The 124,930-nt window shown below is 44.4% G+C and overlaps 1 protein-coding gene and 1 pseudogene across 4 annotated transcripts; one reads left to right on the top strand and one right to left on the bottom strand.

The window, feature by feature from the left end:
• Positions 1-12,571: 12,571 nt before the first annotated feature.
• On the bottom strand, positions 12,572-19,137 carry LOC129637644 (thyroid receptor-interacting protein 11-like; annotated as a pseudogene).
• Positions 19,032-120,755, top strand: ARHGAP17 (Rho GTPase activating protein 17). 4 transcript variants are annotated; one of them, XM_055562385.1, is made up of 21 exons: positions 19,032-19,188; positions 65,272-65,311; positions 69,487-69,591; positions 74,706-74,779; positions 75,885-75,996; positions 76,230-76,306; positions 79,860-79,971; positions 83,481-83,549; positions 83,709-83,790; positions 88,454-88,581; positions 89,355-89,466; positions 90,023-90,104; positions 92,550-92,630; positions 94,647-94,760; positions 97,189-97,280; positions 99,497-99,656; positions 101,629-101,862; positions 103,842-104,005; positions 110,616-111,209; positions 114,102-114,150; positions 119,650-119,786. In XM_055562385.1, the coding sequence occupies exons 1-20, from the start codon at positions 19,136-19,138 to the stop codon at positions 114,107-114,109; spliced, it is 2,493 nt and encodes an 830-aa protein (XP_055418360.1). In that variant the 5' UTR covers positions 19,032-19,135; the 3' UTR covers positions 114,110-114,150; positions 119,650-119,786. The 4 variants fall into 4 exon arrangements, with proteins under 4 accessions (XP_055418360.1, XP_055418358.1, XP_055418359.1 ...); XM_055562383.1 differs by lacking the exon at positions 114,102-114,150 and having other exon boundaries at positions 119,650-120,755; XM_055562384.1 differs by lacking the exons at positions 114,102-114,150; positions 119,650-119,786 and adding an exon at positions 112,317-114,089.
• The last annotated feature ends 4,175 nt before the right edge of the window (positions 120,756-124,930 follow it).

The raw sequence follows: 124,930 nt of genomic DNA, 5'->3' as shown, positions 1-124,930 counted from the left end.
AAAGTCAATGAAACCATTATATTCGTTCTTCGCTGGCCCAGTATTCCAAGTTTTTGGCCTATAATGTCATAGCTGTAGCCTGTTGAAAAGTCTATCTTTCCTCCTTTGAACTACTTTCGCACCTTTCTCAAAAATCAGTTCAGCCTATTTCTGTGGGACTATTTCTGGGTTCTGTGTTCATTGATCCATGTATCTATGTCTCTGCAAATACTACATAGTCCTGGTTACTCTGCTGCTGCTGTTAAGTCACTTCAGTCGTGTCCGACTCTGTGTGACCCCATAGATGGCAGCCCACCAGGCTCCCCCATCCCTGGGATTCTCCAGGCAAGAACACTGGAGTGGGTTGCCATTTCCTTCTCCAATGCATGAAAGTGAAAAGTGAAAATGAAGTCACTCAGTCGTGTCTGACTCTTTGCGACCCCATGGACTGCAGTCTACCAGGCTGCTCCATCCATGGGATTTTCCAGGCAAGAATACTGGAGTAGGGTGCCATCACCTTCTCCCCTGGTTACTCTAGATATACATTAATAATAAATTTTAAAACAGTGAACTGACTGCTCCCATTTTATTACTTTTTCAAAGTTGTTTTGGCTATTCTATTTCCCTTATCTTTCCATAAAATTTTAGATTAGTCTTGTCTATATCTAGGGAAAAAGGCATACTGGGTTTTAATAAGAATTACATTAAATCTATCAATTTGGGGAGAATTGACATTTTACTATGTTTTGTCTTCAAATTCATGACCATAGCATATCTCTGCATTTATTTAGACCTTTGATTTATTTTATCAGTGTTGTAGAGTTTTCAGTATACAAGTCCTGGACATACTTTATTAGATTTACAATTGATTATTTTAATTAGTGATTGTAAATGTATTGTAATTTTTGGCATCCACACATTCATTGCTAGTATCTAGAAATACTGTTGATGGTTGTGTTTGTTTTGTATCCTGTGACATTATTGAATTCAATTACTTTTTAATAACTTCTTTTGGCATGAGGCCTGCAATTAGAGTTCTATTGTTTTTTCTCCTTTTTGCTGTACCTCACAGCATACAGGACTTCCCTGGTGGCTCAACTGGTAAAGAATCCACCTGCAATGTGGGAGACCTGGGGTTAGATCCCTGGGTTGGGAAGATCCCCTGGAGAAGGGAAAGGCTACCCACCCCAGTATTCCGGCCTGGAGAATCCCATGGACTATACAGCCCATGAGGTCACAAAGAGTCGGACACGACTGAATGACTTTCACTCAGTCACTCACTCTCACAGCATACAGGATCTTAGCTTCCTGACCAGGGATCAAGCCTATGCCCCCTCCTGTAGAAGCTCAGAGACATAACCACTGGACTGCCAGGGAAGTCCCGAGATTCAACCTTGAGAGCTGTTTTAACATCTGGTAAAGTTGAGAGGGCCTCAAATGGCTTAACTGCAATTCTCCACTCCTCCTTCTCCCACAGGTAAAGTTCCCCTAGCCATATTATCCTTCTTAGCATAGGAACCAGACACAATGCCTGCTCATTCCCAAGTAGCAGACTTCAGTTCTGTTCAGCCCGATGAATTATTCAAATAGGCAGGAACCAGGGCGCATCCCCATTCTTTGGTATTACAAAGTCTGCCTCCCAAGCCCCTCCTTGTTCATTCTGTTTCCAAGTGCAACCTCCTGTATGGCCCTGCATGATATGTGGTGTCTTCCCCTGGGCTGTAGGTAAATGTGGCTCATAAATTGCTGTCCATCCCGTCTTTTGGGGTCGAGTGTTGAGTGTCAGCCAACCCCATTAACCTAGGGTTGGAGTTTCTCTTTCCCCATGGATTGAAGAAGTAAAACAATTTGCATCACAAATAGGATGGTCTAACTCAATTAAGGATACCTCGTTAGCTTTAACTATGGGTTCCTTTGCTAGTTAACTGGTTTGCAAGGCAGTAGTTACTATCTTGGATGTAAGTGCCAGTTGCTGGCCAGCTTGGGCTTTAGCTCATGTTCTGTTATCTCAAATGGATTTTGCCATCTCCTTCCACTCTGTGCTCTCATGCTGGCCAACTAGGCAGAAACTATTGTTAATTGACTATATCCCAGAGTGAGGTGCCATTGAGTGTGGCTTGTGTCTGGCAGGTGGTCGCTGAGGCTCCTACTTGAGATCAGAAACAACATAAAGTCCTAACTGATGGATGCTAGAGTTCCACAGCACTTTGCTTACTGTGTCCAGCCTGATGACCATCACTGGCTGCTTAGGGCAGTCATAGGGACTCTGTTTGGGAAAGTAGCGCCTTCCTGGGGCGCTTGTGTTTGTAGTCTTGGGGATGAACCTTTGTGTTGTTTGTAGAAAGGAAGGAGGCCACAACCTCAGGAAGATTTAAGAATGACCACTTGATTGACTCCTGAGTCACTGCTCTTCAAGCAAAGGTAGTGTCTTTGCCCATCTCCTGTGCTGCAACTTCTCTTGGGATTCTTGTGTGCTCTCCTGACCCCTAAGGGTTTGGAGGTACACATCCATGGCAGTTCATGGTCCGAGAACTGATTAAAAAAAAAACAAAAGTAGGGGGAAAGGGGCACTGATACTCAACTGCTCTCTCAGTGCAAAACCCCCAGACAACACCTGTGAGTTTTGCTTCTCATTGTTACTTACCAGCACGCCAAAGGACTGATCAAGATCAGTCTAGAGCTTGAGGCCCCCACCCAGCCCATAGACAAAATGATCTTACTGGATGTGGATTCTAACACTGTGGAGATGTACTGGCATTCTCTGGAGGAAGGGAATAGCCTTCTATAGGGCCCGCCATCCAGCTTTCTTTCCCCGTAACCACCCAGAAGCTCTGCACCACCTGTGATTGTGAAACAAAAACCTGTGACGTTAGATGGTTAGAAATCAAAAATGTCTTGAGACACTGTGTTCCGGGGGTTTGGGGAAACAGTGCACATGGGGGAAGAGGTAGGGCTGCAGCAGAAGATGGTTTTGATCCACCAGCTTCAGGGCTGTGATCTTTCGCTGACTCCCTGCTGCCTACCCTGGTGTGGCACAAAATCCATGTCATCGGGGTTATGAGCAAAAACATTCATGGTAGCCGTGTGTCACAATGAAGGGATTAATTCAAATGTGACTTAAGTCCAGAGGGAGGCCCTAATCCTGAAAATACTGATCTGAGAGATTCTTTGTAGGAAAAATAATAAATGTGAACAGGGTAAAAAGACCCCCACCCCACCCCAGGACTTCCCTGATGATCCAGTGGTTAGGACTCCGCCCTCCAGCACGGCTTAAATCCCTGGTTGGGAAACAGGTTCTGCATGCTGTGGGGTGTGGCCAAAAATTTTTCAAAACAGACCCTCCCCCGTCAAGTATATCCAGTGACAAAAAAAAAAAGAATGAATGAAAGAAACCTAGATACAGGGGGAGGTACCAAAAGATTCAATTAAACAAAAGTTCACCATTTGACCCAAATGGGAAACCAAAATTTACTAAAAATACGTTTTATGGCAGAAACATAAAGGGAGCTGATTGGTTTTCGTGCATCTGCAATATAGGCTTGGGACTAATTTTAACATCTGCCAAAATGCTACAGTTGGCAAGCTTTCATGGACTTTATACTAAAGCATCAAATTACAGTTATACCTAGTGTAATAACCATGCTTTCTAGTTCCTGTATTTAATGCTTTGACATCTGAGGCCTTGCTCCTCTTGGAGAAACTGCCCTGCAAGGGTTAGCTAATCCCTAGAGATAGCAAACAACTCACCTGTGAATGTACCTTTCACATGTAAACTGGCCAACCAGAGCCCACACTCACAACCACCTCCTCTATGGGGCTCTTACAATCTGGACTGCTATCCCTCTGCTCTAATTACCCCAGAGATGGGCACCAGACAACTAAGGACACCACTGTGCCCCAGAGCCCACTGAGGTTATTCAAACTAGCCAATCCTAAACCTGCTTGCCCTGCCTCACCTTCTCCCTCCCATGGAAACCATGAGAAAGACTCTTGCCCCCTTCTGCTCCTTGCTCCCTCTGCCTCCTTATGGACCCTCGTGCTTCCCCAAGTGGCCCTCCATGGTGAGCTGGGCCTCCTGTTTCTCAGGATCTGTAGGCATAAAAAGCTTCTTTCATTTCTATATCTCTGTGTCTTACCATACCTGATTAAAATGAATCTCAGATACCCTTAAAACACCTGCTGCTGCTAAGTCACTTCAGTTGTGTCTCACTCTGTGCGACACTATGGACTGTATCCTGCCAGTCCCCTCTGTCCATGGGATTCTCCAAGGAAGAATACTGGAGTGGGTTGCCATGCCCTCCTCCAGGGGATCTTCCCAACCCAGGGATCAAACCAGCATCACTTATGTCTCCTGCATTAGCAGGTAGGTTCTTTACCACTAGCGCCACCTGGGAAGCCCTAAAACACCTAAATTTAAATATACTAAATAGTTTGCTAATTATAGATGTGGCTGCTAGGTTTCATTCAATGCCGATTTCAACATCCTTTCAGCCAGTTTGCCGTTATCTCCAAAGGAGCACAGTACATTTCACCCTGTTACCCGCACGGTCCCGAAACAGCTCTGCTATCACACACAGCCTTTGCAGACAGTCTTAACTGCACCCACCTTTCTCCAGGAGTACAGGTAGTGATATTACCTGTGTTTATTTTATTAGTTTTTATTGCAGTATAGTTACTTTACAATATTGTGTTACATTATCAAAAGGAACCAGCCATCCATATACATATATCTCTTCCCTTTAGGATTTCCCTCCCATTCAGTTCCCCACAGTACCTGAAGTATGTTCCCATCAGTTGTCTATTTTATACATAGTATCAATATGTGAACCCTGAACTTCCTGATGTTCAAGCTGGTTTTAGAAAAGGCAGAGGAACCAGAGATCAAATTGCCAACATCCGCTGGATCATGGAAAAAGCAAGAAAGTTCCGAAAAGCATCTATTTCTGCTTTATTGACTATGCCAAAGCCTTTGACTGTGTGGATCACAATAAACTGTGAAAAATTCTGAAAGAGATGGGAATAACAGACCACCTGATCTGCCTCTTGAGAAATTTGTATGCAGGTCAGGAAGCAACAGTTAGAACTGGACATGGAACAACAGACTGGTTCCAAATAGGAAAAGGAGTGCGTCAAGGCTGTATATTATCATCCTGTTTATTTAATTTATATGCAGAGTACATCATGAGAAGTGCTGGACTGGAAGAAACACAAGCTGGAATCAAGATTGCAGGGAGAAATCTCAATAACCTCAGATATGCAGATGACACCACCCTTATGGCAGAAAGTGAAGAGGAACTCAAAAGCCTCTTGATGAAAGTGAAAGTGGAGAGTGAAAAAGTTGGCTTAAAGCTCAACATTCAGAAAACGAAGATCATGGCATCCGGTCCCATCACTTCATGGGAAATAGATGGGGAAACAGTGTCAGACTTTATTTTTCTGGGCTCCAAAATCACTACAGATGGTGACTGCAGCCATGAAATTAAAAGGCGCTTACTCCTTGGAAGGAAAGTTATGACCAACCTAGATAGCATATTCAAAAGCAGAGACATTACTTTGCCAACAAAGGTCCGTCTAGTCAAGGCTATGGTTTTTCCTGTGGTCATGTATGGATGTGAGAGTTGGACTATGAAGAAGGCTGAGCGCCGAAGAATTGATGCTTTTGAACTGTGGTGTTGGAGAAGACTCTTGAGAGTCCCTTGGACTGCAAGGAGATCCAACCAGTCCATTGTGAAGGAGATCAGCCCTGGGATTTCTTTGAAAGGAATGATGCTAAAGCTGAAACTGCAGTACTTTGGCCACCTCATGCGAAGAGTTGACTCATTGGAAAAGACTCTGATGCTGGGAGGGATTGGGGGCAGGAGGAGAAGGGGACGACAGAGGATGAGATGGCTGGGTGACATCACTGACTCGATGGACGTGAGTCTGGGTGAACTCCGGGACTTGGTGATGGACAGGGAGGCCTGGCGTGCTGTGATTCATGGGGTTGCAAAGAGTCGGACACGACTGAGCAAATGATCTTCTCTGATCTGATCTGATCAATAGTGTGGGCTTCTTAGGTGGCACTCACAGTTAAAAAAAAAACAAAAACAAAAACCCCACCTGCCAATGCAGAAGACAGAAGAATCGGGTTCAGTCCTGGAATCTGGAAGATCCCCTGGAGGAGGAAATGGCAACTCACTCAGGTATTCTTGCCTGGAGAATTCCATGGACAGAGGAGCCTGGTGGGCTACAGTCCATAGGGTCGCAACACACATGCATGTCAATAGTGTATATGTGAAGGACGACATTACCTTTATGACGTCCTCCTTTGCACACATTTGTTTGACACACTTGTTAAGGACACATGAGTCCAACATCTTTTAGTCCTTTTTGGATTCTTGGGAAAACATATCCCTTGTTTACAAATTTTACTTAAGCCTATTTATGCTGTTACTTTTAAATGAGCCCACCTTGAGTGGAGACCCCTCCAACAACAGGCTCTAGAACCTAAAATCAACAGGCACTCCCTTTAGTGCCCTCAGAGACTCCTTCAGTAAAGAGGCTTTAGCAACTTCCCCTCCTGCCTCATGGAGTCTCTGGACTGCCCATGTTGTCTATAAGTCATCCTTGGGCTTCTGATGCAAGAAATTGCTCTCTTTGGCCCTGTGTCACATACCATCAGAGCAGGAATCGCTGGCCACACATTGATAACTGTGTCTTTCCCAGATCCCGAGTTTCCATACCCAGCTGCCCATGATTCCTTGACATAGGAGCAAAGGTATGGGTCCCCAAGCTCAGCATGGGTAGCAAGGCCTCCTTTCTACAGAATGGACCCAAACCTGGGCCATCTGGCACATCTTACTTGTAGGTGGGCATGGCCTCCAGTCATCATCCATTGCCAGATGCCCTGGAGCTGGAAGATGTCACCTCTCCCTCAGGCCGTTTGGGATCAACTGAGTGAATATCAGTAAGTTCAGATACTTTATGTCGTAGAGGACCACCTCTTCCTCTTGGTCAAGGACCAACTTCACTGCCTAGGAAAGGGCTTCACCTACTACCTAAAAGTTTCATCGTCAGCAAGGTTTAAACTGACATCAAGGGACTTCCCCAGTGGTCCAGCAGTTAAGACTTCCACCTTCTAATGCAGGGAGTATGGGGTCAATGCCTGGCTGGGAAACTAAGATCCCACATGACCCATGGCCAAAAAACCAAACATAAAACAGAAGCGATATTCCAACAAATTCAATAAGAACTTTAAAAATAGTCCGTATCAAAAAAAAAAAAAATCTTTAAAAAGCAAACAAACTGATGCCAAGGTATCAAATATTCAATTGTGGAATGAAGCCATGAAATCAAGTGTTAAGGGTTTTGCCTTGACATCTGATCAAATCAGAGGGCTTCAAATGACCTGACTTCAAACTCCCCTCCCTTTCTGCCCCCACAGGTAAGGTCCCCTAGCCAAGTCACTCTCCTTATCACAGGGACCAGGCACAGTTTATCCCCAAGAGCAGCCTCCAGGTCCCTGCCAGCCTGTGAAGTCAAACAACCCTCTAGAGGGGGAATTAAAGATACCTCCAATCTCTTGTTCCTCTAAAGTCCTCCCTCTAAAGCCCCTGCTTGTTTTTCTTTTCCCAAGTGCAGCCTCTGTGGCCCTACATGGTGTCGGCACGTCCTTCCCTGGGCTATAAGTATATGTGACGAATAAACTGCTGGAAGGCTTATCTATTCAATGTTGGGCCCTCACCATAACTCTAGAGTAGGAATGCACTTCCCCACAATGGGTGGAAAGGAAGCAAATGAGACACTTCTTTGATCTGCACTCTTGGGGAGGCATTATCCTGCTATGATCAAGCTCGTGGGCTTGAAGTTATTTGGGTAATCATCTGTCTGGGTTTGCAAGAAGTCACATATAGCTGGAGGGTGGCCTGTGGGTGGTTGAGGAGTAGGAAGTAAGGTTACTTTGGTAACCTTTGTTTTGGTTACTTCTTTAAAGTTTGGCTACAGGCAGTGGGAACCCCTAAGGTAATTTAAAGCTGGGAAGTATCATCAGATCTTTATGCTGGAAAGTTCAGTTTTACCGACGTCTGCAAAATGGACTCAAGGAGACCCAGGAGTGGCACCAGCAAGACCAGTGAGGAGCCTACTGTACTAGTTCATGGAAGAGCCAGGAAAGGAAGGAATTGAGGGCCCTTTGGTAGTTGACTGGATATGGAGCAGGGGAGACAAAAAGATCATCATGACTCTGATGCCTCTTGCTCGGGTGACAAGATGGACATAGGTTTTAGGAGATGATAAAAGGAACGGAGGAGGATTCTGAAGGAAGATCCTGAGTTCCCTTTTGGACACGTTGATTTTGAGAAGCCCACGGATGTCCTGACAGAGGTGTCCAGCAGACAATCAGATAAGTCAGTATGGAGTCAGGAGAAGGGGGAGGTCAAATATAGCCATTCAGAAGTCATCATCAGCATCCAGGTGAAAGTAGAGGGGATGAGCTTGCCCTGAGACCACAGGGAGGTGCAGTTAGCTGAAGGCGGTACCTTAGAGAACAAATCCATCAAGAAGTTGTCCGAAGAACCTGCTGTAGAGCACAGGGAACTCTGCTCACTGTTAGGTGGCAGCCTGGATGGGAGGAGAGTTTGCGAGAGACTGAATACGTGTATATGTATGGCTGAGTCCCTTTGCTCTTCACCTGAAGCTATAACATTGTTAATCAGCTATACCCCAATACAATATAAAAAGTTCAAAAAAAAAAAAAAAAGTGATCCAAAGAAGAAGTCACAGAAGAAGCAGAGATAGAAGATTCTGATGTTAGGAAAGGATCTTAAGGAGAGTAGCATCTCCAGAAAAAAGAAAGTGGAGAGAACTTTTAAGAATGAAGATGGGGCTAACATTTAGAAGATATCACCAAGAGTTTAGGGAAATAAGAAGACTGCTTTCTAATGCATTAGAAAGAAATGGCAAACCACTCCAGTATTCTTGCCTGGAAAATCCCATGGACAGAGGAGCCTGGCAGGCTATAGTCCATGGGATAGTGAGAGTTGGACACAAATTAGCGACTAAACCACCACCACCACTGAGAGTTTAGGGAAATAAGAAGACTACTTTATAATGCATTAGAAAATACCTGGGACATTGAGACAAGATTTTGTGGTGCTTTCAAAAAGAAGTCCGCGAGGGCTTCCTGGGTAGCAGAGTGAATAAGAATCCACCCGCCAATGCAAGGGTCCCAATTCGATCCCTGGTCTTGGAAAATGCTACATGCTGCAGAGCAATTAAACCTGTGCACCACAACTACTGAAACCCACGTGTCCTAGAGCCCTGCTCTGCAACAAGAGAAGCCACCACAATGAGAAGCTCAGTTCAGTTCAGTTCAGTTCAGTCACTCAGTCGTGTCCGACTCTTTTCGACCCCACGAATCGCAGCATGCCTCCCTGTCCAGAACCAACTCCCGAGTTCACCCAGACTCATGTCCATCGAGTCAGTGATGTCATCCAGCCATCTCATCCTCTGTCGTCCCCTTCTCCTCCTGCCCCCAATCCCTCCCAACATCAGAGTCTTTTCCAATGAGTCAACTCTTCGCATGAGGTGGCCAAAGTACTGGAGTTTCAGCTTTAGCATCATTCCTTCCAAAGAAATCCCAGGGCTGATCTCCTTCACAATGGACTTGTTGGATCTCCTTGCAGTCCAAGGGACTCTCAAGAGTCTTCAACACCACAGTTCAAAAGCATCATTTCTTCGGTGCTCAGCCTTCTTCATAGTCCAACTCTCACATCCATACATGACCACAGGAAAAACCATAGCCTTGACTAGACAAAACTTGTTGGCAAAGTAATGTCTCTGCTTTTGAATATGCTATCTAGGTTGGTCATAACTTTCCTTCCAAGGAGTAAGCGTCTTTTAATTTCATGGCTGCAGTCACCATCTGTAGTAATTTTGGAGCCCAGAAAAATAAAGTCTGACACTGTTTCCACTGTTTTCCCATCTATTTCCCATGAAGTGATGGGACCAGATGCCATGATCTTTGTTTTCTGAATGTTGAGCTTTAAGCCAACTTTTTCACTCTCCACTTTCACTTTCATCAAGAGGCTTTTGAGTTCCTCTTCACTTTCTGCCATAAGGGTGGTGTCATCTGCATATCTGAGGTTATTGAGATTTCTCCCGGCAATCTTGATTCCAGCTTGTGTTTCTTCCAGCCCAGCGTTTCTCATGATGTACTCTGCATAGAAGTTAAAAAAGCAGGGTGACAATATACAGCCTTGACGTGCTCCTTTTCCTATTTGGAACCAGTCTGTTGTTCCATGTCCAGTTCTAACTGTTGCTTCCTGACCTGCATACAGATTTCTCAAGAGGCAGGTCAGGTGGTCTGGTATTCCCATCTCTTTCAGAATTTTCCACAGTTTACTGTGATCCACACAGTCAAAGGCTTTGGCATAGTCAATAAAGCAGAAATAGATGTTTTTCTGGAACTTTCTTGCTTTTTCCATGATCCAGCGGATGTTGGCAATTTGATCTCTGGTTCCTCTGCCCTTTCTAAAACCAGCTTGCACATCAGGAAGTTCACGGTTCACATATTGCTGAAGCCTGGCTTGGAGAATTTTGAGCATTACTTTACTAGCGTGTGAGATGAGTGCAATTGTGCGGTAGTTTGAGCTGGAGCACCGCAACTAGAGAAAGTCCGCACAGCAACAAAGACCAAGCACAGCCACAAACAAAATAATTTTTTAAAAAGTCAGTGAGAAATGAGATGGTGGGGACGAGTGAACAATTTTTTTTCAGAACCTTTGTTGTGAAAAGTAGAGAGAGATGGTAGTAGCTGAAAGAGCAGAAAGGTAAGGACTGCTTGCTGGAGTGACTTGGACAGGCTCTGAAGCTTAGGGGAAAGAGACAGGCACAAGATAAGGCCGGAAGGAAAATCAATGGAATGAAATCTTTTAAAAAGTCTGAGTGGATAGTTTCCGGGGCAGAGTGGAGCAATTAGACTTTAACTGCAAAGCTGGATCCCTTGTCCTCTACAATAAAAGGGGAAAAGTAGAAGTGGAGGGAAGTGAGTAGATGGTTTAATATAGGAAGGGGGTGTGGGAAATTGGGAGTTCCTGACTGCTGGCCTCTAGTGTCTCCAAGAGGACATAAGGCATATTTCAGGAAAGCGATGACAGTTTGGAGCGGTTCTTAAGGAAATGGGCAAGACAGTTGGTCATGGCCATGATCATTTTGGCGATACAAACTGCGTAAATGATGATTAATAGGAGCTAGTTAAAAGAATTAGGGTACATCTACACAGCAAATTAACTGCTGCTTTTTAAAAAGGGTAAAAGGGAATTCATTCACACCTGGAAAGATCTCTAAGGTGTAGTTTTTTGTTGTTTTTTTTTTTAAGTCAGAGAATATACACAAATATGCAAATATTTCTAAAAAGCCTGAGAGAACACAGTTTACTAATAGAGTAGTTTCCCAGGCAATGAAAGGTTTTCCAGGTGGTATTAATGGTTAAGAACCCACCTGCTAATGCAGGAGATATAAGGGATGCAGGTTTGATTCCTAAGCCAGGAAGATCCTCTGGAGGGAGGCAAGGCAACTCACTCCAGTACTCTTGCGCAGAGAATCCCATGGACAGAGGAGCCTGGCGGGCTGCAGTCCATAGGGTTGCACAGAGTCAGACACGACTGAAGTGACTTAGCACAATAGCACCAGGAAATGGACGAGTGGGACTTAGCCAGGAAAAGTAACCTTTCATTCTTAAAAACTTTATGCGTCTTGTACTTTGGGGCTGTCCACCTTTTTTCTTATACAAAGACTGTGCACTTGTATATTCTATCATTTTGAACATTCTGTGTGTATGTGCTTAGTCATGTCTGACTGTTTGCGACCCCATGGACTGTAGCCTGCCAGGTTCCTCTGTCCATGGGATTTCCCAGGCAAGAATACTGGAGTGCGTTGCCATTTCCTCCTCCAGGAGATCTTCCCAACCCAGGGATTGAAACTGTGCCTCTCGGGTCTCCTGCATTGGCAGGCAGACTCTTTACCACTAGCGCCACATGGGAAGCCCCATTTTGAACGTTAACAAAAGGTAATATTTTAATTTCCCAAAGTCTACATAAGTATCTGCTTCTTATAAAAAAGTGAAAGTATAACAAACACTATTTGAAGCATCCCTTGGCCACAGCCTTCAATCCCACTCATGCCCTTTCTCATAAAAAGTAACTACTGTTGAAGTCTCATAAAAAGTAATTATCTTTGAAGTCCTTAAAATATACACTTTTTTTTTAAAGTATTGATATTTTTATTAAACAAAGTGACTCTGAAAAGTCACGCTCTGGTAAGGCACACGAACACAGTGACTTTGGTTTTTTAAAGTGGCTTAGTTTCTCGTCTCTGAAGAATCATCTATGGCTTTGAAAAGTCTTTCGACACATCTCCAGCCCTCTTGCCAGGTGTCAGCACCAAAGGTGGGTATGTAGGCAAAACATCAGTAACAGCATTTAAAAAGAAGATGCCCAGACTCAGAGCTTTTAGGTCTGGGTGGGTTAGTCCCAGAGATAGCTGTGAATGTTGATTCACATCTGGTTTTGGGGGTGTAGATTCTGAGATAGTTTTAAGACTTGGTGGTACATTTTTAGGTGGTTTTTTCTTTCCTGGTGAACCCAAAGACTGGTTTGAGTGGCAGAAGAGTGAGATGAGATTGTGTTTCTAGAAATTTAACAGATTTCCGAGAAAGAATTCTTCGTCCTTGATTGCTGATTTGGTCTCAGAGGTGTGTTGGGGACACTTTTTGTTCCAAGTCAGCCAGTCATCCATAGGGTACCACTGCCTTGCTCTTCATTCACAATCACATCTATTTCTTCCTTTGTGATACCCAGAGTGTTACGCATTATCTGCAACACTTCGTGATGTTGTTTTTGGTGTTTGAAAATACCCTATGAAGAGGTTTCTCACGAGGCTCTTGTCAACTTCTTCTGCATTACTTAGTAACTTCATCAATTTCTTCTGTACCTCACCCAGCACTTCCTGTTGGACCTCATTTTGTCTTTTTCAGATCTTTAACTTGTTCTTCCTTTAGATTCCAGGCAGCATTCACTTTCTCCTGATGTCCTTGTGCCGATGTTAATTTTCCTTCTAGGTTTATCTACCTTCGCCATCCATTCTGCGGCTACCACTTTCAGGTTAGCTAGTGCTTGAGCATCCTCCTTTACTTGTTCTCACGACACAGAAAGCTGTCTCAAAGTGTCATCTCTCTGCGTTGGGATGATATTCACTTGTTCGTTCAATGACTCTATCTGCAAACTGGCTTGTTGATTTGCACTTTCCATTGCATTAGAAGACAGAAGGAACTTTTCCTCCAATGCGGTGACTTTCATTCTTGTTTAGCCGCTCTGTCTTCTGCAGCCAAAGCCTCGCAGTTATGAGACACTTCTGCTTCGACAGCCCATCATGCACTCTCTCCTGCTCCTGCTTTAAGCATAGATCTTTGCTGTGTCAATGTTGAACCTCTGTCTGGAGGGCATGGTTTTCCATTTATTTCTGTTTTAGTACCAGTATGGCTTCATTTCTCTCCTGTCGAAACGTGTCTTTTCTTGCATTGATGTCACTACATTTAAAAAATGACTTATTTCCCGTTTTGCCTTGTTCTGTTTCTTTTAACAGATGCTCAAAAGCAAGTGCCTTCTCCTCCATTGTAAAGTATTCCAATTTTTTCTCTCTCCACATCATAGACAGCTGCATATTTGTCTCTTGGAATGCTTGATTTTCTGTTTCCTTTTCCCTAGATGTTTCTACTATTTTTTCCTTTTCCTCTTCTAGTTGACACATCTCTGATTCAACGCTGACTGCTATCTCCTTCAGGTTGATTACTGCCTGCTTCAAAAGGTCGTTTTCACTCACTTTATTAGTGAAATTTGCACTTAAACAAAGTAATTCATCACTTTTTGCTTGGATTAAAAGCTCCTTTTCCTTAAGTTTTGTAAGTCATCTTGTTTCTCCTGTAGATGCTTCATTTCTGAATCCACTTGTTCATGCTGCTTTCTTTCTAGTTCTGAACCATCTGCGATGGAATTGGACAATCTCTGATTATCTTCCTGGAGGGTTCTAATGGTTGCATCTTTTTCCTCCATTAATTTTCTTAACTCTCCAATCTCTTCTTTGAGCATTTTGGAAGAGTCACTCAATTCATCAGCTTTAACTGCCTTAAGAGAGGCTGCTGACGTGGAGCTAAGTGGTTCTTCAGAAGGCTGTGGTAAAATCAGGTCAGACACTCCAAAGAGAAGGCCTTTGGCCCTGCTTCTGCAAAGCTGCTCTAGGCTGAGATTAATTTCTGCTACCTGCTGCTCCAAGTTTTTGAGTTGGATTTTATCCCTTTCGTCATTTTGATCAGGTCAGTACAGTTCATCTGTAGTTTAGAATTATTAACCTTGTCAACTGAAACCGGTGCCTGAAATTGTTGAAGTTCTTTCTGAAGACTGGTGGACCCACGCTGCATATTCTGTACCACGGCCATCATGTGCTCTTTCCATTCTTCTAGCATCTTCACCTGCTGTCTCAATTTATCATGTTCCCATAGAAGCTCCTCAAATGGATCCATATGAACGACTCTCACCTACCACCATTGCTGGACGTCTGCACTGTTGCCAGTAAAGTCTGACACTTCTGAGTCAAAGCATCAATTTCAATGTCTTTTTCTCAAACCATGTGGGATGAATTCTGGATTGTTTCTCTAAACATATCCTGATCGTTTCTCTAAACAAATATTCTCTAAACATATTTCAGGATATGTTTGGATATGTTCAGGATATGTTAGAGAAATCCGGTGGAGAGTTCTGTGGTGGCATCTTTGAGTTTCAGGAGGTCAGCTTCTTTGGCAACAATTACATCTATCCTGAAATTTTCTCTTGTAAGGATGATTATTTTCCCTAGTTTTCTCATCTAAAACAGCTAACATTAATTGATGAATCTCTTCATTACCTTGGCCACTGGAAGAAGCTGAAGATACTTTCATACAAAGAAACAGTATCTCCAAAGCTTTTTGCCAGATGAGCTAAGTTAGCTTACCATTCTCACCATGGGACAGCTGATCAATCTGTTCAGTTAAAAGAGTATACTTTTCAGTTAGAAGTTTAATCTCTAATTTTTGTTATTTCTTGTAATAACCTTTCAGTTTCGGCTTTAGATCAGTCATGCTTTTCACTTCCGTTTTCTATGTGAAGATTCTGAACTTCTGTTACTTGAAAAATGTCACAGCATTCTACCGGCATGTACTGGGATTCTTCAGGCAACTGGGTTTTGATTTGTTCTGTTGCATTTTGCAAATTCCTGATTTCCTCCCCTTGGGCGGAAAAGAGCTGATTGTTTTTAATATTCATTTGCTCGCATTAGTACCTGAGATCTTTCTATTTCTTTTGATGAGATTTAATTTCAAGATTATCTTCAACTGTGCTCCATGGAGAGTCCTCAGATTCTATTTCTGGAACAGTTTTAGGGTTAATCATTGTTGCGGTTTGACTGTGTTCTTCCCTCAGTTGTTCCAATTCTTCTTTCAGATGATTATTTTCTTCTCTCATGGATGCAAGACTTTTGGCTTTTTCCACTATGGTTTGCTGCAAATTTTCCATTTTTCTTAAGGCTTGAGCATACTGATTTAACTCCTCCTGAAGCTGTGAACCTCCTTGAAGTTTTTCAATAAAAAAAAAAGTCTTTCTCCCTTATGTTGTTTCAACTGCTTCTGCTCTTCTAAACTAGACAAAATTTCTTTGGTTTCTTTGTGGTCAGCAATCATCTGCTCAACAGTATTTCTCTTGACCGAGTTTAACCAAACCCTCACACTCCAGCTATTAGGCAGAGCTGTCTGGGTTCTCTGTACTTGACGGTTCTTTAATAGCTTGCTCAGACTTCCTCCTTTCTTCCAGTAGCCTCTGTTCCGCCTGACACAATTCTGCTTCTGTCCTTTTTGCGTTTTTTAATGAATTAACTTTTCTTTTTGCCCATCCAACTCTTTAGTAATGTTCATTTTATCATCTTCAAGTTGACGAACGCTCTTTTTTTTCACATTCTAGATCTTGTTTTAGTTTACTGATCATGCTGTCTCCTTCATTTTTTTTTAAATTTCTGATCTTTCATCAAAACCACACACATTGTCATTTTTTGTTTCTGCCTGTCCAGCTCTCCTAACTCAGGGATCAGTAATTTCTTTTCAGCAGTGCTCTCATTGAGTTTTCCTTCTTTGATTTCCAAGTCATATCTTAAATGATGTACTTCTGAATCCAAGTTCGTGTGTCCTATAGTTGAGCTTTTAATGGGTTCATATTCATTGCTCAGTATGACAAGTGATAGTTGAAGTTCCTTTTCTCTATTTAATAATGAATTCTCTTTTTCTAAAACTTGGGCTCGTTTTTGAAGCTTCAGGTTCTCTTCAATGAGATTTTTATTCTGCTTCAAGCTACTTAATCTCATCATTTCATTTTCAGCATCAGACAATGGCTGTTGTTGTCTGGATGCTTCTTCCAGGGATGTTCTCTGTGGAAGAACTATTTCCTTTTCTGTCACAGCATCACTATGCTTCTTAGTAGAAGGCTTCAACTCACCTTTTTTAAATCTTTTATTCGTTTCATTTATCTGGTCTTGTTCTCTAACTAAAGCATCCATTTCCTTTTCTACGGAAGATAATTTTTTTTTAAGGTATTTTACTCTAATCTCAAGTCCTTTGATTTTCTTGGTAGATGCTACTTTTTCAGTGGCTAGGACTTGAATAGCTTTTTGCATATCATGAATCATCTCCTCGTAATCCTTTAATTGTTTTCGATGCCTGCCACTTATTTCTGCCAGTTTCTGCTGATGAATTTCCTGCAGTACTGCCATTTCAAGTTGATGGTCATCAATTTCCTTATTTCGATTCTGTTCAAGTTCCTTGATAGTATTTTGCAGTTTATAGATTTCCTTTAGATTAAAACTATCTGCTCCACGTGCTGTAGAAGTTTGAGCAAAATGTCTCCAATGGCTGACATCAGCCTCAAGTCTTAAAACTTCATTTGACAATCTATTTATTTCTTGTTGTGACCAAATTAGATCAGTGAAGTCCATATCATCATTCTGGAAAGCTAAAGCACGCTGATAGACATCATAACCCAGTGAAGAGGGTGCAGGAGTTGAGGGCTGAAAGCTATCCTGAAGATTTACTGAGTGGGTGACTGACTGCAGCTTTAGCCACTGATCCTTCATTGCGACCTGTCTTGCTGTCAGAAGTCTGATTTCTATGTCTTTCTGGCGTAACTGATGTCTGTAGCTAGTAATTTGCTGCTTCAGCTGAAGCTCTGAGGCTTCATACTTCTGTTCAGTTCAGTTCAGTTCAGTCGCTCAGTCATGTCCGACTCTTTGCGACCCCATGAATCGCAGCACACCAGGCCTCCCTGTCCATCACCAACTCCCAGAGTTCACCCAGATTCACGTCCATCGAGTCAGTGATGCCACCCAGCCATCTCATCCTCTGTCGTCCCCTTCTCCTCCTGCCCCCAATCCCTCCCAGCATCATAGTCTTTTCCAATGAGTCAACTCTTCGCAAATAGCTGTGAAAAGAAGAGAAGCGAAAAGCAAAGGAGAAAAGGAAAGATATAAGCACCTGAATGCAGAGTTCCAAAGAATAGCAAGAAGAGATAAGAAAGCCTTCTTCAGCAATCAATGCAAAGAAATAGAGGAAAACAACAGAATGGGAAAGACTAGAGATCTCTTCAAGAAAATTAGAGATACCAAGGGAACATTTCATGCAAAGATGGGCTTGACAAAGGATAGAAATGGTATGGACCTAACAGAAGCAGAAGATATTAAGAAGAGGTGGCAAGAATACACAGAAGAACTGTAGAAAAAAGATCTTCACAACCCAGATAATCACGATGGTATGATCACTGACCTAGAGCCAGACATCCTGGAATGTGAAGTCAAGTGGGCCTTAGAAAGCATCACTATGAACAAAGCTAGTGTAGTTGATAGAATTCCAGTTGAGCTATTCCAAATCCTGAAAGATGATGCTGTGAAAGTGCTGCACTCAGTATGCCAGCAAATTTGGAAAACTCAGCAGTGGCCACAGGACTGGAAAAGGTCAGTTTTCATTCCAATCCCAAAGAAAGGCAATGCCAAAGAATGCTCAAACTACCGCACAATTGCATTCATCTCACATGCTAGTAAAGTAATGCTCAAAATTCTCCAAGCCAGGCTTCAGCAATATGTGAACCTTGAACTTCCTGATGTTCAAGCTGGTTTTAGAAAAGGCAGAGGAACCAGAGATCAAATTGCCAACATCCGCATAGAAAGCACACCTTGTCTCTTTCTCTTTTTCTCTTCTTTATGATATGGAGTGACATTCAAGGTAGATTTAAATCAATAAAAGAGAAGCGGCACTACAGTAATAGTATTCAAATGGGAATAAAATATATTTAATTGCCTCTGACTTTTTTACTAAGTGGCATCTCACATACACACAGTCCTGCAGCTTGTTTCACGCAACTATTTTTTTTTTTTCTTAAAAAAAAAACCGAGGGAACATGTACATGGGACACGCGTCCGTCTTAAGAGTCCAGGTTGCTGTATTTTGACAAACGTCTACACCTGCGCATAAGCACGGCCCTGATAAAGACTTGGACCGTTTCCACCGTCCCAAAGCTGCTTTCCCCTTCCACTTTGCGCACCCCGTCCCCCACCTCCGAGAGCCCTGTCCGGGGGTCTAGTCCCGAGGGTGAATTTTTGGCGGTTCTTGGGGTCTCCACTCTTTGTGTCTGCTTTGCCCACCGCGTGTTTGCGATCTAGTCTGGGAAGTGAGTTAAATATTAATATCACCCGAGCAGGCGATCGCTGAGCGGAAGCACAAGCACGCCGAGGTCCGGGTGGACCGCCGGGCGCCGGGTGGCCGCGCGTGGCCGGGCCCAGGGAATCTCCTGGCGGCGGGGGGACCACATGGCCCCCGGGCGGGCGGGCGGCGGAGGCCTGGCCGCGAGCCGCCCGGGGCCTGGAGCTCCTCGCCCGCCCCGACCCGGCCGAGCCGGCGGGCGGCGCCGCTGGAAGTGACGCGGCGAGGGCGGGGCCGCGGGCCTGGGGAGCAGTGCCGCCGCCGCGCCTCGGCCGGGAAGCGATGTAGGAGCCGCCAGGCCGTCCCCCGTCCTGCCCGGCCCGAGCCCCGCGGGCCGCCGCCGCCGCCGCCACCATGAAGAAGCAGTTCAACCGCATGAAGCAGCTGGCCAACCAGACCGTGGGGAGGCGAGTGCGCCGCGCCGGGCCGCCGGGGGTCGCGCGGGCCGGGGGTCGAGGTCGGCGGGGGGAGGGGGGCGGGCCGGCTTCTTCCGCGCGCCCGGCCGCTGCGGGCCAGGCTGAGGCTCCGCCCGAGGCCGGCGGGGCCCAGGGTCGGGGTCTGCGCCACGCCGCGGCCTGGAGGCCCGCTCTGGGCCGCCGCCTGGCCCCCGGAGACCGGCCGGCCGGGCGGGCAGCGCCTCCCGCTCCTACCCCTCGGGGTCCCCACTGCCCCGCGGAGCATCGCCCTCCTGGGACTGGAACTGCCCCTCGTCCTTCCCTACCCCGGGATCGGGCAGCCCCGGACCGCCGCCTGGGGCTACAACTCCGATCAGTGGTGTGTCCGAGGCTGCCGGGCTTGGGGGCGGCATTCCCAGCCTTTCCGTGTGGCCCCCTGCTGCAAAACCTCACTTGCAAGTGCCTGGGGGCGGGGATGGCGGGGAGGGCGAGCAGTCAAGAAGCAAGGGTCATAAGCCCAGCGGATCTGCCTAGTGAGTTTCAGAACGCCCTTTGAGGGAGTTACAAGGTGGTGCTGTCTCTAGACCAGAGGCGAATATGAACTGTACAGCTTGACATTTAAAAAAGCTTGGGGGAAAAAAATTAGGAGAAAAGGATTCTGGAAACGCCTAGCGCCAGTTTAAAAATAAGTATCATTTTTAAAAGTCTTTCTCACTTTGGGTTTGGAAGCAGCTCCTGCTCCCTGCTTCTTTGGGATTCCTTGACTGCTTGACAAGCCCTGATTCTGAAATGACAGGAGAGAACGGGGTTAGTAGAGGATCCGGCCATTGGGACAGGACTGGTCTGTGGTCTTGAGAGCTTCTGAAGATGACCGTCATGTGCTATGTTACCTGGGGCAGAATTTTCAAGGTCTATCCAGGGCAAGTTAGCTGTATGGTAGCGATTTTGCTGTTTATTCTGGAAAGAGAGATGAATGCGGGAATTTTTTTTTCACCGCGTTGGCTTCTTTTTTTTCAGCAGTTGAGTCGAAGGGGGAGTTTGGTTTGGCCAAAGCACGTGGGACACTTCTTTTTTGTGTGTGTGTGTATGAAAATACTTTTACTTCCTCCTGAGTTTTCTAAATGTGCTCTTTACTGTTTCGTTTCCCTCAACTTTTTGCTTAGTTTTGTTGTTTAGGTCTTTTTGGTACCCCACCCTGTTAGCTTGGGGTGCGTTTATCCTTTTTCCAGAGTTCATTCCTGTCTAGGCTAAAGCCTAGATGTGCCTTATTTTCTGTTATTTGTGGGGAAATGATAGAAATAACGTGGAGAGGAAGGTTGACAAAGTATTGTGGTGGTGGTGGTTGAGTCTCTATGTCCTGTCGGATTTGCGACCATGGACTGTAGCCTGCCAGGCTCCTCTGTCCATGGGATTTCCCAGGCCAGAATACTGGAAAGTGAAGTGGCTCAGTCATGTCCGACTCTTTGCAACCCCATGGACTGTAGCCTACCACGCTTCTCCGTCCATGGGATTTTCCAGGCAAGAGTACTGGAGTGGGGTGCCATTTCCTTCTCTGGGGGAATCTTCCTGACCCAGGATTCAAACCCATGTCTCCTGCATTGCAGGCAGTCTCCTGCATCCCAGGTGAATTCTTCTTGGCTAATCTACCAGGAGAGAGTATTGGTGATGGCTCATGTTTCAGTCAAGAATCTGGGAATGAGTTACAAGATAATTCTGTGAATTTTCTACCCCTCTTAGTGTTCTCAGGAACATGCATCAGAGAATCAATATTTAGTGAGTGTCAAGATGCATTTGTCAGAGTCATTTTGGCCTGTTTATACATTGTATCAGGCAAGTGTTTTTTTTTGTTTTTTTTTTTAAACAAAGTTCTGAGGCTTTAAAAGCTGCAAAGCTGGTTCAGGGAAACTGTTCAGGGTGTCTTTGGCCCCTGCTTCCTCTGTCGCAGCTTCTCTTTTTATACTTTTAAATTCTAGCCTCTTGCCTACTTTCAGTTTTCAGTGGAGGCTATAAGAGTCGGACACGACTGAGCGACTGATTTGATCTGATCTGATCTGATACTTTTCTTACATATTAGCCTGTACTTGGAACTATCAGAAAGAAGTCTCTTTTACCACACCTGCCCTGGGTCACCTCCCACTTGTTCCTCAGGTCTCCTTGGAAAGGTCTCTGCCTCTAAAAGGCCTTCTCTGAGACAAAGTTTGGATGTCCCTCCTTGGCTCTTTGCTAACCCCATACAGCACCTGTTTTTCCATAATGTAATTGCTTCTTTACTTGCCCGCATTCTTCATCGCGCTAAACATTTAAGAATGTTTACTCTTTCTTCTTTGATTCCCAGGATCTTCTGTGGTTCCTATCACTTGGCAGATCCTCAATAAACATTGTCAAATGAATGTAAATCCAGTTCTCACTAGACTGTTCAAGTGGTATGGGAAAACGAGAACCGGACAGAATGAATGGAGTGATGTGACTCACCCTAAGACTGTAATTCTGGCTCTGACCTTTGACTCTGTTTGAAAATCTTTATTGCTTGATGCAGTGTAGGCTGCAGCTATACAGTAGTATTAAGGCTGTGGAAATTATGCACCTCAAATCAAAACTGTTTCTACTGGGGAACCTGTTGCTTTACTGCTGTTGATTTCCTATATATGTTTGTCTCTCCCCCATCTCCCTACTTAAGTAATTGTAAAGGACTAGGGAGGAAAGATGGAGGAGGCAGGAGAGAGCCTGAAATTGTTATTGGGCAGAAGCAGATAGTTGGTGGATACCAGAACCAGGCTTTTGGATGTATTGGGGTCAACACAAAGGCTACCACACACACAGTCACTAATGAGTGAAGTTGTATGTGTGAATGACTTGCCCACAGTGTGTACTGCCGGTTTGTGGTTCTAGGTGGTGTCTTGCGATGAAGTATTCTCTTTGCAGAATGAGGACCTTGTGAGTAACCCCACTCTGAGGTTCCATGGGACCGACATGTGGGAGAATTAGTAATGGCTGGAAAGAGTGAGTTCTCATGATGCAATTTGTTTGCAATGGGTGGATGAGTCTGTTTCAGAAGGTGGTTCAAATGAGGTGGTCTCCTGAGGTGGGTGTCCCAAAGGAGACAATGAGGATGGTTCTTTTGTGCCCCTTGCCTTTTGTTGATTCATCTATTCAACAATTGTTAGGCCTAAACTGTGTGTGAGTATGTGAGGTATTGGAGTCTGTTTCTGCCTCCCTGTTTCTGCCCTGAAGGAGCTCAATGCATTTGTGGAAGAGATAGGCAAGCAAAGAAATAATTGTTACCCTGAGATACGTGCTTTCAGAGGGCTGGCTAATGCTGGTTCTTATTGGATGGGGGAAGGTAACAAAAAACAGAAGAAAGCTTGGGCAAAGCCTTTTGGCTTTGTTTTCATCTCCAAGCACTTTGAGATTTCTTTTGTGTTAATGAGGTCTCCCTTAGGGGTAGTATGAAAACCCATTTCAAGCTGCCACAAGAGAAGATGGGAATTAATTGGCTTATATGTGACCAAAAAATATCCAAAAGGAGTCTGGCTTCAGGCTGGGCTGGATCCAGGGGTTCACTCTCCGGACAAGCTGGATCCACAGAAGGACCCCTCCCCGCTCCCACCTTCCATCATCCTCAGTTCCATTCCCAGAAGGACGGAAAAACCTTTTCTCCCAGTCACTGTCTCCAAAGGCCCACAATTGACTCAGTGCTTCTGACTGGGTCCCCTGCTTCTCCCTGGAAATGGGTGTGGAGTCAACACCCATCTAAACCTTAGGGACTGAGAGTGGGGGAGCACTGGCTCCCCAAGGGAAACCGGACTGCTGGTTAGGAAAAAAGAAACATCATGTCAGGTCTTTTGTAGTCTGATTCCCTGGACAGAGGAGCCTGGCTACAGTCCACAGGGTCGCAAAGGGTCGGACATGACTGAGCACAGCCCAGCACAGCAGCAGCAAGAAGCAGGCATTTTGTTCTTTGAAAATCCTTGGTGCACATAATCCAGTGGACACAGGTGGCGATTTGGAGGAGGTGATGCCCTGCCAGGAGGAAAGTGTACACGGGATGAGGACTTTGAGGAAGGTTTAGTTATGAGGTTGGAGTGTCCAGGAGAAAAGGAATCTGAAGGACTAACCAGGAGAGTTATGACCTAGGTGAGGCTCTGGGAGGGAGTGTCTCCTTGGGTGTGGGTTCCTGCCTTGACTGAAGTACTCCCTAGAGGTTCAAAGCTTTTGAGATAAGCCAAGGTTACAAACTCAAATACCTGGAGGGGCCAGATGAGTAAAATAAATGAGTGACTGAAGACGGGTAAGGGTTGGGGACGTGCCCCTCCTTGCCCCCCTCCTACGGTCTCACCAAAAAGGGCACATGAGAATATGGACCCAGAGTGACTCAACCTTTGCAACTTTCCAGAAAAGCCTGAAATCTGGATTTTAAATGAAAGTTTGCTGCTGCTAAGTCGCTTCAGTTGTGTCTGACTCTGTGCGACCCCATAGACGGCAGCCCACCAGGCTCCCCCGTCCCTGGGATTCTCCAGGCAAGAACACTGGAGTGGGTTGCCATTTCCTTCTCCAGTGCATGAAAGTGAAAAGTAAAAGTGAAGTCACTCAGTCATGTCCGACTCTTAGCGACCCCATGGACTGCAGCCTACCAGGCTCCTCCGTCCATGGGATTTTCCAGGCAAGAGTACTGAAAGTTTAGGTGGTATTTAATGGAAATGAGACGATCACTGTGATCCTGGGACACACAGAATCCATCATTGGCCAGATTTGGCTTGTGGGTCACCAGCTGGCAATTGTTGTCTAGAAGGACCTGGGACTTCAGGATCCCTATTATTATTTTTCTTATTTTTCCTGTACCTTACCCTGATATTATTGGAGAAGGAAATGGCAACCCATTTCAGTATTCTTGCCTGGAGAATCCATGGACAGAGGAGCCTCGTGGGCTACAGTCCATGGGGTCGCAAAGAGTTGGACATGACTGAACAGCTAACACATACCCTGATATTATTACATTCTCGGTTCTTTGGATTTGTTGAAGAGCTCATTCTTCTCTTTATAGGTGTGGTTTAGTCATTAAGTCATACCTGACTCTTGCAACCTCATGGACTGTAGCCTGCCAGGCTCCTCTGTCCATGAGATTTTTCCAGGCAAGAAACTGTAGTGGGTTGCTGTTTTCCTTCTCCAGAGGTTCTTCCTGGCCCAGGAATAGAACACACATCTCCTGCATTGCAGGTGGTCTCCCTCACTGCAGGCGAATTCTTTACGCCGAGCCACCAGGATGGAAATCTTTAAAAGATTTGATAGTATTATTCATCAGCTTCTCTCTAGTTGCTTTACCAAGTGCTGTACCAAACCAGGGCTTCCCTGGTGGCTCAAATGATAAAGAATCCGCCTGCTATGCATGAGACCTGGGTTTGATCCCTGGGTTAGGAAGATCCCCTGGAGGAGGGCATGGCAACCCACTCCAGTATTCTTGCCTGGAGAATCGCCATGGACAGAGGAGCCTGACAGACGACAGTCAGTTGGGTCACAGAGTCAGACACGACTGAGCAACTAAACACACAGCACAGTACCAAACCACCTGGCTTGGTTGTTGCTACTGGCAACGGTCATTTCTATTTTAGAAAGAGGGAAATGACTTGCCAGGTTCACACAGCTACTAAGAGGCTGAGGCATGACTTGAGTCCTGGGCTTCTGACTCTGGATCCCACGTGCTTCCCACTGCACAATCTGGGCTGCCTTTTCACCAGGGAAGGATTAATGTCTATTAAATGTCCTTGGTGCTTATTAAGCTGCTGGGCTCAGTGCTTTGCATAAATTATCCCGTTGCCCTCTTTCAGTAACTCCAAGAGGTGATTTGTTCCTGATATAATGATAAGGAAGCCAGAACTCAGAGAGGTCATCAAGCTAGTAAATGACAGATTTAAACTCTGGATTCTAGTTCCAAAGCAGCTGTAAATTCATACTTCATGTGGGAACTCTTAGGTAAGAAACCTGTATGAGTCGTGAGTGATGCTTTTGTTAAAATCCTTGAGGCTGAGAGCTGGATATTGCTCTGGTTTAGTGGCTCTTACCAGGTGTCGTTTTACCCCCTGGGGGACATTTGGCGATGTCTGGAGACCTTTTTTTGATTGTCCTGACTTGGTTGGGGGAGGGGTAGGTGGAGTCCTGGGAGGCTGCTACATATGCTACAAGGCACCTGACGAGAGAGCCTCACAGCCCAGACTTATCTGATCCCAAATTCAAGACTGCTGAGACTGACAAAGCCTGTTCTAGTCCCTCCAGGATCCGGACACGTGAATTATCCAAACCAAGGCACCAATGTGTTCTCTTTGGCTTATTCAGTACTTTTTTTTTTTTTTTTTAACAATCATTGGCTCATATTTTTATCTATTTTTTAAAATATATTTTATTTATTTATTTGGCTGCACCGGGTCTTAGTTGTGGCACTCTGGATCTTAGTTGCAGCATGTGGGATCTGTTTCCCCGACCAGGGATCGAACCCCGGCCTCCTGTGTTGGGAGCTCGGAGTCTTTGTTGTGCTGTGCTTAGTCGCTCGGCCCTGTCCTACTCTTTTTGAGGCCATGGACTGTAGCCCGCCAGGCTCCTCTGTCCATGGGGATTCTCCAGACAAAGAATACTGGAGTCTTCATTGGCTCCTATTTAAAAATGAGAAGTTTTCATATGAAAACCTGGATTTCCAGCAGCTTGTAAAATCTCAGAAGACCTGGCAGTGCCTGCCACCCCTCCTGAGTACAGGAGGCAGGAGCTGAGCTCCTGTTCAGCCCAGTCCCTACCTGGCTTGTTTTAGTCTGTTATTGGGTTGGCCAAAAAGTTCGTTCTGGTTTTTCCTGAAGATATCACGGAAAAATCTGAATGAACTTTTTGGTCACCCCAATATAGTCTTTGCCGACCCTTCCTGAAGGTCACAGATGTCTGCTGACCTTCTCCCCCGCCCAGGTGGGCAGCGCTAAACTCTCAAGGTGAGTCAGCAATACCCCTCTATCCATACACCCGGAATAGCTCTCTGGAGCCACGCAGACTCCATCTTGTCTCGTCCACGGTACAGCCCTTGTTCTTGTCAGCATCACATCCTACATCCCTCACCTGCTCTGGGCTTTCCAGGTGGCCCTGCTGGTAAAGAATCCACCTGCAAGTGCAGGAGACATGGGAGACTTGGGTTTGAACCCTGGGTTGGCAAGATCCCCTGGAGGAGGGCATGGCAATGCCCTTGGGATTGCCTGGAGAATCTCCCAACAGGAAAGCCTGCTGGGCTATAGTCCACGGGGTCTCAAAGAGTCAGACACAGCTGAAGCGACTGAGGATGCACCCCCTTCTCTGCTGCCTCATTTTACTCACATGGAATTTCTCTGAACAGTAATTCTGAGACAGAGGAGGCAGCTGTGCTCTGCTCCAATCGGAGTGGATTCCATCCAGCCTCTGCTTAGAGCATGGGTGGCAAGGAATCTGGTACCTTTGCAGCTTCTTCTGAATCTGATCTTCTGTGGCCTTATGATGTACTTTTCATATTGTGAAATCCTAGAATAGCAAACAGGGTATTTATACGTGAGTGAAAACCCATTATTCACCAAGAGGGGGGAAAAAAAAACCCCAAAGGATGTGGTCACATAGCATCGTTTTCACATATCATATAGCATATGTAATGCAGGAGACCCCAGTTTGATTCCTGGGTCGAGAAGATCCTCCGGAGAATGGATATGCTACCCGCTCCAGTATTCTTGAGCTTCGCTTGTGGCTCAGCTGGTAAAGAATCCACCTGCAATGCAGGAGACCTGGGTTTGATCCCTGGGTTGGGAAGATCCCCTGGAGAAGGGAAAGGCTACTCACTCCAGTATTCTGGCCTGGAGAATTCCATGGACTGTGTAGTCCATGGGGTCGCAGAGAGTCAGACACTAGTGAGCGACCTTGACTTTCACTTTGTGCCTGTGATTCCCAGGGTGTACATGGCCGGCCTCACCAGGGTCAGGTGTAGGGTCCTGCACTCTGGCATAGGGTCCTGGAGTCAGCCTGTGCGCCATGCGTTCTTCTCAGACTGTGGATGGTTTTGCATATTGTTCTATTTCTGTTTCTCACATATAGATAAATGCCATTATAATTAATCAAGTATAAATCCATGTAAAAATATTATTATTGCACTCCCATCTGCTTTGTGTTTGTGTATGTGTTCTTAAATGTAGATACCAAAAGTATAATAGGCCCACAGTCCTTTATCCAAAACCTCTGGGGTCAGATGGGCTTCAGAATTCAGAATTTTTCAGATTTTAAAGAAAAGTGCACATATGTGGTTATTATTAAATATAATATCTCCAGTACTGTCTGGGGCAGTCGCCCATAATCATACATGTTAATATTTCTATAGCAAAATATGTGAATGTATTTAATGCTAAATGGAATCCTTAAGATTATAAATAGCTTTGTGTTAGCTTAGGTCAAGTTATGTTGTCAAATGAGTTGCAAAAAAAAAAAGTTTTTTTTTTTGTTTTTTTTTTTAATTTTAGAGTGATGGATAAGGGATTGTGGACCTGTAATGTTCCTGGTGAGAGAGTCTGAAATTTTGCTTTACATAATGTCTCCTATTTTCCAAAAAGTTGGGAACCACAATTAATACTCTGTAAGGAGGGAGTCACAAACTCAAATGCCAGGCAAGCAAAATTAATAAGTGAAGTGGTAGACAGGTGTAAGGCATAGGGCATGGTGAGGACTATGAACCTAGTGAGGCATGTTTAAAGGGGACAGTTGGGACCTCCCTGGCAGTCCAGTGGTTAAGACTTGCTTGGCCTTCCAGTGCAGGGGGCTGCAGGTTTGATCCCTGGTCGGAGAGCTAAGAACCCACATGCCTGGCATTCAAAAAACCAAAACATGAAACTGAGGCAATATTGTGACAGATTCAATAAAGACTTTAAAAATGGTCCATATCAAAAAAAGAATCTTAAAAAAAAGGGATATCTGCTCTCAGCTCCAGCACTTGTCGCGGTGAAATGTGCATACATCGTAGTCACATCTCCCCTTTTTAAATAATATTTATATTCCAGAAGTCAATTTCTTGGTGTTTAAATGCTCACAACCAAAAAGAAAAAATTAGTGTAGGCCCAAGAAAATATAACTTCAGGCTTTCTCTGGTCTTAGGCTGCCTGCTTTGACCTCTGGTTTTAGAGACTAACTCTTATGGTATGAACGTTGGACAGTAGTGTTTTGATAATGAACTTAATTTGCTTTCTCTTAAGATGGGGGACCAAACATTTGTTCTGTCATCATTCATTATACTTAACACACATGTGATAGATGTTTTGAGTATAAAATTCATAATAAAAATGAAACATTATTGTTTAGGCATTTTATTTTAGAATTGCCTTATTTTCCAGCCAGTGGTAAGTTTTCTTTTTCATCTATGACATTGAAACTCAATCTTGGAAGTCATCAACCTTGGAAAGGGGAAGGAAAGCCCTGTGTTAAAATAGGAGCCTCTTTTTAGGATAAAGGAATTAAGGGAGGTCGGAGAAGGCAATGGCGCCCCACTCCAGTACTCTCGCCTGGAGAATCCCATGGACGGAGGAGCCTGGTGGGCTACAGTCCATGGGGTCGCTAGGAGTCGGGCATGACTGAGCGACTTCACTTTCACTTTTCTCTTTTATGCATCGGAGAAGGAAATGGCAACCCACTCCAGTGTTCTTGCCTGGAGAATCCCAGGGATGGGGGAGCCTGGTGGGCTACAGTCCATGGGGTCGCTAGGAGTCGGGCATGACTGAGCGACTTCACTTTCACTTTTCTCTTTCATGCATTGGAGAAGGAAATGGCAACCCACTCCAGTGTTCTTGCCTGGAGAATCCCAGGGATGGGGGAGCCTGGTGGGCTACAGTCCATGGGGTCGCTAGGAGTCGGGCATGACTGAGCGACTTCACTTTCACTTTTCTCTTTCATGCATTGGAGAAGCAAATGGCAACCCACTCCAGTGTTCTTGCCTGGAGAATCCCAGGGACGGGGGAGCCTGGTGGGCTGCCGTCTATGGGGTCGCACAGAGTCAGACACGACTGAAGCGACTTAGCAGCAGCAGCGGCAGGTTATAATGCCTCTGTCTTTTTCATGGCCATAGTGAGCTGAGGTGACATTGCCCGCCTGCCCTGGATTGGGACAGGGAAGCGCCCTTCACCCCTCTCTTCTGAGGCCGTTTCCCCCGGGTGATCTCAGCCCCATCACTGCCACCACTCGACTGACGACTCTCAATCTTGTGTCTGGCCCTAGCATCTCTTTGTCCCTAGACTGAACATCTCCACTTTAAGTATCCTGCTAACATTGAACTCATGAACTTCATCCCCAGATTGATCTCCTTTCCTTGGATTCCCTAGTCTCCAGGTCGACAAACATGGGCCTGCAAGCCAAATCCTGCCCACCACCTGCTTTGTAAAAAAAAAAAAAAAAAAGAAATAGCCATGCGCTGATGCAGCAGAGCTAAGTAGTTTTAGCGGTGATCGTCTGGCCCACAGAGCCTATGCCGTTTACCATCTGTTCCCTTTACTGAAGAGCTTGCTGACTCTTGCCCTAGTGAGTGGAATGCCACCACACCTACTCAGTCGCCTGTCAGGCCCACCCTCCCCCTCCAACCCCGCCTTGTTCATATCCAGGCTGTCACCACCATCTGGCAGTTCTGCCTCCTGAGTATCTTTTGACTTGGTCTCTGCCCCTTGATGACCATTCTTCCAATGACCTTAGTTCAGGCTTTCGTTTTTGTTTTTTTTTTTTTTTCCACCTGGACCCACAGTGTCCTTCCAGCTGGCTCTGCTGGCTTGAGCCGATCCTTGTCCCTTCTGAGAAACATCTAGCTCTCCTCTTACTTTTGACGTGGCCTGTCGCTGTTTTAATGATCTTAGCCGTTCCCCTCTAAATTATTATTATTTTTTTCCTGATGAATTTTCTGGAGTTTTGAATCCATACATTTGTAGGAAATCAGTATTTTTGTGGTCACTGTACTGCAAATTGGGGGTTCCCTGGTGGTTCAGTGGTAAAGAATCCACTTGTCAAGCAGTAAATGCAGGTTCGATCCCTGGGTCAGGAAGATCCCCTAGAGAAGGGCATGGGAACCCACTCCAGTATTCTTGCCTGGGAAATCCCATGGACAGAGGAGCCTGGTGGGCTGCACTCCATGGGATCGCAAGAGTTGCACATAGCTGAGTGACTGAGCAGGCAGGCGTGTGCTGCAAATCGCCTGCTAACATGACAGCATGGTCGTTTCCTTTGCAGGACATTTACAGCAAGTATGTCCCCCAGCAATGCACATCACCGTGCAAGACATGATGAGTGCCATGTCTCATCATCACCCTCGTAGCCCTAGACAAGTAGTTATTTTTGGTTGTGCTGGGTCTTTGTTGCTGTGTGCGGGCTTTCTCTAGTTGTGGTGAGTAGGAGCTACTCTTCATTGAGGTCTGTGGGCTTCTCATTGTCGTGGCTTCTTTAATCGCAGAGCACAGGCTTTAGGTGCACGGGCTTCCGTAGTTGTGGCACATTGGCTTAGTTGCTCCTTGGCATGTGGAATTTTCCCAGCCCAGGGATCAAAGCCGTGTCCCCTGCATTGGCAGGTGGACTGCTAACCACTGGATCACTAGGGAAGTCCAGATGTTGTCTTTTTTTAAATTTACTACTTATTTTAATTTTTTCCACCAAAGTTGAAATGACCATTGTCGCTATATTTGTGTTTCCTTGTACGTTCAAGTTTTCTGTATGTCATTTGTGTATTTAATTGCCATGGAATTAATGTTCAGTTGTCAGTTTCACTGTTCAGTTACCAATTCAGCTCAACCAACGTGTATTTTGTATGTGTGCTAAGTTACTTCAGTCGTGTCCAGCTCTGCGACTCTATGGACTGAAGCCTGCCGGGCTCCTCTGTCTGTAGGATTGTCCAGGCAAGAATACTAGAGTGGGTTGCCATGTCCTCCTCCAGATGATCTTGCCGTCCCAGGGATTGAACTTGTGTCTGCTGCAGTGGAAGATGGATTCTTTACCACTTTGCCACCTGGGAATATCCAACGTATATTGAGAACCTGTCAAATGCTAGGGCCTAGGGTAACCGATGCCTAGGAACTTGAGTGGGAAGACAGACACACAAACAGATAATTCAAATACAGCCAAATGTATCTGTTCTAGTGGATTTTAGGTGTTAGTAAGTAAATATTAATGCCATATCTTGATTTTAAATAGATAGAGCCTGTTTGTAGCAGATGAAAACATATTCAGTTCACCTCAGCGCTCTGAGTTGTAAGATTTGCTTCCTGTGTCTTGATATTTCACAGCTTGTTATTTGCATAGGCCTCTTCCTTTTAATTAGTCTTAAGATGTTTCTCTTCCTCTCCTTTCCCTCAATTCGTTTTTAGGTATCTTCCTTATCAATAGTCTAATCTAGAAGTCAATTTGATCTCTCTTTTAATGTTTCATCAGCATTTCTTCTATGGTTTCTCAGTGTTCTTCCACATGGGTTAGCCAAGTTTTTGCCTCCTAGAGTTTAAATCATAAATTGTAGACTAAACAAAAGCTGAAATAAATACAAATATTTAAATATATAAATGTTCAGAACTACATGGAAATTCTTGTAGGCAACTACCTGTTATCTGTCAGCATGAACATTTACACATCTACCAGCTTGGATTTCACATGGTCATTGGATACTTTCAGATGCATTGCCTGAAGTGGCCACTTGAACCCATGCCCAGCTATACCTTGGGAAAATATACCAGAGTATTTCTGCTTCACTAGCTGTGGTGAGTGCTAGGCTAGATGGGGCAGGGGCTCAGGCTTGTGGTCTCTGAAATGTGCTGGGGGCTCAATGAAGCTTTTCTGACATGAGATACTTTAGCAGTGTTGGAAACAGGCAGGAAGAGATGACAGGTGATTAAGAATTCCAAGAGAGAAGAAAAATTCATAGTGGAAAACCTAAAGCCCTGAAAAGTATCACATAAGATCAGATCATTCGCTCAGTCGTGTCCAACTCTTTGCAACCCCATGAATCGCAGCACGCCAGGCTCCCTGTCCATCACCAACTCCCGGAGTTCACTCAAACTCACGTCCATCGAGTCAGGGATGCCATCCAGCCATCTCATCCTCTGTCATCCCCTTCTCCTCCTGCCCCCAGTCCCTCCCAGCATCAGAGTCTTTTCCAATGAGTCAACTCTTCGCATGAGGTGGCCAAAGTACTGGAGTTTCAGCTTTAGCATCATTCCTTCCAAAGAAATCCCAGGGCTGATCTCCTTCAGTATGGACTGGTTGGATCTCCTTGCAGTCCAAGGGACTCTCAAGAGTCTTCTCCAACACCACAGTTCAAAAGCATCAATTCTTTGGCGCTCAGCCTTCTTCACAGTCCAACTCTCACATCCATACATGACCACAGGAAAAACCATAGCCTTGACTAGACGGACCTTTGTTGGCAAAGTAATGTCTCTGCTTTTGAATATGCTATTTAGGTTGGTCATAGCTTTCCTTCCAAGGAGTAAGCGTCTTTTAATTTCATGGCTGCAGTCACCATCTGCATCTGTGATTTTGGAGCCCAGAAAAATAAAATCTGACACTGTTTCCACTGTTTCCCCATCTGTTTCCCATGAAGTGATGGGACCGGATGCCATGATCTTCATTTTCTGAATGTTGAGCTTTAAGCCAACTTTTTCACTCTCCACTTTCACTTTCATCAAGAGGCTTTTGAGTTCCTCTTCACTTTCTGCCATAAGGGTGGTATCATCTGCATATCTGAGGTTATTGAGATTTCTCCCGGCAATCTTGATTCCAGCTTGTGTTTCTTCCAGCCCAGCATTTCTCATGATGTACTCTGCATATAAGTTAAATAAACAGGATGACAATATACAGCCTTGACGTACTCCTTTTCCTATTTGGAACCAGTCTGTTGTTCCATGTCCAGTTCTAACTGTTGCTGCCTGACCTGCATACAGATTTCTCAAGAGGCAGGCCAGGTGGTCTGGTATTCCCATCTCTTTCATAATTTTCCACAGTTTACTGTGATCCACACAGTAAAAGGCTTTGGCATAGTCAATAAAGCAGAAATAGATGTTTTTCTGGAACTCTCTTGCTTTTTCCATGATCCAGCAGATGTTGGCAATTTGATCTCTGGTTCCTCTGCCTTTTCTAAAACCAGCTTGCAGATCAGGAAGTTCACGGTTTATGTATTGCTGAAGCCTGGCTTGGAGAATTTTGAGCATTACTTTACTAGCATTTGAGATGAGTGCAATTGTGCGGTAGTTTGAGCATTCTTTGGCATTGCCTTTCTTTGGGATTGGAATGAAAAGTATATTCTTTATTTAATATTTTTTTGGTCTATAAATTGAAAAAAGACAACTATATCTGACTCTTGAACAGTGGTAAAACTCCACCCAGCTCTTATTTTCAAATTAGCTAATGAAAGGTTGTGTATAGATCCATATGATCTCAAGTCCAGAATGACTGTGGTATTTCAGTTCATAAGTCCCTAGATGCATTTCGATCCAGTAGGAGAAGAAGTAAATGGGTTCTTCAAAGTTTAAGAGGCCTTAAAACCAGTATACTCAGTTTTCTTCACTTTATTTGAATGAATGACCATCTATTGCTGAATAGACGGTTGTGCTGCACATGGAAAGTCTACTGAGGCATGATTTCCACAGTGCAGCTTTTAGTTTCTTTACTTTCCATCATACTTGTTTGTCCTCTCTTATAACCTTTTCAGTACTCTCACTGCTTTTGCATTTCTGGACATGCTAGGATTAATCATAATTCCCAAACAACCCCAATATGGCCGAACTCAAACACATGATCACCCATGACCACTAACACCCAACTTTTTGAAGTCAGGTAGTGTTGACTGGCTTTTGTTCTCCTCTGCGGAAGACCATCATTAGAAAGACTTCTGTTCCAGCTTTGGAGACCATTGCAGTGGATCTGGGGAGCCCTGACATGCAGAAGGTTGAAAAAATTAAGTCAGTTTTCTTTAGGAAGACAATTCTGGCAGCAGGTGGCAGAAGGGAAAGAGGAGAATGTGAAAGGAGGCTAGCTAGGAAGCTCTGGAATAGACTGAGGGAAGTGGTTGTGGCCAGAGCTAAGACAAGGGCACTGGCGATTGACTTGAAAACACATTTAACAGTATGATGTGTGAGGTGAAGGGAAGAGGTGTACAGTTAGATGTTACTTACAGAAATAGGTAACACCATGATACGTGGCTTTTCCAGTGTTTTATAATGCTTCTCTCTTTTTTTAAAACATATAATTCATAGATCTACTTTTTTGACTGTGCTTTCTCTTCCACTAATTTGTGGCTTTAGTGTGCCTGTATGTATGTGCACACCAGTTTTACTGTTGATTGGTAGCACGTTTTGAATCTGGTACATATGGTGTCCATGAGCTCTTCTTTTTCAGGTATTCTTTCCTGTTTCTGTCTAAAAATGAATTTTGGTATCACTTTTCTAGTTCCTAGAAAAATTCATTTAGGATTTTGATTGATATGGAGCTCCCTCACTTATCCAAACAATATTTATTGGGTGCCTGCTATGGGCTAGGTCCTGAGGAGACAGAAATACCTAAAACCCAGGAATTGTGGTCTAGGAAACCTGTGAACTAGACCTGGGGAGAATTGATATCTTTACAGCGTGAGCATGACGCATCTCTTTATGGACCCAGAGCTTTTCTGTGCTTCCTAAATATTTTGTTGCAATAGTTCTTGTTGACAATAGTGCCTAATTAGTGTAATTGGTAAGCATGGGTCATGCTGATGTTTGCATATACTTTACAGCTTCTCTAGCTACAGTTGATAATTTTGTTACTTCTTTGACTTTTCTGTATATACAATATTATCTGTGTTTGTTTCTGTTTCTTTTGGTATTATTTTAATGATTTATTTTTCTTTCCTTATTTAATTAGTTAGACTCCCCAAAATAATGTTTAGCTGTATAATTGTTTATAGCAATATTGTATAAAGGGCATGTGATTGCACCTCTAATGGGCATTCCAGAAACATGATAAGGAATGCTGCTGCTAAGTCACTTCAGTCGTGTCCGACTCTGTGTGACCCCATAGACAGCAGCCCACCAGGCTCCCCCGTCCCTGGGATTCTCCAGGCAAGAACGCTGGAGTGGGTTGTCATTTCCTTCTCCAAAGGAATGCTTAAATCCTGCTAAAATGCAGATGTCCTAACCCGAATGCTTTCCAGTGGAAATCAGCAAGCATTTCCCTCTACCCTTCTCTCTCTTTTCTGGCCACACCACTTGGCATGTGGGATCTTAGTTCCCCAACCAAGGATCAAACTTTTGCCCCCTGCCTTGGAAGCATGGAGTCTTAATCACTGGACCACCAGGGAAGTCCTTCCGCTCTTTTCTTTTAGCCTCACACCTTTTAATATGTATGATGAGCCTTTATTCTGTCTTAGTCATAAGATTGACAGGTGATCTTATGGGAAGAATGCTGAACTTGTAGACGTTCACCTGTATGGAGAAAGCAATTGCAATGCACTTAGGCTAAGGAAGGACTTGGAAGAGAAAGTTAGAAATAGAGGAGGTTTTATTTTTTAACTTATTTCTTTTAATTGGAAGATAATTGCTTTACAGTGTTGTGTTGGTTTCTGCCATACATCAGCATGAATCAGTCATAGGTATACATGTTTCTCTCCCTCTGGAACCTCCCTCCCAGCCCCCAGCCCATCCCATCCCTCTAGGTTGTCTCAGAGCACCAGGCTGAGCTCCCTGTGTTATACAGCAACATCCCACTAGCTATCTGGTTTACATATGGTAATGTATATATTTCAATGCTACTGTCTTAATTTGTCCCATCCTCTCCTGCCCCTACTATCTCCATAAGTCTGTTCTCTACATCTGCGTCTCTATTCCTGCCCTGCATATAGACTCATCGGTACGATTTTTCTAGATTCCATATATATGCATCAATATTTGATATTTTTCTCTTTCTAACTTATTTCAGTTTGTATAACAGGCTCTAGCTTCATCTACCTCACTAGAATTGATTCAAATTCTTTCTTTTTTATGGCAGAGTAATATTCCATTGCACTTATGTGCCACAACTTCTTTATCCATTCATCTGTTGACAGACATCTAGGTTGCTTCCATGTCCTGGCTCTTGTAAATAGTGCTGCAGTGAACATAAGGGTACATGTGACTTTTCAATTATGGTTTTCTCAGTATATGCCCAGTGGTGGGATGGCTGGGTCATATGGTAGTTTTTTATTCCTAGTTTTTAAAGAAATCTCCATTCTGTTCTTCATAGTGGCTGTATCAGTTTACATTCCCACTAACAGTGCAAAAGGGTTCCCTTTGATGCTGCTGCTGCTGCTGCTAAGTCTCTTCAGTCGTGTCTGACTCTGTGCGACCCCATAGACGGCAGCCCACCAGGCTCCCACGTCCCTGGGATTCTCCAGGCAAGAACACTGGAGTGGGTTGCCATTTCCTTCTCCAGTGCATGAAAGTGAAACGTGAAAGTGAAGTTGCTCAGTCGTGTCCGACTCTTAGTGACCCCATGAACTGTAGCAGGCTTCCTCCATCCATGGGATTTTCCAGGCAAGAGTACTGGAGCGGGGTGCCATTGCCTTCTCCCTTTGATGAGAGGAGTTTAAATGGAGCATATGTGACGATATGTTCATAGAACTTGTCAAGTGGTCAATAGGTCACAGATCAATGGACTTAATTGTAGTCTTTGAATCTTAGAATAGTTTAGGAACAGATTTGCTAACCCACAGATTTTGATGAATGTTTTAACAATCCTCTACCCAGAAATAAAAATCTCCACAAATACACACTCGTATATAATTTCATGGACTTCCCAGACATCTTCAAGCCTATGGACAAGAACCCCAGGATTAAAGGAAACCCATCTATATGGTCTGCAGCTCAGGAAGCCTACTGGTGATCAGAGAGATGCTGGGCTGCAGTTTCCAGGCTGTGACCTGGTCCTGATGTACAGATGGGTCCCTCACACATCTGTCTATTGTTCTGCAGTCTCCAAAATACACACTCGAGGTCTCTCTGAGAGCCCTCCCCTGCCAAAAGAAGAAATCTGGTTCTCTAATTGATGAGATTTGATGAGCACATCAAATTACTGCCCCTTAATATAAATCAGCTTGTTGGGCAGATTGTTAATTTAGTTGTTTTTTAAACTTATAGATGAGGGCATAAGGAAGCTGACATTGCTCTAGGGCAGTGGGGGTATGGTAGGAGGTGAATGCGAGATCCTCACTGTGCCGCTCACCGGCCAGCTCTCTCTCTCTGACCTTGGCTGTGTCGGCCTCCCTTCTGTGTTTCCACAGTTGTCCGCCAGAGAACAAGCCCGGGTGTGTTTAGGAAGTTGGCAGGTGATAAGGAGACGCTATAAGACAGTAAGGAAACAGTCTGAGACAGCAAGTTAGTACTGGGGAAAAGAGTCAGGTGAGATCCCACCTCGCCACTCCATGCCAAGATAAATTCCAAATGGATTAAGAGTTTCGTGTAAAAAATAAAACCATGAAATGAATAGAAGGAAATATGAAAAGAACTTCATGCTCTGCGTTACAAATGCAGAGAATGAAAAATAAAAGATAGCCTTTAGATTTAGCCACATAACTAAAATTCTGTCTATCATAGATCATAATTAAAATTATGGTGAATGAGTAACTAAAAAATCAAGAGCAGCCACAACAGAGGGTTAATATCCTTAACATATAAAGCTTTCTTACCCATCATTTTAGAGAACTCTACTGGGGCTTCTTTGGTGTCTCAGGCAGTAAAGAATCCACTTGCAATGCAGGAGACTAGTGTTTGAGTCCTGGGTTGGGAAGTTCCCCTGGAGAAGGGAATGGCTACCCACTCCAGTATTCTTGCCTGGAGAATCCCATGGACAGAGGAGCCTGGCGGGCCACAGCCCATGGGGTCGCAAAGAGTCAGACATGACTGAGCAGCTAGCACTTTCACTTTTCACTTTCACTGCCATAAGCAAATACCATGAGCAGAAAGTCACAGAGGAAGTACAGATGAGCAGCAAATGTGTGAGACTCTCCAGAATTCAAGGAACTGAAGAAGCCCCACAACGCTTTGAGACTCCATTTTTCATTGACCAAATTGGCAGAGTTGAAACTCATGTTGTACTGCTGCCTTGGGAGAGGGGAGGAAGGCTGTGTCACGCACTGCTGGTAGAAGTGCAGAGTGGCTTTCTTTTCCAGAGAGAAATTTGCCATTGTGTTTAAGAACCACTTCCATGTAGGAGAGGAAGGATAAATTGAGACTCTGGAATTGACATATACACACTACTATATTTAAAATAGATAACCATGGGACTTTCCTGGTGGTCCAGTGGCTAAGATCCCACGCTCCCAATGCAGGGGCCCCGGTTCCTTCCCTGGTCAGGGAACTAGATCCCACATGCCACAACTAAAGATCTCACGTACCACAGCTAAGACGTTGTGCGGCCAAATGAATGAAGATAAATAAAATATTTTTTAAAAAAAGAAAATGCATTCATTAAAAAAATAAAATAGGTCTAACCAGCAAGGACCTACTATATAGCACAGGGAACTCTGCTTAATAGTCTGTAATCACCTAAATAGGGAAAGAATTTGAAAAGGAGCAGATATATAGGTGGGAGGGGGGTTCAGGATGGGGAGCATGTGTACACCTGTGGCAGATTCATGTTGATGTATGGCAAAACCAGTACAATATTGTAAAGTAATTAGCCTCCAATTAAAATAAATAAATTTAAATTAAAAAAATATGTATAACCGAATCACTTTGCTGTACACCCAGAACTATCTCAACATTGTAAATCAACCATAGTCCAATATAAAATAAAAATTAAAAAAAAGAGAAAGATCTACTTCAAAAGTCTTAGCCCCAGATTCTCTGTCTGCCACCTGACTGAAGTCTCGTACTCTCAGATTTCTCTGTAATCCAGTTCCTCCTAACCTCGTTGAAGCCCCATTCCTCCTCCAACCTCAGTCACCCTGGTGCCTCCCTTTGACACCGCTTTCAGAACTCTGTGCAGCCGGCATTTTCCTTTGGCCTGTTCTGCAGCCCAGCAGCCTGATGCCTTTATCTTCTTGGCAGCTTCACTCCAATACCTGGGATGCAGGGCGCGGTCCAGAAAGATCATCCAATTGTGCAGGTTAGGGCTGCCAAAAGTTTATGGCCTCCAAGCTCTGCCGGGCTTTTCATACTGCTTTCCTATCCTTGGCTGAGTTTTCCATCCCATTTTCCTAAGTGTCTTCGCCAGACTTTTTACTTTCCTCAAACCTACTCCACCCGGCTCCAGACACACCCACTCTCCTCAGATGACCTGCCTCCTAACTGCCGAGAAGACGGGCTGCTGCCCCCGGTTCTCGGTCCCTGATGCTTAAGGGGTACCATCTTCACACTCATCCTTGCTTCTCCTCTGCCCACCTCGCAGGGGTCTTTCTTCATCGGTCTTCCCCAGTCTCTTCTGCATCTTCAGGTCTCCCTCCCTTCGCTGGCTCTTTCTTCTTGACTGCTGACTGTGTTCAGGTTTCTCTCCGCTTTCTGAGAAAGCTTTGCCTCTCCCCCCTCCACCCTGCATCTTGGCTTCCAGGAACCATTCTCCTCATACTTTCCTGTCCTCTCTGCCACCGTTTGCATTTTTAACCAGTCTCTCAGCCTCGCTTCCCTCCCCGCCCCTCCCGGGGGACTCGCCTTCTGCTCCCTGCCTTGGCTCCTCTTCTGTTGTGATCACAAGCCTTCCGTCCTCAGCCTCCATCTTCCCATCTTCTCTGTAGGATTCGGAGTGAACTCCCCTAAATCCATGTTTGCTGCTCGTCCTTACAGCATGATCTGAACTCCCCCATCCAGACGCCTCTTCTGTGCTTCAGAACCATACAACAAAAAATCATACATGCATCAAACCATACACACATCCATCAAAAAACATACAGGACTGCTCCACCTGACGTTCAGCAGAACCCTGAAACTCGGCATTTCTGGAGCTGCCCTCATCGAACTGACCTGCAGATCCTTCCAAATCTCCTCTCTAGGTGAAGGGCCTTGTTATCCAGTTAGCTACTCAAGATAGAAACTTGGTGATCACTCTAGGCTCTTCCTTCTTGCTTCCCACCCACATCACATCACCAGGACCTGATCACTGTCCCTCTGTAAAAACTCCCGTCCCCTCCTCTGCCTGCCCACTGCTTTCTTTTTTTTCTCCCCCCTTGTTTAAACATGTTTTTGGTTGCGCTGGGCCTTCGTTGCTGCGTGTGGGCTTTCTGTAGTTGTGGCACCCAGGCTTCTGCTGCAGTGGCTTCTCCCGTAGCTGAGCACAGACTCTAGCTCACGGGCTTCAGTAGTTCAGCACACAGGCTCGGTAGTTTTGGCTCACGGGCTTCGTTGTCCCACAGCGTGGGAGCTTCCTGGCCAGGGACTGAACTGGCGTCCCCTTCTTTGCAAGGCAGTTTCTTAACCACTGGACCACCAGGGAAGCCCTGCCCACTGCTTTCTTACTTGGGGTCTGGACCCTCCTCTTCCCTTACTTGGATCTCATATATGTGGGTCTCTTAACATTCTCCTCACTCTCCATTATGTGTTCCCCTCAGTCATTTTCCACACGGTTGCCAGAAATATCCTTCCAAAGAAAAATCATTGTAATAACGGTAGCTTACATTTATTTGGGTGCTTACTGTATACCAGGCACGATTCCAAGTGCTAGTTATGTACCGACTCACTTAATACCCAGCACAATTGTATCGAATTATCTCCTTTTACAGGCGAGAAAACAGAGACTCAGTACCTTGTCTGAGACCACAGAGCTTGTAAGTCTGTCTCCAGAGTCTATACTCTCAACATCCTGTGATGAAACAGTAACTGAAAACATGTGAGAGGCATTCTAGGAATTTGCACCTCACACATATGATCTCTTTCCATCTTTTCAGGTCTCTAACTTCGAAACTCAGTATCTCCATTTGGGGGTTTCCTGGGTGGCTCAGTGATGAAGAATCCGCCTGCCAATGCAGGAGATGTGGGTTCGATCCCTGGGTCGGGAAGATCCTCTGGAGAAGGAAATGGCGACCCACTCCAGTAGTCTTGCTGGGAAATCCCACGGACAGAGGAGCCCTGAGGGCTACAGTTCATGAGGTTGCCAAAGACTTGGACATGACTGAGCAACTAAACAATTTCCATTTTTCCACATGAGGAAACAGAGGCCCAGAAATGTGAAGTAACCTCGTACTTACACAACTTTTAGGTGGTGGATGGGGCTTTGAGCCCTTGCAAACTTAGCCCCCTCGTCTACCCACAAGGAGCTGGGGGTGTGTGAGGGGGTACCTTCTGAAATCAACACTTTTATGAGTGTTTTTATATTCTCCTTTCAAAGTTATAGGTGGCAAAGGAGGTATGCATGTGTAAGGTGTTCTCACTTATAAGAGCATTTGTAGTGGTAAGGAAAGATTAGCTTCCTGTTTGAATGATATCCAGATGTGATAAAATACCAGATTAGCCCTGTGATGCCGTAGAAATTCCTCTGCTCACTCAATGTGCTCCATTCGGATTGCTCTCTCTCTGCCTTTTGATCTGCTGATTTTTTAATCAGGAATTTTTGTAAATTCTTAGGGACATAGCTATCGTAATAACATATTTCAGCACAGCAAATTGGACTGTCATCCCCACTAGTAGCTTCCTGAAATTATCCATGGTAGGAAAATTCTCTGCTAAGGAGAGGAACTTAAGACATTATTAGAGATGGTTTCATTTAAGATGATTGGCTAAATACATGTTTATTTCTTCTCTCCCATTAAAATCTATTGAAATGTTAGAAGAGATATTAAAAAATATTTTTTTTAATTAAAAAATAAGTTACTGTAAGCCATTCAAAAAAAGTCCCAAGTGACTTTTTGAGTAGCAGGTAGCTCTACAGATGACTAAAGCAAGTGCAGTTTTATTTGCTCGTTTGTTGTCCAAGGCAGAACCATAGTTTGTAAGAAAAGTCCCCAGAAAAGATATTACCTCCACTTAAAAAAAAAAAAAAGGGGGGGGGTGGCTACAAAAAGATACAGAGTTCTTGGAAGTTAAAAAAAAAATACAGCACTGTCACCATTTCATAAAATGTTTCTCAAGGGACTAAAGAAGTAGTCTTCAGAGAAGAAGTAAAGGAAGTTTCTATGTTCTTTAATTTTCCAGAGTACAGGACTCCCCCAGATGTACATCATCAGGGATAATACTAATAATACTAATAAAACAAAAACAGAGTTATTTACTAGGTCCTTACAGAATTAGAGAAGTATGCTCTGTCTTCCTTCAACCTCCCATCCCATTCATGTGGGTAAATTACACTGATCTTCACACTGAAAGAATGCCACGCTTCTGCCTGCCTTTCTGACGGCCGTCAAGGTGCTTTCTATTAACCAAAACTGAGGGCAGTTTTGCCCCCTGACCCCAACGTTTGGCAATATACCTAGATGATTTTGGTTTTCATCTCTGGGGTAAAGGGGATACACTCCCACCGGCTTCTAAGCCGAAGGTTCCAGGGCCACTGTTAACGTTCTGCTGCCCAGGACAGCACCCCCAGCAAGAAGGAATTATCTAGACCAAAACGCTAGTGGTGCCAAGGTTGAGAAGTCAACTCTAAATTGCCTAGCACACTTGGAGCCCGAAGTTTTACTTTATCTCCTAAGACTTCAGAGATGTGAGCAGTTAAAATCTGAAAGCTAAAAACTGGCAGTCTTCTTTGTGTTAAACTGTCCTCTAATACTTTACTAGAAAGTAGATGAAATCTCTTAACATTTCACTGTGCCTAATCTGCCTGCATGGAGAAACTAGGGTGTGACATTAAATTTGACATTGAATGCCTGGGGCAAACATATCCATGGTTAGAATGACTGGCCCATCTCTCTGCCACTGTGTCACGGTCAGTCTGTCTGGTTCTCTTTCCCAGGGAGTTTGGGTACAGGCTCATGGTGCCTCTCTGATCCAGGCTACAGGCAGCCATGACTAATGGGACTTGGCATGGGAAGTAAGAGCTCAGAGCTTTCTGCAGTCCAGACTGGATCAGCAGGGATGTCTTATGCCTACACTCTCTCCATCTCCCCAGTCCTCCCCACTGCAGTGTTGTAGTGAGGTCTTCAGAAGATGAAATCTTTTTAACCTTTGTCTTTCTAAAAATGTCTTTATTTCGCCTTCATCTTTGAGGGAAATTTGCATTTGATGTGGAATCACTGGTTGACTTTTTTGCTCTCGCCACTTCAAAGATGTTATTCCATTGTCATCTGATCCTAGTGTTTCTGATGACAAGTCAGCCGTCATTCTTGTTGTTGTGCCCTTGTCTGTGAAGTCCCCTTCTGTTTTCTTCTTCTTCTTCTTTTTCCTCTCTGCTCTTTAAGATTTTCTCTTTATCCTTGAGTTTTAACGATTTGACCTTGATCTTTCTTTTTTTAGATTTTTTTGTTTTTAGTTTGGCCACACTGTGCAGCATGGGGGAATCTTAGTTCTCAGACCAAGGATCAAACCTGTGCCCCCTGCATTAGAAGTGCAGGTTCTTAACCCCTGGACCACAAAGGAAGTCTCTGACCTTAATCTTTTTAAAAAAAAAAATTTATTTTTATTTATTCATTTATTTCTGGTCGCACTGGGTCTTCATTGCGATGTTCAGACTTTCTCTAGTTGCAGCAACCAGGATCTACTCTTCACTGCAGCACTTGGACTTCTCATTGGAGTGGCTTCTGTTGTTGTGGAGTACGGGCTCTAGGTTGCATAGGCTTCAGCAGTGGTGGCATGCGGGCTCAGAAATTGCTATACTCGGGCTCTAGAGCACAGGTTCAGTAGTTACAGTGCATGAGCTTAGTTGCTCCGCAGCATGGGTAATCTTCCCAGATCAGAGTTCAAACCTGTGTCCCCTGCATGGACAAGTGGATTCCTATCCACTGCACCACCAGAGAATTTCTGACCTTGTTTTTTTTAGGTGTGTTTTCCTTTGTGTTTATCCCACTAAGAGTTCTCTGAGCTTGGGTTGCTGGTTTGATATTGTTCATTAAATTGGAAACTTTTCAGCCACTGTTTGTTCAACCATTTCTTCTGTCTTATGTTCTTTCTTTTTTCCCTTGAGCACTGTATAGTTACATATGTGAGAGACTGATATTGCCCCATAGGCTTTAGATACTTTACATCTTAGCTTGGATAATTAGTTTCATTTTCCAAATCACCTCTAAAATCCCTCACCTATGCATGCCTTTTCCATTAGCTCCTTTAATATTTTTATCATAGTTGTTCTAAAGTCCCTGCAAGGTAATTCCAACATCTTGGCTATCTTTGGATCTAGTTCTGTTGACTCTATCACATCTTAATAATGCATGTCTTCTGTTTCTTTCCTGTGGTTAAGTTTTGATTGAATTCCAGATATGTGTAGAAACGGAGAACATGTGCCTCTTCTGTCAGGCCATTTTTGTGAGGACTCAAATCAGTCTAGTCTGTTGTGTGACTCCAGGCACAGGCTTCAACTTCTTCAAAGGCAGGTTGAAAATTTTCCCTCTGTCAGGACTCTTTTAGCTCAATTTTCTTGCTTATCCTGTTTAGTAGGACTTGTGTGCCTGCATCAAGAGAGCTTTTCTCAGCTCTCCTGTCCCTCCCTGTGGTTGAGGACCAATGCCTGATACTCATGTTATGGCCCAAAGTCCTGCAGGTTCTCTGCTCTCGCCTGCCCTTAAGCAGGCTCTGTGTACTTGTGCCTTGGGCAGCCTGGAGTGGGAGGTGCCAGCTCTCCCACCCCTTCCCTAAGTGGTGGACTGCCTCTACCTCTCGCTCTGTGTGAGGCCCAGAGTCCTGGAAGGTTTCTCTAGTTCTCCTGCTTTGCCCTCAGACTACAGCAGGTCTGTGCATCTGAGCCAGAGGGGATTCTCTCCTACCTGTATCACCATGTGTCTGTTCCCTCTCATGCTGTCTCTCTTACCTCTGTCCCTCACTGCCTCACTGTCCCCTTGTTCTCTATCCAACACCCATGCTTCAAAATCCAGTTCACCCAGTGATGGCCACAAAAGCCATCACTAGTTTCAGAAAACCTTTCTGGTGTCTTTGGTCTGCTTTAGATGCCCTCTCTTTGCTCTGTAACCATTGGCAAGTTAATTAACTTCTCTGTGCCTAGGTTTCTCATCTGTAAGATGTATGTAATAGCAGGATTGATCTCATCATTATCTTGAGGATCAAATGAGTTACTATATGTAAAGCACCTGGAACACAGACATTAAGAACAGGATCTCTGGAATAAAATTGCCCAGATTAGGAGCTTAGCTGTGAAAACCTTGAGCAAGTCACTTCTCTGTTCCTCAGTTTCCTTATCTGTAACATGAAGATGATATTAATACTGCTCACCCCATGACGTTATTGTTGTGCCTTAAGGGATTAATTCTTTTTTTAAAAAAATATTTTATTTATTTATTTGAGTATGCCAAAGCTTGGTTGCGGCATGTGAACTCTGAGTTGCAGCATGTGGGATCTTAGTTCCCCGACCAGGGATCAAACTTGGGTCCCCTGCATCAGGAGCTTGGAATCTTAGCCATTGGACCACTGGTGAAATCCCAGGAATTAATTCTTAGAAGCACCTGGAACAGTGCTAAGCACATGGTATGAGTTCAGCAAATGTTAACTATGGTGATAATAACAGACAACTACCCGTCTTAGAGGGTCCTGGGCTCCCCATTGAAGCACTCACTGCACAGGGAGTCATCATGTATTTTCCTTGATAGTCCTCCAGCTTGTCAGGGCAGGGGCTGTCTCTCTTACTTGTGGTGGCCCTTGGAAGGGAACCCAACAAATATTTGTTCAGTGACTAACCACTTGGGAAGGTTAGTGGCAAAATATACATGACAGCAACTCAGTGTTGGGCTGCAAACTCCACTCAGTTAACATTTCATTTGAGTAAAAGCCTCTTTTGAAAATATCCATTTTCTGTTTCGAGTCATCCACAGCATCCGTTCATCCATCAAGCTGTGGTGTTGGAACACTCTTCCCTTTGACCTTTAGAAAAGGGCAAGTGAAGATTGATGGTGTTCTCCACCCAGAATCTATCCGTCATCCCTCAAAAGCAGCCTCACCCCATTTTTCCAGGTGAATGTTGTTTCCCCTTCATCTTGTGCACCACACTAATCATGGAACTTGCTGTGCTACATCTGTGATGTGCATTCCTTGTAGAAACCTAGAGGGTCCACACTTACCCAGATTCTCAGTATTACCTGCCTTTAAAAAAATTTTGATTGTTGTTTATAAAGATGCAATCCTCAATTTGCAAAGCACGGTTTTACAGGTTTCAAAATATCCTCTCATTTGCTGCTTTATTGTGGCTTTTAAAAATTGTGTAAGATCGTTGATGCAAATATAAATAAAGTAAGATACAGGAAGGTAAAGGATATATTTTTGGATCATACGGTTAGTTTGTGATGAAGCTAGGACCAGCACCTAGCATGAAAATTAATTCAGAGAGACTCAACTTTGGTTAATGATCTTGAAATTGCTCTCTTTCTGAGGGTCCAAAGAGTTTTGTTTCATTCTGTAATTTATTTAATGGATGTTTGCCTCAGTTTCCACATCCATGAAACAGGGATAATAAAAATTACCCCATAAGAGTACGTGTAATATAAGAAACTGAAATAATATATGTGAAAGTGCTTTCATTTTTTTTTTTTTTTTTTAAAGAAAAGGAATAGATGCCAAGTCTTAATTTAATGTTGGAAATACGGTGGTTTAAACAGGTTATAATTCATGAATTTTATTTTATTTATTTTGGGGGGGTTTGCACTGGGTCTTCGTTGCTGTGCAGGCTTTTCTCTAGTAACGGAGAGCAGGGGCTGCGTGCTCTGCGGTGCACGGGCTTGTCATTGTGGTGACCTGTCTTGTGGAGCACAGGCGCTAGGCACATCCGATTCAGTATTTGCAGCACGCAGGGTCAGTAGTTGTGGCTTGTGGGCTTTAGAGCACCTGGGCTCCAGTAGCTGTGGTACACAGGCTTAGCGGCTCATGGCACGTAGAATCTTCCTGGACCAGGGATCGAACCCATGTCCCTGATTGGCAGGCCTGTTCTTATCCACGGTACCACCAGGGAAGTCCAATCCATGAATTTTAGTGTCTGCATTTGATTTATTTCTTGAGCAGAGAGAGCTCCATCCTTTTATACATTTTTCTGAAACTTTTAAAACGTGTTTTTGAAGCCATGAGTTTATAGTTTATAAATTCTGCCCTATTATTTCTGTTAAAATAGCGGCGTGTCATTGGCTGGCATGAGACTGTGAGGGGTGGATCTCTCTTCTTATCCCGTCTCCTGGATGATGCCTGGGGTCCTCCAGGTGCTCTTCCTACCTGCGTCCTGCTGTCAGAGAGGTCATTCTAAAGTTCAGACCTGGGCTTCGGCTTGCTACTCCATTGCCGAGACAGCATCAAGTGGCTCCCTTTTGCCCTCTGCTTCCTTAGCAGGCAGAGCCTCTGTGTCAGCCAGGTCCCCGCCCCCAGTGCTCTGTGCCCCAGTGCAGCGCCCTCTCCAGATCCCTTCCCCCACGCCATTCGGATGTTCCGTCTTATCTGAGAACTTCTTGGATGGCTTCCCTGTAAAACCTCTCCTGGCCGCCCAGTTCATTACCCTTCTCTCTGTGCTCCTGCAGCTCCATGCGAACCTGTTTTATTTTCTGTCTTTCCCATCAGCTCCCCAAGGGTGGAGACTGCAGTGCATCTCTGTCTTGTCTTCCCTGCCCAGTTCTTGACATTTAGAGAGAGCTCCATGAATACAGGCTGAATGAATCAAGATCAGAGACACCTTGTGGCAGGTCCTTCCTCAGGGGGTTTCTATCTGCAGAGCTCCTCGGCCCCTCTGTGAGCTCGCACTTGAGAGCCACCGACGCTGGCATGTTTACAGCCTCATTACCGTCCTGTGGGGCTCAGCCACTTAAGACGTTGATCCTTTGATGAGGGTTTTGCTAACTCACCACATATCTGATCTCTAAGTTTCTGTGTATTCTGTGCCTGTGCTTCTCTTTGGTGGCCTGCAGCCCACACAGCATTATCACAACCAAGCCTTTGTTGCAAATGACCAGCCTGCCCTGCTCCCGCTGTGTAAGTGTGACATAGCTTTTTGTCTTTGTGTGGTCTGGGCTCAGCCGTGACTTCTCCCAGGAAGAGCTACAACAGCTTGATGACTACGGAAAGCTTTTTCTTAGATGGACTGTCTTGGTTTTATCTGCTGGTGGTGGTGGTTTGCTTTAATTCTGAGAACGACTAACATTCCATGAACTCAGTGCCAGAGACCCAGTTTATGAGAGAGAAGTCAAATGAGATAAATGGCATTTCTAAATATCCACTAAAGTGACAGTATTATGGTTATTCCTATTTGAAGCTTTTAGGATTATTCCCATTTTACAGTGGGGGAAGTGGAGCCTCCTGTCTGCAGCTTGTGTGTGTTAATTGCTCAGTCGTGACCCTTTGCGATCCCATGGACTGTAGCCCTCCAGGTTCCTCTGTCCATGGAATTCTCCAGGCAAGAATACTGGAGTGGGTGGCCATTCCCTCCTCCAGGGGGTTTTCCCAACCCAGGGATCAAACCTGGGTCTCCTACACTGCAAGCAGATTCTTTACCTTCTGAGCCACCAGGGAAGCCCTGCAGCTTAGCTGACCACAACACTGGGATTCAAAGTCAGGTCTGTCTGACTCCAGAGCCCAGACTCGCAGCTCTTGTCATGCTGTTTCTCCTTAACCTTGAAACTTAAAATGCAACTTAGAATCTGCCATCCATTGGTTTCTTGTCCCTCAGCGAACTCCGCCTGAGAAGGAAGAGCGTGGACCCAGTTGTGAGTCATTCCTATCAGACCACATCCTGAATGGTCTTGACCTCGAAGGAGGGTGTCTCTGGGCTGTTATCCAGGAACACTGTGGGCTCTCCCCTCTGTCTACATTTACTGCAGGTCACTCTCTCCACCATGTCTCAGTACTTCCTCTGCCACCGCCTCAGACTGTCTAATATAGGGGTTCTCAGCCCTGGCTACACTTTGGGGTGGGCTGGGAGCTTTAAAAAAAAGAATGCCAGGCCCCACCCTTCAAAGTTCTGATTTAACCTTTCTGGTTTGGGGTCCAGCTATTATTCTTTTTTTTAAAACAACTTCATTGAGATAAACTCTTTTTTTTTTTTTTTTTTGGCTTCTCTGGGTCTTTGTTGCTGCGAAAGGCTTTCTCTAGTTGCAGTGCTAAGGGTTCGTTGTGGCGACTTCTCTTGTTGAGGAACATGGGTTCTAGGGCTTCAGCCATTGTGGCATTTGCCCTGAGGCATGTAGGATCTTCCTGGACCAGGGATTGAACCCATGTCCCTTGCATTGATTGGCAAGTGAATTCTTAACCAATGGACCACCAGGGAAATCTGAGATATACTTTGTATGTCATAAAATTCACCCATCACCCATCTTAAGTATCCAATTTGATGATTTTTAGCAAATCTGCAAAGTCAGGTAACCATCACCACCATCTGATTTTAGAACAGTGGCATCACCCAGGAAGATTCCCTCGTTCCCCTCTCTGGCTAATCCACATTTCCACCCTTACCTTCAGGTGGCCACTGGGCGTCTTTCTGCCTCTCTAGATTTGCTTTTTCTGGTCATTTTATGTAGACAGAATTGCTTGCATTATTTCAAAAGCCCCCTGCATTATTCTGAAAGAATTGTAATGCGTAGCCTTGGTTGAGAACCGCAGTTATCTCCTGGTTTTTCTTTTTTTTACTGCTGTTCCCTGGGTTCAGCCAACGCCCGCCCACGAGGGCTGTCGTTTAGATAAGCTGTAAGCGAAGTAGGTCCGTCTAAGCTGGGCTGAGAACGTAATGATCATTTATAACCTGCTTTCTATGGGAACATGCTTTCCAAAGTCCAAATGTGCTGACTTAGGAAGAAGCCTTCGGACGGGAGCCAGCACAACCTGTCTTCAGACGCGGAGTGCCTCCACCGGCCGCCCGGCCCTGAGTCAGAGCCGAGCCCTTGACTTTGTGTGGCTTTGCCTTTGGCACTTTCGATTTAGATTTTTTGCGTGGCTTCGCAGTTGCTGCTGGCCTCTTGCCTTGCTTGGCAGTGAACAAGACCCGACCCCCTCTTCCTGGTCCTCCTCCTCGCTTCCCACCAGAGGTCTCAGCTCCGCGTGCACTGTTTGTAGTGTTTGCAAAATATTCCTCACGTATTTTTTACCTGTTTGAGGAAGCTTTGAGAGGGAGTTTTGAGATGGCAAACTCAGGTGCCCCCAGGCACGAGCAGGTACTGTGAGTGAGTAGAGCAGGCCTGGGAGGGGGCACTTGGACGCCCGACCACTGAACGGAGTCGGACAGTGTGCTGGTGGCCATGAACTTTCTTTCTCACTTTGCCATAAGCAGTCCTCGGTGGAGCTTTTAGGCTGATCTCATGGTTAGAGCAGGGATGGCAAATAGATTCCATTCCAGGTGCCAGAGGGGCGAAAAACCCAACTGACCAAGCAAAAAGCTGTCAATTCAACATATTTTAAAATGTAACAATTCAGCTCGGTCATTGATTCAAATTCAAAGAATATTACAGAGAGTCAGTTAAGATTTATAGGGTTTGTTGTTATTTAAAGTAAAAAAAAAATGTATATATTACTTAGAGCAGCTGTAAATGTGTGGGTAAAATCCCATCATTTGGGGAAACAAATCAAAGTAGAGAACTATGAGATGTTTGTTGCCCGTACTATTACCGAAACAGTTTCTCCTTAATCATTTTCCCTCTGATTTCTTTAAACTTTTTATTTTGTATGGAGGTATAGCCAATTAGTACCCAGTTTCTTTTCAGCATTATGTATGGAGATTTTTTTTCCCCCATACTATCCCTTTAGAGTTCTATAAATGTTCCTTTAAGGCTTTTAAAATTACTTTGTGGAATGTGTTGCAAATTGATTCATTTATAAAGTGTCAGAGGGGCCTTTATTTTTGAAATCCAATTAAGTAGATTTGCAATTCCTTCCCAGGAACTTAAGAAGACAGCTAATCTAATGAGATAAAACAGGAAAAACTCACTCAGTAGTCCCCTGACTCACTGTGAAATCAGATGAGTGAGCCCAAACTCAGAGCCCAGGCTCAAGGGGATTTTGTAAACCCTTGTAACAGGAGATGACAACGTTGCACAAAATCTGGTTCCCAGCAGAATGAAACAGACCCCTTAGCCGTGGGTCTGGCTGCGGTGATTCCTCTGAGAATATAAATTCCGGCGCACGCAGTGACCATGAGGGGCTATTGCCCCACGTATGATATTGAGAATCCACAAAAGATTGATCAGAGTTTATCTTGTTCATCAAAGATGCGTTTAGGTATTTGCAGATAATCAGAATTTAAAATCAGTCTATTAAAACTTCTCTCCATGTCCCATTTCTTCCCCCCACCGCCTTTAATTGGCGTATCAAAGTGAAAGTGTAAGTGAAAAACCTACAGAACTCGGATCTCTTGTGAATTTCTAAACCAAAAAATGGTAGCACTGTGATCTTGGAGGCCATGGAAGCCCTCAGTGTTAGATGATGGTTCTGGCTCCTGTACCACTGATTTGCATCCCTGGGTAGAGAGGGTACTGGGTGGGTAGAAAGATGAGCCCCTAGAGTGGCTGAAGGGACCAAAGAGGAATAATCTAATGGTGTCCTGAAAAGCCAGTGTCTGAAATGCAAGTTGGGAAAGTGCAGAAATCCCCCTTCAAAGTCAGAAGAATTTGGAAGCGATTAAAAAGGATTGGAGTTTCATGGGAAACCGTATTTCACTTGTACACGGATCAGGAGTCAGCAAACTGTGGCCTGTGGACCAATTCCAGCTGCAGCAGGCTCACGATGGTTTTTGCATTTTTAAATGGTTGAAAAAAAATCAAAAGAAGAAGAATATTTCCTGACATATGAATATTGTGTGAATTCAAATTTCAGTGTCCATAAATAAAGTTTATTGGAACCCAGCCAGGTTCATTCATTTTTATGTTGTCCCTGGCTGCTTTTGTGTTACATGGCAGTGCTGAATAATTGCAGCAGAGACGATGTGGCCTGCAAGCCTAAAATATTTATTATCCAGTCTTTCCAGAAAAAGTGCGATGCCTGACCAGACAATTGTATTTATTTCTCATCCTGCAATCTGTTTACAAGCAGAAACCGAGGAGAAAATCATTGTTATAATACATGTTTTGGGAGGGACATGGGTGGGTGGAAGTGGGTAGGCGGAGCGGAAGCTTAATTTCTGATTTTTCACTGTCACCGCATGACCAGCCCTGGGCTGTGCCTCCACTTTTGAAGGATATTGTCAGAGCCAGCAACCCACATTCATTTTAGCAGCTGCGTCTCGAACACGAGGTGGAGAAAATACACCTCCAGACCAGCCTCACATACCAGTCTGCAAAGTGATTCTCAAAAGCCTGTGGGCGTGGTTTGCACCACACACTGTGACCATCACTGCCGCAGCCCCCGGGTCAGCAAACTTTTCCTGTGAAGAGCCAGCTGGTGTTCTGAGCTCTGCAGACCACACGGTCTCTGTTGCAGCAATTCAGCTCTGTTGCTGTAATGAATGCAACCATAGATAATACATCAACAGATCAGCCAGGCCACGCCCTAAGAAACCTTGACTTGTGCACACTGAAACCTGAATTTCATAATTTTCACATGTGATAAAATATTGTTTATTGCTCTTTTGAGTTCTTTCAACCATTGAAAAATAAAAACTCTTTTTAGCTTGCTGTCCATACAAAAATATTCAGTGAACTGGTGTGATTTGACCTATAGGCCATAGTTTGCTGAACCCTGGTCATAGGGATGGTTTATGTTTTTGTTTTTGTTTTTTTTCATGAAAGATGAATTTCAGAAGAAAATATCACATTTTAATTGTAGTCATTGTGGATTTTACAGTGGAAGGCAAATCTGTATTTATGTGTGGCTGTTTTTCTGCCTTAGTGTGACTGTTTTCCTCGCTATCGCTTTTGAAATCTAGAATATTCTTTATTGCATCTCTTTCTCTGTCATTGTGACAGTCACTTTGTCATTCATTCATTCAGTATATATTTACTAAGCGTTTGGGGTTCCCCGATGGCTTAGTGGTAAAGAATCCACCTGCAGTGTAGGAGATGCAGGTTTGATCCCTGGGTCAGAAAGATCCCCTGGAGGAAGAAATGGCAACCCAATCCAGTATTCTTGCCTGGCACAGATGAGCCTGGCAGACTACAGTTCACTGGGTCACAAAGAGTCATAACACGATTAAGTACACACACATTCAAGTGCTTTCTGTGTGACAGGCAGGGGCTAAGCGAATTGTTGGGGAAGGGTTGATGCTAAGATACACCTGGTCCCTGCCCCCAGGGAGCGTTCTGTTGTGCTGGGATGAGGTCAGTAATGCTCAATAAGTGCTTGGAAGATCACAGTGTGCATTGAAGGTGTGAACTTGAGCATTTGTGTCCATGGCTCCCATGGTACGTGCTTTAAGCTGATGTCTGTTCCCCAGGAAGTAGAATGGCAGTTCATGATATGCTAGCAACATCTGGCACTGAGTGTAGTGATGGCAGAAACTCCTCCAGAAATCAGTCCACGGATAGAGGTGGAAATTATCAAGGCCAATTGGAAATCTTCCTTTGTCCCTTTTCCTCAGTTGAGCTTTTCTGGAAAAGGTGACTACGTTATGGCCCATACAGCGTGGCTGCTTTTAGACTTTGGGAATTAGAAGAGGGAAATCTTAATGCTTTATCAGAAAGTGATAAGTAAATTAAAAATCGTGCCTGATGGAAGCCTTGTCTGAATGACTAGTGAAATTGTGCAGCAGCTTGCATAGGAAAAAACAACCCCCAGAGTAAAATGGCGAGTGGGAGGTACCTTCCTGCTCTGTATTGTTTTTCCAGTTACAGACAGGAAACATCAAGTGTGTTTTCAAGCATGGAACACTGGACACAAGGAAGGCTCAGACAAAGCAGGAAAAAAAAAAACCAACCCTCATATGCAAAGAGTTTAGGTCTGTGTAGCAAAATGCTTGATTGAAAACAATCCGATTTAGCAAGTATTATTTTTATAATTGAATCACTTTGTCTTGATAAATTCAGTCTCAGTAAAACTAAGTTTCTTTGGCTTAGGTAAATGGCTTTTAAATGGGGACCTTGGCCAGTACTCTGAATGCTAATCGCCAAACTCTTTTAGGGCAAAAATTCCACATCTGTGGTAAAGATGAATGTTCCAAAGCCCTTCAGCATAGAAAGGGCCGAGTCTTGGACTGGTCACAGTGATGAGGGAGGTCAGGTTATTTGGACCACATATGGGAGGAGGTGGAAACATTGGTGGTTCCCTAAAGTTAAGATGGGGATAGCACCGTCCATCGGGGAGTTTCTGTGAGAGGGAGGCATCCTACTTTGTATATTACATTCTACAGTTGTGATTTAGAAGTAATCTTTCAGGGGGTTCAGGATGGGGAACACGTGTGCACCCGTGGCAGATTCATGTTGATGTATGGCAAAACCAATACAATATTGTAAAGTAATTAGCCTCCAATTAAAATAAATAAATTTATATTAAAAAAACTTAAAAAAATAGAAGTAATCTTTCCTAGATAACCCATATTCATGGATTGGAAGAATTAGTATTGTTAAAATTCTATACTACTCAAAGCAATCCAAAGATTCAGTATAGTCCCATCAAAATTCCAATGGCATTTTTCACAGAAATAGAAAAAAAAAATGCTAAAATTCATATGGAACCACAAAAGACCTTGAAATAGCTGAAGTATTACTGAGCAAGAACAAAGCTAGAGGCATCACATTTCCTGATTTCAAACTATATTATGAAGCTACAGTAATCAAAGCAGTATGACACTGGGGTAAGAACACACACATAGACCAATAGACCAAAATAAAGAGCCCAAAAATAAACCCACACATATACAGTTAACTAATCTTTGACAAGGGCACCAGGAATGCACAGTAGGGAAATGATAGTCTGTTTGAAATGCTGTTGGGAAATACACATATCCATATGCAAAAATATTAAACTGGACTCCTACCTTACACCACTCACAAAAGTTAACTTGAAATGGATTAAAGACTTAAATACAAGACCTGAAACCATAGAGGTCCTAGAAGAAAATAAGGGGAAAGCTACTTGATATTGGTCTTGGAAATAATTGCATATATATAACACTGAAAACACTGGCAACAAAACTGAAAATAAACAAGTGGGACTACATCAAATTAAAACACTTCAGCCCAGCTAAGGAAACAATCTACAAAATGGGAAGGCAACTTTTGGAATGAGAGAAAATATTTGCAAACCATCTATCTGATAAGGAGTTCAGTTCAGTTCAGTCGCTCAGTCGTGTCCGACTCTTTGTGACCCCATGAATCGCAGCACACCAGGCCTCCCTGTCCATCTCCAACTCCCAGAGTTCACTCAGACTCACGTCCATCGAGTCAGTGATGCCATCCAGCCATCTCATCCTCTGTCGTCCCCTTCTCCTCCTGCCCCCAATCCCTCCCAGCATCAGAGTCTTTTCCAATGAGTCAATTCTTCGCATGAGGTGGCCAAAGTACTGGAGTTTCAGCTTTAGCATCATTCTTTCCAAAGAAATCCCAGGGCTGATCTCCTTCACAGTGGACTGGTGATAAGGAGTTAGTATCATATATATATCATGTATTTTATGAGTTTGCAAATTGCATTGATGCAATAGCCAAAAAAAAAAAACCAACAACAACAAATAACCTGATTAAAAAATGGTCAAAAGATCTAAACAGACATTTATCCAATGAAGACATTTTTCCATGTGGCCAAAATGTAACTGAAACCCTTTTACACTGTTGGTGGTGTAAATTGGTATAGCCGTTAAAGAAAACAGTATGGAGGTTCCTCAAAAAAAGAACTACCATATGATCCAGGAATCCTATTTCTGGGTGTATATCGGAAAGAAGTGAAATCAGTATTTCTAAGAGATAGTTACACGTCCATGGTCATTGAAGCATAGTTACAATAACTAAGGTGTAAAAACAAAGTGTCCATCAGTGATGGATGAATAGATAAAGAAGTTGCATACACACAGGCACACAGGAGCATTATTCAGGCATGAGAAAGAAGGAAATTGGGAAATCCTGCCATTTGCAACACGTGGATGAACCAGAAGGACCTTATGCTAAGTGAAATAAACCAGAGAAAGACCAATACTGTATGATCTCAATTATATGTGAAGTCTTAAATAAAGTTGAACTCAAAGAAACAGAGTGGTGGTTACCAGGGAATGGGGCATCAGGGAAATGGTGGGGATACTAGTCAGAAGGTCAGATCAGATCAGATCAGATCAGTCACTCAGTCGTGTCCGACTCTTTGCGACCCCATGAATCGCAGCACGCCAGGCCTCCCTGTCCATCACCAACTCCCGGAGTTCACTCAGACTCACATCCATCGAGTCAGTGATACCATCCAGCCATCTCATCCTCTGTCGTCCCCTTCTCCTCCTGCCCCCAATCCCTCCCAGCATCAGAGTCTTTTCCAATGAGTCAACTCTTCACATGAGGCGGCCAAAGTACTGGAGTTTTCAGCTTTAGCATCATTCCTTCCAAAGAAATCCCAGGGCTGATCTCCTTCACAATGGACTGGTTGGATCTCCTTGCAGTCCAAGGGACTCTCAAGAGTCTTCTCCAACACCACAGTTCAAAAGCATCAATTCTTCAGCGCTCAGCCTTCTTCACAGTCCAACTCTCACATCCATACATGACCACAGAAAAAACCATAGCCTTGACTAGACGAAACTTTGTTGGCAAAGTAATGTCTCTGCTTTTGAATATGCTATCTAGGTTGGTCATAACTTTCCTTCCAAGGAGTAAGCGCCTTTTAATTTCATGGCTGCAGTCACCATCTGTAGTGATTTTGGAGCCCAGAAAACTAAAGTCTGACACTATTTCCACTGTTTTCCCATCTATTTCCCATGAAGTGATGGGACCGGATGCCATGATCTTCGTTTTCTGAATGTTGAGCTTTAAGCCAACTTTTTCACTCTCCACTTTCACTTTCATCAAGAGGCTTTTGAGTTCCTCTTCACTTTCTGCCATAAGGGTGGTGTCATCTGCATATCTGAGGTTATTGATATTTCTCCCGGCAATCTTGATTCCAGCTTGTGTTTCTTCCAAGTCCAGCGTTTCTCATGATGTACTCTGCATAGAAGTTAAATAAACAGGGTGACAATATACAGCCTTGACGAACTCCTTTTCCTATTTGGAACCAGTCTGTTGTTCCATGTCCAGTTCTAACTGTTGCTTCCTGACCTGCATACAGATTTCTCAATAGGCAGGTCAGGTGGTCTGGTATTCCCATCTCTTGAAGAATTTTCCACAGTTTATTGTGATCCACACAGTCAAACACTTTGGCATAGTCAATAAAGCAGAAATAGGAACTCTCTTGCCTTTTCCATGATCCAGCGGATGTTGGCAATTTGATCTCTGGTTCCTCTGCCTTTTCTAAAACCAGCTTGCACATCAGGAAGTTCACGGTTCACATATTGCTGAAGCCTGGCTTGGAGATTTTTGAGCATTAGTTTACTAGCATGTGAAATGAGTGCAATTGTGCAGTAGTTTGAGCATTCTTCAATTACAAGATGAATAAATTCTGGGGCTCTCACTCAGTTGGTAAAGAATCTGCCTGCAATGCGGGAGACCTGGGTTCGATCCCTGGATTGGGAAGATCTCCTGGAGAAGGGAAAGGCTACCCACTCCAGTATTCTGGCCTGCAGAATTCCATGGACTATATAGTCCATGGGGTCGCAAAGAGTCAGACATGAGTGAGTGACTTTCACCTTCACTACAGCATGGTGACTATACTTAATAATACATACTTGACATCTGCGGAGAGTGGATCTCAAGCATTTTCACAACTATAAAAAAAGGTAATGGGATGTGTTCATTAACCTGATGGTGGTAATCACTTCGCAATGTGTGTGTAAATCAAATCATCACATTGTATACTTTAAATATATGGAGTTCTGTCAATTATGTAAAGCTAGGGGGGAAATAATCTTTCCTGATTATAGGCAATTTAAATTAATTTCATTGAACACAAAAATCTGATTCAGAAGATGCACTGGATCTCTTTCTTTTTTTTTTTTTTTTTTAAATTTTATTTTATTTTTAAACTTTACATAACTGTATTAGTTTTGCCAAATATCAAAATGAATCCGCCACAGGTATACATGTGTTCCCCATCCTGAACCCTCCTCCCTCCTCCCTCCCCATTCCATCCCTCTGGGTCGTCCCAGTGCACCAGCCCCAAGCATCCAGTATCGTGCATCGAACCTGGACTGGCAACTCATTTCATACATGATATTTTACATGTTTCAATGCCATTCTCCCAAATCTTCCCACCCTCTCCCTCTCCCACAGAGTCCATAAGACTGTTCTATACATCAGTGTCTGTTTTGCTGTCTCGTACACAGGGTTATTGTTACCATCTTTCTAAATTCCATATATATGCGTTAGTATACTGTATTGGTGTTTTTCTTTCTGGCGTACTTCACTCTGTATAATAGGCTCCAGTTTCATCCACCTCATTAGAACTGATTCAAATGTATTCTTTTTAATGGCTGAATAATACTCCATTGTGTATATGTACCACAGCTTTCTTATCCATTCATCTGCTGATGGACATCCAGGTTGCTTCCATGTCCTGGCTATTATAAACAGTGCTGCGATGAACATTGGGGTACACGTGTCTCTTTCCCTTCTGGTTTCCTCAGTGTGTATGCCCAGCAGTGGGATTGCTGGATCATAAGGCAGGTCTATTTCCAGTTTTTTAAGGAATCTCCACACTGTTCTCCATAGTGGCTGTACTAGTTTGCATTCCCACCAACAGTGTAAGAGGGTTCCCTTTTCTCCACACCCTCTCCAGCATTTATTACTTGTAGACTTTTGGATCGCAGCCATTCTGACTGGTGTGAAATGGTACCTCAAGTTAGCTTCATCAGTGTGGTATACCGAGTGTCCACAAAGCAGGAAAACAGAGAATAAACTCATCTTTAAGCTGTCTGTTAACATTTTCACGTAGTATGTTCCGTGTGTTTTTCAGTCTGTAGATACTTTGCAAGTCAAGTGCCTCTAAATTTACAGGAAAGGATCACAGTTGTCAGTTTGAAGAAAGAACCCCGATCTGCCTTGTATTTCAGATGCTCTCATGTCTGTGTCCTGTTGCTCGTTTGTACAGATGGACAGTGGGACCCATCGCTTTACAGTCCTGCTCCACTTAAGTTTATGCATTGCTTGAAACCATATCAAGCGTGCGGCTGAAAAAAGTAACGAACTATTGTTACTTTTTAACTGTTTTAAAAAGTGCTATTTTTTTTTTAATTTGTTGTAATTTTAAAAGTCAAATAACAAGAAAAGGCTTATGCACAAATTACAGTGGATTCTCTCCTCACTCACTGCACTTTCCCATTTGAGCTTCCCTCACTCAAGAGGCAACTGCTTTCAAATTTGTGCTGTTTATTTTGGCATTAACTCCTATCTATATTTATAGATAATATATATAAACCACTGTCTTTTGAGTTATCAAGTTTAGGTATTATTTATTGACTTCCTGTTATGATAAATGAGGGTTTAGGGCTCTCTACTTCTGCTTTCCCATCCTTCCAATACAGTTACACTACAACTTTTGCATATATTGCTATTTGATATATATAATACTATGTTCAATCAGTTATTTGCATCAAAGCATAGAAGTAAACTAGGACTGTCTTGCCAATAGACTTTTGATTTTTCTGAAGTTAATTCTTGCTTTCTTTTTACATTAGCTTTATTTTCTTTGTGGCTATAGCAGTGCTATGCTCATATAGCTGACTCTCAAAAAAAAAACAACCCTGATGTGTATTATGTGTATTTGTTTGTATTGTATTTGATTTTTTTTTTAAATTCATTTCAAGTTACCAATGTGAGGTCACTGAACAAGCAGCAGGGACAAGATGCACGGTTTATTCTCTCAAACCACTGAGCTGTTACTAACTCTCTCATACCTACTAAACACCCGCATTGGAATTTTATCTTATTAATTATTTTTTAAATTGAAGTATTCTTATTGCCAAATTCAGACTTAAATTAAAGAAAGTAGGGAAAACCACTAGACCATTCAGGTATGACCTAAATCAAATCCCTTATGATTATACAGTGGAAGTGAGAAATAGATTTAAGGGTCTAGATCTGATAGATAGAGTGCCTGATGAACTATGGAATGAGGTTCGTGACATTGTACAGGAGACAGGGATCAAGACCATTCCCATGGAAAAGAAATGCAAAAGAGCAAAATGGCTGTCTGGGGAGGCCTTACAAATAGCTGTGAAAAGAAGAGAAGTGAAAAGCAAAGGAGAAAAGGAAAGATACAAACATCTGAATGCAGAGTTCCAAAGAATAGCAAGAAGAGATAAGAAAGCCTTCTTCAGCGATCAATGCAAAGAAATAGAGGAAAACAACAGAATGGGAAAGACTAGGGATCTCTTCAAGAAAATCAGAGATATCAAAGGAACATTTCATGCAAAGATGGGCTCTATAAAGGACAGAAATGGTATGGACCTAACAGAAGCAGAAGATATTAAGAAGAGATGGCAAGATTACACAGAAGAACTGTACAAAAAAGATCTTCACGACCCAGATAATCACGATGCTGTGATCACTGACCTAGAGCCAGACATCCTGGAATGTGAAGTCAAGTGGGCCTTAGAAAGCATCACTACGAACAAAGCTAGTGGAGGTGATGGAATTCCAGTTGAGCTCTTTCAAATCCTGAAAGATGATGCTGTGAAAGTGCTGCACTCAATATGCCAGCAAATTTGGAAAACTCAGCAGTGGCCACAGGACTGGAAAAGGTCAGTTTCCATTCCAATTCCAAAGAAAGGCAATGCCAAAGAATGCTCAAACTACCGCACAATTGCACTCATCTCACACGCTAGTAAAGTAATGCTCAAAATTCTCCAAGCCAGGCTTCAGTAATACGTGAACCACAAAATTCCAAATTTTCAAGCTGGTTTTAGAAAAGGCAGAGGAACCAGAGATCAAATTGCCAACATCCGCTGGATCATGGAAAAGGCAAGAGAGTTCCTATTTCTGCTTTATTGACTATGCCAAAGTGTTTGACTGTGTGGATCACAATAAACTGTGGAAAATTCTTCAAGAGATGGGAATACCAGACCACCTGACCTGCCTATTGAGAAATCTGTATGCAGGTCAGGAAGCAACAGTTAGAACTGGACATGGAACAACAGACTGGTTCCAAATAGGAAAAGGAGTTCGTCAAGGCTGTATATTGTCACCCTGTTTATTTAACTTCTATGCAGAGTACATCATGAGAAACGCTGGACTGGAAGAAACACAAGCTGGAATCAAGATTGCCGGGAGAAATCTCAATAACCTCAGATATGCAGATGACACCACCCTTATGGCAGAAAGTGTAGAGGAACTCAAAAGCCTCTTGATGAAAGTGAAAGTGGAGAGTGAAAAAGTTGGCTTAAAGCTCAACATTCAGAAAACGAAGATCATGGCATCCGGTCCCATCACTTCATGGGAAATAGATGGGGAAACGGTGGAAACAATGTCCGACTTTATTTTTCTGGGCTCCAAAATCACTACAGATGGTGACTGCAGCCATGAAATTAAAAGGCGCTTACTCCTTGGAAGGAAAGTTATGACCAACCTAGATAGCATATTGAAAAGCAGAGACATTACTTTGCCAACAAAGGTTCATCTAGTCAAGGCTATGGTTTTTCCTGTGGTCGTGTATGGATGTGAGAGTTGGACTGTGAAGAAGGCTGAGCGCTGAAGAACTGATGCTTTTGAACTGTGGTGTTGGAGAAGACTCTTGAGAGTCCCTTGGACTGCAAGGAGATCCAACCAGTCCATTGTGAAGGAGATCAGCCCTGGGATTTCTTTGGAAGGAATGATGCTAAAGCTGAAAACTCCAGTACTTTGGCCACGTCATGTGAAGAGTTGACTCATTGGAAAAGACTCTGATGCTGGGAGGGATTGGGGGCAGGAGGAGAAGGGGACGACAGAGGATGAGATGGCTGGATGGTATCACTGACTCGATGGACGTGAGTCTCAGTGAACTCTGGGAGTTGGTGATGGACAGGGAGGCCTGGCGTGCTGCGATTCATGGGGTTGCAAAGAGTCGGACATGACTGAGTGACTGATCTGATCTGATCTGATCTGATAGTTGCTTTACAATGTTGTGCTAATTTCTGGTGTACAGCAAAGTGATTTAGTTACACATGCATACATATATATTTTTTTCATATTCTTTTCCATTATGGTTTATTATGAGATATTGAGTATCATTCCCTGTGCCATGCAGTATGACCTTATTGTTTATCTGTTTTATTTATAGTAGTTTTTATCTGTTAATTCCAAACTTCTACTAACTTATCCCTCATCTCAGCTTCCCTTTCTGTAACCATAAGTTTGTTTTTCATGTCTGTGAGTCTGTTTCTGTTTTGTAAATAGGTTCATTTGTATCATATTCTAGATTCCATATATATTGATATCATATGATATTTGTCTTTCTCTGACTTACTTAAGTTGGTATGATAATCTTCAGGTACATCTGTTTTGCTGCAAGTGACATTATTTCATTCTTTTTTATGGCTGAGTAATATTCCATTGTGTGTGTGTGTGTGTGTGTGTGTGTGTGTGTGTGTGTGTGTGTATACACATACCACATCGTCTTTATCTGTTCATCTGTCAACACTTACGTTGCTTCTGTATCTTGCCTATTGTAAATAGTGCTGCAGTGAATATTGGAGTCCATATATCTTTTTGAGTTATAATTTTGTTTGGAATATAAGCCCAAGAATGGAGTTGCCGGGTCATACAATAACTCTACGTTTAGTTTTTTTTAAGGAGGAAACTCCATACTGTTTTCCATGGTGACTGCACCAACGTACATTCCTACCAACAGTATAATTAACCTGTGTGGCTCAGCTGGTAAAGAATCCTCCTGCAATGCAGGAGACCTGGGTTCCATCCAGGTTTGATCCCTTAGAGAAGGGAATGGCTACCCATTCCAGTATTCAGGCCTGGAGAATTCCATGGACTGTATAGTCCATGTGGTCACAAAGAGTCAGACATGACTGAGCAAATTTAACTTCACTTCACCAACAGTACAGGAGGGTTCCCTTTTTCCCATAATCTCTCCCACATAAATTATTTATAGGCTTTTTACTTCTGGCCATTCTGACCAGTGAAGTGTACTACACTGTCATTTTGATTTGTATTTCTCTAATAATTAGCAATGTTGAGCCTCTTTTCATGTGCTCATTGGCCATCTGTACCACAATGGGAGGTTTAAAATTAAGTTTTCCTCTTCTATTTTTAAAATTTTGTTTCATAAGTAGACATATACGCTCTGAATCTTCTCTTTTGAGCTTATGAATATTTTAATAGGCCTTGGGACTTTTCTCTGCACATACTTATACTTACAGAAGGAGATAGCATGCTCTCAGAGTCGTCCAGGGCCCTATCCAGAACTCTGGGTTCTGGCCAGTGAAGACAAATGAAAGCTGCATTGTCTTGAGGTGGTATTTTGCTCGAGGAGTGGCAAGGCTGGGATGAATGGTGAAGCTATGGTGGTCTCATGCCAGGTTTGTCCCTGCTCGGCCGACTCACAGGCTTCTCTCCGAGGCCACTTGCTTGAGATCATAGTCAGCTGGGGTCCTGCTCCACTTCCCTAACTGGCATGACTACCTATGTTTGGCGCTTCAGCAATGCCTGGCACCATGCGTGCCAAGCGAGGGCTAGGATGACGTATTTTGGCCGGCTGCTTCCAGAACTCGTTCATAGAGTTGAGTTGGCCTCTTTGGGAACCTGGGGCCTTGGCCTGATCTCCAGGCTCTGCTCCTCTGGACCTGGGAGGATTGAATCAGGTCAGAGTTCTAGTTTCCTGCAGAAACCACAAGTGAGCCTCTCCTGTAGGCATCTCCAGGTTAACTGGGGCACTGCTGTTGATGACTGATATTGGAGCTCTCCGTGCCAACGGCTGGGTTTCGCTTGATGTGCCATCTCCCAAGCGTGGGATTGGGGGTGTGGGCCACCATCCTTCTTGCATCTAGTGCCCTTCTGAGCCTAGCAGTGTTTTGCGGTCATTCTTGGGGGTCCCACCGGTTTTTCTGGCCAGATACCTTCTCCTTCTCTTGTGTTGGTTCATGGGCAAGACCAAGGTCATGCAGCCTTCCATTCGGCAGTGTATCTTATAAAAAGGCTTCAAATTTTCTGATTCATCAATGGTCTTGCCTCCTCCCTCCTACAGTGTGATCAGAACTGAATTTTTTTTTTTTTTTTTCATTTTCCTTTAAAAATGTCCCAGTTTGTTTCAATGGGAATTTGGTAGGGATGTTAAATGACTGGGCTTAAATCACTATTTGAACCAGAAGTCCAGAATGTAGTGATTTGTAGTGATTCTGGCTATACCAACAATGCTGCTGTTTTGGACTGCAGAGAAAAATCTTCTTGGAAAAAGATGGTGGTCTGGCACGTGAGGTTCCAGCAGCTCACATTCTCTGCTGATTGTCAGCTGCTGTATCAGTCCTCTAGAAAGGTCAGCAGGAGTTCTGAAGCATAGATAAGGATGAAAATATTTTGTCTCTTTTGAAAGTAAAGATGAGATAGCTGAAGGAAGGAAGACTTAAGTGTTGTTACCCTGTGTGTACGATTGCATAACCTTTCTGGATCTGTGGCACACTTGTTTGCTGTGAAACTCAGAAGTGATCATTTTAAGAACTGAAGTTTAATTTTTTCCAGAGCAGTCTTTTCTCAAAGTGTGGTCTACAGGCCTCCTGCCAGGGAATTCTGGGCAGGGAGGGGCTTGTTACAAATTCAGGATCTCACTACAATTCTGGACTATGGCATTTTAAGGCCACACCTCCTCCCCCACCCCCCCTTGCTGGGTCTGTGCATGCCCAAGTTTGAGAACCACTGATCTCAATCATTTGGTCTTGAGGGTTGCTAGTTTCTGCAAACTTTCATTTGTTTGTTTCTTTGTGGCTTTGCTAAAGTCGCCCTCTAATATAAAAACTGGTAAAAATCCCCCCTTGTGATCATTCATTTCTACCTGTTGTGTTTTAAACTCCAGAATACTAATTACTCAGTTTCATGGGTTGCTTTTTATTTCCAGACGTCTAACTCTGAACTTTGAATTTTTCCCACAGGGCCGAGAAAACAGAAGTCCTCAGTGAAGATCTGTTACAGGTAACAAAAGAAAGACTTTTTAAAGTGCTCCATTTAAATAAGAACAACAACAACAAAAAAGCCCATAGGTAGAAAAAACCAAACAAATCAAAAAACCCATAGGGGAGAACTGAACCTTATGGTTCTTTGTTTTGGGGGGATTTTTCCCGAAACAGAATTAGCATGATTAGCATGGTTTTGAGCAGGAAAAGAAAAGCAGTTGAGTTGCACGGTGATAAAAGGGGATCTGAAACTTTGGTGTCATGTTATGAAGTTCAGATGGGGCTAGTCCCCAGTTCAAGTGCCAGGTGTTGGGGTGGGGACAGGGGGCGGAGCCTGGCTGGGTCGTCTGGGCAGTTGGCACCGTGGCCTGGTCACAGGTCCCTGCAGGCCGCTGTGCAGTGCCCTTGATGCAACAGGCCCCACCAGCTGCAGCAGTGACCCCACTAGCTCCAACAGAGTTTGGATTTTTTGCTCCATTTTATGCTTCTTTTCCCCCAAACTGAGCTAAATTGGGTCCTGCAGGACTCAGAGTCTCAGTGACAGTGACCAGGTCTCTCAAAACCACCCAGGGGCTCTAGGGTGGCCTCCAATGGCTAGGCCAGAGTTTCCTCTTTGTACAGGAAGGGGCGTTTCCTGCCACAGACCTTAATTACAGCTACTCCATGCCATCTCTCAGTAGGCTTCCCTAACTGTGGGGCTGGGCATTTCTCCCAGGAGGGCTGGGACCCTTATATACACATCACTTCACCCAACCCCCCTTGATCCCCACCCACACTGAATACTTCGAGAAAGACAGGACCCCTTCCACATGCAGGTTTTGTTAAGACTTCTCCACCTGTCTCCTAGCCTCTTATTTTCATAACCTGCCTCAGGTGTGCTCCAAGGAGTCCCTGGAGACCAGAGATCTGCTCCCAGATGGCTTTCTGTCTCTTCCCGTGGAGAGAAGGAGCTGCATAATTTAGAAAAACACCGCCTGTGCTCTGCTCCCACCCCATGCCAAAACAGTCTCCTAAATTATGATAGTCTTCTGCAGGTAGAAGATTTTAAGAGCACTTTTTTTTTTTCTATTTTTAAGGACTAGAAATTTTTATCAAGGACTAGGTTTTTTAAAAAAGATTTATTAAAGAACTATAATCTTTAAAAAATGTTTTAATTGAGGTATAGTTGATGTACAATATTATAGTTTAGGGCTTCCCAGGTGGCTCAGATGGTAAATAATCTGGAAACCCGGATTCGATCCCTGGGTCAGGAAACTCCCCTGGAGAAGAGAATGGCTACCCACCCCATTATTTTTGCCTGGAAAATACCATGGACAGAGGAGCCTGGCGGGCTACAGTCCATGGGGTCACAAAGAGTTGGACACGACTGAGCGACTAACACACACATATTGTAGCTTAAGAATCAGATTCTTAACACTATTTCCCCACTAACTTTAATCAGATATTTCAAATCCATTTTCAGACTTTTAGAAATATTGTTTGTTCCAGTTCCACTAGGTTTTCCTGTGAACATTCTCATTCCCACATCTCATGTCAGTAATTTCATCCCAAAGTCCTGAGGAGAGACCAGAGCTCTTGCTGGCAGGTGGAGGATTGCAGAGATCATACGGGACTCAGACAGTGACTGTCTGTTCTTGTCTCTTTGCTCAAACACCCACTGGGGCCTGAGGAGTTTGCTAGTTTCTATAAATCCTTATTATTTTTTTTTTAATTTATTAAAGTTTAGTTGATTTGCAGGGTTGTATTAATTTCTGCTGTACAGCACAATGATTCAGTTATAGCTATCTATATATCCTTTTTCCTATTCTTTTCCATTGCGGTTTATCACAGGATATAGGAACTCCTTATAACACAGATACTCCACGTCTGCAGCAGTTGTTTTCCTGCTCTTATTTCTGTGATCTTTAGCCATGAAGAAGGCGTGTCGTGATTCAAAGTGCTGAGTCTGGTGACCAGCCACCTGTATTCCATGCCAGGTCTGCCCCTAACTAGTTGGGTGCCCTCAAGAATTCTCTGAACCTCCCTCTGCCTCAGTGTCCACTTCTCTAGAAGAAAGGTAATCGACATGTCACGCCGTAGGGCTGTTAGGAGGGGCTCATGGGTTAAACGTGGTCAGCCCTGGGGGCAGAGCCTGGCGCATAGTAAGGGGTAAATATTAGTGACTTGTTGATACGATTGCCACTTTCACAAGCCACGGAAGTTATTTTGTTTCTGGTGTGAGACTTCCCTTAATTTGCTCTTTCTCCTGCCTCTTTTCTTAGATCTCAGTTAGAGCAGTTCAAGAGGCCGCCCTTTTATCTTGTTTGTATGGAGTTTCTCCAAGAGGCTGCCAACCCCAGGAGGGCAAGAACCACAAATTATTTACTGTTGTTTTTCCAATACCGTGTACAGGGACTCAGTATATACTTGTTCCTTCAACACATACTACCTTCCATTCATGGGCCAGGCAGTGATCAAAGCACTCGGGATAAATCAGTGAACATAAGAGACCAAGGCCCTGTCGTTGTGGACTTGATAAAAGTGAAGTCACTCAGTCATGTCTGACTCTTTGCGACCCCGTGGACTGTAGCCCACAAGGCTCCTATGTCCATGGAGTTCTCCAGACAAGAATCCTGGAGTGGGTAGCCATTCCCTTCTCCAGGGGATCTTCCCGACCCACAGATCCAACCTGGGTCTCCTGCACTGCAGGTGAATTCTTTACTGTCTGAGTCATCAAGGAATTCTAGAGGAAATTGGGGCTTCCTTCTCAGCTCAGTCAGTAAAGAATCTGCCTCCAATGCAGGAGACCTGGGTTCAGTTCCTGGGTTGGGAAGAACTCCTGGAGACGGAAATGGCAACCCACCCTGTTATTCTTGCCTGGAGAATCCCATGGACAGAGGAGCCTGGCAGGCTACAGTCCACGGGGTCGCAAAAATCGGACACGACTTAGCGACTAAACCACCACCGGTGGAAAATGGAATCAAGTAAAAATGGAGTTTTCTGGGTTCCCCCCGTCCCTGCTTTTATGGCCAATGGAGAATATGTATTAATTTTCCAATGCCTTACAATCAGGTCATTATAAAATTTGGGGCAAGTGATGTGGCATCTGGTCCTAAATAAATGAGGCTGCAGATCAGGGTCCTGGGAGGGGCCCCCAGTCTGAAGAAGGGCTGCTTGAGAAGGAGGCCCAAAACCATCTCTTTGGGTAAAATATTTTGGGGTAAAAATGTATTCTGCTTGAAATCTGTTGATTTTTCTTTAAAATAGAAAGCATCCCTAAGGGCCTGCCCTCATTCTTAATGAGTCATCAGAATACACATTTTTGGCATTCCTTCCTGTAAAAAGCAGCTCTCTTTGCCATAAACAGCCATATCCCAGCAATAATATTTTGGGAAGCCAATGATGATGAGTGGGCCCCAGGAGTCAGAGTTTCTTACTGTTGGCTGTCCATTTTGCTTTAGAGGTTTGATCTAAAACAATAAATAAATAAAGGCAAAAACACCCCCACCCTCCTCCATCCCAAGCCCAATAAGGAACAATAAGGAATAATTTTGAAAACACTGATCTCAAGTATCAGTTGCGGAGCACATCTTTTGACTCTTCTGTCTGATGTACTGCGTGTGGAGGACTCCATTGCCACAATCTAGAGAAAGCTGAATGTCCCCGCGGCTTTCCCACTGGGCAGTGGGCCTGGACTGGCCTCAGCTTGTTCATCTGCAGTATTGCTGGTTGGACCCAGGACTTTGCTGGTGCTGTAGTGTGTGGCTTGGCCACCACTCATCAAAGAGCAAGCTCTAGTCAGGACTGTCCCCTCCTCCTGCACATGGAGTCAGCCTTTAAGGGATCTGAAGCTTCACTGCAAAACCAGGGGCCATTTTGGCCTCTGGGAGAGTATTTGACAATATTCAGGGGCAGTTTGGTTGTCAGAAAGGGGGCAGTTGGGTGCTACCGGCGTCTAGTGAGTGGAAGCCAGAGATGATGCTAAACACACCGATAATGCACTAGACAGCTGCCCCTAGCCCAGAATTATCCAGTCCAGCTGCCAGTAGTGAGAAGTCCTGGTGTAGGTGCATGGGAACCTTTTCCATTTACACCTGAGAGCTGAAAAATTCTATGGCAGGACACTTTTCCCTGCCTACATGCAAACACTGCAGGAGAGGAGGCTGAGCTGGTTCCTGAGCCCTGCCAACCACTCATCTGTCTTTGTGTTTTCAGATTGAGCGGCGCCTGGACACAGTGCGCTCCATGTGTCACCATTCCCACAAGCGTCTCATGGCCTGCTTCCAGGGCCAGCATGGCACCGACGCAGAGAGGAGACACGTGAGTACCCGGTGGGACTCGGAGCCCCGATTCTCGTGTCCCTGAGAAGCTTCTTGCTCTTTATCAGTCGATTTTTCCCAAGTAGCATCAGAAGGTTTGGCTGCAGACATGAACCTTGTATCGCCATTCACGCTCGTGACTCGTGCCTGACCGTAGCATTCTTTCATGCTTCCCTGAGCTGAAGGCCCTGCTCACACTGAATTCTCTCCAGGTGCTTTTAGAGGTTGAAAGTGAAAGTGAAAGTCACTCACTCGTGTCTGACTCTTTGCAACCCCCTGGACTATACAGTGCATGGAATTCTCCAGGCCAGAATACTGGAGTGGGTAGCCTTTCCCTTCTCCAGGGGATCTTCCCAACCCAGGGATTGAACCCAGGTCTGCCACATTGCAGGCAGATTCTTTACCAGCTGAGCCACAAGGGAAGCCCTTTAGAGACTGTACCATCAATTAGAAATCCTTTGACAGCAGAAAGCTGAAAGCCTCTCTTGAATTATCTGAGAAAGTAGAATTAACTGACTTACTCATAAGTCCAGTAGTTGGGATGACTGCAGGTAGGGCTTGGTCTAGCTTTTCAGTGATGTAACCAGGACCCCAGTTTCTTTCCTTCTCTCCTCTTAGCTATTTCAGTGTCTGCTTTATCCCTCATGGTGCAGGCTGGCTACCAGCAGCTTCCATGGGCTGCCTGCTTCTTTGTGCATGTCCAACTGAAGTAGAGAGCATGTCTTCTAGTAGTGTCCTTAATGGAGTGAGGAAACTTCTTTTTTCCCAATCCATTGGCAGGTAGAAGTCCCTTCCCATTGCATTGATGTGCGTTGGGTCACATTCTCCATTTCTGAACAACCTCCTCCCAACCCCCACCAGTTACGGTGGGTGGGGGTGAGTTTGGGTGAGGAGACGGACGTGCTGGTTAGCTTAAGTTAATCACGGCTCATCCCAGAGTTTGGGCTGTGGTCTTACCTCCAGCTTGTAGGCTCCATCAAAACCAGAATAGATCCTCAGCAGGACTCAGGATGCTGTTATAGGCAGGAGGAAGGATGGGCTCTAGGAAACAATCCGACGTCTACTCCAGGGTACGTTTGCTCAAAGCATCCCAGTCCCCGTATCACTTGAGCAGAGCACAGCAGCTTTGTTCATCAGGCGGTTGCCTCCTTAGTGTACAGGTTCCCAGCCTGTGAGCATACTCTGACCCTTAGAAGCCCATGTAACTCTAAAGTGGGAGTTTTAATGGCTTTTAGGGAAGCTATGATTTCCCATATTGTTTTATTTGTCAGTAGATGTTGCATAAGAATTGGTGGCAGATGATCTGTGTCATCTCCTCTGATATTTCCTACACATGTTTCTGGCCAGCTTGCCATCAGAACCAGGCCCAACCCACTGGTCCTGCTGCCACTATTCCTTCATATTTTCTTGCCATGGCCTCTGCTCTGCTCCCCTGTTAATAACATTCTCTAAGGGTCTTCCATTCATCTCCTTATTCTCGCCTTCATACTCCTTGGGGCCCCTCCTCTCCTCATGGCTCCTAACTAGTGTGTTTATTCAGGTACTTGTAAACCATGTTGTCTTTTTTTTTTTTTTTTAATTAAACTTTTGATTTTGTACTGGAGTATAGCTGATTAACAATGTTGTGATAGATTCAGGTAGACAGCAAAGGGACTCGGCCATACATATACATGTATCCATTCTACCCCAAACTCACCTCCCATCCAGGCGGCTGTATAACATTGAGCAGAGTTCCTGGTGCTCTACAAGTAGGACCTTGTTGGCACTTGTAAACCATCTTCAATCAGCAAAATACTGCCTCCCCTGGTTATCTATTTTAGCATGCATAACCTAGTCTTCCTTCTGTGTTGACTTGTGAATCCCATGCACCCTACTATGCAGACCAGGTTATCTTATTCTCCTGCTTGTCTTATCCTCTCCCTCCCATAGCTGCTTGATTTGCAAGTCCTGTGATTCTGTCTGACTATGTCTTGAATTCCTCACTTCTACTCCATCTTTACCACCTTTGCCTAAATGTAAGACCCAGTTACCTGTCATATGGACTGTTCAGTCACTTCTTGAGCTACATTGTCTGCCTTTAATTGCCTTCTTTTTCTAGCCTTTCTTCAGTGTGATCACCAGAGTTGGTTTCCTCAAATACAAATTGATCCTGGACTTCCCTGGCGGTCCAGGGGTTAAGACTCTGCACTTCCAGTGCAGAGGGCACAGGTTCAATCCCTGGTCAGGAAACTAAGAGCCCACATTCCATGCAGAGAGGCCAAAAAAACAAATACAAACAACAAAAGTTGATCCTGTTATCCTTCTGCATGATTTAATATTTTATAGATTACACTCCACTTAAAATTGTTATAAAATATTGGCCATTTTCTCTGTGCTGTACAAAATATCCTAAAGTCCAGGCTCTTTAGAGGACTTGTGTGTTCAGTCACTCAGTTGTGTCCATCTCTTTGAGACCCTATGAAGTGTAGCCCACCAGGCTTCTCTGCCCCTGGGATTATCCAAACAAGAATACTGGAGTGTGTTGCCATTTCCTTCTCCAGGGGATCTTCCTGACCCAGGGATTAAACCTGCACCTCCTGTATTGCAGGAAGATTCTTTACCACTGAGCCACGTGGGGAAGATGACTTGAGCCCATCATAATCTGATCAAATTTTCCTTATCAGTCTCAGTATTTCCTGCTTCCTCCCATTCATGCTATAGGTCATTGTCCTTCACACAGAGCTGTCTTCTTGTTCCTTTGGTCTACTTTGAGACACAGCCCAGGACCAAGAATGGACACCAGAGGAGGAGAGGGGTAGTTAAGGGAGGCTTCCTGGAGGAGGCAGTGGCCTAGCTGTAAAGGAGAGAGAGTGTCAGGTGATGGGCCTCTTCAGGCAGCAGGAGCAAAGGTGTATCACCCTCATTTCTGAAACCTAATGTCTTAGCCTTTGTTTTCCAACCTCAAATCAAAGTGCCCAAGACAGGCTCTGAGAATGTCTACAGTCTTCACATGGGAAGAGGAGTCACCATGGAAATGACAGGTGATAGGTGGCCATCAGATGTCAGTCATGTTGAGAAAATCACAGCAGCCTCTCAGGCTTGAGGAAATACCAGAGGAGCCTCCCCCAGGCCCCATCGAAAGCTTACATGCTTGGAGAGAGGCAAGAATTGGAGGGAAGAGAGACGTAGCAGGTGGCCTTCTCAACCCAAACTTCTCAGCTTATATTGTGGGTCATACATGTTAGATCTGAAATTATTTTTGTGTACCTGGCATGCCTTTTGTAAATTAGGACGCCCTCAGCCATCTCTGTGGAGGCGTCTGATGTGAGTAGACAGCATCTTCATTAATCAGCTCAAGTGTCCAATGAGCGGAATATCTGTAATCTGGACATTAGGAAACAGGATTGTTGTGCTTGGGAGTCAGGGCATGGAAACCACAGCTTAGTTACAGCTGGGTACTTGAATGATACTTGTCAAAATAAACTCTTCTCTTTATGATTTGTTTCCCCATAGACCTCCATCTAGAGTTGCACAAAGTATATTTCTCTTCCTTATTGCATTGAGCATACATTAAGTTCCCTTAGAAAGGCAGCATCACCAAAACATATGAATTATCCTCTGTTGTGATCCAAGTGTACTGCCCATTTTCTTATAGCTTCCTAGTCTAGAAAGGTGGAAGCCAGAAGCGTCTCCTGTGGGGCAGATAAAGCCTGTTGTTTGTTTATTTGAAAATAACCTGACAGGCAAGGGAGATGGATAAATATATTTGTTGTTATTTATTTTTATTTATTTTTTATATTATTTTGTTTTATTTTTGCTGTACCATGCCGCATGTGGGAACTTAGTTCCCTGACCAGGGATCGAACCCATGACCTCTGCATGGAAGTGCACTGGACGGCCAGGGAAGTCCCCATTGTTATTTATTTTTTAATTTAAATGTGCCATTTTGAATGGGCTGTCCATTTACATGGTCAAAATCCATAATATTCAAGTGAACGTAACATGATGTTTCTCCCAGCTCTGTTCCCTGGGCCCCCAGTGCCCCTCTCCAGGACCACCAGTAGTAGGAGTTTCTTGTATAGCCTTCCAGAGAAATTCTATAAGTATATCGAGTGGACCCGTTTGAAAGCAGGAAAGGCAGGTGCCGTGCGTGAGGTTGAGGCAGAGCTATGCCACGGCAAGGTGAACCCTGGGTTTTAAACATGAGTGCTGTTCCTACTTGGAAGGCGAAATGACATGGGGTGCTGCAGCATTGAAAGCAATTTTTGTTAGCAGGTTATGGTGTTATGACCAACCTGCGTGCAGCTGTCCTGGCATCTTCTGCCCATATTCTGAGATGAACCACCAGCCAGGTGTGGACAGACTCTGAACCAGGGCTCAGGCCATCAGCACTAAGGTCTGGCTCCGTGCCCTCACCGGGGTGCCTGGTCAGGCCACGTAAGCGCCCTGGGCTTCCCATTTCCCAGCCGCACTATGCAAACATTAATCAGATGACCCTTACGGTCATTTCTAGCTGAAAAAGCAATCTCTGATAGGAACAGGAATGGTTTTATGCTTAAAAACCTTAAAAATCTCTTTTGGATATTTAGCTTGGTATTTTCAAATTTTTAATGGAAGCAAAATCTTTATGATTACAGCCAATGTAAGAGCCAGTTTAAGAATGAGTATTCTAGCAGTTTTTGAAATTTGAGCACTTCATGGCATTTATTTGCCATGATAATCAGAGGGCATGATCTGTGTCTTACGTCCCATGTCCCTAGTGCATGGGACATAGTATGCTCTTGATTAATCAGTAATTATAGTAATGGCAACAACAACAGTAATAATAGCAGCTTACATCTACTAAGTACTTACCATGTGGGGGGTTGCTTGACCTTGACATCTCTCCTTTAGTCAACAGACAGCCCTAGGACCCTTGTACTGTTAGCCCTAATTTCCAGGCATGAGGAAACGAACACAGAGGTTAAGTCAGACAATTGATACCTTTGAGACCAGAATCTAAACCTAAACAAGTATCTCTTACCTGTGCGGTGTACCTGGAGGAGAAACCAATGACTGATGATCTGACGCAGGTAATTAAGAATGGGTGTCAACTCTAATGAAAAAAACAAAACCCCATTGTCTTCTGCCTTCCAGAAAAAACTCCCTCTGACAGCTCTCGCTCAGAATATGCAGGAAGCATCAACTCAGCTAGAAGACTCTCTCCTGGGGTAAGAATTGACTGCTATCAGAAAGAGCCGAGCGCCCTGTGGGTTGGTGGAAGTGGGTGGCTGGGGGGCGGCCTCCTGTGTGACCAGAGGGACTGTGAGCATGATGGCATGGCCCATCTGCCAGGGGAACGGCTCAGGCCCCAGGGGAGGCCCCTGGGATGCTAGAGAGTCTCTTTTAATAGAAGCAGGGATCAATGCTACAGAGGGCGGATGATGAAGTAATTGATAGGTCAATGTTTATTCTGCTGAGCCTGGATATAAAGAACTCAGTCCCTTCCATGGTTCAGGTATTGACTCAGATTTGTAGGCCCTGACCAGTCCCTTCCAATCCTTAAGAGTCACTTCTTTAAAGATGATCACCGTAATGTCAGTGGAGGCCTTCTCAAAATAGGGCCTTTGCTGAATTATGTGGCTCTTTCTTTTTTTTTTTTTTTTTACAGTGATCATGTATTATATAGTTTTAAAATCTAATAGTAAAGCTGTTTTCATTGTAAAAGGGAAGGCTGGCCTTTCCTTCCACCTGCTTCTCTATGAGGCTAGTGTCCTTGGGTCCTGTCAGCTCTCTCTCCTGCTATCAGACAGGCCCTCCTTTCCCAGCTGGGTATGACCTTTGGAGTTTTCAGCCCATTTCCAGGGTCTGCCATGCTCTGCGCCCTGTAGTTCTCTGTTGTTCTTCGACGGGCACTGCCTAGGCCGTGAAGACAGAAAACAAATACAGTATAATGAACTTTACTATTATTTTCTAGCAGACAAAAAACAAAATAGTATAATGAACTTGATGTATGTTTTAAACGATTTTCAGAGTGCTTTTGAGAATTCTTGGTCGTCCCCTGATCCAAGGACCTAACCTTTCAGTGAGTTGCCACCTCACTGTTTACACACATCCCACCCGTGCACACACACAGTGTACCCGAGATAGTCTTGTTCATTTTAGAGAACAAGCCTGTGGACTCACGCCCTAATAAATTTATAACATTTTTAAGGCTCTATTGTGTAGCGCCCTAAGGTGTTCCCATCATGGGGAGTGCGGAGCTGGCTCAGTGTGGGCTTTGGGGGCCAGATTTAATGGATGTACATGTGTTGTCGGGGTATCTTGTTTTTAAAGGAAGATGCTGGAGACGTGTGGCGATGCTGAGAATCAGCTGGCTCTGGAACTCTCTCAGCACGAAGTCTTTGTCGAGAAGGAGATTGTGGACCCTCTGTATGGCATCGCAGAGGTGGGGGCTTCGGTGGGGGCTGGACGGGGAAGGTTCACTTGTATCTGAAATTTTAACAATCAGTGCTTTTGACATTTATGCTTCTTTTTGGAAAAAAGGGGAGTAAGCGGAGGGTACAAAATCCTTTGCCTAAAGAGGAAAAACATTTGTAAATAAAGACTACAATTTCAAATGTTAAACTGAAAACCCTGGAGCTCGTCCCATGTGGTGTGTTGGTGTGTTCTTCTTTGCAGGTTGAGATTCCCAACATCCAGAAGCAGAGGAAGCAGCTCGCCAAACTGGTGTTAGACTGGGACTCGGTCAGAGCCAGGTAAGATAAAGCTGAAAAATAACCCACAATGCGGTCTTCCATGACATGCCCAGCAACCACGCCCCTCCTCAACACAGATGAAGACCGCTGGGTGGACAAAGCGGAAGTTGCCGCAGACTCACACACCTGACTCTCAGACCGAGTCACAGCCCACGTAACCTGCTTTCCGGCCTCATTCTCCCAGCGGGATGGTGTTAGAACACCCTGCTGTTAATCAACCAACAGTGAAAGGAGACAGGAAAAAAACACAAACCTAAGTGTATTCAGGGAAGAAGAGATAGTTCTAAGAAAAACTAAGAGCGTTGCTCTTGGAGTAGTAGAGTGTAGGAATAAATAGATCTGTGATCTTAGCAACCGCAAGGGTCCCACTGTGTCAAGATACACTCGTGTGGTTTTGATCATTTTTCACAGTCAAGGGATTCTGTGCTCCACTCCATCCTGGAACAGGCATTCCTTCTCGTTGCACGTGCTTGTGGAGAACAGACAGGACTCAAGGAAGGGAGTAAATCGTCCTTCCTTCGTAGAGCATAGTTAGTTTCATTTTTTAATTGTCACATTTTATCGAACCTCTCTTCCCCTCTGACCTTCTTCTCATCTGCACTTTCCTGTGGTCTCTTTTCCACAAGATGAAAGGACTGCGGAAAGGGGAACTCAGTTTCCTTCCAGATAAAGGGAAAGAGCCTGACTGTAAATTTTAAAAACATGTAAGAAACTGCTTATGTTCTGCCAACAACCAGAAACAGGAAGAACTATATCTGAAGCTGTGTCTGCAAATAGATTAAAAAGCACTTTTATCTTTAATTTATCACTGCAGACCTTGTAATCTATTGTATACTCAAATGTTTTGCTGTATCAGAGAAAACATCATGCGATACATTCAGAAAAGCTGGGAAAATATTTCAAAATACAATATAATTAACTCAAAAATAGAAAGAAAGAAATGCTGTGCTCAACAGGGAGGAACTAAGTAAAACCAAGTAACCATCCCAGAGGGCTGATGTCAAGTGACCTGTCTGTTAGCGCTCCGGGCTCCAGCCTCAGCTCCATCCGTGAGGGCATTTGTATCGATGATTCATATGAGAAACATGGGGATAAGGGAGATGGCCCCCATAGGCCCGATCCTTTCTCATACCTTATACAGGGGTTGACAAGCTTTTTCTGTAAAGGGCCAGATAATAAATGTTTTCAGCTTTGCCACCCAGATGCTCCCTGTTCCAGCTACTCAGCTCTGATGTTGTAGCATAAAAGTAGCCCTGGGCATTGTGTAAATGCATGAGCAAGGCTGTGTTTGAGTAAAACTTTATTTGCAAAACAGGTGGCTTTGCTGAGCCCTGCTTTGTTAATAGTCGTCATTGCGCTCTTGTGAAATAGATGTGGTTATTTCTGTTTGGCAAATAAATGGAGACACAGCCACCATTTACTGACTTTCTATGTGTCAGATGCTTTTATCACAGATTGAGGAAGTCTGTAACAGGGCTGCGTTTCCTTGTTTCTAAGATGCCATTGAGTGTCATATGCACGACTGATTTAATACCTGATTTCAAGAGGGAAATGAAATAGAAACACCACTGTATTAAATGTACAAATCAATTGTTAAGACACATCCTGATATAACGAATGTTGAGATGATAAAAGAGACATCTAGGAATTAACACATGGTGAAAATGGTAATTGCCACCACCTACCTGGGTGCTTGCCACATGCAGTATACACATACGTGATATGTCAGTTCTTCGATTCTCCCACCAATCTCTATCAGTTTGCCTGTTCATGTTTTCAACAGACATGAAGTAGGTCCTTACTGTGAATCAGACTCTATCAGATACTGAATGCAGAGACCCTTCAGTGAGGGTTGTCGGGGGACGGGGGTTAGGAGGTTATGTGATATCTCCTACTTTGAGAGGAGACTTGTATTGCAGACACAGGAGGCACCCGCACATGGCTTGTCTATGACTTGCTTTGGCCCTGAGACATAATGAACAGCAGAGCTAGGATTCTGAATGCAAAGTCCATCATCGTCTTGCCGTCTGTGTATGTGTGATTAGAATCTTGTGGCCAGAACCAGGATCAGGGAGTGCAGGCTGCCCAGTGGTAGATTTTTGCTGAAGAAAAGGAAGAATGTTTTTATGGTCAATTAAACAAAGCTATGAGTCACTCTTGCTGGAGTTGGTTGAGCAATATTATAGATGCCTACCTGCCCAGAATTTACATCTGCAACACACACATCCCATAGGAGATTTCAACACTGATTCATCCTGTGTTCATGGCCCTGTTCATTTAATGATCAAAGAAACTGAAATAGATGAATATTTCCTTGTTAGTTTTACTTATTCATGTCGTTTTTCCCTGGAGGAAAATGGTAGCGCTAATATCAAGTGGGACTCCATCACATGCACACGCATATACGTATATGTTTGTTCTCTCCTTTGTTGCTTAGGACAGTTCTGGCGTGCAAACGGCATTTGTTTTCTTAGTTTTGCAGATGAGACAACCTGAGGCACAGAGAGGTTAGACCATTGCCCAAGGTCACACAGCTCATGAAGGCAGAGCTGACCTTTAGACTTGAGCCTATCAGACTTCAAAGTCAATGCTTTTCCTTCGCCAGCTTTGCTTCAGCAGATTTACTGAAGCCTTGTGTGGAGGAGTACACCATATCAGGAGCATGAAAAAGTAGGGCAGAGCCTTTTGAGGGCAATGCAGTCATCTGGGAAGCTTGATAAGTTGCTAACATGGGTTCTCATCTGCATCCATATAACATCCATGTTTAAATTTGAAGTGCTAGAACTTTCCACAATAGCAGGTATGTCCATATTTAAAAAGAAGTCAAAACACACTTGAAAACCGAAGAGAAGTTGTTTTAGAGTGTTATTCCCTATGCACCGCCCCCCTGCCATGACTATTGCTGTATAATTTGGGGGAAGGGAGTCCTTTTGACTTTCTGTGAAAGGAATGTAAACATTCCACATTATGTTTCAGATTTGCTGTAGCTGTTGTCTTTGGAATATTAACCCTTACAAGTGATTTTAATTCTTAAAGTGCTTTCACTGCTATCGATTACTAGTTCCGTGACTGAAGTTCTGGCTTTCACCTGCTAAAAGTAGTCACAGGTCAGGACAGTTGTTGACAGTGTTATAAGGGGTCCTGAAGAGCAGCAACTGACCCCCAGTGGCACAGGGAACATTCTAGATCAAAGAAAGAGAACAAGGGGGTATTTCATGGCGACGATTCCAAGATTGGACGCTAGAGGAAAAAGTTCCATGGACTGATCTCCAGCAGTGGGGCTTGCATGAGACAAGACGTGTCAGTTCCACTCGGAGCGGACAGCTCCTCCCAGCACTACGAGAGTCCGGTCCCGGCGGGAAGCCTGTGTCACTTTCACCAGTTTCCTTTCTTAGAGAATAAACTCCAGAGAAGCTGGCATCCTAGGTACTGACACCTGTCCCAGGTAGAATCAGTTTTGGGAAAGGAATCTGTCTCTGTTAGATCCTTGACTCCGTAAGATTGAGTATATAGAGTGGATTCTCAGATAATACCTACCCCTGTGCTTCTGCAGGTGGAACCAGGCTCACAAATCTTCAGGAACCAACTTTCAGGGGCTTCCATCAAAAATAGATACCCTAAAGGAAGAGATGGATGAAGCTGGAAATAAAGTAGAACAGTGCAAGGTAGGAAAATTCCCTAATGAATGTGTACTTAAATCAGTCTTTTGATTTTTGCAAGTGATGGATGAAAAGTCAAATATTGCAAATTATTTAATGTCTTCTATAATTCCTATTAGAATTCCCTGAATGATGTTCAAGGTGGTTTCTATTTTCTTCTTCCTTCTTTATTTTCCAAGGCTCTACATTGCTTTATAATCAGAATAAAACATTATTTTTTAAATTCAAGTAGGATTTTTTTTTTTTAAACTTGACTAAAATGTCTAAGCTTATTTAAAACAAAGATTTTAATAGGTATACCTATGGCTGATTCATGTTGATGTATGGCAGAAACTAATACAACATTGTAAAGTAATTGTCCTCCAACTAAAAATAAATAAAGAATGGGGGGAGATAAAGGGAGAAAACTATAGAAAAACATATCATAAAAGTTATAGACATTAAAATAATGCAGAGCAAGCACAACAACAGAATTGTATAGATTTTCTAGAATGAATGCTATTGTGTTTAAGGGTTGAATATATAGTAATGGGGTCATAATATGTCCATAAGAAAGGGAAGGATTATTTTTAAGATGTTGCTAGGACAATTGGTTTCTCACTTGGGGAGAAATATAAAATTTATATCTCATAAATTAAATTCCAGGCTAGGTGGTTAAGTGATCTTATTCTCTATGCATTTATCTATGAAAATAGATGTTTATTCCAAATGTTATTTGAGGTGGTAAAGAAACAAGTCTTTGGTGAGTCTTAGAATCATGGCCTGAAACTTTTCCTCCTCTTATTATTCACCATTTTCCAAAACTGGCATTAGGACTGGATATTTTGGTTCATTCAGGTTACACTATAATTCACTTTTCAAGATAGGAAACCTTGGACAATTTGCAGCAAAATGACTTGTTGAAAATAGTATAGTGGGTAAGAATTAATACTGAAGTCATGCCATAGCCTTTGCATTTAAAAGATGGTAACCACGCAAACGCTTCTGATAAAAGTCTCACATTGGCTTTTTCTTGTTCAGAGACTTGTAGCTTTGCCATTGTCACTCATATCTGGTCTAACCTAGCTCTCGGCTGCTGGCTCCTTATTGGATATAAATTTGACTAGAAGTTTGGAGAAGGAAACGGCAACCCACTCCAGTATTCTTGCCTGGAGAATCCCATGGACAGAGGAGCTTGGTGGGCTACAGTCCACGGGTCACAAAAAATCGGACACGACTGAGCGACTTCACTTTCACTTTCACTTTCACTGTGGGTGTCTGAACTGCTGCATTATGGGCTGATGTCTCTTCTCTGAACTTCCACACCATGGCTTGTGGGAAAGTCAAATGGTGAAAACGTATGAAAATATCTCCTCCTCTTTATGTTATCGTCTAGTTCCCTAAGATAGTTAGGAAACTATCTTACCTACTATGAAACTACCTACCATAAGGTAGTTTCCTAAGATATAAGTTCTGTTTCACTGATTCTCTGTTGCGCTGTGTATGATCTGATGTTTAATTAAATCGAGTTTTGAATTCCACTGACTATATTTTTCATTTTAAAGTTCTAATTCTTCAAGTCTGCCCTTTTTGATATTGCATTATTTTTTTTTCTTATGTTTTCAGTCATTTATGTATGCTTAAGTCTTTGTTCATTTTGTTTTCTTAAATTTTCTGGGAGAGTTTCTTTACGGTAGACTGTTTCTCCTTTATGGTGGACTGTTCTGCAGTTTTGTCTCATGAGCTTATTTTAAGAGGGACTTTATCTGTGGGCCTTCTTGGAATTAGGAGTCAGTCTCCCAGAGGGTATTGCTAGTCCAGGGCAATTTTAAACTAAACTTTCTCATTTTAAGGATTTCTAGACCATACATATAATCAACTCAAACTTCAAACCCTCATGAAAGTAGATCTGTATTTGAGAACTCTCAGGGAAATGTTTTACTCTACCAGATCCAGAACCCTATCCAAAACAGAAAGTGGTACACTAAAAAAAAGAATATATGTATATGTGTATATATATATATATATATATATGAAATTCTATACGTATGTATATGAAATTTTGAAATATGGGTATATCCAATTGCCCAACTTATCAGTTTTAAACAAATTATTTAATTTTTATGTAAGTAATTCAGTTTGTTGTTGTTCAGTCACTAAGTTGTGTCCAACTCTTTGTGACCCCATGGACTGCAGCACACCAGGCTTCCCTGTCCTTCACTATCTCCCAGAGTTTGCCTCAAACTCATATCCATTGAGTCGGTGATGCCATCCAACCATCTCATCTTCTGTCACCCCCTTCTCCTGTCTTTTCTTCCAGTGAGTTGGCTCTTCACATCAGGTGGCCAAAGTATTGCAGCTTCAGCTTCAGCATCAGTTCTTCCAATAATATTCAGGGTTGATTTCCTTTAGTATTGACTGATTTGATCTCCTTGCTGTCCAAGGGACTCTCAAGAGCCTTGTCCAGCACCACAGTTCAAAAGTACCAATTCTTTGGTGCTCAGCCTTCTTTATGGTCCAACTCTCACATCTGTACATGACTAATGGAAAAACCACAGCTTTGACTATGCAGACCTTTGTTGGCAAAGTAATGTCTCTGCTTTTTAATATGCTGTCTGGGTTTGTCATAGCTTTTCTTTCAAGAATTCCATGAATTCTTTTAATTTCATGGCTGTAGTCACCATCTGCAGTGATTTTAGAGCCCAAGAAAATAAAATCTGTCACTGTTTCCAGTTTTCCCCCATCTGTTTGCCATGAAATGATGGGGTCATATGCCATGATCTTAGTTTTTTTAATGTTGAGTTTTAGGCCAGCTTTTTCATTCTCTTTCACCCTCATCAAGCGACTCTTTAGTTTCTCTTCACTTTCTGCCATTAAGGTGGAATCATCTGCATATCTGAGGTTATTGATATTTCTCCCAGCAGTCTTGATTCCAGCTTGTGAGTCATCCACCTCAACATTTCGCATGATGTACTCTGCATATAAATTAAATAAACAGGTTGACAATATACAGCCTTGATGAATTCCTTTCCCAATTTTGAGCCAGTCTGTTGTACATTAGTTCAAATATCAAAAGTATAAAACAGTATAAAGTCTTTCTTCCACCCTTGTCCTTCTCCTCCTAATTCCCACTGCTCCCAACAGGTAATCCCTGTTATTAAGCAAACCCTATTGCTTTTTTTCCTAGAGGTATTTTTATACAAACATGGTGGTAAAAATCTTTCCTCTCCCTCTTTTACACTGGTAGTAACATACTATACCAGAAATAATGTTCTGTTTCATATCTTAACAAGGCATTTTGATAATAAACCTTAGAGGTTTATTATCAGGCCATACCTAATAAGATCAGGCCATAATAAGTTTGCTTATTCTTTTCATCATCCATATGTATGAGTATACCAGTCAGTTGATGGACATTTAGTCTGTGGCTGTTTCATCACGTTTTGCTCTCGGAGTTCATGGATATCAATTCTCAGATGCTATTTGCTTTCACTTCTCTTTTCTTCAATGACACATCTCCTCTTCCACTTACCCAGGATCAACTTGCAGCAGACATGTACAACTTTATGGCCAAAGAAGGGGAGTACGGCAAATTCTTTATTACGGTAAGCACTTTGCCCTGGCAAGACATGAAAGCACTGTAAAAGTTGAGTCATTTTAGCTTTTTTTGCAAAAGATGTCATTTTTGGTTTTGCTCAGCCATTGTGTGTATGTCCATCCAATGCTAACGTTACTTTTGTTTTTGAATGTGGGTCTGTTCTCAGTTATTAGAAGCTCAAGCAGATTACCATAGAAAAGCATTAGCAGTCTTAGAAAAGGCCCTTCCCGAGTTGCGAGCCCATCAAGGTAACGTAACCTGCGTGCTGGCCTGATGCCTCCTTCTCGCCTCTGCCACTTCCGCCTCTGTTCTTCTTCACCCAGCTCCTTTGCATGCGTTTCCTCTGGACAAAGCTGCTCTGCCTCGGCGGGCACTGTTCCCCAGCACACTTTCATCTTCCCTTGCTGCATTCTCTAATTTCTTCCAAGCCCAAATTAACATACTAACGGAGCATTCGCAGTTCTTCTGAAACCTTCAGTTGAAGAGAAAGCTGCACCCTTTGGGGTAGCACCTGTTCTTCTGTCTTCTAAATAGGCTCAAAACCTTCTAGCCTCTAATTACCTTCTCCCAAATCAGTCACTTGTTCCATAGGGTGTTATTCTGGCTCTGGGATTCCAGGAGCATACACTCTAGGAAAAAAGTTGGGGGCTTCCCAAAAGAAATTTTAGAAACCAGTACCTGATACCTCAGCATTAGGCATGTAATCAGTGTGATCGGGTCATGAGAACGTGACCACCTCATTCAGATCTTGTTCTCATCAGCACTCACTTTGCCCACTGTGTTCAGGCACATTGCTGATCCTACCCTTGAGTTATGAACAGTCTGAACTTTCCCTTGATGTTTAGTTTTGATTCTAATCCTCTCTGATTTGCTATCAGAACATCTCCCAGCAGAGATCAGTAAATGATCAGACACTGCTGTCCCCTTTAGACATGTTACATGCTTTGCCTTATGGTATGGTCCTGACATTTGGAACTTAAATGCCCCTGACAGAAGCCTTGGTCTTGAGCTGAAAGAGGATTAAGCCAGGCGCTGAGTGTGACAACTCCATGATTGTGAAACATACACGTGTGTGCATGGGTGTGGCTGTGCTCACACACTGGCCCCTCAAGAATACCACTCCTCTCTCCTAAATATTAATAGTAGGCCATCCCAACAGATAGTCTTTGTGCCTGAGAGTTGTTAGATTTCAGAATTAGAAAATTCTGTGTCTTGCCTGACTCTTTAGCCCATTTCCCATCTGATTCCATCTCCTAACTCTTGGGTGATGGGGTTGAGTCACAGTGCAGAGGAACGAAGCAGCCGGCGAACACTCAGCCTTGCAAGGGGCCAGCTCTTGCTGGCCAAGGTCAGAGCACCAAGAGCCTGTAGTTACGGGATACCTCCTATGCTCAGTGCTCTACACAGGACAAAATAGTAAACTTCACCATCTTAGCCTTTGAAGCCTAGTCTGGAAGGGTTGGCTAAAGGACGCAAAAAAGAAATTTCTTTAGCAGCTCCACTCCCCCTTTTGAAAAGCTCCTGTTCTATTTTTACCCAAGGCTCTTTTCCCTGGAGAAGCATGTCAGAAAGTCATGGGGAACGGGCAGGGGCAGGCAGGCGTTTTAGGAGGGACAAGGGAAGCCGGCATGTGGCGGGAGCAGCCGTCCAAAGAAATGAGATTCTTTCTCTCTCTCTCTCTGAGGCTGCTGCCTTCGCCCAAGCCTTGCAGTTCAGCCCCTTCCACCTCTGCCTCCAATCTGCCTTTTATCTTAGTTCTGTCTTCCTCTTCCTTCTTCTCTATTTCTAGAAAGACTCAGAGTGTCCTTATGGTAGGAAAAAAGCTCAACCTCCCACCCAGCGCCCTGGTCTTCCACTCTGGTCGTCTGACCTTTGTTCAGCACCTGCTTGTCCTCAGCATGGAGCTTCCTTGCATCACATTCTCCTTGGTTTTTCTGGGAGGCTCTTCAAATGACTCGTTTCTATCGACCACCTCAATTTTCTAACCACCTTCCCACCCGTGTGCTTTGTGGTCTGATTTCCACTTCCAATCACTTTGCTATTAAAGCCAAAAATGGAAGACAAAAGGCACTGCAAGTCCCATTGGGCCAGTGATTCTGGATTGTCAGATTCTGGCATGCGACGTGGCTTGAATGGGCTCTTCCTTGCCAGTTCCCCCACTCATTTTGTGTTTTCTACCACTGCTGGGGCTGTGTTTTCTCCACATCAGAAATTGAGCCTTTTCTGCAATCCAGTCCTTGCTCCTGTGTTCTTCTGCCTCCCCTCTTCCCCAGCTTTTCTTTCCAGGCCCCCACTCTCGCCTGCATCTTCATCCACACAGCCTCAGTCTCAGGCGATGACTGGCTGTTGTCTTAAACTCAGCATATCTCAAGCAGCAAACTGATGCTCCCCCACACCAGCTGACCTTTCCTCCGCCTGGGCTCCTCAGGACCTCCTTTCCTTCAGACAATCCAGGTTTCAAACCTCAGAGCCCTCTTTTCCTTCCTTTCTGATGCCTCCTCTCCATTCCCACTCACGCCCCCATCACCTGGAGCAAGAGTGTGGACGAAAGTGTCCGTTCCCAGACTCAGGATCCCTGCTCTCTTCTCAGCCCAAGTCCTCCTGGTCTACTTAATTCCTATCCCTCTTCTAAGACTTTCACCAAGCTCCCCTCCTTGAGAAGCCTTCTCTGACAACTGAAGCCAACAGTGAACACTTGCGTCTCCCAAATCGCTCTAGCATTTATGGTCTACACCAGAAGTCGCAAACAGCCATTTCTCATTTAAAAAAAAAAATTTTTTTTTAAACTAATTGCCATCACTTAAAAACCCTAACAGTCCTAATCTCTGGCTTCTCTTGGAAGTTCAGAGGGTCTGGTGATGCTGGACCTGCTTTCCCGCACGGTGACACGGGTCCAGCTCCCAGGAGCGGCTGCCGCCTCGGGGCAGACCACGCACACGCTCCCCACCGGATGGAGCTCCTCCGGCGCCCCTGCACACAGTCATGTTTGCGACCCTCGTCTATACCATTTTCTGCAGTGATTTAGCAAACACGTCTCATCTTGTTAATTTCTGTTGTCTGTTTACATGTGTGTCTTGTGCTCTCTTCACACTCTGATTGCTCTCGTCCCGGGGAGTGGGGCTGGGGGGTGAACTCTGACCCAGCACTGCAGATCTGTCACTTGAGGGGTCTGTCGTTGAAGGGGCAGCCCCGGTGGTAAAGTCTGCCTCCGGAGTGGTCTCTAAGCCAAGGGCTGTCACACGTATCCTCTGCCAACGTTACACCAAGATGGGGATGGGACACCCTGTCCAGTGTTGACCTGAAAGTTCCGGTGGGGTCTGGAGTGTGCCCGCCCCTGAGCATTGCAGGGCCAGGCACAGGGAGGTGATGGCAGGAATCATTTTCAGAAGTCCCTGGGTGATTCTGATGTGTCCTCCCCCGCCAGGGGAAGGTCAGCTGTCCCTCTTCTGCCTGTGTTGAGAATCATTGCTTTAAATAAAGGGACGAAGTGTTTGAGGTAAGATCTGGCCTTTGAGTGGATTGTCCCAGAGCTCTGTCTTCTGAGAAGGGCCAGGCCCCTGGGTGCTGGTTGTGTTCAGAGTTCCACGGACCAGAGCTGGGGCCCTCACCAGGGGCGAGGGGCCTCCTAACAGTTCTGAGAGTGGCCACTGCCCTCCACCCCCTCACCCCTTCCTTTAAGGTCCTAGGGTAGGAATTTATGTTGGCCCTTTCCAGTCCTGTATGATAATGCTCGGCTTGTGTTTACATTTTTAAGAAATTATTTCCTTTTTCAATTGAAGGAGTCGATTTCTTGTACCCTACTTGCTCTTTCCACCAAAGAAAAGCAGCCTTTGACCTCTGACTTCCCAGGAGCGCCCAGGTCTCCGGGTTTGTAGGATTTCCCTTTCCTTCCTGCAGTGGGCCCCTCCCGCCATCACGTGCGGAGCGGTGTCAGAGCCAGGCTGGGGTAACACTGCCCACCTGGCATTCAAGATTCGAATAGCAAAGTGGCTGAAGGACACATGTCCACATGCCGAGAGGAACCCTTCCTGAACCACGTGTCCCAGTGGAGTCCCTCCCACCAGCTGACTTGCTCTCTCTGGCTTCTGCACGCATCTCCATCGGTGCTGGGTCTCCACGGGCCCCCAGGCAGCCCGGGTCCCACTACCAGTTCCTAGTCTCCCTTGTGCATCCACGTTGTAAATGCCTGTTTCTGTCTGCCTGCTCTCTCGTTTGTCTTTCTGCTAAGCCGCCTCACCTCTCTCGTGGAATGAAGCAGCGCATATGACCGGAAAATAATACACAGCGTTGCTTTGCTGCTGTCGGCACGCCTCCAGCCTAAGCTGCCTTGTGGGGGCTGCGTTCCCTCCACTCAGAATCCTGGGCAGTCGGGGGGTCTGGCACCAAGAGGTGCTGCAGGTCCGGGGGTAGGAGTTTACGGTGGCCCTCTGCAGTCCTGTTTAGTAATACTCGGCTGGTGTTTACATTTTTAAGAAATTACTTCCTTTTTCAATGGAAGGAGTCGATTTCTTGTCCTCCGGATAGAAAACCAGTGCTGCTCTGCACGGCTCGGTCAATTTCTTTACAGTGAAACCTCTGTGCTCAGACAGGCCATTGGTTTTGGCCCAAGGCAGCCCACCCATCTCGGGTGCATGTTGGGCCAGAAGCCCCATTGCAGCTTTCACTGGGCATCTCACATCGGGCACCATGTGGGCATGTCGGGCTCTGTTCCATAGGCCACCTTCCCAGCCTGGCACATACGTAAACGGAAAGGACACGAGCAAAGAGGACACGTTTCCCCCTTTCCCAAAGCCTCAGCTACAGGCTGCTAAAGAAAAAAGGAGAAATCCCTTCTGGTAGTCTGGGGGAGGAAATAACTTGGTGACGCCCACGAGGTGGTCGAGTGTCTCACTGGACAGTTTGCTGCTCTAGATAAGTGGGCGGAGAAGCCCGCCTTTGGGACGCCTTTGGAAGAACACCTGAAGCGGAGCGGCCGCGAGATCGCGCTGCCCATCGAGGCCTGCGTGATGCTCCTTTTGGAGACGGGCATGAAGGAGGAGGTGAGGGGCCCCACCGTCCTGGGCCGGTCTCCCCGGACCAGTGACTCTTGAACTGCGTTCACTGTGACCACATTTCACACTGAAACCCTGTCCATGTTACCTTCTGTAGACATGGAATGAAAGAGAGCTTTCACAGAGCAATATTTACTTTGCCTACCTGCAGTACACTCTGCCTTTTTTTTTTTTCTTTTGGTCCCATTTGATTATTTCATTTTATACTGTGGTCATGATTTGTGAAAGTGAATTTCATGATGTACTACTGAACCAGAGCTTATGTGAGCTTTGGTTTCCAATAGCAAGATTCTTACATTTGTGTAGTACTCTGTGAGGTGGGGGAGGGTGGTATTTACATACTTTTATTTTATGAAATCCTTACCCCAGGTGGCGCTAGTGGTTAAAAAAAAAAACCCCACCTGCCAATGCAGGAGACGTAGCGTTCCATCCCTTGGTCAGGAAGATCCCCTGGAGGAGGGGATGACAACCCACCCCTGTGTCCTTGCCTGGGAAAGTCCATGGACAGAGAAGCCTAGCAGCCTAGAGTCCATGGTGTTGCAAAGAGTTGGACACAACTTAGCCACTGAACAACAAAAGCAAACAGCTGATTAACAACCTTGTGATAGTCTCAGGTGAACAGTGAGGGGACTCGGCCGTACAGATACGTGTATCCATTCTCCCCCAGACTCGGTCTCATCCAGGCTGCTGCATAACATCCAGCCGAGTTCCGGGTGCTGTATATACAGGAGGTGATGCTAATGGCTTTGCGTTGTCTTTAGGGCCTTTTCCGAATTGGGGCTGGGGCCTCCAAGTTAAAGAAACTGAAAGCTGCTCTAGACTGTTCTACTTCTCACCTGGATGAGTTCTACTCTGACCCCCACGCCGTAGCAGGTGAGCTCCATGGAAGAAGGCGCCTCGAGGTGGTGACAGAGCATTAGCTGAACATTTAATATTAAGTTTAAGTAACAGATGAAACTGAAATGGTCTCCTTAACAGACTTAAGTGACAAAACTGAAATGACAAAACTCAAAAGTGTGCGTGCTTTCCCTTACACATACATATCCTTTCTGTTCCTGTTTTGGGGGTTTTGTTTTATTTTCCTGATTATTAAGTAAAGGTGAAAGAAGCTTATAATCCAAATGTTTGGAGGCATGCTTGTATTCTCTTCCTTTCTTTTACCCCCAAATCTCCATCTGCGCAGAGAAATGATGCCTATTAATTTGACCTTGAAGCTAATTTTACTTTCTGTTGATCTCTCAATATATTTTACAAGGGACAGAAATTGTCTTGTGAATATTTCATTCTCTAACCACTCCTGCCAGTTCATGATTTGTTCTATGTATTGTGAGTGGTTATAATTGAGGTCATTTGAATTTGCAAAATAATATATCCTAAGAGTCCCAGCCTTGCCCCTTGTCACACTCAAAGAGGGTGTTACTAATTTCAGGTGCTTTGAAGTCCTATTTACGGGAGCTGCCTGAACCCTTGATGACTTTTAATCTGTATGAAGAATGGACACAAGTTGCGAGGTAAGTGTAAAGAACACCAAGTTGTTTTTTTCTTAATTGATTTACTTTTAACTGAAGGATAATTGCTGTACAATATTGTGTTGGCTTCTGCCATACATCAACAGGAATCAGCTGTAGGTATACATGTCCCCTCCCTCTTGACCCTGCCTCCCAGCTCCCACCCATCCCACCCCTCTAGGTTGTAACAGAGCACCGGTTTGAGCTCCCTGAGTCATACAGCAAATTCCCACTGGCTGTCTATTTTACATATGGTAGTGTGTATGTAAAGAACACCGAATTTTAAAAGTTAAAGAAAACAATGTAATACTCTGTCTTGTTTGTAAATCACCTTACTCTTGGGGACCACAAAACAACATTAAAATAAGGTATTTTGAGCTGTGTGGGAACTCAGCTGTGCAATAATATAATATTGACATGATCAGTAACAACAGTTGATGCTTACTGAGCATTTACTGCAGGCTAAGTACTGTACTAATCTTTATGCCCGTGAATTCCTGCAGCCAATAATTAATAACATGAAAAGCAGAAATGGCTGTTATCCTCACTGTTCAGATGAGGCTTACGAAAGACTGGTGTCACTTAACTGACAGAGCTTGGAATCCACACCCAGAACTCTGCCCCGGAGCCTGAGTCCCTGTTGTTTATCTCTTCCCCTCCAACCCCGGCTTCTGTCTGTCCAGAAGTAGTTGGTTTTAGGCAAGGCAGAACTCATTGCAAAAGTTCTAGAGGCTTCTCCCTGGCCGCCTCCTGGTCAACGTGTCCCTCCCAATTGACTCGCTTCCTTTCAGAATGCCTAATTCCTCACCTATAAGGGGAGGGGAATATACCTCCCCTCCCCTCCCCTCCCTGCATCTTCAAATACTCACCTGTTCCCATCAAACGAGCAGTGATTCGAAATAAGCCATGTGTTCTGATGAGTCATTCATCATCAGTTGAACCAGGCATTTGGGCTTTTTTTTTTAAGGTGTTGACTTTTTTTTTTCTTTAAATATTTAGTTATTTTTGGTTGCATCAGGTCTTAGTTGCAGCATGTGGGGTCTTAGTGCCCTGACCAGGGATCGAATCCATATCCCCTGCATTGGAAGGCAAATTATTAACCACTGGACCACCAGGGAAGTCCCTGAGCTTTTCTATGCAGCTATGGAGCAAGGCGTTATCCCTGGCAGATAGTCAGGATTTTAAAGTAAGAGTGACCTCTTAGTCCAGTTGTGTCCTTGGAACCAGCACGGGGCACTGCCTGCTCTGGGTACCCACATTTGTGGGGCTGGAGGAACCCACCGAGCAGTGTCAGGTCAGGGGTTCTGGAGTCTCGTATTGGGTGGGCTCCTTCCCTCTTACTAGGCCTTGACTTTTCTCTCTGTTCTGAGATTCCCAGACTCGTCCCTGTGAGGAAATAAGCAGTAAAAGAGGGAATCTGTCTACTGGTGTGTTGATTCTATACTTAAGAAATGTCATCCCCTCCCAGTGACACATTCACTGGCCTCTAGAGTGTCATTGTGTTTAACCCCTACCCACAGCTCTCCAGGCTGGTTCAGCTGTCGAGGAGGTTTTAAGTCCGAAGGTGTGTTGTGTGAGCAACTTCTAACGCCCTCTCTTGCTGGTGGGCAGAGTTGATTCTTGCCCTGCGGGCTCTGATCTGACCCTTTCTGGGTCTGTGAAAGCTCGCACATTGAAACTCTGCAGCAGAAGAATTCCTGTAATTGCTTCAAAACAGAAAGGGCTTCTTAGCCCGGAGGCTTTGGGCAGTACTGAGCGTAGGGAGAGCCCCGGGGATTGGGGTGCTAGGAGCTTGGCCGGCTCATCTGCTGCTGGGCCACCCTTGGGACAAGAGACCTGAGCCCCGGACGCTGTACAGGAATATACACATTGTCTAGATAGAATTTTCAGAATGCCTCCTGGGTGCCAAACGTTGATCTAGGTGGTTTCTCATTGTTCTGTCTCTGAAAGCTCAGTCACTTGGCAGAATTAACATTCTTATCCCCAATTTGGCACTTCAGGAGATTGAGTCTTAATGAGGTTGACTAACTGCTCAGAGTATGTTAGTATTTGACTCCGCATTTGTTTCTTTCCAAAATCTGTGCTTTCTAATTTAAAAATTTTTTAATTTAATTTTTTATTTTTTGGCTACACCACCTAGCATGTTGGATCCTAGTTCCCCAACCAAGAATTGATCTTGCACCCCCCCGCCCCGGCCCCATGCATTGGAAGCTCAGAGTCTTAATCTTGGCTGTGCCACATGGCCTGCAGGATCTCAGTTCCCTGACCAGGGATTGAACCTGGGCCACGGCAGTGAAAAGTGCCGAATCCGAACCACTAGAAATTGCTGTGCTGTTTTCCAACTGTGCTTTCTCTGTCAGTGGGGGCATCGCTGCTAATATAGCAGATGAACACAGGTATTCCTAAAATGAGTATTAATAAATGGTTATAAATAATTTTTTTTCTCAGCATACAGGATCAAGACAAAAAACTTCAGGATTTATGGAGAACATGTCAGAAGTTGCCACCACAAAATTTTGTTAACTTTAGGTATGTATGATTGGCATTCTGCAAATTAAGCCACCGAGCTGCAGTGAAGAAAGGTTTAATCCACAGAGGCCACTGGATTCAAGCATGTTTGGCACAATCAAAAAAATGCTCTGGAGGGTAACTTGGGGTTGCTGGGAGTGGGGCTTGATGTATATTACTGTGATGTGTCTGGAGCACGGGTATCATGTCTGCCATAGACAGGTACATCTCCTGACCATTTCATCACTGCAGCTGTTGGGAAAAAATTCTTATGAAAAGTTTGATTGACAGTATGTTGGGATTGGAGTCCAAATTGTCCAATATCTAAAAGGCAAAAATTCAACAATAGTTGTCCTTTCTGTAATGTGTTTCACATATGCTACATAATTTATTTTAAGCAGAGTACAAATTATCCTGCTCAATAAAACTTGAAGAAATGGAGATTATGTATTAGTTTGTGGGATGGCTGTGTTTGTAGGAAAAATTGCCATGGAATAAATTTTTAGTATTTAACTTCAGTTTTCTCTTTGACTTAAAATGTAACTTTGAAGAAGCACAGAGAGAAGGGTAAAAAAGGTAGCCTGAGGTAATAAAGTCATTTAAAACCAAAGAAAACTTTGTAAGGAGATATGATCTGAAATGACAGATACTTTACTGGTGAAATTTCTGGTATGTCACCTGACCTTTAATTTCAGTCTTAGATCCTGTCACTAAGCTAAAGCTAAATATTCTAATATTTAGCTAATATTTTAAAATCTAAATATTTTAATATCTTAGCTATCAACCTTGCCTTATGAATGTGTTAAATTTATAATCCCTTACTTGATTCATTTAACACACCCAGCTTGTAATTGCAGGTACTCTTTCTTCAGTATCTTATGGTGGAAACTAAATTACAGTGCTTGGTACTTTGGGATTTGAGCTTTTATTTTGTTTAACTTACTCATTATAATTTTTACTAATTGTTTTTTGACTAGGGAGGACATTTCCATGGTCAAAATTCAAAGATGTACAGTGGAAAAAAATCTCTTTCCTCTTCTTGTGTCTCAGCCACCTACTTCCTCTCCTGAGAAACAATCTATGTTTTCAGTTTCTTGTATATCCTCTCAGCAAGAGTTGATAGATGTAGAATCAAATATATATACATATATATATGTCTACATACATATCTACAAACATTTCTGTCACACCTTTCACTTTTTTTTTTTAAACCAAATGGCAATGTATATTATGTTCATCATTCTCCTCCTTGCCGTCTTTGCTATAATACATGTCCTGGAAACCTCCATATCCATATCCATATCAGTGTGTAGTAAATTTTTATGGCTACATAGTATTCTACTGTATGGATATGCTATGATTTATTTAATCAGCCCCCTCTTGGTAAATAGTTGGGTTTGTGCTTAATTTTTTGCTTTTATAGTGCTATTCTTGTACCTGAGAGTATATGATAAATTGGACATTTTCATAATTAGGGCCTAAAGCATTCTCATATACAGTTTCTTTTAAGCAATAAACCTATACTTGTATTTAAAATCATGTTTGTAAAAAAGAAACTATGTTCACATTAAAAATATATTGACCCCACTGTTAATCATACTGTAATCTATTTCAGGGTAGAGAGATACGGCATAAAGGAAAAACAGATTAGAAATATATAGCACATAGAGATTGAATCATTGAGGTTTGCATTTGAGCTGTTTTCCCATTCCAAGCTGTGAACTATCTGTTCCCTGGGACAAAGAACACGTACTTATGGAGAATGAAATGGCAACCCACTCCAGTATCCTTGCCTAGAGAATTCCATGGACAGAGGAGCTTGGTGGGCTAGTCCATGGGGTCACAAAGAGTGGGACAATAAAGGTTACTTCAATAACAAAAACAAAACAAAACACTTAACCCAAGGCAGCTTCAGGTTAAGTAACACCGTGCAGGTAGCATCTGTGGGATCTGGGGCTGAGCACCCCCTGGGCAGGAAGGTACTGCTCCTCCAAGTATTTCAGAGTAGATGCTTTTCTTCTCTCTTTTGTTCCGTAGGTATTTAATCAAGTTCCTTGCGAAGCTTGCTCAGACCAGCGACATTAATAAAATGACCCCCAGCAACATTGCAATCGTGTTAGGCCCTAACTTGTTATGGGCCAAAAATGAAGGGTGAGTAACCGTTCCCTGTATCCTATTATCTAAGTTCTGCTTTTCACCTGATGGGAAGGGTAGACATGAAATTCACTTCTGAAGTCGATCTTTCCCTGATAGCCAACTTTCTCAGACCTTACTGTGCGCTGGGTCCTGTCCCACATGCTGGTCACACAAAGGTGTAAGAGACTTTGTCCCTATCCTCCAAAGACCCCAGTCCTGGGCAGCCAGGCAGGTGAACGGTGATCGTGCAGTGATAAGCTCCACACACACATCTCTGCATCCTAGACGTTATGAAGGAGGAACACAGCTCGGGCTGAGTCATTCAGGAGGGGACGGCACTTGACTGATGATGGATGAGTGGTTTTCCATGGGTAGGACCTGAATGAGCCGTGGCACAGAAGGCATAAAAAGGCCCTGGTCTCTGTGTTTGGGGGTGAGGGGTGGGGTGCATCATGTGGTCTCATATAGCTTGAGCACAGGGGTCATGAGGCTATGGGTGAAATTTATGGAGCCACTTTATGAAGGGCCTCATGCATCTTGCTGAGATGTTAGCAACTTATTTTATGGGTCATGCTGGGAAGAGGGCATCAAGATTTCTCAGCAGAAGAATCACTTGAGCAAATTGGATTTAGAAAGATTATTTGTTGGCTCTGAGAATTGTAGATTGACCAGAGGAGAGGTATCTAAGAGGTCAACTAGAAAGCGTCTGGGAAACCACTCATGTTGACGTCTGCCACATAACCTTTTGAAATTGGTGATCTGTCCTCATTTTTACAGATGAGGATGCTGAGGCTTAGAGAGGACTAATAATTTGCTTATTGCACAGCAGGGAAGTGGTGGGGCCCACAGGATCTGTCCTTAGCTTTTACCACTCTTCCCTGCCTCCCCTCACTTCTCTTCAGCTTTGTAAAATCATGAATGGTTCAAGTTACCATTCAAAAAATATAAGGACTTTCTGAATCAAAATTTTTCTATCTTTAATTCATCCATTTCCTTGTGTTATGCCCACTCTTGTTTTGGAAAGTATTTATAAAATTATTTACAAAGATCCAACGTCATAAAGCAAAAGATAAGTGAATATAAAGGCTAACTACATAGTGCATCATATCCTATAGCAAATAAATTCCAAGGTAGACCAAAGAGGTAATTATAAAGAGTGATGTTGTAAACATAGCAAGTTAAAAAAAAAGTAAATAAACATAAATGTGTCAGGTAAATATTTATTAGCTTTGAGCATATAATGTAAGAGGATTTTATAAGCATAAAAGCAGTTTAGGAAACAGATAAAGTCAAAAAGCTCCTTAAATAAATAGCAATTCACAAATGGGGAGGGAGTTCCTCTAAAAATATCCAGATATATAAAAAGGTCTTGAAATCAATAGGTAAGCAATACCTCCTCAAAAAGAAAAATTGGCCAAGAATACCAGTGAATCGTTCCTCCCCGGTGCTGAGGTTCTAAGGCAGGAGAATCAGAATCCAGGTGGGTGGAAGGGAAGTATGAACCAGAGGGGAGGGTGATTTTCAGGCAGAATTTGGATTTAGATCCCAACTAATCTGGAATTTGAAAGGAGCTAGAACTTTCACGTGGTTGGAAATCAGAACAAAAATATTCTTCCCAGTGGAAAGACAGGTTCTAGTGATAAAAGGAGGGAGGAAGTAGGTTTGGGACAGTCGGATGTGGGATCCAGTCTGTCAGAGATCCAGTGTCCTCCTTTATATGAAAAACCTCAGGACAGTCCTGACACTGTAAAAATTGAGTGCAGTGAAGAATCTGAGGCTCTGAGCGTGGTTGGTGCCCAGTAAATGTCAGGCCCTTGCAGCCCGTCTGCTGTCCTGTGTGCTGACTCTGGACTGGATGTGAGTTCCTTAACAGCAGGAACAACAATTCTTCTTTATTTTCCTTCTTGTGAGCCCTGGCATTCAGACACTGTCAACTTCTGAACACGCACCTTGGGACCAGTCCACATCTGTATGTGACAACCTTAGTGTGTGTGTAAACCTCTGTGTAAACGCAGAGCCCAGGTCTTCTGTGTGATAAGAGACACCCCGAAACACCACATACGCTTGGCTGCATCATAGCCATGATCACCATTGTATATGTGATCCAGGGTCTTAGACAGTGTGACTCCCACAGGCAAGAGTATGGAGTGGGAAAATGCAGGCCTGTCCCCAAACAACTGAAAACCAGCATTCTGAGACATCACTGGGGACTGACTTACGTCATACTTGTTAGCACAGACTAAGGAGTGACGGCCAAGTTAGGGTAATTTTTCTTTCTGGGTGATCACTGCCACACTCCTTGGCCAGAGCCTGGTGGATCTCATTTTTGCCTTTGTACTTAAATGTTTTATCCTTTCAATATAATTGAATTGCCCTGACTCAACCTGCAGAAATTAGAAGCTGCCCTGGGGAGGTGGTTTAACTTTGTCAACTTCCTTTGCAGAACGCTTGCCGAGATGGCAGCGGCCACATCCGTCCACGTGGTTGCAGTCATCGAACCCATCATCCAGCACGCCAACTGGTTCTTCCCTGAAGGTGACTGCCGCTCCGATTTCATCGACACACTGATACACAACAGTAGTATAAACAGTCTTTCTTTGTTGTTTATCTTTGAAGTTTTCATTGCGGTAAAATACACATAATATGAAATTACTGTTTTAAGTGTACAATTCAGAGGATTAACTGCATCCCCAGTGGTGTGCAGCCACCATCATCTGTTTCCAAAGCTTCTTCACCATTCCAGACTGAAGCTCTCTGCCCACTGAATGATACGTGTACATTATCTCTGCCCCTCAGTCTCTGTAACTGTTAATACTGTCCTGCTTTCTGTCTCTGGGAGTTGGTGATGGACAGGGAAGCCTGGCGTGCTACAGTCCTTGGGGTCACAAAGAGTCGGACACAACTGAGCAACTGAACTTTCTGTCTCTGTGAATTTGCCTATTCTATGCATGTCCTATAAGTAGGATCATAGAATGTTTAACCCTGTGTGTCTGGCCTGTTTCATTTAGCATAACAATTTCAAGGGTCATTCATCCATGTTGTAGCATGTGTCAGAATTTCATTCTGTTTTAAAAATCTGAATAATATTCCTTGTATGTATAAACAGCATTTTGTTTATCTGTTAGCCGACTGGTGGGCACATAGGCTGTTGGCACCTTTTTGACTATCGGTAATTGGCCACTCTAAACATCGGTATACGAGTATCTGTTTAATTCCCAGATTTCGGTTATTTTGGGTACATATCCAGGAGTGGAATTGCTGAGCTATATGAGAATTCTATGTATAAACAATCTTTTTAAGGAAGCAAGTGCATAAGTAATCCCATCACATTGCCTTTACTTTTTCACACTTCTTTTTAGACCCTTGGCATTCCTGTTTTCACACAATAGTAACCTCACTGTTGGGTATTTCACTTTGTTTCACGGCACACGGAGTCATCCATTCAGCCAGTGTGTGTTGAGTACTCGCTAGGTGTATGTGTTTGCTGGTGAGAGGTGCTGTCTTCCCTGGAGAAGGAGACCTGATCGTCAGAGAAACTCTAACACATGACACCTTTGAAGGAAGGTGGAGGGAGGATTTGACAGACTCAGGTGTCAGGCACAAAGGGCCAGGGATGGCTCTATAGAAGAGGTGACGCTGACATGCAGGGACCCTCAGGGGTGCAGGGCCCCCTTTCGGGTCCTGGTTGGGAGTCTGGCCCTTCTGCCCCAGCTTTGCCCGGAGCAGCCCAGCTGTCATCCTCTGGAGTGAAAGCTCCTTGAAGCCTGGTCAAGCACATCTCTTCTCTGTCTTTTTTCTTCATGGTCATCTTTCTTCTCATCTGTCTCTTCCCCTGAGTTCCCGCCATCCAGAATCACACCCCACTCATGTAAGGATGCATAGTGAATGTGTGATGGATAAGTGATAATTGGCATTTTGCCCAGGGTTTCCTTTTTTTTTTTTGGAGGGGGTCAGTGTTCATTGAGGTGCAATTTGCATAAATTAACAACTGACTGTACAATGTAATGATTTTTAACAAATTCATTCAGTGTGTACCTGCCACAATGATTATATAGACTGTTTCCATCATCCCAGAGAGTTCTTTCATGACCCTTTTCAGTCATTCCTATCATTCAGCCGGTGGCCATCATTCATCTGCTTTCCGTGTCTACAGTCTGTCTTTTAAACATTTTTATATAAATAAGAGTATGGAGTGTAGTCTTTTGTATCCGGCTTCTTTCATTTAGCATCATGCTATTCAATAAGTTCAGTCGCTCAGTCATGTCCGACTCTTTGCAACCCCACGGACTGCAGCACCCCAGGCTCCCTGATCATGCTTTTGAGAGCCAAGATTTCTTTTGAGAAAACGAGTCTTCAGAACCTGCTATAGACAGTATGAAGTTGATACCGCCCTTTTTATCTATTTAATATCAAGCTGTAAATATCTTAGTTTTTTCTGTTTCCAATAAGTAGTCATTCATGCTCAGTATCCTCTTCCATATTCCATGTTTTCTTTTAAGGAAAGAGAAAGCAGGGGAGTTGTGTAACTTGGATTCTGAAGCATACCCCTCCCTTAGCTCTCGTTTTCTTACCTTACCCCCCACCTTGGTTTGGGAAACTGTCCTTAAGAAGATGAGGTGCCTGGGGCTTCCCCTTGTGAAATAGTGAGGGCTCGTGAACGAGAGGAGTCTCCTGTCCCAGTGGGGTGTCCTCCAGCTCTCTTAGCCCCCGTGTGCTGTGTCTCATGTACACATTTCTTTTTCTTCCGGCAGAGGTGGAATTTAACGTGTCAGAAGCGTTCGTACCTCTCACCACCCCAAATTCCAATCACTCATCCCACACTGGAAACGACCCTGTCGACTCGGGGACCCTGGAGAGGAAGCGGCCTGCCAGCATGGCGGTGATGGAGGGGGACCTGGTGAAGAAGGAGAGGTGTGTTCAGAGCTATGGATCTTCACAGTGGTGGGAGCTGGCACAGGGAAGAGGCGGTGGACCCGTGGTCCCTGGTCCTGCCTCAGTGGACCTGTCTTTCGGGAGCGACTCAGTGAGCACCCAGGCCTGTCAGAGTCCAGACAGTTTCAGGAACTCGGCTCTAGTTCGTTGCAAACATTAATCTGCCCCGACAGGAGGTGTGTAGCCGCCAGTTAATACTCGTACCTGGCGCGTCCAAGCTTTGCTTGGTGGTCTGTGATGAGCCCACACAGTAGCATCACACACATGTTACAAATTCACCTAAATGTACTTGATTGGAGAAAAAGAAAAAAAAGAGTTAAATATTGAGGATGTCTGTCCAGGAGTGAATATGAGAACAACCCACCTCTCATGGTGATCTATGTGAGCTGGTGTCTAAAGACACACGTTTTTGGTATAACTTGGTTCCTCATTGGATGCCAAGCATAGAAGCCTCAGTTTTTGCCAGTTCTGGAAGAAAAAAAACTGTGTCGGACTTAGTAAGAGGCAGTACTAGTCTCTATACTAGGCTCGTTGGGTGATCTGTGGGATTTTCAAACGTTATTAAGACTATTTGTGGTTTTTGCCTTCAGATGCCAATCTGTCCGACATGTATGCTGAAATGCTACTGTGTTTACCAGTAACGCTGGGTTAGGAGTTGCGTGCTTTTCTCATGTACATGCAATAATCTTCCTGGAAATAGTTTTACATGAAAACTAAACAACAAGCTCTTATTCTAACTGCCCGCTCTTAAAGTGAGGTCTGTTTTTTTGTTTTGCCTTTTTGTTGTTTGTTTTTAAAACCCATGGCAAAGGAAAAGGCTTTACTCTTCTGTTCTGCCACTCTGGAGGCCACGTTTATTATGTGCAGAAGCTTCACTCCTCTGAACCCACATTCACACACGCAGAAGAGCTTCCTGGTGACAGTGTCCTTCGCAGAATTAGCCTTTGTGTATCTGAAGTTACAGACTGCAGTGTTAGGGTCTAGTTAGCACGTGATAAAGAGTTCCCAGCCATCTTCCTGGATGAATTCTCCCCACCAGCTGACCCAGTAACCACAAGCTCAGGCAGCCATATAACTCTTTAATCTTTTGAACTGGCCAAAAGGGTTAAAGTTCATACACCAGTGGCTTCAGTAGAAAGTGAATCTTCCTTCTAACCTATCCTCCAACCACCATCTCCTTTCCCAGAGCGACTGTTTTTCCAGTCCTACACATCCGCTCAGATACATTCTTTGCATATTTACCATCATTTCTGGGCTTCCCTGGTGGCTCAGTGATAAAGAATCTGCCTGCCAATGCAAGAGACGCAGGAGATGTGGGTTTGATCCCTGGGTCAGAAAGATCCCTTGGAGTAGGAAATGGCAACCCACTCCAGTATTCTTGTCTGGAGAATCCCATGCACAGAGGAACCTGGTGGGCTACAGCCCATGGGGTCGCAAAAGAGTCGGACGTGACTTAGCAACTAAATAACAAACAGCGCGTCCTTTTGGATATATTCTTTGCATACGCATAGACCTAAGTTTGTACATCTCAGCTTAAGAGGTGACGTAAGGCTGTCTGACTTTGCTGCTGGTGGCACTTCTGCACTCAGCTTCCCCCTTGATGGGGAAACACACAGATTCCAGGTGATGGTCTCGTGGAAATAAACTATGGAAATGAACACGCTGTCATGAGGGCGCTCACTCAGGGTGAGGCCTGCGTGTTTGCTTTCAGCTGCTCACACCCACTTTGAGAAAGGACGTTGGTCAGTACCAGGTCCAGGTTTAGAGCCCTGTTACTCCGTGCCTGGGTAACAGGAGCAACCATTCATCTGGTCCTTGCCGCTTCATTGCATGCTGGGCAACTGGGGTGGCTGTCCTCGCGTGTGGGGTTTAACGTGTGGGGACCGACGGGCGTCTGTGTCAGTGGTCGGCTCGCATGGTGTGTTGCTCACTGTTTCTTCTCTCTGTGTAGCTTTGGTGTGAAGCTTATGGACTTCCAGGCCCACCGGCGGGGTGGCACCCTAAATAGAAAGCACGTATCCCCTGCTTTCCAGCCACCACTCCCGCCCACAGATGGCAGCACCTTGGCTCCAGCGGGCCCAGAGCCCCCTCCCCAGAGCTCTAGGGCCGAGAGCAGCACAGGGGGTGGGACTGGCCCCTCCTCTGCAGGCATTCTGGAGCAGGGGCCCAGCCTGGGCGACAGCAGGTAAGGAGGCCAGCTTCTGCTGGCAGTGGGTGCCAGACACCCCAGCCTTCTTGCAGGTGCTGGCCTGCGGGCATGGCCTCCATGCCCCAAGGATCACTTGGCACGGCATGAACCATCTTTGCCTTCACTTCTCCTGGCAAAGGATGGAAAAAAAGACTGCAAATTGCTTGCTTCCTTTCCTGTTTTCAAAAGAAAGCAACATTTGTTTGCATTCTTTACCATACTGCTTTAGGGTTGGGAAGCTAGAAGCCAATAAGTGTCTCACAGTCATAAGCCTCTCTTACCTGTTTCATGTATACTCGTTATTCACATAGCATTTGCTTGTTGTCATCCAGAATGCTAACTATAAATGTTGGACTGTAACAAGTTAGTAAGATAATTATATTCCTCGCATTCCTTCACTCACCCATTCATCCATCCATCCAATCAGATGTACTGAATAACTGTGCTGGACCCTATACTGAGCATCCCCCCAGCCCCCTGACTTTAAGTCTTGTAGGGGAGGTGATACATGAGTACAAAGTAGAAAATAATGGTAGATTTTCTTTGGAGGCTCTTTGGTTACTTCACCTTTTGATTAGCAACCTGGAGTGGACTGTGAATTTATAGCAGCTTTAAGGAAAAATACCTTTGACCTGGAGACCTTTATTGAATTGGCGTGAACTCAGTTCTCCACTCTGACCTGGGCAGATGGCCACAAGAGGCCACTTGAGGTGGTATGTTGGGTGGTTCAGAGCTGGCAACTGCTGTAAAAGATGAGCCCCTCTTGTACATGCTAACATTTTTATTGTATTTGGTCTACCTCGGCCACCTATAAAGCACTGAACGGTCATATATCAAGTAAAATAAAAGATAAAACAAGGATGGCCTGTGAATCGTGCACTTTTTTCCTGCCCAGAGGTGACTTTGCCTTGGGGGAGCTCCCTCAGGTCTTCTCCTTTGGTGGGGAGAGACTGCTTGTCATGTGCAAAGCGTAATGAGATGAGAATCTCATTAAATTCTCATAGCTAACTGAGGGCTTTGTGCATTCCTACATTCCTTTCTACCAGCATAATTGAAGGAAATATACCTCCTGGTTAAAAATAACTAAGGCTTCAAACTCCCTGGTGCTTCAAACACACATTGTAAGCTCCACCTTGGCCTGTCCATAACTGCTGCCACACAGGTATTCATTTGGGCCTAAATCTTTTGCTTGGAGAAAAAGTCTTAGCAGACTCACATTTTCATTTACCTGCAGCGTTCAATTTGTTTTAATCAGGCAAAATATTTTATTTAAGACAGAAATTAGTCTTCACCGCAGAAGGACAAATAGGATCTCCGTCATCAATTTGCTCTTTGTTTTTTGTGCTCTGTAGATATCTTGGGGTACATCTCATCAATGGCATTTACCTTGACAAATTGTAGCTGTAAAGTTCAGTATAGAAAGTTCTGAGCCAGGGATGAGTGGAACCTCAGATCTGATCTCTACGCCACTATTAACCCACCCTGGACCTTGAGTAATCATTTAGCCTCTCAGAGTTTCTCTTTCCTGCAGGCCAAATTATTGATAATAATTGAGCACTTGATCATTTAGCGTAGCATTAGTGTTTTGCTACTCCATTTGCTTAGTTTGTCCAACGTGTATGTCAAAATGGTATTATTTTGAAGTCCAAAAACCCTTTCATGTCTTTAAATGTTGCCCAATTTAAGTACAAGCTCATTAGAACTTGAAATTTCTTATTGATTGCTGCAAAATGGCCTCTCGTGATTTTTAAGTGACAGAGTAATTGGAAGACCATCTGGTGCCATGAATCTCAAAATCTGTGGTCTTGGCTGGCACCAAATAGATACCAGCTTCAGACCTGAGTGAGCTATTTAAAAGTTCAGACCACCTCCTTGCCTGCTATGGGGAAAACTAGTGGGAATCCCATACTTTACAGCATATTTAGCTTTTCTAGCTGGGAATGCTTGACATCTAACGTGGCTTCTGCTCCCCATAGTCCTCCAAAGCCCAAGGACTCTGCGGCTGCGCCCGCGCCTGGGAGGAACAGCAGTCAGGCGGCCCCCAGCCCAAGCCAGGCCCAAGCGGCTGCCGGCTCCCATCAGCTCTCTGTGGGCCCCGCACACAACTCCGCCGGCCCGAGCCCTCACACTGTGCGCCGAGGTAAGTCCCCACCACCTTCACTCGTGCCCTTGGGGAGGGACATGCACACCTCCCTGGGTCAGCGTAGTGGTCAGGCTGAGAAGTTCTCCGGCTGATGGTTCCACATCTGTTGTAAAGTGGCAAGCAGAAATACCAGTCGTTAAGGAAAAGAATCCTTAAGGGAAGTGGAAAAATGGGGAGCAGGCAAACAGACCTTTCAGAATATGTTTGAGCTACCAAGCCTAAGAGACAGTCGTTTCTCCAGAAATGCTCCCTGTTTTCCAGGAACCTGGTGTTCTAAGCCCTCACTCTGTTTTCGGAACCACAGCCTCTGTCCCAGCCAGGCTTCCTAGGCCTGGGAGCCCCCAGGCTCTCTGGATTGGGCTCTGGGCCTCTGGGTCCCCATTCACATGTAACCTGACCTGCTCCCACCTGTGCCACTGTGGTCCTCACCCCCGCAGGCAAGGACATGGCTTTTTTTTTTTTTTTTTTTTTTAATGAAAAATTCTTTAAATTCTGTAGTGCTTTACAGTTTTTTCAAAAGTTTTGCACACGTGATTTAATATAATCCCATAATAACACCCCTTTTTTCCATACCCCTTTCTTGCCCCTCCCTCTATCCCTCTCCCTAGTGGTAACCACTGGTTTGTTCTATGTATCTTTGAGTCTGCTGTATTTTTGTTTTATTCACCACTCTGTTGTATCTTAGATTCCATGTAGAAGAGATACCATACAGGATTTCTCTTTCTGACCTATTTTGCTCAGCATAATGCCCATCAGGAGGGGGATGGCTTTAAGCCACAAAGCTGAGTGCGTCATCCTGGCTGGAACTCTCAATACCTTCCATGCAGACCTCCCACCAGGCACCCTGCATGGCCTGGCCACGTGGTCTAGGTTGGCCCCTCTGAGCCCAGCTCTTCCCTTGTCCCCTTACTGACTTCAGCCTCACTAGTCCACTCTCTGTTCCTCAGATGCACTAAGCTTACTCCCTCTTTAGAGCTTCTGCACATGTTTTCTCTTCTAGAACATTCTGTCCCACATCTTCACATGGTTCCTTCTTTTTTATTTTATTGGGGTCGGAGCACATGAGATCTACCCTCTTAAATATTTGTGTATAATAGACAATGCGCTCTTCAGTGCATAATACAATCCTGTACTGTAGACACAGTGATATACAAGAGATCTCCAGAAGCTGCCTAACATGACTGATACCTTATGCCTGTTGAATACCAGCTCTCCATCATTCCCCGTCTTTACTCCTGCCCCCAGTCCCTGGCAACGCCCATTCCACTCCTGGTTCCAAGAGTTTGACTGTTCTTGATACCTCATGTAAGTGGAATCAGTTAGAATCTGTCCTGTGACTGGCTTGTTTCACTTCGCATCATGTCTTTAAAGTTCATCTGCATTGTTATATATGACAGAATTTCTTACTTTTTGAAGCTATTCCATTTTATGTATATACAAACTTTTTAAAGTCCAGTCATCCCTTCTCAGTGTAGTAGGAAAAAAATTTGGAAGTAATTTTTGATGCAAATAAAGTATAGAAGATGCATATCCAATACACTAAATACTAAATTTAAAAAATCAGGAGCCACTTAAAGGGCTGATATCCTGTTCATCATAAAACTGAGATAAAAATTAGTTGTACTAAGAAATACCTTTTCACCTCGGGAAACATGACCATTTTTATTTAAAGAAAAAAAAATCCAGTTATCCATCAATGGGCAATAGATTGTTTCAACATCCTGGCTATTGTGAATCATGCTTCAGTGGACATGGATGTGCAAACAGTCTCTTCAAAATCCTGATTTCAGTTCTTTTAGATAAATACTCAGAAGTGAGATTCTTCAATCAGTGTGGTAGTTTTATTTTTAATTTTTTTTAGGAGACTTCATTCTGTTTTCCATAATGGCTGTACCTATCTACATGTTCCCACCAATAATGTATAAAAGTTCCAGTTTTTCCATATTCTCACCAATGCTTGCTGTCTGTTGTTGTTTGATATTAGCCATTCTAGCAGGTGTGAGGTAATATGGCGTTTTGGTTTTGATTTGCATTTTCCTGATTGTTACAATGTTGAGCACCTTTTCATATGTCTGTTGGCCATTTTTATGTCATCTTTAGAGAAAGTCTTGAGTCTATTTTAAAATCAGGTAATTACTTATTCTGCTGTTGAGTTGTAGGAGTTCTTTATATATTTGGGGAATTAACACCTGTTCAGATACATGATTTTGAAATTTTTCTCCCATTCTGTAAGTCGCCTTTTCATTCTGTCGACTGTTTCTTTTGTTGCTTTACCAAAGCTTAGTAGTTTGATATAATCCCACACATCTATTTTTGCTTTTGTTGCCTATGCATTTGATGTCATATCCATGAAACCACTGCCAACACCAGTGTTATGAAGCTTTCCCCTTGTGTTTTCTTCAAAGAGTTTTACAGTTTCAGTTCTTACATTTAAGTCTTGGATCCATTTTGAGTTGACCTCTGTGTTTCGTGTAAGATAAGGGTGCCATTTCATTCTTTCACATTTGAGTATCCAGTTTTGCCAGTATTGTCTGTTGAAAAAACTATCCTTTTCCATTGTGTATTCTTGGTACCCTGTTGAAGATCAGTTGGCAGTACAGACACAGATTCATTTCTGTGCTGTCTGTTCTCTCCATGCTTCAGGTCTCAGCTCAAAGACTTCCCCAGTGAAACCTCGCTGACCACCCAGTCTGAACTGAGGACCACCACTCACATAAGTCATTCTCTTATCACATCACTCTATTTCTTTCAGAACCTTTTTCTCCATCTGAAATTTTTAAATTTGTGTTTTAACATATTGCTAGTCTCCTCTCGTAGCTCACAGAACTGGGATCTTGCCTGTCTCACACACTCCTATATTCCTAGTCCTGGTCCCGTGCCTGTTACAGAGTGGATACTCAAATATGTATGGTCTGGGAGTTAGAGAAGCTTGAATGATTCAGATCTTGGGATGATTTTGCTCTCCTCCCACCATCTGGGACATCTGGCAATGTCTAGAGACTTCTTGCTTGTCACAACCAGGGAGGGGAGTGGTATTGGCCATCTAGTGTGTGGAGGACCAAGATGCTGGTAAACATCCTACCATGTGCGAGACAGCCCCCCGCAACACAGAACCATCTAGCTCCACATGTCAGTAATGCTGAGACTGAGAAACTCTGGTCTACAAAGAGGCATGATTCACTGAAGATGTTTCTAAAGCCAGTTAAAGTCCATGTGAATCAGGCTACCCTATGTCTTAACTCCAAACTACATTTATTGGAGTATGGATGATCTTCAATATAAAATGACATATATATATTTTAATATTAAATTTGATATAACTTTAGACTTAAAGGAGAGTTGCAGAGATAGTGTAGAACAGGTGCACATAGTCTTCACTGAACCTCTCTTAAATTTTTATATTTTTATAGAACAACTATCAGATCAGATCAGATCAGTCGCTCAGTCGTGTCCGACTCTTTGCGATCCCATGAATTGCAGCACGCCAATTCCCTGTCCATCACCAACTCCCGGAGTTCACTCAGACTCACGTCCAACAAGTCAGTGATGCCATCCAGCCATCTCATCCTCTGTCGTCCCCTTCTCCTCTTGCCCCCAATCCCTCCCAGCATCAGAGTCTTTTCCAATGAGTCAACTCTTTGCATGAGGTGGCCAAAGTACTGCAGTTTCAGCTTTAGCATCATTCCTTCCAAAGAAATCCCAGGGCTGATCTCCTTCAGAATGGGCTGGTTGGATCTCCTTGCAGTCCAAGGGACTCTCAAGAGTCTTCTCCAACACCACAGTTCAAAAGCATCAATTCTTCAGTGCTCAGCCTTCTTCACAGTCCAACTCGCACATCCATACATGACCACAGGAAAAACCATAGCCTTGACTAGACGGACCTTTGTTGGCAAAGTAATGTCTCTGCTTTTGAATATGCTATCTAGGTTGGTCATAGCTTTCCTTCCAAGGAGTAAGCGTCTTTTAATTTCATGGCTGCAGTCACCATCTGCAGTGATTTTGGAGCCCAGAAAAATAGAGTCTGACACTGTTTCCACTGTTTCCCCATCTATTTCCCATGAAGTGATGGGACCGGATGCCATGATCTTCATTTTCTGAACAACTATAGATACCCGGAAATAACTCTGATACAGTGTTATTAGCTAAACTTCAGGCTTTGACCACATTTCCCCAGTTTTTCCACTAAAGTTCTCTTTCTGTCCCAGTGTCAATCCAGAATCCCACATTTCAGTTATTTTTTTAAGGTGTACAGTGTGATGATTTAATACATGTATACACTGTGAAGTTATTACCACAATCACAAGAGGTTAATATCCAAGATATATAAGAAACTCATACAGTTCAATAGCAAAACAGAATATCCCATTTAAAAATGGGCAAAGAGTATATTTCTGAGTTCATTTTCTTGTGTTATCATCTCTGTAACCAGGACTGGGGAAACAGAATAAATAACAGTTTTGCTATTAAAAAATCTTACGGAGGCTCTCCTATAAGCCACCATCGTCTTTGTCTGCATCCTAACTGATGCTCAAGGGAAGTTAGGTCTTTTCTACCTGGATTTCAGGTATAGCCCTGGAAGCGAGGTTGAGATTCCTTCATAGCCCCTTTAGGAGTTTTTCCTGCGTCACAGATCTCAGGTTTCGTCACAAGAAGAGTCTGAGCCTTTGTGCACCGTCCACCTACCTGGCTCAGCCTCCCAGCACCTGCGTGGTGGGCTTAGACGAGGCCTGCCTTCCTCCCAGCCTGGCCTCCATGCGGGACTCGGACCTTGTCATGCTGCTCTCATGCTTTCTCTCCAGATTCCCTCTACACCCTTAAATGTCAGGAATGATCTTTTATTCAGCATGAATATGTAGTTAATATTGTTTAGAACAGAATGCTGGAAATTTTTCTTTTTAAGTTGCTTATGATAACCAGAGTGCAGCTCATGTTCCAGATTCCTTTGTCAGTGGGTTGGTTGTTTCTGTGGGAAAAGATCTTCCCATTTCCAAGGTCAAAAGTTCTATCAGGCCAGCAGAGCAGACTTTATTCCTTTTTTATTCCTGAATTCTGTACCTTATGAGCAGGGAGCCAGGCAGCGTAGAAAGGAAGAAGAGAGACAAAAAGAGTCCGAGGAGGCCACAGGACATGGTGTGAGCCTCTGCTCTGCTCTGTACTGGCTGTGTGACATTTTACAAACACTTGACCTCTCTGAGCCTCGGTTTTCTGGACATGAAATGGATATGATAATGCCTGTCTTGCAGTGAGCTTATGAGACTTAAATGAGACAGTCTATGTAAAGGGCCTAACTTGGTGCCAGTCACGTATTAGGTGAATGATACACCTTCATTTCTTCCCTTTGTTTCCCTCTTACTTTCTTGCAGGATTAGAAGGATCTCAGCAGAATTTGAAAAAATGCTAAAGTTTCTCCTTTCCACCCATTTCTCCCAACCCCACACCAGCTCCAGACTTGTTTTTTTCTCCTACCCTGCCATCCTTGGTACCAAATTCCCACCCCCAGTGATACTGATCTTAGCTGACGTAGGGAGTAGAGTGATGCAATTCAACTCTTGGAACTGAATCCAAGGCTATCATCCAGATTTATACTTTTATCTAGAATATATCTATTAGCACAAATGATTCTGGAATTTGTAGAATTTCTGTTAATAATAAAAATATATCATGCCCTCTAGGAGATGAAACCTCAGGGCAAGGGGTCCATGGTTACATACAGGTGGCCCAGTCGTGCTTAGAGACCCCCTTAGCGTTCTTGGAGAAGAAAATGGCAACCCGCTCCAGTGTTCTTGCCTGGAAAATTCCATGGATGGAGGAGCCTGGCAGGCTATAGTCAATGGGGTCGCAAAGAGTCAGACACGACTGAGCGAATAATACTTAGCTGTTCTTAAGGTGCTTGACTCCATGTAAGTGGGTCAGCCTCTGTTAACTGAGTTTTCTAATCATTCAGCTTTTAAAATGACAGATTTTTAAAGATCTATATGTGTACAATGTACTTTTGTAAAAAAAAAAAAATAGCCTTTTTATTTTGGAATAATTTTAGATTTACAGAAAAGTTACAAAGGTAGTCTAAGAGATTGGGTGTACTTCTCACTCACTTTCCCCTATAGTTAACATCTCCCATCACCAGGGTACTTTATCACGGCTGTGAAACCAACTCTGGTACATTACTACTAACCAAACTCCGTATTTTGTTCAGATCTCACCAATGTTTCCTCTACTGGCCCCTTTCTGACCCCAGCTTGTCCCCACCCCCAGGACAGCTTGGTGGCATTTAGTCAACACCACCTCTCCTTACCGTTTCTGGACTGTGACAATTTCTTAGTCTTCCCTTAGTTTTTCGTGGCCTTGACAGTTCTGGGGAGTCCTGGCATTTTGAAGACAGTCTGTCAATTTGCGTGTTTCAGATGCTTTTCTCATGGTTAGGCTGACTGTGGGGTTGGGCGAGGAGGACCACAGAGGGGAGGTGCCCCTGGCTGACATGGGTTTGGGAGTTGGGGCAGGTCTGGATCTCACCTGGCTTACATGGTGAGGTTAAGCTCGGTACCCTGGTCCAGGGGGCTTGGCCATCCCCAGCGCTCCGCTTCCTGAGAGATGTTTTTCCTTTGCGCAGCTGTTAAAAAACCTGCTCCAGCACCCCCGAAACCAGGAAACCCGCCTCCCGGCCACCCCGGGGGCCAGAGTTCTCCAGGAACATCTCAGCACCCACCCAGCCTGTCGCCAAAGCCGTCCACCCGCAGCCCTTCTCCCCCCACCCAGCCCCCGGGCCAGGCCCCGAGCCAGCCCTGCGCCACCTCGCAGCTCTCAGCACCGCGGAGGTACTCCAGCAGCCTGCCTCCGATCCAAGCCCCCAACCACCCGCCGCCGCAGCCCCCCACGCAGGCCGCATCGCCGTCGGCGCTCACCAAGCAGGGCAGCCAGGGCCCACCGGCGCCCGGTGAGCCTGGACTCGAGCAGTCGTCCCACACCCCTCCCCAGACTCCAACGCCCCCCAGCACTCCGCCCCTCGGAAAACAGAACCCCGGCCAGGCGGTGAGTAATCCCGAGACCGCACAGCCACACGCTGGAACCTTACCGAGACCAAGACCAGTACCAAAGCCAAGGAACCGGCCCAACGTGCCCCCGCCCCCTCATCCTCCCGGCGCACACGCCGCCGGGGACGGCAACCTCAGCATCGCAGCTCCCACCGCCTCCAAAATAGTCACAGGTAAGTGGGAAATGGATTCAGACAGTTCCCCTTGCCAACTCTACCTTGCTTTATTACTATTCTCCTTCATTTAGGCTTCGATTTTACATCAGGGGTTGGCAAACCAGGACTGCGGGCCAAATCTGGCCTCCAGGTTGTTTTTATAAATAAAGCCTTCCATTTGTTGACATGTTCTTTCTAGCCACTTCTATGCTAAAACAGCAGAGTTGTGTCGCCCTTTGGAAAGTCGTATACTTCCAGAGCCTTCAGATTTCCTACCTGGCCCTCAGGTTTGCCAGCCCCTGATGTGTAGGGTCACTATGTTTGAGAACCATCTACGTTTACATTTTCTAGGTATAATGACCTCATCCAAGCGGAAGGTATTGTCCAACTGGAGCATGATATTCATTTCTTAGTGAACTCCTCATTAAAATGTTCGTTTTCTTTTTAAGAGTAATTTAGAGTAAGTGAAGCATTTCAGGTATAATCTTAAAAAATATGTTTTATGCTAAACTGGATGCTCTCAGCAGGGAGATTTGAGACGCATGAGAATGCCAGCCTTTAATGGCAAGGAACAGAAGAATCGAGATTTCCTTTTAATTCTATGGAAACCTGTTTTAGGTATTGATGATTATACAGATTTTACCTCTCTCATGGGATATTTTTTATTGGCAGTCTGGAACATGACCATTTATTTAATTGTGATTTTTTTTTTTTTTAATTTCCATCTCAAGTGCTCTAATTTACTGTTTAAGGATGAGATGGATGGATTTTTTTTTTTAATGGTTTTAAAAATGGTAATTAGTAGCTTTGAATAATTTCTTAGAACAGCCTAGTTTTACATTTTCCTAAGTGGAGCTGTTTTTAGAGAAGTAGCTGAAATATACCTCTGGGCCCTCCAGCCATGCTGAATGACATCTCTGCTAAAAATGAGCAAAGGATACATCCCACCCTAAGTGACGAGGGTTAACCGTCTAGTTTCTTTTTTGATAACTTTTTTTCCCCCAGGAGTATATTGCGTGATTTACATGTGTTATAAATTGTGAGCTTTTTTTTTCTGATGACACCTCAGCTTTTATTTAAAAAACAAAGCCACATTGGTTTGTTTGTTTGTTTGTTTCCCAATAGATGCCCTTCCTAGTGCCCTCACAGGTGGGGAAGGTTTCCAGGAGTAAGGTCTGTAATCCTCCCCAAGCAGCTTGCCCGCAGCCCCAAATGCTCCTGCTTAGCCATGTTTTGTATACGTGCTTTTGACTTTGTGCTCAAGAGCAGCCATCCAACCCCCTGCCATCCATTCTCTAGCAGGTAGACATCACTCTTGTTTATAGAAGCACTTTGAGCTGCAGTGCTCCGAATTTGAGATGTAGGTGTCAATAGATCTCGAGCCCAATTTCAAGCCGCTCAGATAAGAATACTAAGAAATGTTTCCTTTCTTTTTGGTAAGCTTTTCCCAAGCGTCTGCTCTGCTCAGTGTGATTTCCCTGTCATTGATTGGCTCCTCAGCATCCAACCAAAGAGAACTGGGGTGCAGTTAGCCCAGAAAATGGCGTCCCTTATGTCTTGAGCTTTAATTTTGAATTAACTGCATGGAGCTTCTTAATTCGGTGTTTAAAATTCTCAGGATCCCCCATCCCCTCCAAAAAAGTTCTTTCTCCAAAGATCCCACACTAAATTTCTTTGCATTCTGGCATGCTTACATTTTGCTTTCTTAAACCACATGAGCTTTTTGAAAGGTATTGTGAGGCTCATCTGAATCTAGCCTTTAGGTCCACGCTTGGACGGCATAAGGCTCCCATCATATGTCCAACTCAGTTCTAATCAGCTGACCTGAGCCTTAAGCCTTCAGTGGGCTACTTAGAGTTTTCCCAGCTTTGGCCTGAGGAAGACTTTCTGTAAAAACCAGAAAGGGAAAACAAGAACTCAATCTTTCAACCAGTGGAGGGCTCAGGTCTTATTCCACCTTCCTGACTCCTGGGTAATGAACCCAGAAGTCTGCAGTTACCCAGTTGGGTGTGGAAATCACAGAGTGAAAAGACTAAACCCTAATTAAGGCTGAGCCTTTTAACACTTTAATTCTTGTGATACATCAGAATTTTATTTCCAGATCTGCCCTTTTCTTTAGAGGAAAGACTACAATCAGAATTGTATCTGCTCTTCAAAACCATGGTTATCCGGGTGTTTTTATTCCAGAAACTTATTTTATTGATGTGCTAGGACACTGTAATGTTCTGTACTTTAACAACTGTCAGATAAGTGAAATTTGATATTATAAATACTTTCCCTAGGATATTAGCTAAATATTGTAAAAATCAATCTGTACTTTGAATTCTCCTAACTCAAGAAATTCCAGGTCACCATATCTTTGTTTTACAGAATTAATTTTTAATTTCTTCAAATCCCCTGAATTGCCATTAGAAGTACATAAAAGGCCAGCATTTAGAATTTACAAATACGCTTGTGTTGATCATGCTGCTGTTAACCAATCTGGAATTCAGTCATTGGGTTTTTCAAGAAGAAGAAAATGTTTTAACTTCCCTAGACAGGTAGTCCTTTATTATGAAATCATGTTTTCACTTGGAAATCTCTAGACAGACGAATTCCTGAAAACAGGTTATTCACTGAGAGCATTTAATCTTAAAAACTGATTTATGGCCTGGGGATTAAGATAAGCTCTCAGGGGAGATTCCTGATACCAAACAGGTTTGGCAGTCAATTTTTGGCAGCTCAGCACCAGAGAAAGGAGGGATTCTGCAGTCCTTCTGAATCTCTTCTTAATTGTTAACTCTAGAAAGCAGTAGGAAAAAAGAGCCATAGGATTTTAGCTTTGCAAGGAAAAGAGTTTTTACATCTTGCTGTTTTTAAAGTAATAGATTTTAGAGTGTTCTAATCTAAACATTTCATTAAATAATTTAGATGTATGACCTGCCATATTCAGTAAGAACTGAAATTGGAATATTTAATGGTAAGGAAAAGGCACCTGATTGGCCAAAGCATTGTTGCTACTTGATGATCATGTCCGCGCACTAATGCCTGAAGTTAACCGTTCACTCTAACCCTGCCTGCTCGCACCCCCACTAACCGTGCATGCACTGAGGGAGGCTGGCCTTGTTCATGCTTGCTGCCAAGGACTGTGAGTGCTGTGTTCACACACCCGCGTCACCGGGCTGGCCGTGTCACCTGCTCAACTTCTAGTCTTTTCTGTTCCGGGCAGGCTTGAGGGGTAGTGAAAAAACACACTAGAACCAGACATGCCTGAATTCGAATTTCAGCTTTCTGTGTAACAGCGGCACCGCGGCACCGGGTTGCTCTGTAAAATGGTGACATCTGCAAGAGTAACTATCCAAGGCATTAGAGTAGATAAAATAAGAAAAGGACCGTACAGTTCTTAATATACAGGGGGTCTGAGTCAGTGGTAGCTATTTATTATCATTTTTATGGAGAAAAAATAGATAATCAGAGTTAGGTATTAGATTCGTATGTCACCATTTTAAAGACTCACATGCCCGGATCCAGACATGTCAGGTCTGGAGCCCAGTATTTTGATCCCAATGTGCCACTTAGTAGTGGGTTGAAAAGACAGTGCTCTGGACTAGAAGATATATATATTTTTAATTGGAGTATAATTGCTTTACAATGTTGTGTTAGTTTCTGCTGTACAAGAGCATGAATCAGTTATATGTATATATATATCCCCTCCGTCTTGAGCCTCCCTTCCACCGCCCACCCCACCACCCCTCTAGGTCATCAGAGAGCCCTGTGCTGAGCTCCCTGTGCAGGAATGGAGTAGAAGATATTCTTAATTTAGTGAGCCTGAAAGTTAATTTAGTAAATCATTCGTCCACTGCACAGTGGTAGAACCAGTCACAATAATCATCATCAAACACTCGACACTTTGCTGGTTCTCATAGCTTTTGCTTTTTAAAATTAAGCATTTTTTTTTAATAGCATGAAAGTAACGTATTGGGACTTCCCATGTGGTCCAGTGGTTGAGAATTCACCTTCCAACGTAGGGGATGCAGGTTCGATCCCTGGCTGGGGAGCTAAGATGCCACAGGCCTTGTGGCTAAAAAACCAAAACATAAAACAGAAGCAATATTGTAACAAATTCAATAAAGACCATAAAAATGGTCCACACTAAAAAAAATTTTTTTCCAAAAAAGTAATATATTAAAAAAATAAATAAATATGGATACTAAAGCAAATTGGGAAATTAGAAACAATAAGAAATCACCCTTCCATAATTGAAGAAGTCCACTATTCATATTTTATTTTTTCCTTCTAGTTTTTTTTTTTCCTAAAAGGCAAAGGGATGCATGATCATAATTGTTTGGCATACACAGAGTTTGATTTTACGTTTTTATTTTACTTTACATCATGTGCTCTTTCTTATATTATGATATAATTTTTATAACTTTATATGATATGCTATTTCCCATGTTATAATGTAGTTTTTCAATGACTACATGATATTTCATTAAGCAGATGTTTTATTGCTCACAGTTGGACATGTAAGTGGCTTCTGCTTGTAGTTGCATTTTTATTTTTAATAAGTGGATGTCAGGATCATGTCAAGATAAACATCCAGTGAGACCAGAACAGGCGCTCTCCTTTGACTGAAATAATAAAAAGTTGACTCAAAGTCGCTTGCAGATGAGTAAGCCTCTCCCAGCCCTAGAAAACTGATGAGGATTATAAGGAAGTCATTCCCTCAGACTCTAGCTTAGAGAAGGGTTTAATGGTTGAGAGGGGGGTGGTTCACCCTGTACTTGTGCCTGAAATGTTTAATTTCAGGTTTGTGTTTGGACCCCTTAACATGTCAGAGTGGCTATCAGAATAACCTTGGCCTTTCTGAAGGGCAGGTTTATCACTTAAATCACTACTAAATATTGTTGACGTGACAGACTTCCTAGGACCGTACCCTAACTGTAGAATGCCAGTTCCCACCCTCAGAAGGCCCACCCTTAGATGTGTGTGTGCGTGCTCAGTATCTCAGTCGTGTCCAACTCTTTGAAGCCCCATGGACTGTAGCCCACCAGGCTCCTCTGTTCGTGGAATTGGAGGATCCAGGGTATGTTAGTCAGAGCCCCAGAGCAATGGTGAACCACAGGCATGGCATTCTACCAGCAAGCAGAGGCTGTGACTTGGCCCTCTTGCTCAGCCTTCTTATAATACTTTTCATATGAACTTAACTCCAAGAAATATGCTCAAAGACCAGCCCATCTTGGAGTGCGTATAATGAAAAATGATGCCTTGCGTAAATCCATAGCCAGAAAGTTTTGAAGATGTTTTTTTAAAAAACATTGACGGGCTCCTATAGGCATCTTTCTAAAAGAACCTTTATGTCCTTTGCAAATAATGAGCCGAAAGTCTTTAAGTCACTAAAGACACTAGTGACACTTTAAGTCACTAAAATGAGCCAAGAGTCTAAGCCTCAAGCCATTATCTGCTCAGGTGCTGTCTTCTCTCCCAGGCCCCTCTTCCAGGGGCATCTAGACTCCTCTAGGGAGGTGGAGAGGCCTTCTGCAAATTAAGAACCAGGCTCCAGAGCCCAGCCAGTCTGGCTTAGCTCCTCCTTCCAGGGCTGGCTGTGTCCCCTGGATCAGAGAGCCGAGCCCCGCCCCAGACTCCCCCTTGCTTATCTTATGGCGGAGTCAGTGCCGCCTTGGGGTGATCTCACGAGGGTTCAGTGTGATGCTGTGATGTGGTGACGTGTGTGGCGCACTCAGCACCACACCTGGAAAGTAGTAGCTGCTCAGTAGCTTCGGCCACTGGGATAAAGATCTGTCTCTTTCTGAAAGCTGGCTCTGCACACATGCCGTGATTCTTACTGCTTTTTGTGTGTAAACAGATTTGTAGTTTTCTTTCAAGAAATGGTTCATACAAAAGTGAGATGGGGGAAATCCACCAGCCTCAGGCAAACCAGGCAGGGTGAAGTAAAGGAATTTCCTCTATGTCCCACCACACATTTTTCTTCTAAGTATGTAAGTAATGTGTGTTCATCCTAAATAGCTAGAGAAATTCAGAAAAGTCAAGTCCAGAAATTATTGGTGATGTTAAAAAAAGAAAAAGAAGAAAAATAACAAGTTTGTACTCTGAAAAGGATCTGTTACTGATAGGTGTTACGTTTACATGTAAATAGAGATACTGATCAGTAGAAATCTAACTCATATGCACACTCCCTTTGCATCATGCATGTCAGTTCCACAGTTCTGTGTAAAGTCTATGAGCCAAGAAGTGGCACTGGCTGATTGTCCCATCTGTCTTGTTGGGTTAGGATAATGGTAAAGGGGTTGAATGTGCATTGAGTTTGTTGTATCAGTGTTGTCTTCAAGACATGGCCACTTCTTTACATGAGGCTGTTGGCAAAGAGGATTAGAAAGATGGCTGGACTAGATGACTTTTTATCTATTCTTCTGTCCAGACAGACAGACAGACAAACAGCCACAACGTTTATTGAATATCTGCTATTAACTCATCACTGTTCTGGGCACTAAGGATGCACTGTAAATAGGACAGACGTGGTCCCTGCCCTCGTTGACTTTCATTCTGCTGAGGACAAATCTGAGACACTGTATTCTGTGTACATAGACCACCCTTTCCTGTACCTTTACACAGTGCAGTTCAGCACCACTCAGTTGACTTTACGATTCCCATAAGACCTGAGCTATCTGAAATGACACACAGCACCTCAACTCTTTGACACCTTGGCACCTGCATAAATTCGGATATTCACCTGAGTTATGGTGCATAGCAAATCTCAAGGGATGGTCTGCCAACCCAGGAGTGACTGAGAGAAAAGGGGTACCCCAGGAAGTAAGTAGACCTCGCACCTCAGAGCTGTAGGGATGTGTCAGAGCAGGAGTCTCAAAGAAGTGAGCCTCCCAGGATACAACTGCATTTGCCAGTTCTGCCTATGTGGATCAGGAGTGGCTAAAACAGAAGTACTGTTTAGTACTGTTTTATTACTGTTGAAAGCAGCTTCTAGCAAGGGCAGACTGCACAATAGCCAGTACAGAAAAGCAGCTCTAAGCATAACAGGAAAACCCCACCACACGTCCCCCCTGCCGCCCCACCACCCACTTCCCTGCTCCCTACATGACTAGCTCTAACCTGGCAAAAGGAAACTACAACACATCTAAACATCTCCCACCTCTCTTCCACTGCCCTAAAATCCCTAACAAGGCTCATCATTTGCTAGAATTCACATCTACTAGAGAAACAAATTTTTCAAGACCGGAAGGCCTGTCTCCCCAACTTAGCCATGGGCTTCAACTAAAGCTGTGTCTGACTTGTTCACTCTTGCATCCTCACAGCTAGAATGTGGTAGGTGCTGAGCAAGTATTTGTTCATGATGAAGGAATCTGAGACCCACCATCTCACTAGGAAGAGGGCTGTGATTGGTTCAGGTGTCTTGTGAGCAATCATGGCTTGAGGACCATGTATTTGCCATCTCACTGAAGGAGTTCCAGCCAACGTAATAAGACACGAAAAAGGAATTGGAGGTATATAAGTATTAGAAATGGGCTTCCCAGGAGGTGCTAGTGGTAAAGAACCCCCCTGCCGATGCAGGAGATATAAGAGACACGGGTTCAATCCCTAGGTCAGGAAATCCCCCGAAGGAGAGCATGGCAGCCCACTCCAGGATTCTTGCCTGGAGAGTCCCATGGACAGAGGAGCCTGGTGAGCTATAATCCACAGGGTCGCACAGAGTCGGACATGACTGAAGCAATTTAGCACGCGCTTGCACAAGTATTAGAAATAGATGTGAAAATTAATATTTGTAGGAGATTTGGTGCTCTGCCTCAGTGATTGTCAGCCAGGGGTGATTGTGCCCTCCCACCCTCTTCCCAGGAACATTTGGCAGTGACTAGAGATATCTTTGGTTGTCAGCTGTGGGAAGGAGAGCTGTGTGCCATTAGCATCTCACGGGTTAAGGGCAGGGATGCTGCTGCTCAGCATCCTACAGTGCATAAGACAGCCCCACACCCAGGGTGATCTGGCCCCACATGTCACTAATGCCAAGGTTGAGGCCACAGCATTCATTAATAACAGGAGGAAACTCACCAGCCTCAGAGGAGGGAACCCTTTCCAGTGAAGCTCAGCCCTTCCCGCAGCCCAGATGTTGTCAGCAGATTTCAGTTAATGCCTTAGAGCTATTGGTAGGAATAAGGTCTCTCTTCCTCAGTCACAGCAAGCAGATCCTTCCAGGGTTGCATCTCTGAGGATTGCCGTGGGCTCCCAGAAAGGACCACCAGAGCCAGGTGGTCTGTGCCATGTGGCTGTCCCTGGGGTCTCCAAGGCTTGACTCAACTTCTTAGGGCTAACGGTGCCTGTAGTAGGGGAGTGTGCGTGCATGGGCTGACTCTCAAACTCTCCAGCTTCTCTCCTTCTCAGAGAACCTCGGTGGCCTCTTGGGCATTTCCACACCATTGATACCATGTCTCCTCATGTTTTTGTCCAGACGCCAATTCTAGGGTTTCAGAACCGCTTCGCAGCATCTTTCCTGAAATGCATTCAGACTCAGCCAGCAAAGACCTGCCCGGCCGCATTCTGTTGGATATGGACAATGATACAGAAAGCACCGCCCTGTGAAGAAAGCCACACCCCACCCTTGACCCCTTCCGCCCTGGCGAGTGGAGCAGGGGCAGGCAGATGTTGATCTTCATAGACCAAACAGTGAGAAGCTTTCAGTGAAGGGGAAAAAGAAAGGCCTCACCATGCTGGACGTGGCCTTCTCACAGCCCCAGGAGAGAGCAGAGGCTGACACTTAAAGCTGGATGACCTGTGTCTTGAAGAAGTTGGCTTTCTTTATATGGGAAAGAATCATGCCAAAAAATTTTTTTTTCTTTTTTAAAGAGAGATACCTACAGTGGAAGGTGTATCCTTGCCAAGACATGTGTTGAAAGCTTTTGTCCCTGCTGTTCACACAGGCAGCACCATCGGCAACTTGGAATGAACAAAGAGCCATGCATTAACACTCTATTTAATGAAGTACATCCATTATGCTCACCTACTTCCTGCTGCTTGGACTTTGCTTCTCATCTATCACAAGGGAGTTTCCTCTCCTTCAGACATGCTGCAGAATCATTTTGTATGAAGTATGGTCTGTGTCTCCCCGACCCCTCAGAACCACGAGCATTGGGGGTGACTGCTGGATCCGTCACCTCAGCAAACTGGATCGCCTTGTGCCTTGTTGGATTGCCAGAATGTAGACAGAAACGTACTGTTCTTTTTTTTTTTTTTTAAACAATGTAATTGCTACTTGATAAGGACCGAACGTTATTCTAGTTTCATGTTTCATTTGAATTAAATATATTCTGTGGTTTATATGATAACTATCATTCTTGCAGGCAAAACTGTGGATTGTGTGTGTGCATGTTGTCATCTGTCACTTAGCTACAGAGAACTGTGGATGGGGCACTTCCCTGGCAGTCCAGCGGTTAGGAGTCTGCTCTTCCACTAGAGGAGGCGTGGGTTCCGTCCCTGGTCAGGGAAACTGAGATCTCACACATCAAAAAAATTTTTTAAATTAAAAAAAATAAAGACTTGTGGATGGGACAGCCGAAAGTCTTAACTGTGAACGTAGAAGTTTGAAAGGGTCAAGAGCAAGGTCGCAGCAGTGAGACCCGCCCCCAGGGGACCCAGAGACCTCCCAGACTGGTTCTCTCTCATCGAATGTTCCAGGGGCTGGGCTCTTCCTTTGCTCTTCTTACCAGTCCTGATTCTTTTTCTTGTCTGGAGACACTTGTCCAGCGACACTTAGACACTTGGAGGCCAACTCTCAATATCTCAGCCCCACAGGCTCAGTGCAGGAGGCAGAGCCATTCATTACCTTCCAGGGAAATCCCTCTTCTAGTGACCGGAAAGCACTTCTTTCCCAGGATTGAAATAACCTGGGAAGAGTGGATGCGGGACTGGAGCAAAGTGAGGCCGATTGGCTGGACACCTATTGTGTTGCTAGTGCCTCCCTGTGGCCCAGATTTGGCATCGTCTCTTGGGACACAGGCTGCCATGCTGGCTGCCCCAAGTGGCTCCACTGATAGAATCACTCGCCAGGCACATCCATGACCCGACCCCTGCTCAGAAGCCACTGGACCTCCTTCCCCTGTTGTCATTGTTTTTCAGTTGCTCAGTCATGTCCGACTCTTTGCAACCCCATGGACTACAGCATACCAGGCTTCCCTGCCCTTCACTATCTCCAGGAACTTGCTCAAACTCATGTCCATTGGATCAGTGGTGGCCATCCAACCAATCTCATCCTCTGTCACCCCCTTCTTCTCCTGCCTTCAGTCTTTCCCAGCATCAGGGTCTTTCCCAATAAGTCAGCTCTTCGCATCAGGTGGCCAAAGACTGGGGCTTCAGCTTCAGCATCAGTCCTTCCAATGAATATTTAGGACTGATTTCCTTTAGGATTGACTGGTTTGATCTCCTTGCAGTCCAAGAGACTCTCAAGAGTCTTCTCCAGCACCACAGTTATATGAATTGACTGAAACTTAACTTGCAGAAGACAATCACTTTTTTCTCTTAACTCAAAGTTTAACTCCCTGCACTTTTAAATTACATTGAAAATATGTACCTGTAAACCTGTTTACCCCCTATCTTAAATTTGTGTTTACTGAAGGCTCACTCTTTCCTTCCTCATACACCACCTCTGTTCTTTTTCTCTGCTCCCTCCCATCCCGGTTTAGCACTATAGTAAAAAACCTCTAGAGAAAGCAAAAGTCTCCGTGTATTGATACGTTGCTCCTAAGTATTGACCCGCTCTCCAAGGAGCTCAGCCATCCAGTCAGGCATCTCTGCAGACCTTGGAGATACTTCTTCCAGAATGCCTGAACTCACACTCCAGAGGGAGCTGGGATGCCATGCTTGCCCAGGAGACGGTGTGGGTGCCTGGGGAGGAGGAAGGGCCATGGCAAACATTCTCCCCAGAACGTATGCTGAGGTTTATTTGAACAAAATGATTCTGAAATACACCAAACCCTACCCTCTTTACTTTAGGAACAGTGGTCCCGTTTCACTCTCTCGTTGTTTGTAGCTATCAGCCTACCGCAGCGGCTCCCATCTAAAGAAAAATGAAGCTTGCTTGCCCCATGTGTGTCAGCGGCCGCTGTCCTTTCTGAATGGCCGAGTCATGGTGTGGGACGTGCGGCTCAGCTTGTACTCAGAGCTGTCATTGCACCACCACGGGAGCACCTCCAAGGTGCTGCAGAGACAAGTCACCCCTGTGTGGGGGGCAGGGGTTGCCACGTGACTGTCACCTTGCCCGGGGTATACTACACATGACAGGAGTCTTTGCACCATACCCACCATCAGAGAGGTGGAGAGGTCTGTAATCCAAACTCACATGGCCTTCCCTGACCATCAAGGGAGGTGCTGGGATCTGCCCTTCAGACTGTTCCCTTCCCTTCTCCATACAAATATTCCTCATGGCAGCATCAGTCCTGGGTGCCCAGGCCTTCTGTTCCTGCTTCCCTGCCCACAGCAACACCAGAGTCGAGGACCTCTCACCACGCACCCCTTGCAGGCAGCACCCATCTGCCTGTTCTTGGTCTAGCCCTTTGGAGGCTACAGGGGGTCGGGGTGTCCCCTGGTTACCTTGATTGTACTGGGCTGTACCCTGTGAATTCCCTACAGGTCAGATGCAGGTGGAATGACTGAATTCCTGAACCTGTTTAATACCCTGGTTCCCTTGGGGGCTCCATGGAGCCCCTTGGTCCCCTTCTTGGGGCTTCAGCTTCCAGTACTGTCCTGAGCCCAGTGAGTCCTTAAAGTGCTCATATTTGCAGGACTTAAGACAAACCCTCTTTCTAGTTTCTCTACCTGTGGTCTAGTCCCACCATTCTGCCACCTGCACCCTGAGCCTGATGGTCTGTGAGTGCATTTCAGAGCCCTAAGTAGTCTCTGACTCACAGTATAGGGTCTTGCATGAGACTGGGCGGCACATCACTGACAGATATTTCTAGACCAAAGGCATCCACTTCGCCAATAGCCTAGTGATGGAGCTGAAGATAAAGATCTGTGAACATGGTGAAGCCACTGGCTCTGATGCAACCAAAAGGCAAAAAGCGGTTCAAACTGCCTGAGCCGCCAGCTTAGGGAAAAGGCATGAAGTGGTGCCGAGTTGAGGCACCTTCTCTGGCATCACTTTTAGAGGTGTCTCTGCAGTTCCCTCTCCCATTAACCCATCTCCATCACTGAGGCCATTCTGCATTTCTTGCCTGGTACCCTCACCACAAATTCTCTCCCCTCCCCTGCCCCACCTTTATTTTTTATTGTTTTTTGCCTAAACTTTGTAGGGTTTGTCTCTGTTACTTGCAAGCAAATGACTCCTACTCGACACACTCTTCAAAAGAGAGTGTAGCACTACATGCTATAATACAACCAGAGATGATATCACCCCAGCCAGCAGAGGCTGCCCTCTTCTGCTCACTGTCCGGCACGTAGCTGTACAAACCCCTGGCAATCCCACAGGCAAACTCTCCCCACATCACCCCACCCTTTTTATCCACACAGGTATCCATAAATGGTACACACTGTCAGTTATCGCTGAGCAACAAATGACCACTAACTTAAGCAGCTTAGAACAATGCACATTTATTATCTCATTGTTTCTGTGGGTCAGAAGCCCAGGCAGAACTTATCTGGCCCCTCTGCCTGGGTCTCACAAGGCTGCAGTCAAGGGTCACATGGGTCTGGGGTGTCATCTGGAGGTCCGACTGGGGAAGGACCCACTCCTAAGCTCCCTCGGGATGTTGTCAGAAGTCACGTGCTTGTGCTTGTAGGACCACAGGTCTGAGAGCCTGTGCTGCTTGCTGACCGTGATCTAAGTGCTGCCTGCAGTTCCCGATCATATGGGCTTCTGCAGGGAGGCTGCTACTTCAAGTCAACAAGGAGACCCCTAGAGTGAGTCTGCTGGCAAGACCGTGTCTGCGTGCTATAATACAATCACAGGCGGCATCTCACCACCCCTGCCATATTGCGTTGGTTAGAAGCCAATCACAGGCTCTGTCCACACTCAAGGGGAGGGGATTACACAAGAGCAAGACACCAGGAGGTGGGGATCACTGCAGGTCACCTTGGGGTCTACCCATCACCTACGTCAAAATGTCACCACAAATGACCCATCAGGATATACTTGAGCCAAATATATTTTGAGAAGAACAAAAACAAAAATTCATCAGAGTTCTGTTTTTACCTTCTATATTTGTATTTGAATGCAGTTTTCATACATATCAATAAATTATATTTGGATGACCCAAAGTGTTTTTCATGTTATTTCATGGTAGAAACAGCATTCTTGCTTTCACCTAAAGATGTTTAGAATTGAAGCTGTGTCTTATAATGATTTCTATGTCTTCTTTAGGTGAATACCATGGGCTTACTCTTCCATACACTGACCTAGACCCTGGGGAACCAAGCTGAGCCACACAAATGTGGTCTTGGCCTGCAGGAAGCTTGCAAACAGATACCTGGCAGCAGGGAGAGGCTGGGGGATGGGGAGGGGTGGACCATGGAAACACGTGGGAGGAAGGTCCCTGTTGGTAGAGAGAGGAGTGGAGAAGTGGGCTCTCCAGGTGCTAGGAATGGCCTGTGAGGTGAGAGATAGCACAGAAGTAGAGGGGGAGGTGGGCCACGGGCAAGGAGTGAGCCTGGCGAGGGAAGCGGGAGCTGGAGTGTGAAGGGTGTGAAGGGCCTTAGCGTCAACCAGGGAGCAGCGGGCTGTGGATGGAGGAGCAGAGTGA

The sequence above is a fragment of the Bubalus kerabau genome, chromosome 23 (genome assembly GCF_029407905.1).
Source record: "Bubalus kerabau isolate K-KA32 ecotype Philippines breed swamp buffalo chromosome 23, PCC_UOA_SB_1v2, whole genome shotgun sequence".
NCBI classification, from domain to species: domain Eukaryota; kingdom Metazoa; phylum Chordata; class Mammalia; order Artiodactyla; family Bovidae; genus Bubalus; species Bubalus kerabau.
This window is presented reverse-complemented; position numbering and strand designations above follow the sequence as displayed.

What these genes read in the sequence shown, in the direction of transcription:
- ARHGAP17 (XM_055562383.1), top strand. Translation starts at nt 19,136, where the DNA reads ATGAAGAAGCAGTTCAACCGCATGAAGCAGCTGGCCAACCAGACCGTG. An exon ending in GCCAACCAGACCGTGGGGAG is followed by an intron (nt 19,189 to 65,271) that starts GCGAGTGCGCCG and finishes TTTTTCCCACAG; the next exon opens with GGCCGAGAAAACAGAAGTCC. An exon ending in TTATGGGCCAAAAATGAAGG is followed by an intron (nt 94,761 to 97,188) that starts GTGAGTAACCGT and finishes CTTCCTTTGCAG; the next exon opens with AACGCTTGCCGAGATGGCAG.